This window comes from Abramis brama (assembly GCF_963993115.1).
Source record: "Abramis brama genome assembly, chromosome: 18".
In the NCBI taxonomy this organism is placed as follows: Eukaryota; Metazoa; Chordata; class Actinopteri; order Cypriniformes; family Leuciscidae; genus Abramis; species Abramis brama.
The window spans coordinates 16,124,628-16,234,133 of record NC_139980.1 but is presented as its reverse complement, the minus strand read 5'-3'; the positions used below and the strand labels follow the sequence as shown (position 1 = coordinate 16,234,133).

The following is a 109,506-nucleotide window of genomic DNA, read 5'->3' as shown; positions in this document are numbered from 1 at the left end:
GGGTCAGAACAGCCTGAGCTGAACATTTCAGATTTAAGATCTTATATTATTTAAGATGAAGTGTCATTTATTTATTTTTATATAAAATACTGTCTCCTATCCCACATCCCAATGTGCAAAGTCATCTACATGTAAGCTATTCAGGATGATTTCTCTGAAAAGTCAAATGTTTACTTTACCATTTGGTAATGGTGTGAAAATCAGTGTGAATTTGCCCATCATTTAATTTTACCCATCATGAATTTATTGCGTTTATCATGCTAAATTGCCTAAACAATGCCTAAATAGCTATGACACATGACTATAATGGTGTCAGCGAATAGATAAAGTTGAGTGAGATATAATATTATAATATTACAATAAAAATTATAATAAAAAAAAATTATATAGTAAAAATAGTATGTGTGTGGAGAGGGGGAGAGAGAGAGAGAGAGAGAGAGAGAGTTCAGATAAGTTTTAAAAGTAATGAGTTACAATATTGTGTTACTCCTTTAAAAGTAACTAATTGCGTTACTTAGTTACTTGTATTGAAAAGTAATGTGTACTTTTGCGTTACTTTTTCTCAACTTCTCAACAACAAAAAAGTTAAGTTTTTGGCAAATGTAAAGGCCCTTTCACTCCAAAAGTGAAATGGATATTCCTTAAGCCTTGTTTATACTTTCGCCTGGCTCCGCAGCGCGAGTCTCCGCAGACTGCGCGCGCACCTCCCCAAACGGACGAGGCGTTTATACTTGACGCGCTCGCCGTTGTACTATTCTTTGAAACGACAGGGGGCGACTCGAGTAATTGTCCTCTAACCATCAGGAATCAGCGGTGAGAAGAAGAAAGCTATACACACGTGACAATGTTTATTTTAGTACACCACCACCAATACCACACTACAAAAAGAATCGTGTAAAACCCAGTAAACCCTGAGATTATTACTTGTGACAATAAAACAAAATATATGGATATGAGAATGTGTATACAACATAACTAAATTAACGATCTCTTACATATTTTCTAATTTCACTAAACATTTCATTAAGTTTCGTGAACATTTTTTATTAAACATGGACCTTTATGTTCATTCAAAATACTTTTTATGCTAGTATGCTCATTTTTAAAATGTAATCAACTCATTTAGACGTGCAAACTGGGTGCCGGTGTGGTGAGAAGTTCGAGCTCGGCCAGATTCGGCTCGAAGTCGTTCATCTTCGGATGCGGCGCCGCGCGCGTTGTTACAAAAAATGTCGGCACACCACCAGGCGAAATTGGGTCTTGCGAACCCAACGCGCGCTACCGCCCACACCGCAATGACGTCATTTTTGCCGCGCGCACCTTCGCGCTCGTGCGGACGCGTCGAGTATAAACCAGGCTTCAGGCTGAAGGAAATGCAAATTCACATCTGTACAGTAAAGAGCGCAGCTCAACTAAATATTTCAGCTGTGCTGTTGTTCTAGATTGCAGAATAATAGGACACAGGAGAAGAAATTTCAACACTCTTCAGCAATAAAATCAACAAAAAAACGAAACCCAAATGTGCTATAATTTTTGCTTATTAGTATGGTTGAATTGGATCAAGACATTTGTTAATAAAGTGAGATTAAATACATAAAGGATATGTGTTATTTAACATATTTTATTATGTGTACATACAGCTGTAGGCTACTAGTAATACATGCAGTGCAGTCACAGTGACTTAAGTTACACTATAGGAATGTATAGGTGGGGTAATGTGAAGTAATCTGCAGTCATAGGATTCATTCATGCTTTTTGATGTCAGCTTATGGTTATACACTGTTCTGTCATTGTTTATGGACTCCTAGAATTAGCCTTGGCTACTCTATGTATGCAACTCTAGTTCCTCCACTGACTATCATTGATCATTTTGTTTTTTTACTTTAGTGTCACATTAGTCCGTGGACAGTTAGTTGTTTTCTGATCTCAGGTTCACTCTGATTATTTCCAGCACAAACTTTGACACAAGAACAATCATCTGCTTTCTGGGAAAAACAGTTTCCACTGCAAATAAAATCAGACATATGAATCTAAATTACTTTTCTCCCCCTTGATACGGAGTCTATCATTGCCCATGCACTGATTACATTACTGGGTAGATGCACAGCTTATCCAGGTTTTGATATCTGTTTCCCAGATCTCCATATCTCAAGCAAGAAGAGCTGTCTTTCAGATCTCATATGTGGACGATCCACATCTATCCAGTCACATTTTCATGAGCTTGTCCCTCTGCACTTGAGCGTCTCCCTCCGCTCTGCCTGGACCATGCGTGGGCCTGTTCTTTGGCAATGCAAAGGGGAAAAATACCTTCCTGTATGATGTCAGGGCTTAAACACCAGAGCAAAGCATAACACAGTCTGAGAGAGGCTCTAAACTCACTCCCTACGAACAACAGCAGGAATGAGGATCATCTTTTTTTCAATGTCGCCACTTAAGAGCAGCTCGGCGTTCATACCTTAATAGTCCTTTCGGCCGAAGCTGTGGCCGCTCCATTCATAGCGCTGGTCATCTGAGAACTGGCTTCTGATCGGGCCTGAATGAACAGCTGTGGTGGTCATGAGTGCGCTGTGGGTCTTGTTTCTCCTGTCTGAAATGTTACGAAAAAGCCCTTGCGTATATGCAGTATAAACATAGTATGGCCGTATCCGAGTGTTTTGGGTATATAATGAATAATTGAATAAGTCTACATTCATACTTATTTCTTCGCTGGCGTAAACCGACTTACAAGAAAGTGCTTTTAGAGCGTTGTGACAAGTTGTCAAGAGTTGGATTTCTCTGATCTACATATGTGCAATTTAGGACTTTTGAAGGCCAAAAAATTATAAGAAATAGTCTATCTTTAAAACCTTGTCATTAGATTATTTGTCAATACCTGCTAGCTCCTCATCTTCATATTTATTTTTCTCTCAGTCTTCTTATCCTGGCCTATTTCTTCCCTGTAGCCTAAGCTGTAGCCTAAGTCAGTATTGCCATTAGGAACCTTCTGCAAGCTTTGGAATTTGAAAACGTCTGTTTTTAAATGTTAAAAGTAATTTTAAATAATACAAATTATAGGCTACGTTTACCGCAGTTGGTGGAATTGGCAGACGTTCCCTTAAGCATTGTGCGCTGTGGAAACGCGTCAAAGCATTCTCAGGTAGCCTATAATTATGCAGCATTAATGCACAAATGATTTTGAATAAATATTTTCATCATGTCGATATACAATGGTCACATAATGATAAAACTAATCTTGCTATTGATATCTTTGTTAGACTACCGACCCTATAGTACAAATGTCCGGCTAATATCGAACCTAAAACGAACTTTACCGCGTTCAACCAGCGGGAGTGCATTTCACGAATTGAGCGGCCAAAGCGTCAACAAGCGTCAACACCCGCACTTTTTGTCAAGCGTCCTTGACAGGGCGGCCAGAGCTTCTTTGCAGCTCAAGTCGGCGGCGGTGTGAACGTACAGTTATACTTTCCGCGACTTAGAAATCATGGAGGGGTCTGAAATTGTCATCGTAGGTGCATGTCCACTGTGAGAGACATAATCAAAAAGAAAAAATCCAGAAATCACAATGTATGATTTTTAACTATTTATTTGTATGATACAGCTGCAAATAAGTATTTGAACACCTGAGAAAATCAATGTTAATATTTGGTACAGTATCCTTTGTTTGCAATTACAGAGGTCAAACGTTTCCTGTAGTTTTTCACCAGGTTTGCACACACTGCAGGAGGGATTTTGGCCCACTCCTCCACACAGATCTTCTCTAGATCAGTCAGGTTTCTGGGCTGTCGCTGAGAAACACGGAGTTTGAGCTCCCTCCAAAGATTCTCTATTGGGTTTAGTTCTGGAGACTGGCTAGGCCACGCCAGAACCTTGATATGCTTCTTACAGAGCCACTCCTTGGTTATCCTGGCTGTGTGCTTCGGGTCATTGTCATGTTGGAAGACCTAGCCTCGACCCATCTTCAATGCTCTAACTGAGGGAAGGAGGTTGTTCCCCAAAATCTCGCAATACATGGCCCCGGTCATCCTCTCCTTAATACAGTGCAGTCGCCCTGTCCCATGTGCAGAAAAACACCCCCAAAGCATGATGCTACCACCCCCATGCTTCACAGTAGGGATGGTGTTCTTGGGATGGTACTCATCATTCTTCTTCCTCCAAACACGTTTAGTGGAATTATGACCAAAAAGTTATATTTTGGTCTCATCTGACCACATGACTTTCTCCCATGACTCCTCTGGATCATCCAAATGGTCATTGGCAAACTTAAGATGGCCCTTGACATGTGCTGGTTTAAGCAGGGGAACCTTCCGTGCCATGCATGATTTCAAACCATGACGTCTTAGTGTATTACCAACAGTAACCTTGGAAACGGTGGTCCCAGCTCTTTTCAGGTCATTGACCAGCTCCTCCCGTGTAGTTCTGGGCTGATTTCTCACCTTTCTTAGGATCATTGAGACCCCACGGGGTGAGATCTTGCATGGAGCCCCAGTCCGAGGGAGATTGACAGTCATGTTTAGCTTCCTCCATTTTCTAATGATTGCTCCAACAGTGGACCTTTTTTCACCAAGCTGCTTGGCAATTTCTCTGTAGCCCTTTCCAGCCTTGTGGAGGTGTACAATTTTGTCTCTAGTGTCTTTGGACAGCTCTTTGGTCTTGGCCATGTTAGTAGTTGGATTCTTACTGATTGTATGGGGTGGACAGGTGTCTTTATGCAGCTAACGACCTCAAACAGGTGCATCTAATTTAGGATAATAAATGGAGTGGAGGTGGACATTTTAAAGGCAGACTAACAGGTCTTTGAGGGTCAGAATTCTAGCTGATAGACAGGTGTTCAAATGATTTTGCCCCGTGCCCCTCCATGATTTCCAAGTGGGAGAACTTGCAAAATAGCAGGGTGTTCAAATACTTATTTTCCTCACTGTGATATATATATATATATATATATATATATATATATATATATAAAGAGTTCAGATGCAAAAGCCTCTAAGTGCCATCTGAAATTTTCTTCTAGAATGATCATTTTTATAAAGCTTGTATATTTAAGTTAAGTAATTTCACTTAAATGACAATTAAAGGAGTAGTTCACTTTTAAAATGAAAATTCTGTCATCATATACTCACCTTCATGTTGTTTCAAACCTGTATGAATTTCTTTCTTCTGCTGAACAGAAAGGAAGATATTTAGAAGAATGTCAGTAACCAGACAGTTTTTGGGTCCCATTGACTTCCATAGTATATTTTTTTTCCTACTATGGAAGTCAATGGGACCCAAAAACTGTCTGGTAACTGATAATCTTCTAAATATCTTCTTTTCTGTTCAGCAGAAGAAAGAAATTCATACAGGTTTGAAACAACATGAGGGTGAGTATATGATGACAGAATTTTCATTTTAAAAGTGAACTACTCCTTTAATAGGTAATTTGCATTGCCATTTAAGTGAAATTATTGAACTTAAATATACAAGCTTAATAAAAATGATCATTCTAGAAGCAAATTTCAGATGGCACTTAGAGGCTTTTGCATCTGAACTCTTCATACACACACACACACACACACACACACACACACACACACACACACACACACACACACATATGTATATGTCAATGTGGTGTTTTTAATATGCTTTAAGACCATATGCAAATTCATCAGTCAACACCATTGCTGAGTATTTCTCCTTAAAACTGCAGTGAAAAAAATACACTATTTATTTACTTATTTTATTTCTTATTTTATTTCTTATTTTATTTATTTTTATTTATTTTTTTGCATAATCCTTAAACAGATGCTTTTAGCTAAAGTGGCTTAAAGTGCACTTAAAACAATCCCCCTGGATAATAGTGATGGGTCAGAGGTCACACTCAAGGGTTCAAAGTTCGCTTACTTAGCACTTGCGGTAACCTTCGGCTGGTTGATGCTGTAACGATTCCATTATAGAAGGAGAAAGCATCTTTTTCTATTAATGACCATTCAAAGGTATTTCAAGTCACTTACTCCGTGGGCTGAGCACCTGCCCTTGAGGTAGATGGGAATGCTAACGCATATCTCTTTGCATGTATTGTAGACCTCCTCGGTCTTGATCCCAGCGCTGAACTTTTATTCTTGGACAGAATAACAGGTCAATTATTCTTGAGAAGCTGTTATTGAGGAAAGCTCCTCTTTTGTCCCCTTATCGTGATGATTAAGTGCCCAAGACTATAATGTGAGGGACCCTTATGAAGAGCGGACACGGAGTAGGAAGTGGCGAGCTGAGATTGTGTACTGTGGTTGGAAGCAGACATGCTGACTCGTTCGATTCATGCTCTGAATACACTCAGAGGAATCAGGTTTTCACAAAAGTGTGCAGCTCACACTCTGAACATCATATTGATTTATCACCATGCCCAGTATTATATATTATAAATATGGCAAAAGGGTTGCGTACTGGTCATAGTCTAGTACTCTGTGATGTAAATCAGCATATTGCAAATAATAGTTCAGGCACTAGCAAGGGCCTTAATTCACTAACGAATGAATATGCTATTCATAGAAAAGGTCGGTGTATGTGAATTGTTTTTACGAGAAAATGTCATGCCATTTACCCACCTGACTCATTACACCAACCTCTGTATAACACACCATGACCGATATCGTTCTGATAACGTTTATTTCGTTTATTGTCTTGTAGCGTTTAAATCCAGTCCCTGGGAAAGTGCACCTACCGTATACTACTGAACTAGGAAGTGGACTGAAATGCACTGCTGGCGGATGCGAACGGGTTTGTTTGAACAAACTGACATGACAAGGACGCCAGGGACTGCGGTCGTCTTGCGGAAGCAGGCAAATTTGATGAACCGCAGAAGTGTATGGTGTTTCGAGTTCGGCAGATCACAAAGGGCACGTTTGATGAATATGTATCTGGTGCTAGACTGTCAGCTCTCACGGTCCCCGTCTCATCTTCCTCTTCCACTCCTCCTCTTGTCCTTTGTGCTCAGATCCGTGGATGCACGGTCTCACCCTAGAGCTTCTGTCTAATCATGGTACCATCATCCCTCAGTCACGTTACCCTAGCAGGGCCTGTCAAACAGCATATGCTGGAGGACGCGTTGACTTTGAAATGCTGCTAATGACTAGAGGATGTTCTTTTTCTCTCTGTCCTGATGGTCAAGGGCCAGGAAAGAGTTCGGTAACAACGCTGGGTTGCTAGTCCTCGGTGGCAGGGACAAACTTCAGGCTGATGGCGAGCAGCCCGTCCTCCTGTTTGCTGGAGATAAGTGGTGATGCCACAGGGCTGAAGTTTTTGTGGGTAGTGTTTTTAAACACTGGCTGCTTCAGTTTTTTAACCACCCCAAATCCACATATCAGACTTGGAATGGAAAGCTTAGTGGTTCTGTAAACACTTTCACTTCCTCTTGCCCCTGTTATGCTGCTTTAAAGGTTCCTATTTTTGTTTTGGAGGTCTCCTATAGTTTAACATGCATCCAAGGTCAAAAACGCTTAAATCTTCTCATAATATACATTGCAGCATCACCTCTTTTCTTACTGTATAGCCCCTTTCACACAGATATTCCGGAAAATACACGGATCGTTTGATTTTGGTTCATTCACACTGCCAGTGATTTTCCGGAATCTGTGAGTGCGTTCACACACATCCCGTAAAGACACGTGGCGTCAGGCAATTTCAATGCAATGGCACGTGCGTTGGGGTTGTCAAAATGGCTGAAAAGTTAAATTCGAATTTCTTTCTTAAATTAGAATTCGAATATAATTAAAATTTTGCTAAAGGCATTACTTAAAGTTAGAGGAAAAAAAGGACTGTATTGTCTCCTATGCCCACAAGAGGGTGCAAGCGAACGCAATAAACAAATATAAACCAAATCAAGCATTGCATCTTTTATTGAAATAAAATGACATTCACTTTTTAAAGTGCATTGACTTTTCAAACAATTGTTCTTAAATAAATAAAATTTCCTTAATGACAATTTGCATGCAAGGACAATTAGGCTACAATAGTGCATAAAACTGTTCAAGCATCAGTAACTGAGAAAACACTCTTCAACAGACAGCGTAAAGAACAACATCAACACAAAATAGCAAACTGCCATTCAGAAACTCACAACATCTACAAATTGTTCGTCAAAAACTCAACTTGATCTGCAGCGAGTTGTGAGCACTTTTTGTTGACAGTGTTTCCAGCTGATGAAAACGCTCAGTTCTGACCGGTGCCAGGTGTGGTCAAGTATGTCTTTGCCAGCCGCGCAATATGTGCATACATACCGCAAGATTTTTGCCACCAACCGAGTGGGGTTTCGTCAGCAGGAAGCCTTTTCTCACCATTTATCAAATAAACAACGCAACCGCACCGCACTGTGTACTACTGTATAAGCTATCAGAAAAAAAACAGAGTCAGTTACGTCATCATCATGTCTCGCGCACCTCTTGACACACCAAAAATTCGAATGCATGGTTTTTGCATTCGAATGTGTGTTTTTTTTCTTTCTATTTTTATGTGACAAATTCGAAAAAAATGTACAGCCCTAACTTGCGTCATCACTACGACACCCCTTACGGCATTGGCCCTGGCTTTTGTTCACACAGGGCATGTTCCGGGACTGATCCCGGCAATGTTACTAGGTCCCCATCCCGGCATCAATCCCGGGACGTGTTTGCGTTCACACAGAAGGCACCCTTGCAATTTTATGGCAATTTCCCAGGATCAACGCGCTGTGTGAAAGGGGCTTATCTAAGACAGCTCGATCAAGAATTCAGTCTCTCTAAACCCCTCTTTTCTGAGAGCTTGCTCTGCTCTGATTGGTCAGATGGCCCAGTCTGTTGTGATTGGTCTACCCCTTACAGCAGTGTTGGAAACAAGTGTTGGAAACAAAATGATTACCATATCTGAATTTCAGCTCCGGAGTCTTCCTCAGCACTTGATATACAGTGATATGAACAGTAACTATGGCATTGGTTTTACTGTATCAATTCAAGTTTGATAATGAAACATTGGAAGAAGTAGCTGATCAACCTGAACTACCATCACAAGCACATCATGTGCAGCACAAAAAACAACGTATTCTCGACATGTCGCCAACACAAACCAAACATGTCCTGGCCTCAGCTACTACTACAGTGTTTAAGGGGCAAAGAAGATGTTGTTTGTATGCAGCCAATGAAGACCATAGGCTGGCATTATGCACATTTGTTAAATTGCTATGTAGGTATGTAACAGGAAGTGAGACTGGAATTACTGACAACTTGTTTCGGCAGCTCAGAATTTGATTGATAAGAGACAACAAGTAAGGGATAATTGACGCCGGGTTGTTGAATTATTAGAAAATAATGCACACCCGAGTTGGTAATGTGGCCACGATGCAAAACAGAGGGCGTATATTATTTTCTAATAATTCGTCAATTATTCTGCTTCCTAAGGTTACCACACCTCAAGACATTGATCAGATGTTGTATGTCAAGATATTTGCCAGGGTTTTTTGTCTTTAAAACGCTCTTGTGTGTTGTACTAATTTCTTACGCATCTAAACCCAAACCTCCGTTGCTAATTCCAAAACGTGCTATATTTATCCTATTGTTGCTATATTTATTTTCTCGGTCAGTGTCGTTGTGGGTTTTGGTTCTTTTGCAGTTGTAGTCTGTAAGGACCTTTGAAATAACTGGAATTATTTGGCAAAGTAATAAATAATTGCACACCTTAGAACGTTCGTCAACCAATCAGATTCAAGCATTCAACAGCCCCGTAGTATTATAGTAACTTAATTTATCGTGCACTTTGATCTTTAAACCTTTGCAGACATTTTACATTCTCAGTCAGGTATTTTACACACTACATGAGTGAAGTGACGTGAAGGCCATGCATGATAACCCATACTTGGAATTTGTCCCCTGCATTTAACCCATCCAAGTTAGTGCAGTGGGCCGCCATTCACTGCGGGAAGCGATTGGGGTTAGGGGCCTTGCTCAAGGTCACCTCAGTCGTTTCCTGCCAGTATTGAGAATCGAACCCGTGACCTTCAGTTTACAAGTCTGACTCTCTAACCATTAGGCCACAACTGCCCCAAATGAAAGGTAATATCTGAATAAGAATAATAATAGACACTTTGAGTGTCCTTTCATTGTACCTTGGGTGTGGTGAATCTTTAAAGGAATTTTTGAGGTTTAATAACTCTATCGACAGCATCTGTGGCCTTCTGATGATCACCACAGAAAATCATTTCCACATGTCCCTCAGTTTCTAAAAATAAGTAATGAACTACAGTTGAAGTATTGGGCAGTTGGATAGCACTGGAAATAAACATTAAAGATACACAGTTAACACACTGTTTCCACACTTAAAAATCATGTGTTCGTATGAGACTAATTTACTAGAATCGCTTACCAACCTTGTGTGTCTCAGTAGACAATCTTTCAATTCTTGTCATAATCATGAATATCCAGTAAATTCTATACATTTTGCGGGTTAGATGCAAAGGAAAGTGACGTAACTATCTGTAAAGCACAGCTTCAGCACAATCAGAAGTTCAACCAAAAAGTGCCCACATCTAAATGACAATTTAGACCACTTGAAAGAGTTTTTTGCTGAATAATTAATCTAAGACTATTGATGTAAAGCATTATATTACTTGCTGAATAACATGTGGTTCAAGTTATTTTTAACTAGGAATATTGTATTAAAACAAAAATAATAAACCTCAAATATTTTGTTAACCAACCAACTACCAGGAATTGCTCTTTTGCACTACAGTGCAGATTCTATGTAAACGCTCTATTCATGCTTTGATGTGATGATAGAAATGATGGTGTGCAGTTATTATGTCACTCTGGATATAAAAGCTGAGAGGAAAGTCTTTTGGCTTCCATGCTCTTTGCAGACTGCTCCTCTCCCATCAGTTATAGTTCAGGTCAATAGCAAAGACCGTGTAATCGAGAGAAAAGCAGAGTGTACGAGACAGAGAAAGCGAGGGATCCCTCTGCAAAAGCGTCTCTTAGCATGCTGTCAGTGTATGCTGTGAATGCAGGGGCCCGGGGGCCAGTGCTGTTTTAAGCCTGACTTCTGAGAGTAGAGGTCTCCTCTCTGCACCAAACTTCACTGGAAGACCCTCGGGCTGAGTGCGGTCAGGTCACCTTCACTAAGCTCAGATCAGACAAGGGAGCGGGGGAACAGGGGAGCAGGGGACTAAAGCAAATGAGCGCTGTAACTCTTCCAATGGTTAGTGCCTGTGGGTGAGAGAGGTTCATATGGAGCAGAGAAAGTTCTTGCCCGGAGTCTATTGCGTTGTGACCCCCATAAGGAGAACTGTGCGCTCCGGCCCCTTTGGACAACAAACCTTCACCTTTTTGCCGTTGCTTATGGACTTTTTCTGATGTTTCTGGCAGAAAGGATGGAGCGTATTCTTTGATCTGTGGATGGCTTGGCTGATTGGTTGGCTGTATGTACATGCCCTGGTGTGCCCTAACACTGTTGTCATGGGAACTGAGGAAATGGAAACTAAACAAGTCTTCTTTTTTTGGTGCTGGAAAGGAGGGGGAAACTCCGATGTCTTTCAATGCTGTTGTTGACATCAAGACAAAGGTCTATTATTTGTACTCTACGTACCAGAACTGAAATCTCATAAGCGAGATGTACCTCAGGGTTATGTGAATGCAGTTTATTGTTGGCTTTTGTGAAGGATTTGTTTAGCAGTTTTTGTGGAATTTAAATATTTTGAAAGAACTCGAGTCTGTTGAGACATTTGCTTTGCTTGGTTTGAATTAACTCATGACAAGCCTTGCGCTACCTGTCATAATTAATTGCCTTTTATGTTTATCATTTTTGAAAAGAAAAAAAAAAACGATTTTCGACTGTCTCATGCTGCTTTGTTTTTTTGTTTTGTTTTTTCTTTGGTTTGATTCTTGTGTGGTTTGTTTTCTTTGGTTCTTGTTTTTTGCCGTTTATGTTTTGTTTGATTTCTTGTTTGTTTGTTTCGCCTTTTTATGTTCTTGTTTTTTGTTATGCCTTTTATGTTTGTTTTTTTGTTTGGTTCTTGTTTTTTTAGTTTTACATTTTTGTTTTGTTCTTTGTTTTGGCTTGTTTGTTTTTTTGTTTTGCTTTGTTTGGTTCTTGTTTTGTTTTGCCTTTTGTTTTTTTGTTTTGTTTGGTTCTTGTTGTTTTTGTGCCTTTTTATGTTTTGTTTTTTGTTTTGCTTTGTTTGGTTCTTGTTTTTTTTTGTGTTTTTTTTTGCCAAGTTAATCATTAGTGCAAGGTCTAACAGCTGTGCAAAAAAGTAATACTAAATATAGTATAATATTTTGACTTTAGTCTGATGAGTGACGTTTTTTGCTAGTTGTGCCATCTTAGAAAAGTGACTGATGTTTTAGCCCTTCTTCCATTTGTGAAGTAAATTAAAACTAAACAACAAATGAAATCCACAAAAGTCAAATTGCCCTATATATTTTGTAATAATGTCAATATATTTTTATAACAACCATGAGCTTTAATAGGAGAAAGCTTAACTGAATCATTTGTTTAATCCATGGTAATTGTCCTATATGATTTGTAATAGTCAATGTTTGCCATGAGCTTTTATAGGAGAACGCTTTAACTGAATGATTTAAATTTGAGTTTAATTGAATTCATATACCATGTAGGCTATTATATTATATACCACATATTATATTATATCCAGATAATTCATATACCATAGTATATATTTAATTGGTATCCAAGGTATGTCCAAAAACACCATAATGATGCTGTGGTACTACTATTTGTTGTAACTGTAGAAAGTGAGAGAGCTTGCAGTATCTATAAAGCAGATGCTGAGTTTTGAAGTTTCTTTTGTTTACACTGAGCCAAAATGCCTGTAATGTTTACATTAGATTTGTGGCACTAATGGGCATTTGGGCGAGCTGTTGTTTGCCTTTTCCAGTTTTCAGATCTCTTTGGTCATTTGACACAACTCTCACCTGTAACATCTTGCTCCCTTATTTCTGAGGGGGTTTTAAGAGCTTAAACAAAAACTGCTTTAAAACTTTGTTTGTGATCGGTAAGATGTAATTGATTCTTGAGCGCAAGGGAAGTTCACTGGCAGCCCCAATGGTACCCTGTTCGAGTAGTTCGTTGTCATAGCAACAGTAAAATTAGCTGGCCCTTTTCTGTCAGATGTGACGTTTGTGGCAGCGCCACCATGGATACACAAAAAGCAAAACTGTATATCGTGTGTATATGTGCATTTATACGTTCCAAGAAAACACCTTAATGCGGTTACCTTTCATAACTGACCCGCCAGTCCACTGCTTTTCTTACAGATTTATTTATTGGCTTTCATATTTTGAGGCCAATTTGATTTTACAATAACAAAGTACACTGAACAAAAAAATTAGTGTGGAAACAATTTTCACTCAGAAATTGCTAGTAAATTTCACAATGACAAAGAAACGCAACATTTTGAAGTAGAAACAACTGAAAAAGCATTTTCTTGTATAACATACTCCAATAATTTATATTTGCATTTTGAAAAATCCTATTGATCAGATACCATCATTCTACCTCCAAAAAAAACGTTTTATTAGTATTATTTTCTCTCTTTATTTGACGCATTTAATTAAATTATGGGCTATAACAGTTTTCTCTTGTATTTTAGTGAAACAGATTTTTGTTTTTCACAGTTTTTGTTAATATGCAGTTGATTCTAGCTGAGACCTCGGTTGTGATGTGGATGTGATGCCGTCCACATTTGTATAATCTGCCTTATAAACGCAGCCATGCCTTGACTGACCCCAGGGAATCTCTGCTCCAGATTGCGAGGATGGATAATATTCTCGCTCCGTTGCCGTGGAGACAGATGCTGTATTAGCAATGCAGCGCTAGCTGTCAGCTGTCAATCAATGCAAGGGAAGAGAGCTGCTGCTTTGACATGTAAGCGCGAGTGTCAAAAGCAGCCCTGAGGCGTGACTGTGCATTTTCCAAGGAGTGCTCAGCTGCATATGCTGATATTGACTGATCGAATGGCATTATCAGGGGGTGCTGCCCCTGGCACATCAGTTGACATGTTAGTACGGCATAGGCTATGTATAATTGTGTGTGGGTACGTGTTGGCATGGGTGTCAGAGAGAGAGTTAAAAGTGACGGGTAATGCTGTAGGGAGAGATTAACTGTGACTTGGGCAGTGTGTGATAAGTTCGCATTTAGATTTTATGCATCTGCAGATAGTGTCAGGCTTACTTCTACTACAATCCAACCTCGTGCTAAGCTTACCTCCCAGAATACACACACACACACACACGCTAACAGGTTGCTGTCACAAGAGAACACTTTATCAGATTTTCCATTGTAAAAAGGTTGCATCCTTGTTATAACGTGATTTTTGTATGGAAAAAGGCAATTGTAGCTTTACATCTAATAATTGCAACTTCTCATAATTATGGAAAATAAGTCACAATTGTTACTTTATTTCGCACATTTACTTTTCCCAAAGTTGAGACTTTGTTTCTCTTTATACTGTATTTCACAATTTATTTGTCACAGTTGCTCAAATCTTTCTCATGACTTTTTAACTCACAATGCATCTTTAAATCACATAATTGCAACTTTATTTATTTTATCTCAGTTGTCTGTTTAATTTTTTACTCTTCTTGAGACAGAAACAAGCTGCCTTATCTATGGAAGCTTGTTTCCACCACAAAAAATTAAATAAAAATTAAAAGGTAATTGCAACCTTATCTCACAATTTACATTTTCTCTCTCGCAATTTTGACTTTTTTTCTCAATTTCGAGATATAAACTCAAAATTGCGGAAAAAAAAAAATTGCGGAATTCTGAGAAATAAACCCGAAATTCTGAAAAATAAAGTCAGAACTGTGGAATATAAACTTGCAATTCTAAGAAATAATCAGAATTGCAAGATGTAAACTCGCAATTGAAAGAAATCAAGTCAGAATTGTGAGATAAAAAGTCAGACGTATATTTAAAAAAAAAAAATTATATTTCCATTTGACTTGTCACAATGACTTCTGTCATACACCATCTTATGAGTTTCCAGAATTCTGAACATGATTTTCTTTAAGAAATTCAAAATGATGAAGTGTACGTAACAAAGTTGTTACGTAATTAGGCTTATAATTCTAATACAGCCATTAAAATTTGGTTGAAACAGTTGAAAGGGAGTTTTTTTTTAAACAATGTTGGTCACTGTACACTGTAAAAAATGATTTTATGTCAAAGTAAATAAAACAGGAAAAATCATGTATCTTTTGCTAAGAATAATTTTGTAAAAATGAAAACTTTAGTATATTAAGTAAATCCTAATTATATACTAATTTTTTACTTGTAAATATTAGACATCCAACAGACAAGTGAAATTGACATCTGACTCTCTGGCATATTTACATGCATTAATTAAGTACTTGAAGCAAATTTAAAAAAATCAAGTAAAATTTAGTCCTTGAAGAAAGGAATCTGCGCATGCGCAGAAAGAAGAAAACACGCGATGATTGAGGGATTTCGAATCTCCACTCCAACGGCTCTCGACAGGTAAGCAACAGTAAAAAACTGCATTATATTACGGATTTATAATGATTTTTTGATTAATTCAACGATTGTCTTGTCATCACTTCATGCTATACATTTGAAAAGTTTAGTGTTCTTAAGTTTAGAGACGTGCTCCAGAAAAAAGTTAAGGGAGAGGCAGAGGCAGAAAGCACCCTGTTTATTTTCTTTATTTTACAAAAGCACAATGTTTTATTTCGATTGAAAGTGGAAAAAGTAGACATTTAACAGTTTATTTTTTCATATTTCTTAAGTCTGTAATCTTTATGACCAAAAATGACGGAGTATAAGTCTAATTTGCTGCTACGCGCGGGCGCTTTTGCCGACTCAAGAGGGTTAATGACGAGTTAACTTTGTAGACGTTAGCCATATTTTTTTCTCAGTTTTAAACTTTACGTTTTACACGATTTATCAGTAATTACGCCTAAAAACCATGAATATGTCACTTAAATCATGATCTTTTTGTTTAATATTTATTTTGTGTGCAATTTTCTTTATAGATGACAAATATTGGCCACGAATTAACAATAGGCCTAAGTGAGAAGGTTCTCGTTCCCTCATCGTGCACAATATAATTCATTTCCTCATTCATTTGCTAAATCGTGCATACTATCTATTAAATGGTCCCTGCTTTTACTAAATCGTAACCACGTTGTAAATGACAATAATTCGTACTCCCAAATTCCTAATTCGTAGCCTTGATATCTGCTGTGTGTCACATGTTAGCATTAATGTGTGTAAATTGACTATGAGAGTAAGGTCATGCAGGATGTTTTTAATGATTTGGTTTAAATGAAATGAATAATGTGAATGCAAATTAATTAACTTTTAATTTAAAAGTATTAGCTGTTTACTGATTATTGTTTTTTTCTCTCTCTCTTTTCTTAATTTCAGGATATTTCTCAAATGCATTCAGCCCTTTGTGCCTCCGTTGCTGTAAACCGGTTGAGAGGGACAAAGAGAGAGACCGAACACACTGAATTGTTATTATTGTCATTATAGGTTTCTGTATATGCTTATTTCTTAATAAATTACTCTTAACTGCACATTGTCACAGTATTATTTTGTCACATTATAAGAGTAACATTTAATTTAATTTAAAATAATTACCAGCACTGCATAAAACAAGTAAAATGTATTTAAAATATCAAGTGGTTTTACTTAATTATATTAATTATATCAGATTTTTAAGTAAAAATTACTCAATATAATTTAACAGGCCAAGTTATATGTACTTATTCACTTTGTGAATTTTACTCGGCTTAGTTAAGTAGATTTACTTAATTTCCATCAATGTGAAATTTACTTGAAAAAAATTTGTGCAAAAACTTGCCTTATAAAAATTGAGTAAATTCTACTTATTGTTTTTCTCAGTGTACAATGGTTCCTTTTCACAGACTGTGACGCGTTTTCATGGTTATCAGCATCGCAAATCTCAAAGTTTTTCATATTTTCATTTTTTTTTTAAATTATATACATTTATAATGCTATACTTTGTGTTATATTACCTTGGCAGTAAATTACAAATTCTAATACAACGTATTAGATGCGTTCTAATACAACGGCAGAGGGAGTGAGAAAAATGTCATATTCTCTCTTCTGACTGCTGTAATCAGTCTCTATATATTTTTTCCCTCTTTTGGAAAGTCGTGGAAACGCTATCATGTATTTTTATTTTGCTATTGGAGCAAACGGGAATACAAAAATGATATTTGTTGTCACCACCTATTCATCGCTATAGACATTTACCCAACTATGACGACCTCCGCTTCTGAGAACCCAGGAAATGTGAAAAGAGTCCATCTTTACAAGTTTACACGTTTTAAATGAATAGTTTGCCCATTTATTTTTGTAACCCTTTCAATTTTGTTAGCATTTACTTATCCTCATTTCATGCAATATATAAATAATTAATTATATATAAATATATAATATATGGAGAGATTACTATGTTTTCCATAAGTAAATGTTCATTTGTACTGCCAATCTCCTAAAAGAACAGAAAGCACCTAAAGTAACAAAGTATCAAAAAAGCACCTGAAGTATCAAAAAAGCACCTAAAATATCATGAAGTATTAAGAAAAAAACCTAAAGTATAATATTTCAAGTCTTCTGAAGCCTTTGAGTTCAGAAGAACAAGTCACCAAATTTAGCCATTATTCCTCTCTGTTGGACCCCTAAAAATCTAATGTTTATGTTAAAAGTAGCTTGTTTTTGTTTTTTAGTTAAAAAATGCTTCTAATTTGATTTGTGAGTTATGCTGAAGTAGCTTGTCTACTCTGTTCCTCTGTTTATATTAATACAATGTGAATTTGGAATTTGACTATTTATCATGAATAGACTGTATTTGTTGAGTGTGTCAACTCTGTCTTTTCCCTGTTTGCTGGTCTCACCTCTGAAATATGGAAGTGGTTGCCAGTTCTCACGCTGATTTTTAGTCTCATTTCTCTCTGGAGTGCATGTTTGTTTCGAGGGAAGATCTATAAATATAAGAGATTAAAGTAAACGTAACATGCATCGATTTTAGCCTCATGTATTTGTTGACCCTAAAAACTAGATTTTACTAACCATGTGTTTGATCAATGCCGAAAGCTGCAAAACTCAAATCTCACATCATACAGTGAGCAAATACTAGAGAACAGAAGTTTAACTTTTAATAGCACTCACCTCACAAAAGTCCCTGTATGCGATACTGAGCGCGTCATTCCTCCTAGACCGCACACAAATGTCCTGGGCACAGCAGTATGCTTTAGTAAATCATAATTATGACATAAAAAGTCGAAATTATGACTTAAATCAGCGAAGTTACACTTTTTGTTTTGTTACAGTGTCAGTAGTAAATGTAAATGAACAATGTTTACTCGTTCTATGTTACCTGGAGCAAGAAATTCATGTTTATTTGTTGTGACAGCTCCAGGGTTTTCATGAAAGCGACAGATTATACTTCCGCATTTTTGTATCCCTGTCCACAGACCGTCAGATCGACAGAAGGTTATTAACAAAACAGTTATTGTAAGAGTAAAAATGGAACACTAACAGCTTTGGGGAACAGACGGATCGGCAGTTTCTTTCGTTTTTCCCCTCCGTTCCCCCGGCCGTTTCATTTAGCCTACTAAGCATGCCTACGCACAAAGTTGTGCGTGAAATGTGCGTACGAACAATTTTAATAACAAATCAGGATTTATTATTATCATTATTCTAAATTTACAAAAAAAATATTGGAACGACTGAAACCACACGTACACAAAAAGTACTTACTCTCTATGGCCTTATAATCGCGTTAAGAAGTTATATTTCATCCTAACACGACTATAATTGCATTGAAGTAGCCTATGTTGCATTAATTGTATTATATAGTCCATATTATATTAAATTATATAATAAATGTATTAAATACAATTTAATTTCATCTTAAATACATTCCATCTTATACAGTGTAAGATATAAAGAGTAAGAAAAGCTGGTTATAGCCTTCAGCTGCGAGGTTTCTCTATAACGCATATAATATAATATAATATACGCATGTACAGCTGGCTAATGCGAGGTCTGTAATCTGGGTCTGTATAAGTGTTTATTGTGAGAATGGCACACTTGGCATTACTCAAGGATTGGGCAAAAGCGCGTCTGCAAACAGCTGCAAGTTTGACTAGAGTGACGAAAGGCTGTAAGGAAAGCATTTGCGGAAAGCCCTCATTTGGACATGGTTTGGCCCTGTTTTATGCAAATGACTAAAAGTTTGCCAAGAAGTATTTCCTACTAAAGCGAGGCAGTATTTGACTCTGGCAAGTATCCATAGCCAACTGGTGGAAGTGGCCTTGGACAGCAACATGCCCAATGCATTATGGGTGTTGAAGTTTTCCTATCTAGCTGGCAAAATGGAAAACAACAGCCTTTTTTCTCAGTTTTCTCTAGTCAGGTAGCAACGATTTCACTTTTTTCCCGCCTTTATTGAAAGCCCATCTTGCCAGCGTTGAAGAACCCCTTTTAAAAAGTTGAAATTATGGCATAAATCAAAAAAAGTAATAATTTTACCATTTAATCTCAGAATTATGACTTAATTTCAAATATATATTCAACATAATTTCCAACACAAGTCATAATTGTGACATACTAAGTCATAATTTCGACTTTTAAATCTCTTCTAAATCTTATGTGGTGGAAAGGCCTTCCATACTAAAAGATTCAGCTTATATAAGAGTTCCAATTAAGCCTTTTCATGAATACTTGATTTAAAAAAAAATTGTCATAAAAACCAGCGGTCACTTTAAAGTGTGCTTCTGGTGTCTCTGCAGGAGCCGAGGGCTGCATGGGTCCAGTGGTCATGCCCCCAGGGAAGAAGGCCGAGGGCCCCAGCAGTGGGAGCGTGGCGCGGGGTCTGAGTCAGCTCTACCAGGACACAGAGGCCGCTGACCTCTCTCTGGCCCTCTCTGCCTCCCTCAGCCGGGCCGAGGACGAGGAGCTGACCAGCCTCAGCTGGTTGCACGAGAGCACGGATCTGCTGACCAGTCTGGGCCACTCCGGCCTGCGTAGCGTCAGCCCCCTGCAGGATGCTAACGGTGGCCGCGAGCCCTCGTCCTCGCCGTCGTCCTCCCCTGAGCCCAGCGAGCCGCCCTACCACCTGTCCACGGGTCCCAGCCGCAAACCTCCATACTCCTTCAGCTGCCTCATCTTCATGGCAATAGAGGACGCTCCCTCTAAGAGACTTCCTGTCAAAGACATCTACGGCTGGATACTGGAGCACTTCCCTTACTTCGCTAGCGCCCCCACTGGCTGGAAGAATTCAGTGCGCCATAATCTGTCGCTAAACAAATGCTTCAAGAAGGTGGATAAGGATCGCAGTCAGGTGAGGGCTTGTGTTTCACTGAGCTTTACTGAGGCTTAAAAGGATGGTTCGGAGTAAAATCAACCTAGGGTCCTTTGCACCATGATATCAAGCCAAACACCCCACCAGAAGCCTTTTTTCCCTTGGTTGAACATTTTTAAAGTTAGAGCTTATTTAGTGATATCAGCCGGATGGCTTAGTGCAGGCGCTAATGGCTCCAAATTTGTATCTCGTAAATTACCCCATTAATAATGCCCAGAATGGTACCAAACTTCTACAGTAGTACAAATAGGTTCTGTACTCATAAAACGAGGCATTGGAAAGTTTGTAAGTACATCAGGAGTTTATTTAAATAACACTTGCCTGATGGCTTATGCTACCGCTAACCCGGACACCGACGTCACTTCACTGAGTTGAGAAAAGCACGTAAAAGTCCTGACAGAAAGCGATGCATAAGGATGTAGTGTAACGACGAATTATTATTTTTTCTGAAGTGTTGACAACTTAGTGTTAACTAATAATTGTTATAAGCTGGTACTACCAACAAAATATTAGTGCATTCCTGGAACTGGGCGTCGTTACACTACATCCCTATGCATCGCTTTCTGCCAGGACTTTTACGGTGTCCGGGTTAGCAGTAGCATGAGCCGTCAGGCAAGTGTTATTTAAATAAACTCCTGATATACTTACAAACTTTCCAATGCCTCGTTTTATGAACAAGTTATGTAGAAGTTTGGTACCATTCTGGGCATTATTAGTGGGGTAATTTACAAGATATAAATTTGGAGCCAATAGCGCCTGCACTAAGCCATCCGGCTGATTTCTCTAAATAAGATCTAACTTTAAAAATGCTTCTGGGGGGGGTGTTTGGCTCAATGTCATGGTGCAAAGGACCCTAGGTTGATTTTACTCCGAACCATCCCTTTAAGGTGTAAAAGAGACGGTTGTTTTTTTAGAACGCACACTTTCATCTTCCTGATTGATTTTTCCATCAATATTTCTTCGGCCTGATAGGTTTTAAATACTTTAATCAGAAGTGTGCACATGTTCATGCTTTGTTTGCTTCTTTACATTTATTTCTTTTATCTTTGTGCTGTCTAGGAGTTATGAACATTTTTACCAATATTTTTGGAGCAGTGGTAAACGATAAAGAAAAAGATCAATCTTTTTTAAAATGTTCTTAATGTACTATTTAGTATTCATGTTGGTTTCATATGGGTTTGAAAACCTTTATGGCAATTTTAAATTAATTATTTGAAATATGTCATGTTGTACAGTGGTCAAGTAAAAAGTAATTAAGATGATAAGAGATGATAATAAGAGCCAAACTACTTAATAATGGCAATAATTATACCACACTACTCAATAATGGTTTGTAAAAAAATAAAAAAAAATAAAAAATCATTATATTTGTATGATTTGTATTTGTATGAACAAATTCTCATCATAGAAGTGGTGTCTTTTTAAATTGCATTTTTAATGTGAGGTAGGACAGAAAAAAAAATTGCGACATCTCATTGACCCATTATTGCAATATTAACCTTAAATCAAAGTCCACAGTGACTTTATGATGGATTAGTTTCCAGTTAGTCAACTTTTTGTTTAGATATGATAAAATCGCAGACTGACATCAAAGCAGATGAAAAGATTAATAACACCTTTTGCACTGGCAGAGTGAGTTTGTGTGTGTGTGTGTGTGTGTGTGTGTGTGTGTGTGTGTGTGTACCTGTCCAAGTTGTCATGTTGTCTTTTGGTTCTTAACTACGGCCAAAAGAGTTCTCCTTGTATATGTATTCCCATGGCAACCAAGCTGTAGTTGACATGAAAAGCATGCAGTTTCTGTAGCAACTGCAAAACTGATTGGCTGCGTTGCTATGTGTGCGAGTAGGTCTGTATATGTGTGAGTAGGTCTGTATATGTGTGTGTGGGTAAAATATGGGAACATTTCAGGGAATGGGTATGAAGCACAGTGATGTTGATGATGGTGGCTAAAGTTCAGGTTACTTGGCCAGCTGTATCACATTTCACTAAGTACAAAATAATCAAAGTAAGTCTCTGGCAGAATACCAAACTAATCTGCTTATTGACATGTTCATTTAACCTGTCTAATATAGACTGTGAATTAACTGAATTAAATGTGAATGCATGCGTTTCATTTAGTTTAATTTTCCACTGTGTTTGGAACAGGGAACGGAAACATTTTATATTAATATTTCAGAATGATTTTTTTCTGTTTCTGTTTTTCATGTTTGTCCTATTCAATTTATTAAATGTCTCCTTGGTTTTATTAAAAATGGTATTTAATCTTTCTGATACATACAAACATCAGAAGGGTGTTTGGAGGAGAAGGGCAAACTTGTGGGTTAAGAGCAGACTAGAGGCCAGATTTACTAAACAGGGAAAATTAACTGGAGAGCTCAATCTCAAAAAAGCGCCGATGGGAGTGGAAAGTTCAGCGCGTGATCTACTGACGACACGCAAAGTAAAGAACACGGACAAAGCCGGATCATTTCCATAATGACGACACGCAAAGTAAAGAACACGGACAAAGCCGGATCATTTCCATAATGACCAACACCATCTACCAAGAGCAGTGCAGATTAGCATCTGGTTTAAGATGTGTTGGGTTTTTTTGGCCGTTAAATAATGGCGCAAATACCAGTAAATTGACTAGTCCTTAGTAAATCACCTTGCGTGATTCATTTAAATACTCTCCTCCCATAAATTTTGCATCTGACAGGGAAACTCCTACAAATGCATTTGTAGTAAGGTCAGCCACAAAAATAACTGTATGCGCGCCTTTTCAGCGCTAATTTTTCACTGCCTGTCTTTAGTAAATCCTGACAGTAGTTTTTGAATGCCAAAAGAGGGTTTACGCTGGTGCAAGCTGTTAGTAAATCTGGCCCTCTGTATAATAATTCACAGTGTGTTACTCAATAGCAGATGTTAAAGGTAGATCAGTCTCGGCTTTCTTAAAGGCCTCCAAACACCCAGCCAAGACGCACAGGTTAAAGATAACAAATGTGTTCGCACTCCATTTTGTGCTTCAGTGTACTAATCAAATGCAATTTTCAGTGCACTGTGTGTGTCTGTGTTTTAAAGGGATAAAGTGCTAAAACTTTTGTAGCACTTTATTTTTTCCCCTACTGAAGTCCGCTTATAATGTTAGTCAAGGTAGCTTGAGCGAAAAGCTAATTTAGTTTTACATGACCATTTTTACCCTCTGTCTGACGCTTGAAATTAAGTGGCCTGTTTTTTGCTTCTGTACCTTTAAGTCTTCTGCATGCAAATGTAATAGGTTTCCATAATACTTCTTGTTAATGTTCCCAATGATTTTAGTTGCTTAGCTGGCACACGACCCTCCAAAAACAGGCTCATGGAAACTCATTTCCACATCTAGGTTTGTTTTAACCAAATAACGTGTGTCATAAATGCCATGTGGCTAATCACTCTGAAGCTGCTATTTTTTTCATAACAACGCTGATTGGCTGATGGAACAAAAAAACGTACACATTCCCAAACGCTTCAAGAAGCGATGGTCCATTTTATGCTTTGAAAGAGCTCTCCAAAAACATCTACTATCATATAATGAATAATTTACGATTTACGATTACAGAATATGTAGCAACTTTTGAATCACGGTAGAGTGAGATTTGGTGTAGTTACAGCTTCAACCAGGAGAGCCTAACTTGACTATTCTACCCAGACAAAACTTGAGCCCTTGGACTAAAATCTTTGTGCAGGCGCACTTCATATTAGTGTTCCAGTTTTCCATGATATGACCCCTTTAATATTCATGAAAATATGGGTATGCTTTATAAGCCATAAGTAGAAACCTTCTCCTCTAAGCATAGGCAATCATGTATCCTGGCTCTCTCAGCGTAGAGTCTGTGGCAGAAATCTGCTTTCCTCATTTACCACGGTTGGGAAAGATTAACACATGGGTCTGGGCTGGTTTTAAAGCGCCATCATTGTCTCCATGTAGACTGAGAATCTCCTGCCAAACCTTCCGACCAGACAACCAGCCATCCCTCTCTTCTACTTGTTGCCTTGGAGACCAGTGAAACCACAGGTGCTTGTCTGCTCCTCCTCTATCTCCTGTAGTGAGGGGTCGTGTGGTTCTGGCAGGCAGGTGAGCTGGAGCCGTACCCGGATGCCGTGCCGGAGCTTGTGAATGATGTACGTCAGTCTGTGATGCTGTTTTGCAGGCGTGTTGATAGCTAATTGAGAGCAGATGGAAGACTGGTAGGGGAAGTTATGAATGAAGTCATGGGGAGTGTATTTGAATTACCCTGCACCCCGGGTGGAAACGGCACGCTGGGCCAATGGCTCCTTGAGCACTGTGAAAAACACAAATACACACAGAAATGTGAAATAAAGTTGCTTCCCCCAACCATTTGGAAATTGCAAGCTTGTCGGCCTGTTTAATCAAACCTTCCCCTAATTGCCGTGAGTGGTGTGTCAGTAAACACTGACAATCACTGCAATAGTGACTGTTCTCTAACTACGATAATATCAGAGCGCTTTCATCATCCCGTCTCACTTATTTTTGTGCTTAATACGAGAGCCGAGATCAAAGGCGCACGGGTTGAATTTCATGGCTTGTGTGAGTTGTGTTTTTTGGTAAAGTGAAATGTGGCTCTGGAAGCCCCTGATGGAGGGCAGACAGCTTAATTAGGTGGAGAATGGCTTCTTTGATCTAAAAATATATGCCAGTGTTGCCTGTTGAGGCAGTTTTAAAGGTGCCCCTGTGTTCACTAGACAGCGAGGGTCTCGAGTGCAAGGTCTAATCCTCCACCCTGCTGTTCAGTTTCCTCAGTGCTTTGCAAATGTGTATTCATTGATCATATACAATATATTCCAATACCAGTATATATACACATGTCATTACTTTGAAGATTCGCGAGAGCATCAGGCTAATCTGAGTGTTCATTTTTTAATCACGTTTACAATTAACATGCAGTATTTGGCGTACACTTTACTCATGAAAACTTTCTCCACAACTTAATTTTTCTGACATGCTGCTGTAACAAACTGAGATACCGTGTCATTTCGCTTTATTTAATTGTTTGATTCATCGCAGGTTCCCTCATTCGCATTTATGCACTCCTCCAAAACAGCACTGATTGTTGACTCGCAAAAATATATAGCTTAAATTGTATATATATTTAATGGGATGAAAAAAATGCACTGAATGTTAGCTTGTTTACTGTGCCCTAGAGCATGATCTATTTAAGCCCGTGTCATATTAACAAGAAACTATGCTTCTAACTACAGCTCAAGAGCTCCAACCACATACATTTGCGAGCTGTGCCTTCGGGAAAAGCCAAATCGTTCAACTATGTCGGTAACTACGGAACTTGCGACCATAGCTTTTGAGGAATGCACCCCTTGCTATTTCAAGTAATCCTGAATATTCTGATTAGCTGGTTCAGGTATGTTTGATTAGAGTTGGAGCTAGCCCCCAAAGAGTAGGGTTGGCTTCCCCTGGTTTGGAGGGATCTCCGTATCCGTAACCTCCAATAGTTTCCTATGGACGAGCCCCCAATTTAAAGTATGTTCCTATACAGCAGGGCTGGGCTACTTTAGCCTTCGCGGTCCACTTTCTTGCAGAATTTAGTTCAACCCTGATCAAACTCACTTGCCTGTAGCTTTCTAGTAATCCTGAAGACCTTGATTTGCTTGTTCAGGTGTGTTTGATTAGGATTGGAGCTAAACCCTGCTGGAAAGTATGTTCTGAAAAGTCAGAGTTGCCCAGCCCTACTGTTCCCCCTTTTTGGGATATAGGCTTTCAACTTCGTTCCAGGTGTAACCCATCTTCTTGCCTTCCTCTTTCCCCTTTTCTTTGAGGATTTCAGGTCAGCGCTTGCCTGGTGATGTTTGATGTAGGCTTCCTGCTGTACAGTACCTTGGAATATTGTTAATCTTAATAAAGATACTGTGTAACATGAGCATAATTTGTCTTTTTTGTATTTTAGAGCATAGGAAAGGGTTCTCTCTGGTCTATTGATCCTGACTACAGACACAATCTGATCCAGGCGCTTAAGAAGACTCCATATCATCCGTATTCCCCTCGGCTTCCAAAACCACCTACCTCCCCATCTGCCTCTCCTCAGCAATACCACAGGTAACGCCTCAATTTCTCACTCAGTGTTTATTTTTTGGCCGTCCATTTCTTTTTCTTTTTCCTTTCTGTTTTTTCCCCTCTGCAACTACCAGTTATAGCTTTTTTCCCTCTTCATTGGTTTTCTTCTAGTACCCTCATTCACACTTTCCATTTTGTGTGGCCCTAAAAATCCTAGTCCAGACTTTTCCATCTCTTAAAAAAGAGCTTGGACACAAAAACCTGTCTTGGTGTGGAATAACAAAATGTGACTGAGTGGATGTTGAAAAATTATTTTGATTGTAAAATAGTCTAAATCAAATTTCAAGAAAGAGAAAGGAAGAATGAAGGAAGCTCATATATATATACACCTTTATTTGTTGGCCTCTCTTATGACCTTCCTGTGAAGAACACATTGATTCAGTGTCTGAGGGTTTTGGGTCATTTCCTTCACTCGTTCCTGAACTCTTCGTCAGCAACTGGACATGGTCCTCTGGGGAATCTGTGGGATGTAAAGAAGCGGCACACGCTTGCCCTTCCTGAGTCGTTTCTTCTCCTCTGCTGTTGCTGTGACGACCAGAGCACCTCCATGGCAACATATGTATGAGACAGGTGTAATAGAAGCACAAAGCTATTTGTCTGGCAAAAGAAGAAAAAAACATAGATAGGACAGACAGTTAGTGCTAAGAAATACATTATAGGCTTAGCAACACTAAACTCCATAGCAACAGCAGATGCTGGCTCCTATTTTCTAGCTTTTTCCTTGATTCCCCTCCTCTATTCTCTTTTGGGAAATTGGAAAAGTTACTGCGTAAACAGTAAAAAAAATTCACATTTATTTGTATAGCACATTTCACAATACATATAGTTTCAAAGCAGCTTTACAGAAAATGCATGCGTCTACATTATCCAATTAGAACGGCTCATACTCAAATCAAATATGTTACCACTATACCAAATCTTAATTTTATATTAATATTAGTGCTGTCAAATCGATTAATGGCATCTAATGCTGAACCATGCATTTATCAGACGACCTAAAAAATCCCTGGAATGACGTATCAATATAAACATTTCCAAACCACTAAAAGGATATGTTAAATTGTAATCAAAATAATAATGAGATTAGATAAATGTCATCTGTGAACCCCAACACACCCAACTGTCCCTATCACTTTAAAAAGTGATGCTCATGGTGTGTTTGAGGATCTGGTTTCAAGACTAAAGGAGTGAGTCAGTCTAAGTGTAGGGATGATATCGACTGTTATTGAAAATAGAAGCCATTTGGATACATTGCTTTACACTGTCTATAACAAGTAATCAAATAATTGGATTTCCAAGCTTCGCCAGGATGTCTGTACTTGTTCAGTTCGATTCTTTTACTACCTCTCAGTCTCGAGTTTGCATTCCACCCCATCAGATTCTCATTCTCATGAATTTCCTCCCCTCTACCTTTATCTGTCTTTGACTAGGATTTCGGAAGTTCATAATATAAAGGTTGGTTATTTTTCATTATTTGATTCTATCACTGTATTTGATTGTGTTTATATCTTCTAGTCCTCCACTATGGCCAGGAAGTCCACTCTTCAGAAAAAATGGAGGAGTGCTCTTACAAGGTAATATACCTTTTTTGTTTAAAAAAAAAAAAAAAAAAAAATTATACTCTGTATCTTAAAGACTTGTTGCTTTTAGTTCATGTCTATTAGCTTTGAAACCTTTTTTTTGGCGGCCGTTCTTCCTTGTTCCACTAACACTGCATTTTCCAATGAAGCTGTTCGCATCACATGACCTAAGTAGATGAGTCGCAATTTGGTAATTTTTCCCTCAAGTGACATCTCCGGTATATTACAGTTGAAAAGTTGGGGTCAGTAAGATCAGTAAGATCTTATATTAGAATTTAAAAGTTCTATTTTAATCTGTTATTCCTGTGATGGTAAAGCTGAATTTTCAGCATCATTACTCCAGTCTTCAGTGTCACATGATCATTCAGAAATCATTCTAATATGATGATTTACTGCTCAAGAAACATTTCTGATTTGTTATCAATGTTGAAAACAGATGTGCTGCTTAATTTTGTGTAAACCGTAAAACCCTTTTTTTTCTTCTTTTTTTTTACATTTAGATTCTTTGATAATTAGAAAGTTCAAAAGAACAGCATTAATTTGTAGAATAAGTAGACATTTCTAAAAAATATATACACGTTTTTACGGTCACTTTTATCAATTTAATGTGTCCTTGCTGAATAAAAGTGTTAATTTCTTTTAAAAATCTCTTTACAGTCTACATCTTATGGGTGAACAGAACAAATATATTGATGACTCATCCTGCACTACACAGATTTCGTCCAATCAAATGCTATCTGGAGTGAGAATGTCCCTCCTCCTAATACCAAAACCATCTAGAAAATCATGTTCATGGCTGTGACGTAGCCTATTAGCCATGGAAAACTTTTTTTTTTTTTTAAAGATGACAAGTCCTTTGATATGTCCCAGCCAAAGAAATATATTTCAAAACAGGAAAAAAGTGATTTCATGCAGCCTTTAAAAGAGCTCCTTGATTTTGATTTATAAAAAAAAAAAAAAAAAAACTCTTTATCACACAAATAGCTGCTTTGCGCCTACAGATTACCTATGTAATGTCTTGGGAATCATTCTTTTTTTGCCACTGATTCTCTCATTTCCCACAACTGCTCCTTCATCTCTCTCTCTCTCAGTCCATCTGTTTCTCTCTCTTTCACTCCTGTTGGTGTCCTAGCCGTTTAAATGTCCATTCGATTCCAATCAGGGTGCTCTCTTTCCACTCCACCGCAAGCAGCTAAATGGAAGGAAATGGATACATTATCTGTCTGTAGTGGCTGCTCTCTCCTTCTCGTCTGCTCTTGATAATGGAATAATGGAGGCAGAGCTGCCTGTGAAAAGTGTCTGAGCAAGGCTATTGGCGTTTGACTGATGTGAATGTCTTGATGGCTGTCTACATAAAAGCAAAGAGCTCAGTGTGTGTGTGTATGTGTGTCAAGTGGTCGACTGGACAGCCTTAGCTCGAGGCCGCTTCACTTAAGCTTGCTATAGCCAGTGTCATAGTTCTTACAGTTTGTGAGTGGCTGGACACCTGTGAAGGCTGTCTAGTGTCCATTTGGCATGTCTCTTAAAGCAATAGTTCACCCAAAAATTAAACTTCTGTCATCATTTACTCGCCCTCAGGGGATTAACTGGGGAATCACTTTCCATGTGTTTGCCTGCTGCAAAACCGGTAGTCAACACTATTATTGACCTTTCAACAAATCAGTTGAGCAAACATTGCATCACCTAATTAATATTGATGGTGATATGATTTATAATGTGTTCCTCCCAGTTTTCAGACTGTTCTATTGTCCAGCTCACTCTCATGGCGTTCCACACCTAAATTACTTTCTTCCATGAGATGTTTAGCACAATGTTCATGCTGCTCTTTTCCATGCAATAAATAATAATAATTCATACAACTCATACACTACACCTCAAGTCTTCTGAAGCCATATCATAGCTTTGTTTGAGGAACACATGATAGGATTTTCATTTTGGGTGAACTTTTCTTGTGTGTTGGACAAGATTTCTCTGGGTGATGTTCTTCAGATGTTTTAGGGCAGTGGTTCTCAACCAATCATTTAAAAATGATTTAAAATAGGCTAAATTTTTTTTTAAAAAATCTACAAATCAAGAGGTAACTGACATAATATTTCTCATTTTATTTCGTTTTTATTTTGTTCTATTTAGGGACCAAGTTGGTTGGTTGGGTTTTTATTGAAAATTCCCTCATTTATCCAGGGATATCCAAAACCTGGATAAATGGGAGAATTTTAAAATGTGATTTCTAGACTTCTTGAAAAAGATAAAGATATTAGGATAAAGATATTAATAAGTCATGGCAATTTATATAAGGAATATTTTTTTTTAGTTATCTCAAGCTCTAAAATATTTAATTGGGTAGAAGATGCTATTTGTGCGAAAAAATAACTCCTCCACGAACTACTGGAAATTTGGGATTTTGTATCTTCTGTAATCACAGCAGTGTAGTCCAGTCCAATATTTGTTATATGTGTTTTATGACATGAGTTGTAATCTGGGGTTTGTTTTTTTGGCAGTTCCACAGAGAGTGATACAGCATAGCTCACGTGTTGCCGCTCAGGGGCTCTTTCCGGTTATCAGACCCCTTCCTTTGAGTCCTGTGAGCAAGAGGACCACCGCTGTGAGGTTAGTTTCCTCCTTGGTGTTAAATAAAAAATTTCTAAAGTGCTATTATGCTATTTTAAAGGTTCGTGATTATGTTTTGGAGGTCTTCCAACAATGTTCGCATGCATTCAAAGTCAAAAACACTTTAATTTTCTTATAATATACAAACATATCACCTAATTTCTCAAAAGATTCTGAAAACGGTTCATTCGTAGAGTCAGTCTCTCTAAACTCCTCCTTTCTGAGAGCCTGCTCTGCTCTGATTGGTCAGACGGCCCAGTCTGTTGTGACTTATTTTACCACTGACAGCGCGTGTCAGGAACCAAACGTCCATTATCATATCTGGATTTCAGCTCTGAAGTCTTCCTCCGCACTCGTTACACGGTGATACGAACAGTAACGATGGCGTTGGTTTTACCCTATCAATTCAAGTCCTCATTCTTTGGAAGTGAAAACAGGGTCTTCTCGACATGTCGACAACATGAACCAAACACTTCCAGGCCTCAGCTACTACTGCAGTGTTTGAGGGTCAAAGTAGACATCATTCGCGGGCAGCCAATGAAGGCCATAGGCTGGCATTATGCAAATTTATTACGTTGGTATGTAACAGGAAGTGAGACTGAAATTGCTGATGACTCGTTTAGCAATTCAAAATCAATACTTTCTTTTGGGACACAATAACTTTATTTGTCGTGAATTGCGATCTTTAAAACAGACCTTTTACTTTGAGTTAGCTATATTACACACTACATGAAACATGAAACAAATACTAAAGTAGTATTTAAATACCACAATAACACTGTTCTCATCTTGAAAATTAGGCACTGAAATATGCCAGACTCTCTTGGCAAAAATACATTTTGTCTTGTTTTATGCCATTGTCGTCTTGTTTTGAGCATACACCTTATTGAATTTTGTTAGATATATGCTTAAAACAAAACAAAAACTATTTGATGATGTAAAATAACATCATAAACATAAAGGTAAGATATCATTTGCATGTTTATTTTCCGTATTTTAGATTACATCTCTCATCATCTAATGCTCACTTAAAATGAATCTGTAAAAACACTAAAACTAATAACACTAAATGTAATTTTTAGCAAATCTCAAAATGGAACCTACCTTAATACCTAAATTCACTTTATTGATTTGAATTATTAACATTTAATTTTAAATTTTTCGAATTTTAATTTCAGCCATTTATTGGTTATCAGCCATAACACAACAACATGTGTATACCTTGAATACACAAGTCATTTTGGTAATAGCGTTTGCGTAACTGTAGTATATTTAATAATGATTCCCTCTCTCTGTCCGTCTTAACAGATCAGCCCTGGGCGACTATCTGACACGGGGTAAAAACAGTCTGTGCAGTGACTCTCCTCCCCCCAGCGATGACCAACAGGAGGACCACACGTACAGCAGCTCCCAGTCCCCGACCACAAAGGGGGACATTTCTTCCCCCCTCTCCTCCTGCTCCACTCAGGGTTCCCTCTCTGCCCACAGCCACGGTCAGGAGGTGACGGTCACTGAGGTCAAGGAGGAGCAAAAAGACTTCCCGCTGGACGCTTCGCCACCTCCTTCCCAGCTGCTCCAGTGCAGAAGACTGCTGTGGACCAAAGGCCACCTACGGACCCCTGGTGACACACTTCCCCTGAAGAAGAGGAGGGCGGGAAATCTCCTGGTAAAAGAGGAGGAAGATGAGGAGATGAAGGAGGCGGCGGGGTCGTTGCTTCACCTGGCTGGGGTGCGCACCGGTTTGAATAAAAACGCTCAGCGTGCGTGTAAAGTTCAGAAGGAGCTGAAAGAGGAAGCCAGCGATTAGCAATGAACGAAAATCCCGTTAACACAGATCTAAATACTTCTGTTCCAGGATATCAGGTGAATTCTAGTCAGTTGTTGCAATATCAATAAAATCACTGTTGTCCCTTGTTAAATTTGATTTCCCGGGTGAAAGACTGCTCATGTCCATGTTGTTTTGTGTGTGTGTGTGTGTGTATGCGAGCGTGTGTGTGCGAAGAGGGAAAAAAAGCCATAGTAAAATTTGGGTCATTTGAGTGAAAAATGTTTGTTTTTGAATTCATCAAGCCTACAGAACAATTTAAAATAATTAATTATGTTGTAGCAATCCTTCTAGCTCACATCAGAAAGCTGAACGGAGAGATTTTCTATGCTGCTCTCAAGTGTGCCAAAGATGATAACTGTTGATGAAAGTGCAGCTAATCCATGCACACTTAGCAAGACCAGTTAAGGTTTCAAAAAGTAGTGATACTGACCTATATGACAAAAACCATCAGATTAATATTTGGGTCAATGACATTTTTCTTGGTCCACATCTATTGATTAATTAAAAACACATAAATGCAATTCATGACTTTTTTCTGAATTCATTTTGAAAGTGCAAGTCAAATGTGTCAAGTAATGCGTTACAATATTAGTAAAAAGTTACTTTTAATGAAAAGTAATGCATTACATTACTTTTGGACTACTTTTTCTCACCTGGGCTTCCTTGTTTGTTTTTTAATAACAAAATAAAAAGTTCTATTTTTGGCAAATGTAAAGGCCCTTTCACACCAAAAGTGAAATGAATAAGCCTCAGGCTGAAGGAAATGCAACAAAGTAACTTGCATTACTTACCGTAAAACTTAAAAATAAATTTAAAAGTAATCTGATTATGTAACTCGCGTTACTTGTAATGCTTTACTCCCAACACTGGAAATTAGTACGGCATTATCTTTTATTTTTTATTATTGTTTCTTAGAAATATGAAAAATATGAAAAAAAAATATTTAATTTAATAGTAGTATAATTTAAAATATTTGACAAAACTGCTCAATAATATCTGAAAAACTTTTCGTGGTGCAATAAAAAAAAAAAAATCTATCATAAAGAGAAGACCTGCAGACTTGTGACTTTGAGTCAAGGTCAGTTAAAAATGAATAATTAGGAATGTTTTTTATCTTGAAAGATTTTTTTAATTTCTTAATAATGATTAACGTGCATTTTTATGTACATGTACCCAAGGTGTAAGGAAATATATTATTCTTTTTTATTAATGTTAAATTGATGGTTACACCATATGACATTTTAATGTCATTAAATTGACTTTTCTTGAAAGTGGTGTACACATACAAAAAGCATGTTTTAAACTAGATTTTTTACAGTTCTTTATGGTGGACACTCTTATATGTCATTGACCCATTTATTTATTAAGCAACACGTCTTTTGTGTATAATGGCCTGTGTCCAATGGATATCAAACGTAAAGGTCAAATGCAATATGCCAATTCTCTCTTAGATGTCTGGTTTTCAAAACATTTCTGGTGTTAGTTCTTATTTAAAGCACACTAAAACTAATCTTTTTATGAAGCAATGTGTCAGAAATGCCTATTATGTTGCCAAAATGTTGGTATTTTTTTAAAATTCTTTTTTTCCCCATCACAATCCAAGCAATTTGTCCTATCAGGATAACACTGTAAAAAAAATACTCCCTTTTTCCACAAAAGGCAGTTTTTGCCTGTTTTTCAGTTATATTGCATGGGTGCTTGTACATAAGAAGTATTTTCTTTTCTAAACGAAAGATCATGTAAGATAGATATTTAGCATGAGGCATGGCTTATTTTCTTACGAGAAAACAGAGAGGTGTCTCTAAAAGCGTAGGTTTCTTTCTTTACAATTTTTTTTTTAATCGTATCTCTCTTCTGCGGCAGACAACTCTTCCAAAGGAAGGGACTTCGTGAAAACCCATTAATGAACAGATCTGCCTTGTATTGAATATCAGGTGAAACTGATTTTGCCTTTTTCGTGGTCCTCAGTTTGGTGGTCCTTTTTCAATTCATTGATGTAAGTGTTCAAATGTTGTTAATAATCAGTGTTGGATGACCTATCACTCTGTACACCCTTTAAGGTTGTGCTTGGATGTCTGTTCTGTTCTTTTGTAAAGGTTCAATACTCTGTTAAAGTAATTTGCATTGTGCAACCTGCAGCGTTGATATCATAAATTGTACTGAAATAGTTTGACAAGGAATTAGAAGTGGCTTTAGGATAGTCCGATACTTAGCGTGATACTTCACAATCGACCATGGCTTGTCTGTTTCCTTAATATTTTGTTTTAAATTACCCATCCCTCATGAACTTGAACTCCATCTGTGAAACTGAATGTCCTGTGGTGGTGGATGAGCCAGGCTCGTCATCTGTCAGCGTCATACACATGGTGCGTTCAATGTCGGAAAGATTGTAATTATGAGTTGAACACATGATTGAACTCCACAATGTCGTAAATACGAGTGGGAAGCTCTGGATTTTCTTTAATGCTGCCTTTACGTGCTATCCGAATTATCATAAATACGAGTTTCCTACTTTAAAATTGGACATGATCGCCCTCTCAAGTCGTATTTACCACTGGGAAGTTTGGAGATAATTTGGATACCCAAGTTCCCAAGATGGGCAGGCCATAAACTTTAAACATGGCGGAGGGGAGAATGATGCTTGACTGCTATTCATTATCATTTTTTTCCACAACAACATCACCTTGTCGTTAAAGTAGTGCATATTTACATATGAATAATAATTTTAAGCATATTGTTTGTATTATACACAGTGTAAATAGCCTGTATTTGAACGAAATAGAATCGTCAGCAAACTGACTATAGATAACATGGTAATTGTTTATGGTTGTCAATGATTGGGATGCTACATAAAATTTAGGCTTTAATAAGATTTTCCCAATTATTAAGAAGGATTAATGATGGTGTCCTCCATGGTTCCTGTTCTTTCCAACAACAAAGCACTTGAATTCGACGAGGTCGTAATCACGACTTCAGAAGCGGGAAGTAGGAAATTTCCGATAGCACGTGAAGGAAGCATATGCCCCGATCTTTACGAGTTTGGGGGCGTGTCAGTGAAAAACGTGGCGGAATACCACAATACTCAGGTATTTTTCAGTGACATTGTCAGGCTTATTTATTTACAACAAAATAAGCTAACCGCCTGCACAAAATATGATGGCATTGTAATATAATATGTAACACAGTGCACAGTAGCTTTATAAATCAATTACAACCTAAAAAAAAGCAAAACGCAACTGATGCACAATCTTTCATTTTAGGCGTAGAGTTTAAAAACCTTGCTGTAGGCCTATTTTCATGTAGTTAATTAGGTGACCGCCATCTTGCTCCGACGAAAGTGACTTGAATGCACCTGACGTTGTAAACTCGACTTCCCAACTCGTAAACACGAACTTCCCAGGAGGACTTGAACGCACCACAGCATCTTTCGCGATGTTTACACTCCACTTCCGCTTTATGTATGAAACGCCTTCTGAATGTTATGCGTCCACCGGGGGAGCGGAGCACAGATGTACCGTTTTCAGTCCTTTGAAATACTCCAGCACGATATATCAGCACTTTTTAAAATAGTAAAATAGGACTATTTGTCTTCGGCAGGGGGTCTAGTGGTGGAGCGGCACTGTAAGGGTGAGTAGGCCTACAGTGTAAAATAAGAAACGTACGGCGAGATGGCCCTACTTTATTTGATTTGCATATAGGCAATAAGCTGCTGCTACGGTTTTGCTTTAAATTTATGCCGGTCCCATAATATTCAATTTGTGTGTGTGTACCAATAAATAAATAACACGATTTGTTTTTAACTGATTTAATAGCTAAGATTCATACAAATCCATGTAAGACAAAAGAGGGAAACAAATATGCATGAATTATTTATTGGAAAACTCTCACTGCCTCTGAAATTATATGTGAACTAATATAAGGGTTTTTGTCAATGTTGTTGATGTTGTTTGTTTTTGCCAAATATGTTTTAGCCCTTGTACTTATACATAAGTCACTAGTGGTCTGATTATGATTTTAGAGCACAATGGAATCATGATGAATATGTATTCAACCAGGTCTATTTTCAATACACTCAGATGCCAATGCTGTACGAGTATAAAGCTGTCTATTTCCTTGGTGTGCAATCATATTGCCAAAGAACAATATCAAACTATTTCATTAATACATGTAAATAATCACATTGTCTATATGACAATAAATGTCACATCATGTTGTTACTTTTCCACATATTTCTCCTGAAACTAAAAATAATGTTTATGTAATGTATTGTCTTCCAGTTGCAATAATAAAAATATCAGAGTTTTAAATGAATATTTGGTTTTATTTATTTGGTTTTAGAGGCTTAGTCTAACTTATCAGAATTTGAGTACATTCCCTTCAAAGTTATATAGAATAATTTAAGGTTTAAATTATTTTATGTATCACCACTCTGTAAAGAAACCACTGCATTTTTGTCCTCACTTTGTCCCGTACATTATGGGGAAAAGATATGGGGTTCCTGCAAAGATAGTAACACCAGTCATTTTTAGGTAGGGTTATGGGATAGAATATACAGTTACAGTGTAAAAATCATTATATCTGAGATTCCCCATAAAACATTGAAACACGTGTGTGTGTGTTCTTGTATAAATGGTTTATGAGGACAGAAATGTGTATAATGACAGGTACAGTATTGCAACAAACATTATGCATGGCCAAATGGCTTAAAAAAGTGTTTTTTTATTTTTTTATTGGGTGGGTAGGTTTAGGGCTAGGGTTAGTGTAAGGGGATACAGTTTGTACAGTATAAAAATCATTGTCTATGGAGAGTCTCCATAAACCACAAATGCCAGTTTAAGTGAGTGATTTTTGGGATTACCTGCAGTCTTGACTGTTCATCCCATGTTTAAGGTGACTTGATTACACTGAGCTTGGGTGTGGCTAATGGGACCCAATGATGGCTTATGCAACTGGAGCTTTATTCATAATTAAAGGCAATAGAGGCTTAATCAGCAGCCACCAGCTCCCTGTGCTCACTGGAGCCATTTCTGTTGCTATGCAACTCCAGGAGACATAAGTAGGCAATCTGTGCTTGATACATTTTATTAGTCTTTGTGTTGAGTCTTTATGAGTAAACTGGTATATTTCATCCCTTGCTTAAGAAAAATGGGACAAAAATTCCTTAGCACAAAATAAATATGTGCAAATGGTGAGTGTTTAATTTTGGATTAAACAAAATGACAAAGTGGATGAAATTCATTTAAACAGATGACACCCAGAATGTAAAAATACACTTTAAGATATTGATACTCCATATATCCCATTTATCCCCTAAAGCCAAACTGTAAAGGTGGCACAAAAGCTGCATCTGATGTTGCATTTAGGTGAATTTACACAGTCTAATGCTGCTCAGAGGTGGCATAAATGTGTTTACACAGCAATGACAGTTGCATAGATAATAATAATAATAAACTTTATTGTATAAAGCGCCTTTAAAAGCAGCTTCTCAAAGCGCTGTACGCAATATAGAAATACAGCTAAGTAAAAATGAAAAAAAAAAGGTGAGGTGGGTCGGCTGGCATAATTGAATCTGACTTTTATGCAGCATAACATCTTTACATTTAGCTACTTTTGAGCAGGCTGCCCTATAACTCATCTGTTCAAAGACACCTTAAAACTGAAAGAAAGGAAAAAGATCTGAATGTAGACAATACTCTCTCTGGAACAACCTACACAACTTATAGTCAGGCAGTTTCCTCAATTCCTTTATTTAAACTTCTTGAAATATTCATCTCCAAAAACATTGACACTGTTAGTTTTGCTATTCCTATTTATTTAAAGGTTTTGAGATAGATAGATAGATAGATAGATAGATAGATAGATAGATAGATAGATAGATAGATAGATAGATAGATAGATAGATAGATAGATAGATAGATAGATAACATTCCAATGTTTTAATGTTTAAAATTAATCTTAGATATTAACCAGTTGTTGCTTATGGAGTGGTACACATTGCCCTCGTGTGGTGAAATGGTAAGTCCATTATGCTTATAATTTCCAATAAAGTAAAGTAAACTTGATTTTGTTTTGACAAAGCATTGCCTTGAAGTTTGAATAATTTATAAAAGCATTTTTATAACATTAGGCAATAACATTAGGATGGAAGCTAATATAGAAGCTAATAAATAAAGAGGGTCTAAATTTGGTCTCAACAATGAACAAGAAACGCTTAGTAATTCACAATTGTAACAGTAGTGTGCATATCTTTTTTTTTATGTTGACACAATGTGACTGGCTGCATTGGCTGATTTTTGTAAAGCCTCCATACTGACTCACCGTGTCGTATTTGCGGTAAGAGCGCGCTGAAATCTCGCGATATTTCGCGCAGTGCCCGCTTGACCCTGCCCTGTGTCTCGCGCAGCTCCGTATATAAAGGCGGACGACTGGAGAAGACGGACGGCTGGGGAGCAGCAGCCCTGGGACTGTGAATAAGACCGTAAACAGCTGTGTTTTTATTTACAGAAACTTTAACCGGCAACTTTTTAAAACGTTTTAGATGTTTCCGTGCTTTTTTTAAATGATTTTTGGGGTTCTTGCTTGATACTCGCGGTGTGTTTCCCCCCTCACTGCGCTCATAATGGCGAGCTCGGCTAACTCGAACATAGTGGTAAGGATCAGACAAACGGCACTCATACTCCAAATCATCACACACGTGTCCAAGAACTGTAGTTAGACGCAGTACCAAACCCACACATTTAGCATTCGCAATAAATAAACATACTAGACACACGTACACATCAGATCTGATCCATGTGAGCTCTTTGTAGGGAAGTGTGTGAGTGTTTGCTGATAGAGATGTACGTTAAGTTAACACGGCTGGATCTGCTGGAGGAAATATATCTACTCTGATCCACTGCATTAAACTTTATTACGTGTTTTAAAACGTATTTCTGTTAAACTAACACGGGCTTTGTTACATTTGGCCTCGGCCGTGTAAAAAGCTGTGTTTGATGCGGAAAATAAATTGTCGTGTAACTCGATATATTACAGTTTGTTGCGAAAGCACCCTTTTATCCCGACAAATGCATCTGAAATTAAACAAAATCAAGCGTATTTATCAAGTGAGAGGGCAGAATTGTGTTTGTTGTCCTGCGTGTTCGAACGAAAACCTTCCTACATCACATCAAATTTTATTTTAACGAGTTGTACATTTCCCCCATATTACCGAATCCCATGTATATGAGCTCAAAAAAATGAGCCGATTATCACCATAAAACCCGTTCGCTGAGTCATCATGGCTACCGTCGCTGTTCGCTGTCTGCGCTTCTGACCCTCCTTCTTTCGGGCGCCTGGTTTTATACAGCCATAGCGGCGCTCTAATATAGACTCTGGCCGGGATGGGAAGGTGCTACTCGGCGCTACGTCACGGGCTCTGCATATAAACACCAGACCGCGCTTTAAATAGTGAGCGGACGGGCCGCGCGCCACGGACAGGACGCGACACACACCGCGAACCACTGCCGCTGCTTTCCCGTCTTAGCTGAGGCGTATCAGCGCCATAGCAATGGTGGTTTCTCTGTAGGCAGAGACAGATGTTTGTTTGCTCGTCCCGGATTGACTTCTGCCGGAAATGCGTGTGTGTGTTTTTGTACGAATGTTGTTTCTTTTCTCGGTTTCGTTGAGTGCAGTTGACCGTGGTCGCAGTGCTACACACGGATGCGTCGCGTTCAGACCGCGAGCTGCAGCAATGCACACGTTTGCTGAACCATATGTGTCTATTTAGTGCTTCCACTCGGGTCCAGTTACCAAATGGTGATTGGGAAGTCGGTCTATTGTCCGTGGGTCGGTTGAGAAACAATTCAGCGCTTTTTATGTACGGTAGTTACGTCATTCTTTGTGTTCCTGTAGCGGTTTGTTACACCCTCTAATACAAACTGTCAAATAAAGTTGCGCGTGTAGGCACATATTACCGTTTTTAACTTTCTGTTACGTTTTTGACGTTTATTTTAATTTGCGTCATAGTTCAGTTTGTTGCAGACATAATTTAGCACCTAAATATATTTACAATAAATATTTAAATAATTCATAGAATGTGTCATTACGTTTACAACCAATGCCAAAATCAGCTGTCATATAACAAAGTTGAAAACATTACCAGTGTGTATTTTTGAATGTGTATTTATGCTATTTTTTCAGTGTGTATTTATGCTATTAGACTAGTATAACGTTACCCGGTACACATTGTACGATTTTGGGCTGTCCCAGACAAAAGATGGCCAGTTGTGGTGATTTCTGTGGTTGTGGCTTCTAAACGGTGGTCCTACTTCATACACTAAGAGAGGTTCAAAGACGGCTGTTGTCACGGTCTTGCAACCAAAGATAGTCTGTGATGATTTTCAGACAGTGTCATAAATTTATCATGATCATCTCAGTGTGTTTGTTGTTACGGCCTACGTCTAGTGACTACTAACCAATAAAAATAAAACATGAAATTGCATATTGATCAATGTGACATGATGCTAAAACTTAAAACTACTTCCCTCAAGCTCCATTTGCAAAATTGGCATGCTAAGTCAGCCTCTTTTCTCCAGCCATGACCGTGTCCATATACTCTACTTGCTTACTCCTTTTTTTTTTTCTTTTTTTTTTTTTTTCTTTAGCGCACATAACCACAATTGCCAGAATGTGATTCATCTTGCTCAATTTGTTTACCAATTTGTTTTCGGATTGCCAAAATCTCACAGTCTGTAGCAGGCATAGCAGACTTTTTGTCTCATCAGTCAATCACTGTTTACACTTCAAATCAGCTCATTCATTGATTCTCGGCTCATTACAAACCATGTTGGCAAGAGACAATTCTTGGTTCACTGAGTCAGCAAGTGCAATCGAGGACTGATTCAGTCCGGTTTGTAAACAAAGTCTATTGATCTTGTAAACCAGTTCAAACACTTCCTTAACATGCATTCATGATATTTTGTAATTTAGATAGAAGGGTTTACATTGTTTGCTTGCATTGTAGCCTAAACTGTATAGATCAGTAATGGAGGATGTCATCAATGAAGTCCGGGAGCTTTTCCTGGATGAGGGAGTGGATGAGCAGGTCCTGATGGAGCTTAAAACGGTAAGATGTTTGGCGTTATGATGAATCTTAACGTGCCGACCAGATGCATTGATTTTTAAACCCGCATCTTTCTTATTGAGCAGTTGTGGGAGAGTAAGCTGATGCAGTCCAAGGCGGTGGATGGTTTTCATACGGAGGAGCAGCAGGCTCTGCAAGCTCAACAGCAGCAGGCCCAACAAGCTCAGCTGACACAGGCACAATCCCAGCCGCAGCAAGTCCTCCTGCCTCCAGCGCAGCAGGGTGAGGCCCGGTCTGACGCTTTTAGAAATGGAATGTTAAAGACTGTCGTTGTACTGCTGTGCAAAACAATGACATTTGTTGGTGTCCCACGTTCTCTGACATTTACATAAAATGTACAACAACAACAAAAAAGCCCAACAACAGTCAGTAAATATGCTGTTAATTGTCTGATTTCTCAGCTCCTCAGCAGCAGGTCATTGTTCAGGATCCTAAGGTTCTCCAGCACATGAGCGCGACAGGGATGGTAAGTGTGCTTCACTTTCATGTTAGTGTTTGGAATAATAGTGCAACGGTTGGTTTCCGGTCGTTTTCTCCATTAGGGAATTGATTTTTAAAGAGAACTTGCAAACCACTGAAGACTGTGATTATTTTGTAATATACTGCATTATTTTAAGTTAATTTTTGGAAAATCAGCATTTAACAATGGAATTCCCTGTGAAAACCAAAATTACCCATGATTCTGCTAAGAAATCTCCACCAATCAGAGCCTGCCACTCCCATAAAGCAGTGGCCCCTGGTTTCACAGACTAAAATGCATGTTTGAGCTGTTTTAACTGGAAGCAACTTGCAGTGACGCATCTTAAAATGTCAGTGCCATTGTTTTGTCAAGTTTTTTTTCTAAGGCACGTTTATTAAAGCTACTTAAATGTCCTGATTGAACTTAGGTCAAATCCTTGCTTAATCTAAGCCCTGTCACATGTCATGTAGTAGTAAATACAAGACAGACTCCAGCAACAACAAGATGTTTTGAAGTGCCAAGTTGTGGAAAAACACAGAATTTGCATTGCTTTTGTGATCCTAACGTTACGAAAGCGTGGATGAACTTTTATTTTTAACAAGGTTCCAGTCAGGTCGCATCAATAAGATTCTGCAAATTCATTTGACTGCAGATTTGTGCAGATCTAAGCCATTCGCTATAATCCTGAGTAAAAGCTTCAGTGAGCGACATCTACTGTTTTGTCATCAGTAAGACATTACATGTTTCACTTTATGTAAAACACAACACTGCAAATGACAGTGAATACGTTTTTCACTTAATTAAAAGATGAACGATGAATAGCCTATAAGAACGACTGCGACGAACAGTTATATTCATTCATAAACCCTGTATACATGAAACGCCGCAAGTTATCCTACTAACTATAAATGTGGTAACTCTTATGCTTTATTTGCCACTACCAAGATTTATAAAGCATATGTAATACGCATGTCAAAACTATGTAACAAGATTTTTCAACATCGGAAGTTTTCAAAATTCCACACGTAGGCTATAATGTATGGGACGTTGAAAATTATTTTATTATGCAAAACTGTTACCCAATCATAGAATTAGGCGTTTACTTCCAAGTCTTGAATGCAGCACACTCATCAAAACTGAGTGTTTGAAAGAGAGGGTCAAAAACAGGATAGAAAATGGCTTTTCTTCTAAATTGTTTTTATGTAAAAATCAAGTAACTTGAAGTATCTGAAGTGGACCTCCAGAGAAGATTATAATTTTTTTTAAATGCAGTTCATGACTCATTTAAAGTTGTTAATTACAGTCTTTGTCTGATATTTCAACTGCTTCCAATCCAAGTCTGTAATTTTGTGATTCACCCTGTTGCTTGTTGGTTTTGTTCATGCCATATAACTCTTTATAAGCTTCTTTAAAATCCCTATGGGTATAAATGTTTGCAGAATCAAGGCCACTGAAACAGTGGGAGGCCACTGGCCAGACAGTCACCGTTACTCAAATCCAGAAATCTGCCTGTCCCATTAAAATGAATGACTTCAGTGGTTTGGTCACTGTAGATGCCTGTATATATGAATACCCCTTTAAGATCGCCGTCAATGCCAGCAGGAGAGCAGATGGAATGAGGGGGGAGTTTTCCTGGAAAATGGTTTAGTCCCCAGCTCGGTCTTCAAATTAGATTACACGGCAAATTCCAGTGAAGGATATTGTTCTCTCTCTCTCTCTGTCTCACTCCTGCTCTACCTGATCATTAATGTATGTGTGTGTCCTCTGTGGATTCAATTCCGGTTTCAATCTCCTGTTCCACTAGAGTGCAGCAGCCACAGCAGCGACTTTGGCTTTACCCACAGGTGTAACACCATTTCAGCAACTCATCACGCCTCAGGGTAAGACATTACACTGACACGTGTCCCGTAAGGCAATGGTTCTCAACCAGGGGGCCTCAGCAAACTTCCAAGAAGCCTCAAGGTGACTTAAAATGGCTTAAAGTCAAACAAACTATAGTCACACCAAAACATTCTACAATGTATTTCAGTTATTTTAAACCATGGACGCTCCTAATTTCTGTAAAAAAAATAAAAAAGGGAGTCTCTGGAAGGTTGAGTACTACTGCCGTATGGAGACATGTTGGTTTTTCGTTGGAGCGGTCAGTTGATTTAAAAAGGTTACACAATTATGTGATCAAAGTTGTTTTTGAACAACTGTGTCTGCATTAGTTTAATTAGTATAATTAGTTTAACACATACGTGTATATATACTAAATATTGTATTTAGCAAATATGCAACTAATATGATTTATTAATTTGAATTTGAATTGATAGTAGATTTTTACATGTGACATGCAGTGCTCCAATTCTCTACTCATGCCTGTTTAGCTTGTGTGTGTGTGATATTTGGCTACGTTCAGACTGTCAGAGTCCAAATCAGATTTTTGTCCAAATCAGATTTTTGTCCATATCCGATTGAATTCCGATCAGATTTAGCAAGTGTGAACAGCAAAAATTAAGAAATGTTTTTTTTGTTGTTTTTTGCGAATCGGTTTCGATCTACATTCATATGTGGTTTGAAATCCTATTCAAATCGCATTTCTGTAAATCAGTTTCAGTCTGACTGCTCTGATCAGGTTTCGGATTGTTTGTGACTTTCTCACGCCACATAAAACGTAAACGTCAGACGTTGTTATAGGAAACATTCTGAAAGTTGCTGCAGAAACTAGGTTGTGTTGTGCCAGACAAGCAGAAAATGACTGTATAACGGAGACATGTTTTGAGACCAGCGGGGTCGACAGCACGGAGTAAAGCTGCTCACACCAGCATCCTATGTTTCTGCCGCTGCCTCTGAAGACGCAGTATTCCAGTGCGGCGGATACAGGTTGTCATGTTGTAAATAAGACATCATCTGTATTGGAAAGCCCTCCATGTTGCGCAACAACCAACGCGAGACAGAAACCAATGCAGATATTTCAGAAAATTTAAAGTGCGGCACTGACACACAAATCGGAACACTTAAAATACACAATGTGGACGTCAATAATTTTAGATCGGATTCCAATCATGTACACAAAATAATCGGATTTTGACTGACAGTGTGAACAAGTATAAAAAATTGTTATACAACTATAAAAAAAAAAAACTCTGCTAATACTATTTTGGTAATTCTTTACAATAAGTTTCATCTGACATTAGTCAACATTAACAGTACTTCTATAGCATTTATTAATCTTAATATAAATTGAACAAACAATTATTATTTTTTTGACTAGCATTAACATTAATAAAATGCTACATGTCATCTTATGCAGTGTCATTGAAGTCACTGACTGTGAAATCTAAATTTACTTCTGAATTCAGTTTTTATTGTATGGAATGTTGCAGTGTTCATTATAAATAATTTGTCCACGCACATCATTATTTTATAAAATAAAGGAAGTGTCCTCATAATCTCTTCTGATTAAACCAGTGTGAGGGCTGGGCAAAAAAAGTTGCCAGAAGATTTTCAATCAACCTGTTTCTTAGATTAAATAAAAGCCCATATAGTTTGCAACGCCCACATTGTATGATCCAATCAATTCCGATAGATTTTTTTTTTTATTTCTTTCGCGATGTCCGTTTCATGCTGACATTAAGTGCATGTTAACACAAAGTTTGAAAGCCCTAAAAAACGTCTCTCTGTTGGCTGTGCAGGTCAGATCCTGCAGGTGGTCCGAGCTGCCAATGGAGCTCAATACATCATCCAGCCTCAGCAGCAGATGCTGTTGCAGCAGCAGGTCCTGCCCCAGATGCAGCCTGGAGGAGTACAGGCCCCCGTCATACAGCAGGTCTGTGCTTTCAAGGGGTGGGAATCTCTAGGCACCTCACGATTCATTTCGATTCAGAGGGTAACGATTATCGATGCATCTTTTTTTTCTTTTTTTTTTTGTGTGACTACTTGGTACTTTTAAAGCAAAGTATTTATGATGACCCATAAAGAATTTACTTCCAATACTTCCTATATTCATTTTATTAATAAAACAAATGGAAGTGATTTGGCAAGTCAACTGTAAGGTTACATTTGCCAGCATATGTCCCAACATAGCAAAGAACCAACATGAAAATAAATGTGTGCCTGTACTAGCAGCAAACTTGTAGTCAATGAATACAAACTTCAGCATATTCTGAATCTCTAGCATTTAATAATAGACTTCTAACCAACATCCTCTTGTTATTTCCAATGAGCAATATAATCCTTCAGACAAAAAACAAATACAAAAAACATTTTGCTGTAGCAAAATCGCAAACAGTTTTTGTTCAAAAATATAGAATTATGTACCAGCAGCTCTCATACAAACATAATGCTTGTGGACTTGTGCATATTCTGAATAATTAGTAACATACAAAGCCGCTCTTATACACAACTAAATAATAAAGTTAATGACTTGAAATGTTTGCTGTATACCACAATCAAAAACAGCTTGTACAAAAAATGTGAATGAACATCTGGCATTGCACTGATACTGTGACTGTGGAGGGCAGTATAACGTACGTATAACAGATCGGTTTACAGCATATTGATGTGAAAACTAAACGATACAGAAAGCAGCTCTCATACAAAAAATGCTAAATAGGCAGGGAACTACACTAACCTTTTCCACTGGTGGCACTTGCGCTACTAACTTTTTCAGTTACTGGCGCAAAACATGATTTGGTCGCACAAATTATTTATAGTAAGCTGCTCTGGATAATAATGAACAATAATGAAACTGTATTGCATAAAGATGTGCTTTTTATTTTACTTGCCATCTTTTAAACCACATGCCTTTTTGTTTTTGTTTTCTTTAACATTGGTTGGGATAGATTTACTGCAATAGAAAATACAGCACACAATAAAGTGCAAAATGGATTTCAGCATGCTATGGTTGGCACAGATGCGCAGACTCCTGAACTCTTAAGTAGTGATGCACCGATGTGAAAATTGTGGCCGATACCGATAATAACCGATATTAATATTGCTGTTATGGCCGACACCAATATCTCTGTATAGAAAACAAATTTACTGATAATCAAATAAAGAGAGATTTTCCAAAACACTTTTCTTTTTTTTTCTTTTTTAGAAATTACTGATATTGGGCATCTTTACCTGTGTTTGCAAAATGTCACACATAGGACACACATGCATTATATTGCATTGCATTGCATATAATGTGTGCTGGTCAACTTGTCTAAAATTAAGAAACCCCTAGAAAACAGTAAAAAAAAACCAGGAACATTGTGTACAATTAAGATAGGCTACTTAATTTATTATTCCAATATCCAAATATGATACTAAATAGCACAGGGAAAAGGGCTTCTATTTGTGACGTGCTGTCTTTGCGTTTGAACATTGCACATTTTAAACAGGACACGCATTAGCTGAATAAATGTTAGCCAATACAAACATATTTATAGAAAACAGTTGACAATGAATAGACAGGAGTCCAATAATAGCATAACGAATCACTTATTCTAAAAATAATATCAAGTATAAGTTAGACGAATCCGACATATAATGAGGGCTGTGTTAACAGTAAAACATCCGTCATTTAACGAATTTTAAAAACACGGATGGATAATACAAAATGCTTTCTGACATTTTGACAGAAAAAAAAACAAGCAAGAACAAAATTTAAACTATAGCCCGTCAATTTTCATTTTACAATTATCTTCTCTCTCTGTTGTGCGCGCGTCCGTGTTGTGAGAGAGAGCTCGCGCAGCACTGATACAATGGTACGTCTGAGTAACGGTCGCGGGGCTGAAGCCAACTTGATGTGTTGAATGCTCAGAGCACGTTATAAAACGTATTCTTAAAATACACATTTCTGTTTTAATAAATGCTCATAGTAAATCATAGCATATTGCCTAAAACTGCACGTCCGCTTTAAAGGGGCATTCCACCCATTTGAACTTTTTTTTTTTTTTTTTTTTTTTTTTTTAAGTGGGTCATATATGTAGTCAATGTAAAATAAATTTTGAATTTGGTGCCTTCGTGACCGAGGAAAGACAAAAAATAACTTCAGGACGCATTTGTATGAAAGACAACAACTCCCACAATGCACCACATTGCACAGCTCCGCAAGCCACTCCCATTAATCCAGAAAGCGCATATCTGCCTATAAGAGAAATCACTCTTCCGTCTACAAGGCTAACTACCACCAGAGCTTGAAATTCATTTCACACAAAATGTCTAGTTAGTTGGCGAACTCATTAGTGCATTACTCCTCGTTTGTATTTCTTTCGAAAAGGTGAATTATTGCATGGTACCGGGATGTTCAGTCATAACATATGCGGTGCGAAACTAGGATAGTTCACAACACAAACGTCCGTGTCCTCGTCTGATTCAGAGATTTCGTCCAGGAGAAATTGTCATCGTTGAAATTCTTTGCTGCAGACGGACTCTATCTCTGTGTTTGTAGTTGCATAGTGAGATCACCGGCGCCACCAGTCCGCCCTAACTCGAGCCAGTCCGGGCTCCTCGTCCGCGGCAGGCAGGTCTTCTGCCTCGGCTGCTCTTCGCTATAATGCGGCTTGTAAAGGTAGCCACAAACACCTGATTCAAGCATCAGACTTCCGAAATCCTCTTCTTCTATATCATATTGAGTACTCTCCTCTGCTATTGTCATAACTTTACATCTGTCTCCACAGTGCCTGTTAGCTTAGCTTCAAACAAGATGGAGGATATTGCTTTCAGTTTCAGAGAGTAAAGTCCCACCCACTGATCTGTAATAGGTCTGTAGCGTGAGCGGTTCCCGCCCCCTGGGAAAGATGAGGAACGAGTGTCTGTAGTCTCAACAGAAATCCCCCCCTCTTACACTTCCTCCTACAATGACGCAAAATGACGATTTTTGCGTCATTGTAGGAGGAAGTGTAAGAGGTAAATAATGGATTTCTCTCGTCTCAGGGGAAAATGAGTGTTGCACGACCATTCAATAGTATGACTGGGTTTCTAACAATGCAAAGCTTAATGCAAATGGGTGGAGTGTCCCTTTAAGCTAGTGTTATACTTTCCGCGTCCGCGAGGGTCCACTAGGGTCCGCGTGACGTAAAAATCGTCATCGGGGGTGCGCGCGGAGGCTCCTTGCGGACATCCGCGTGCCTCCCATTTTTTGTGGCCGCGCGGTCAAAAGGGCACGCGTTCATTAGGTTAAAACTGCAAAGGAGATGGAAATAACATGGACGCCGAATTTGAAGAGAGGCTGTGCGATGAAGTCCGTCGTTACCCGCACCTCTACAATCCATCTTTAAAGGAACATAGACAGCCAGATGTGCAATAATTCCTGGAGGGATAAATATTGCAAATATATATTGCAAAAATATTCTTCCTCATGCATTGACGTTGCCATTTTGCTACTGTCCCGGTCGATCTACTGCGCATGCGTTGAACGCGTTCACCGAGCGGACCTCAGCAGAAAGTATAAATACAAGTAGTCCGCGTCCGAGCTGTGCGCAGCTGTTGTGTACGCGTCCAAACTGGAGTATAACAGAGGCTTTAGAGTTCCGCCTTTTGCGTTCCGTCAATATTACGTTATTAGAAAAAAAGAAGAGAATTTTATTTATTTATTTTTTAGAAAATCGATTTTTGACTTGTGAACTGATTCAGAATCGTCCACATCCGAATCGCGATGCATCTAAGAATCGTTTTTTTCCCCCCACCCGTAGTGCTTTCAGTGTGACTCATTTGTTCTAGTCCGGTCACTGGATCCTGCAGGGTGTGTTGTGACGCCCCCTGCACATGTATGTGTGCGACTAGCTAGCCAATGCAAGGCCTGTCAGGTCTCTTGTTTGTTTAAATGATAAATATCAGAAGTGATGGAGGACCGCTCACAGGAAGAGATCTGATGGAAGTAGAGCAGGTTTAGCTGTTGCAGTGTCTGGTTTATGAACGATGCTGTACGTTGTAAAAATCCATAATTTATAGAAAAAACACAGCTGTAGTTGCCAAAGCTTTATCATTGAAAAGCTGGCAATATTATGTTTTACAAATTGATCTTAAATGTACAGTAAAAAACTATTTATTTTACTCAATGTTAATATACCAAGGTACTAAATGTTTTTTTCCCTCGTGTAATATTTTGACAGCCACCATAAAAACAAGTAAATGTTGTTTTTTATTAAAAATAAGTTAAAATATTTTTTTTTTTACTTAAATCTTTACTTTTTACTTACAAAATAAGTGTTTTTAAATAGTTATACTGATTTGTTTTTGTTTTTTTTACTTGTGTGGTGAAGTTGTGTAATACTTTGTTTACTTAAAAATATATTAAAAACTTAAGTATAATAATTTACTTTTTTTACTTTTACTAACAAGTAGCCTAAATAAACAGCAGTTACACGATTGGCCGGATTCAAAACGATCACGTGTTTCGAGTTTATTCTGACTTATTCCGCTCAGCTGATCCTCACAAACTTTTTATAACAGTAAAAACTGTTTTCATGTCAAAATATCAAAATAGATAAAACAAAATAAAAAATTAAAAAAAGACCCACTTTATTTGCATTAAAATAAAATAGGCTTATGTTGAACTAGAACACATGGCTCTGTATTAAGCAGTTCATAAAGTATTGAATGAACAGTGTTTCTGTTCATTCTTGAAAACATCTGAAACCTCTGTGTATTTGACAAAAATTGCATTTAATCCACTTCATATATGATAAAGTACGCAAACACCTTGTGAGAGTCGCTACGGAAAGCAGAAAGTGTCCCCGACTACACATTTCTGTTTTCAACTCCTCCCCGACTGCAACTGGTGGATCTCGCCTGTCGGTGGAAGCCTAGTATAGTTCAACTCAAACACACCTAATATCTCTATCTCTGCAGGTGTTGACTCCTCTTCAGGGAGGCCTTTCTCAGCAGACCGGAGTCATCATCCAACCACAGCAGATTGTCCTCACAGGAAATAAAGTACAGCAGAACACTCAGGTCAGCACAACCTCATGCCTCTGGGATGATACTGATGAATGTGTGTATTGAGAAGTCTTGCGTGTGTTTAGGTCATGCAGGCGGCAGCGATGGCGGTTCAGCAGGCACAGGGAGCTGCGCAGGTGCAGGCTCAACCTCAGCCTCAAGCACAGCCGCCCCAACAACAGACACAGCAGCAACAGGCCTCGCAGCAGCAGCAGCAGCCTCCCATGATGCTCCAGGTGGACGGAGCAGGAGACACGTCCTCGGAAGAGGATGAAGAGGAGGAGGACGAGTATGATGAGGACGAGGATGAAGACAAGGAGAAAGATGGAGGCGAGGATGGCCAAGTGGAGGAGGTACGTGCTTGACAGAGCGCTTTTGGTTCTGATCCTAGACCAGTCTTGTTTTTTGACCGTTCTGTCTTTTAATTCAGGAGCCGTTAAACAGTGGGGATGATGTCAGCGATGAGGAAGACCAGGAGCTGTTCGACACAGAGAACGTGGTGGTTTGCCAATATGACAAGGTTAGTATTTGTAGGTAACTTCTGTTTAATACCCTTGCACTGTTGAGTAAGTTTTAGACCAGTTTGATAACATTAAGGGCCCTACTTTAACGATCTAAGCGCATGGTCTAAAGCGCACGGCGCAAGTGCACTTAGAATCCGAATCCACTTTTGCTAGTTTAACGAGGGAAAAAATGGTCGGCGCGCCAGGCGCATGGTCTAAAAGGGTTGTCCCTATTCTCATAATGAGTAATGGGTGTGTTTTGGAATTTACGTGCATTAAACCAATTAGAGTCTCATCTCCATTCCCTTTAAATGCCTGTTGCGCTCGTGCCATGGCAGATTCGCTATTTACATGGTGAAATTTGATAGTGGAAAGACCGAAGCCGTCTCCAGAGCGCAAACGAAACTGCTCGTGTGTGAGGTAAAAGTTTCATTTCTGTTTTTAAAAACGTTCCGCACATAGACGACAAGGTTGTCAAAACGATCCCCGTTCACACGGATCCACGAAAACAGCTAAAAACGTTGTATACAGAGCGGTGAATACAAACAATCAAGAAAAAGGTAAATGCGTCTCTAATGGTCGTAGTAGTGGGGCAGGAAATCTACACTTTGCTGGAGAAGCGTTAATAAACTCAGTATCTTTATTAGCAGCACAAATTTATGTTTTTCTTGTTTACACACTCAGACGATAACAGTATTGTTTAAAAAAACGTGCACTTTAAAACCCGGTTCCAAAAGTTTGCGTTTTCAGATCCCCAAACCGTTTTTAGTTGAATACGGTGTCGTGTAAAAATAAAATTATGCGCAATACCCACAACCCCGCACTGAATTTCAGGACCTGTAACACCAACACTATTCAACCGGAGCGAGTGCGAGGCGGGTGTGTATCAAATTGTCAGTTCGCAATCGGAAAGAAGAGAGAGTGAGAACGCACACCTGGTATCAGTGTATCGATACTGCAGAAAAGGAGTATTGGAATTGTTTCAGATATTTCAGTATCAATCTCAACATTTTTCCTATCATTCAAATTTGACCTTGTATTATGATCAAGTTCTAATTCACTTTTTCAGATGCAGTTTATTTATTGTTAATTTATTAGTCACTGGCATATTAGTTTATTTATTGTTCATTTTAGTCACTGGCATATTACATGTCTAGAAATTTTAGAAAAGAATAACATGATTTTACAAGTGAAATTAGACATTGAATAGGAAATGTTCTTTATTAAATTACCAATAAATCAACTGTATTATAATAGTCAATGACATATTACACCTGACATTTAATGCAGTTTTTTTTTTTTTTTTTTTTTTAACTGTTCAAACGAAATTCATACAATATCTTTTGCTTCAGATCCACAGGAGTAAGAACAAATGGAAATTTCACCTGAAAGACGGGATCATGAATCTGAACGGGCGGGATTACGTGTTCTCCAAAGCCATTGGAGATGCAGAGTGGTAAAAAGAGGAACAAAACCCAAAACTGTCTACACTTAAGGCAAGACACATCAAGACCTGAAACTATGTATCAGGGGATTCCCACTTCGGGGGGCTGAAGAGTAACGTCCCAATGCTACTGTGCTGTTTGAGTGATATCTGCACAAAATAATGTGCCATCCAAGAGATTCCCCCCTCCCCCCTTTTAAAGATGGCCCTTTTACCTGTAGAATTTCACAGGAGTCCATAACTTCACTTTTAGAACAATATTCTTGCCCCTCAGATGTATGAAAATTAGGCGCAGGGAGCCAGTTGTAGCGCCTGGCGCTAACTTAAGTCGACTCTGGTGTGTTAAGACGGCCTTTTTACTGCAACCGTACGTGTTTGTTGTTGATTTCCGTAGCTAGATCAACCATCTGAATCCTGTGTAAAGCGAACGGTCCGACTCGAGGACTATTCCATCACCATTCGCCACCTCATACAAACACTAAAACGAGCAACCAAGAACTGTGTTCCAGTAATTTCCTTTCATATTTGCGATGTTTTTAGACCTTTGTATGTTTAACAGCAGAGATACCAATGAAAACAGGCGAGTTAAGTGTAACGTTGTCGATCTCACTAAATTTGTTGACGTGTTTGTATGTCTGTCATGGATTTTTCTAACTCTGTGCTCTGGCTAAAGATCTGCTCTGTCAGTATGATGCATGTTTTCGGGCAGTGCATCACGGAGCTTGCGTCGTCCCGCGTGTGTTCGTGTGCAATTATTGCGTTTGGTGTCAATGAAGTGCTCGGTCAGACCACCCTTCCTACTTTACTTGCGGTCAGGCTTCTTTTACACATTTGTAGTTCGTATTTATTCCTGAAGCTCAGGCAGCATCATGTTTTGGGGGGATGAAACCGAACTGTGCTCTTAATGAAAGAAGTGCTCCTCTACTGAGGAGGATTTCAACCTGATTCTGTGCATTGTGGATCTTTTTTTTTTTTCTTTTTTTTTGTCCCTCCATTTTGTTTTATAATATTTAGTCTGACTTTTTAAAGCCGTGCCCTAATACAGTCTGAGAAATGACAGATTGTGGCGTTCTGTGTCCATATGTTCAGCAGTTGAAAGTATTGACATGTTTTGTTGATTATGTTCATGCTAAGATTGTTCGACGAAATGGCTTGGACTAGTTTGGGGCTATTTTATTTTAGTGTAGTTTTTCATCTTTACGCTCCTTGTTTGTGCCTTTCAGATTTATTTTAGATATCAGGTCTTGTCTAAAGGGGGAGAGCCTTTAACAAATCCTACAAACTGTACATTTGGCTTTGTGTTTCTAATGGCAAGCAAAGAATACTCAGAACTACGGTCATGTGAGGGAACTTCATGTATGTTCACATACTGTTTTACCAATCAAACTGCTCTGTCTCTGATTCTCATCTCTATGAAGGTTGTGTTATGTTAGTAGAGATCTTTAGTATTTTGTTTTATTATTTTTTGCCTTTGCTGAACTTTATTAAAAGCACTATTAAAATTGACTCTCTTTGTTGAGTAACATTGGCCTTTTGCAACTTGTCTCCTGCTGATCGATGCTGCCTTGAACTTTTTACTGAAGACCTATCATGAACTATTCATCACTGCATGTTATTTTAAAGACTCTTCATAAATTGTCCAATTTCAGAAATGATTCTGCTTCAAACTTTTTTTTCCTTTAGTCATGTAGATTTTGTGGATTTTGGAAAGTAGCCAAATCATTTTAAACTGTTCTAGGTTTGGCTTCAAACCCTCACTTTACACACTTTATGTTGTGCTTTTACTACAATGATCCACTAGGTGGTGATATTCCCTATAAAAATAAGTTGCTTCCTTAATTTAAGTACAATCAACTTGGATGTTAAGTCATTTCAACTTAAAATTACATTAAATTGTCTTAAGTTGAATCTTGTATAATTTATAAAAAGTTGAAAATTGCTTAACTTATTTTGCGGAGTTAAAACAATGTAAAAACACGTTATAACTTATTGATCACATAATTGTTTTTTACAGTGTATAACTGTTGACCGTCTGAAATATCATGTGTCATTTTAAAGTACTGAGTAGTTCTATTTCGAATATCTGTAGTAACTATAGAATAACACTACTTTGCAAACTGCAGCAATATTGATGATGACTGGTGGAGCGAAAGGTGGGTTAAAAGCCTTTTATTTTACAAGTAAGAACCATTGAGGGAGTAACACTGAAAGTGAAGTTTCTCTTTTGGCCCTTTTAATTTCGTCTTCTCATACTTACATTAACTTCTTCCCCAGGCAGGTCATAAATGCTTCATCTGCAGTAAAACATCACTCCATTCCAGTTCCACACCTCCCTTCTCCTGAATCAGCAGTTTTCTGCTGCAGGTCTACAGCGTTGCCCACTGAGGTTGATTGAGCACCATATCAGCACACGTCTCTCACTCTCCCATGGGTCCTCTTTCCTACATCACTGTCTGTGGCTTTTCCCTTAAATTTTCAACCGTGATCCATGTCCTTATACCTAGAACTTCCTTCACCCCATCCATTCCCCTCCTCTGAGGTCACGACGCCACACAAGTCTACGTATATTCACCATCTGGGTTTATATGCCTCATCAATCTCACACACTCCATTAGGCTTCTAATGGAGAGTAAAGCTGTGTTGATGCCTCGGTTTCATATGGTTTTTACACCTACAACACCATCAGCAGATTATAATGTCTCCCACTCTCTTTAATATAGGTATGTTATGGTGTGTTTGAGGAAAGTACTGCGGTAGCCCTGAGCTTTTATATTCATCACTATTTACACCCACTTTACAGCTCTTCAGTGTCCTTTGACACACTGGCAGGTTGTTCACATGTATAGTGCTGTGTGTTGAAGTGTGTTTTTCCACGTGGACATCCTGACAGTCCAATCCTAGTGTGCATTATTGAATACACACGTAACACAATAGTTATGCAATGGAGGAACTGGATGATTCAAACAGTAGAAGAAAGACAATAGTAATTTTGGATAATGTTATTTTGGATTACATATTGCAATGGTAATATTGGGATTCAGTTCGTGAGAGTTACAGATTCACATTTGACCAAAACAATAATGTTAACTGCTAGACCAGATAATTGCAGTAGTCTCCTAAAGTTTAAGGAAATTGGCTGTTAAAGTCCCCTTGTAATCAAAATCAATAATTATATCCCTTAAGCCTCATCTTTGATCACCAAAATGAAATTTTTTCCTTGGGAAAAAAAAAAAAAAAAAAAATTCATGAATGAAATAGATTTAAAAAATATATATATTGACTGAGACAAGCGAATCGTTCACTCACATGAATGAATCTCACTGAGTCTCACTGTCCTTTAATAAAGATGTCTTGGGCCTAGAGATCTACTAAAAGACTGCAGTGGACAGCAAAGCAGATACATTTTTAACAATTGTGTCAATTGCTGGGCATTTGTATCATTGCTAAAAAACAATATATTCTAAAGTAAGAGTTAATGTATTTACCTTACTTAAATTTTGAATGGTCAGTGGCCATTTTTACACATTCATAATTCTTCTGCCCCCTTTCTGTCCTGGTTGTGACTCGCATCTGAAATGAAGGAACAACATGCCTGTCATTCAGTATCCAATTTCATTTAAATACTAATCTGCTCAATCTGGAATTTCACGCAAGGACGAACGCAGATGAGATATGGTGTACGGTGTTGATGACAGATTGAAGATAGTGGGAAACCGTCCTGATTTTCATCTAAAGTGCAATGACTGCTCTAGACCTCTCTCTTGTTTCTTCTGAGAGGACATCAATACTGGTAGTGGAATAAAAAGGCGTCTCTATCTGCGCCGTAACAGTAAGATCAGACTTGGCTCATGTGCTGGCCAGTGACCTTGTGGGTTTAATGGCCTTGGAGGCCGAGACACGGTGCAGTAAAGCTAAACTGATGCAGAAACGGATCCTCAATTTTAGAACTGAAAGACACTGGTTGCTTCAGACCGGGAGAGACGAGACGAGGAGAAACTGACATCAGACAGTACGATACGATATACGGCCCTGTGGTCAGGCCGACTGTTACAAATACACGCTCACACACATGCATGTATGCATGTATCCCAGGCTTGTCTGCAACATTTGAGACAGGAAAGAGCAAGGTGATATACAACATCCACATGCAATGTTAAAAAAAAACACCCATACCTTATATAAGGACATAACCATTACAAAAAGACTCCACTACTTCATACATGTCAAAGTAATGCATAATAATAATTGACCATGTTAAAGGGATTATGCACTTAAAAATGAAATCCTGTCATTATTTAAGGCGCCGATACTCGCGGGCGAAGATCTTTTATGTCCTTTGCTTAGAACAGACCTCCTAAAGCTATGATTGGATGTGATTGGTTTTTGCGATAAATCCTTCCTCTTGCTTGTGTGCGTTCACGAATCAGTCTGAATGAACAAAATAATGGCGTTAATGGGAAGACCAATTAAAAGGCAAGTAAACAACTTAGATATCACCACTTTGTCAATGTCAATCAAACTTGAAATGGCCTGAACTGTGGGGGGTTTAATGAGAAATCAGCTCGGTGAAATTAAAGATACATCTTCGTGTGTGTGACAAACAGTGTTTACCCTTAATGACATGATCCGGAAATAAGATGACTATTAAAAAGAACAGCTGAACATCAATACACAAATAAAATATATTGTTTAAATTGTTACTGCCTTTAGTTATTATTTTGGAATAAATGTAAAAATGCTTAAAACAGTAATTTTATGAGATTAATACTGGTTTTATAAAAAAAAATTGAACATTAATAGTCCCCCTGTAGTTAATACAAAATCACAGAAATTACGTATGTAAACGTTTTTTTTTTTTCTTGAAAAAAAATTTATTCATGCCTTAAAATAGCTTGAATGTAACTCTACACCCTTGCCTCATTTAGTATACATGGTTCTATGAATATGTAAATTAGCCCCCGCCTCCACTCACACCAGGGCTGTGTTCAGCCCCGACAAAACGTTGCACAACGTTTTTTAAACAGAAACGGTGATGCGTTGAACACACTGTTCTGATGACGCAAGAGTTGCAACTATGGCATCTGAGAAGGCCATTCTTTGTGTTCTTTGTGAAGAATTTTCGGAGCCTGATGAAGTCGGTATAAATATGTGTTTAATACTACAAAATATGCCCGATGTTACAGTTACTGCACTTGCCGCCCAGAACAAAAGAGAACATCCCAATCGAGTGAAGGGATTGCTGAAACTGAAATGGAAGCACACATCTACCTAATTCAGACTAAAACACATCTATTTAGTCTCACATATTGACTTTATTTGTAGTTCATACTGTTTTAATACCCTGTATTTTCTTTCTCATTTTTAGGAAAAGCACTTAATTGTTTATTTCTATACCAAATGTCATACACTTGCAATGAAGCTAAAAACTACATCATGTTGATATCCTATATTTTTACAATAAAACTTACTACAAACATGTCTTCTAATATCCTCAGTTGTTGCGTATACATCGAAGACATTTGTAAATTACTTTCCTTGAACCCATTGTGCGAGTTCACTTTAATACCGCGTGCTTTATATACATGTTGCTGCTGATTGGACTGCAGTTCTGACACACCCACCAAACAAGAGAAAACGTATCTCAAACCCCGTTTGCGTTTTCTCTTGTTTGGTGGGTGTGTCAGAACTGCAGTCCAATCAGCAGCAACATGTATATAAAGCACGCGGTATTAAAGTGAACTCGCACAATGGGTTCAATGAAAGTAATTTACAAATGTCTTCGATGCAGCTCGGTATACGCAACAACTGAGGATATTAGAAGACATGTTTATTTTATTGTAAAAATATAGGTTATCAACATAATGATGTAGTTGCTTATATTTTTAGCTTCATTGCAAGTGTATGACATTTGGTATAGAAATAAACAATGGTAATTAAGTGCTTTTCCTAAAAAGGAGAAAGAAAATACAGGGTATTAAAACAGTATGAACTACAAATAAAGTCAGTATGTGAGGCTAAATAGATGCGTTTTAGTCTGAATTAGGTAAGATGTGTGCTTCCATTTCAGTTTCAGCAATCCCTTCACTCGATTGGGATGTTCTCTTTTTTTCTGGGCGGCAAGTGCAGTAACTGTAACATCGGGCATATTTTGTAGTATTAAACATATTTATACCGACTTCATCAGGCTCCGAAAATTCTTCACAAAGAACACAAAGAATGGCCTTCTCAGCTGCCATAGTTGCAACTCTTGCGCCATCAGAACAGTGTGTTCAACGCATCACCGTTTCTGTTTAAAAAACGTTGTGCAACGTTTTGTCGGGGCTGAACGCAGCCCAGCTCAGATTCACTCGTTGATGATCACACGTTGACCTGATTGGTTACAAGGTAGTTTGTGACGTCAGAAACTCCAGCGATTTCAAACCACGTGTTTGAGACTGTCTTTGGTTCACTGCAGTTTTAAAGAGAAAATACTCAGCAATGGTGTTGACTTATGAATTTGCACATGGGTTATCTTAAAGCATTTTAAAAAATACCACATATAAACAACATTAAAAGCTTGATTTTCAACACAGGGTTTAAAGCACTTTAATGCAAAAATAGAATTGTATTTGGTTTCTTTTTTTTTTTTTTATTTGATGTCATATTTATATAACTAGGAAAATAGCTTAGATTTTGTTCAAATAGACGTCAAACCACTCTGTTCTTCCATTTCACTTGAAGTACACCAGGCCCTTCTTCTGTGGAACATAATTTAAAGAACAATATGAACCAAATAACGTGATCGGACCCCCATTGACTTGTTCCTGTGCCTAGAAATCCTAAGGCGCCTAAATCCTGTGACCTAAATCACCGTCCAGTGGGTTAAAAATACAACGCTAACACAGTTCATGTAAACACAGACACCGCTTTCAAATCTTTAAAACACTTTTCTCGCACAGGTTTTCTGGTGGATATGTAGTCAGCCAGCAACAGATTCTTGGAAAAAGTAAAACTTCAAAAGGACAGCTGAGACAGAATCAGGACCAGACAAAGAATAAATTTAGCCTCAAGGACCACAGGGGGTTGAAAGACAAAGGGATGAGCTCGAGGCGTTCAGCAGTTTAGGGTTCCGGCCAGCAGGGGTCCGTACGACGGCTTTCAACCTGTTCCATCTCAACACTTTACTGTGGCTGTTGCACTTTTGACTGTCTGCCTTTGTTGTCGTCACTGGGAGTCCCGTTTTTCTATGCATGTAGCTCTGTGTAAGCAATTATAGTAGACTACTTGCTTCTACAAATATGCCACATGTACAACTTTACATGTTTACAGATACATTGAGCAAAAAGACCAGAAACTAGTTGATCTTTGGCCTGGTTTGACTAAAATTCATTTTAGTCACAATTCATCACATTTATTCTGTTTCATGGCTTCTGACTGTATGTGAGTGTGTGGTTAATAATAATGCTTGTTTCCCGTCAAAATAATATAACTTCCGAGTTCCAGCAGGATGTCATTAAGGTCCTGACAGTTCATGGGATGTTAAAGATATTAAAGGGATTGGGAAGTGAATCAAGTGATACTGAAGAGGTTTTCTTAATTAAAACATTATATCCCAAGAACATGTTTTCCTAATAAAACCAAAGAGATATTTTTGGGTAACACTTTATTTTAAGGTGTCATTGTTACAGTGTAATTATATATTTAAGTCCTGAGTAATATTAATTAACTACATGTACTTACTGTAAGGTTATGGTAGGATTAGGATTTGGTTGAGGGTTAGTTGCATGTAATTATGCATAATTTACTGTTATTACTATGGTAAGTACATGTAACATATGTATCAAGGACACTTTAAAATAAAGTGTTACCCTTTATTTTAATGTGTCCTTGTTACAAGTGTATTTACAATAGTAATACTATAAATTAGGTATAAGTACATGCAACTAAATCAAACCCTAATCCTACCCTAGCCCTACAGTAAGTGCAGTACTTAAATGAATTACACTGCAACAGGGACACATTCAAATTAAGTGTAACTGTGTGTATGTGTGTGGAAATTTTAATTTAGTGTGGGGGATCAAGAATCATCTGCAATGTTTCTTCATTTCTCGTTTCAAGTTAATGGACATGGCACAAATAGCAGCATCCACCCACTATAAATTCTATCTTTTAAATTATATGTTTATCATATTGCAGATTATACATTAGCTAATGTTGTGACGTTAACAAAATGACAGGTTAGGCGTGATCTGAATTATAACTCAGGTTCATGACTTTACAATGTTCACAAATGTGATAATCACATAACGTGGACTCCAACAACACTATATTCCTAATTTCAAGTTAAAACATGTTGATTCTATTTTTCACCAAGTTAGGAAGCCCCGCCTTTCGGCAGGGCATCAAAAAATTACTTTATACTCATAGTGTTCTTCCCCACGGAAATCTTTAGTAAAAGGCGAAAGATTTATGCGATCTGAGGTAAAACATGAGTGTACTGTCTCATTGCTGAGAGCAGCAGAGACCAGACCGACGACAGCACACTTCACAACAACGGTAAGACTGACGTTCATTATCACCACACATTTTCACCTCCATTAAACATTCGCACTGTCCCTAAAGTGTTGCTCATATGTCTACCGAAGCTGTACCTAGCAAATCTAATGAATAAACAGCAAAAATATGTATGAAAATGCAACGCGTCGAGTTGCATTGTGGGTAGGCAGTGTCCTCTTCCTGATACGTCATGCTTCATATCATTTACATACTGTGACGTCTGATGTCACTGAAACGTACTACTAAAGCAGCTGCAGAAACAGAAAGAATTAAACTGTGTTTGTTTCTGAAAAAATATGATAATATTCATCGGTGGATGATTAGACCAAAATACTTAAACAATCTCAGGTAATTCCAGCAAAGCCTACTGCCATGCAATACACATTTAAAACAGCGTAGATATAAACATTATAGGCTACTAAAGGTTATCGAGCGTGAAGAAATTGAGTAAATAGGTTAAACAACGTAATTTAAAATAATTGTTCATAACAAAAATAGTTAACGTCACCACTGCATTGATCACACTTTTTGCATCTTCAAAACTCACGATCTAACGTTTTCCAAGCGACCTCGCTAAAAAATGTGATGTGTAATATTAAATGTATGTAATATATTAGGCTACATTATAGCCTACCTATATTTTATTTATGAATATTTTATACATTATTATGAATAGTGATCATGCAAATTACTTACTAGTACCTCAGGTATATATTCCTCTGAACTGATTATTAAAATATGCACTGACAATCACGTTTTATCAAGATATCTGGATGACATTGACAACGAAATCGTTTTTATTTTCTTATAGGGCTTTTATTAGCTTAAAATGGCAAATCTAAACCGTTTTAATGTTTTTTTTTTATGTTAGTTTGCTTATTGAGTTTTTTTTATTATTAAGAAATCAAAATGTAATATGTGATTAGCTTATGTTTAATAATGAATAGGTGTAACTACGTGTATTCGCTATATTTTAAATGGTACTTTTATTCATCGATGTAATATGTCTGTGGTCTGTATTTATTGTTCACAGGTCATCAATGCATACACTGTAAAAACGAACTTTTTGGTATAGTAATATATATTAAATTAACCATCATAATTTTTACTTTATTAAATTAAAATTCAATGAGAACTAGAATTTTCTAAGTAAAATTTGAAATATCTACACATTTAATTCAAGTAATAAATTAACTGGTTGGAAAGAGTAAATCTTATTATATATTTGCTTGTAATATTTAAACATTTTATAGTCACTTCACATAAACATAGTAATTTTAAGTAAATTTTAATCGAAAAAGTATAGCGCGTTTGAATCCGCACATGCGTGTTTGGACAAGACAGTCTAACTGCCACTTTGGGTCAGACGGATTGACGAGCTGCTGCGTGGCTGCTTTTTGTTGTGTTTGAGGTAAGTTTGTCTTTCTGTTTTACATTTAATAAAAGATGGGTCTGTGAGGATTTTGATTGATGATTCTTGTTTACTTGACTCAATAGACATTATCGTATAACTGCCCGCGGTCTTATAACATGGATCTTATAACATGGCCTCGTATTAGTGTAACGGGTCTGGGTTATCCATAGTACATTAACGTTATAACCCCGCCTTTACATTTCACTTCCTACATTAGTTAACGGATATTTAATCGGAAAAGTTTTCAATAGTTTTATAGATTCACAAAGCACTGTTTTTCGTGTAAAAATTTCAAACTGATTGGATACCGTTGTAACTGCTAACGTTAGCTTGCTAACATTAGGCCTTAAAATTAACACTAACCGCTTTCCTGCTGTAACGTTAAGTAACGTTAACGTTATACTGTTGACTATGGAAAAGTTTGAATTTTCTTAATGAATATTGCCCAGGAAGGTCTACACATAAAGCTACAATTTTTCAATTGCACTAAATCGTGCATAAATGAGGTCTCAAAATAAGGTCTGTGTTTCTAAAAGCATCGTGCGCTAAGTTGATCGTAGAGATAATACTTTTTTTAGTAAGTGTATGTGTTCATTCTGTTGTGATAATGAAGTCACTTTCTATTTTTGTTTCTCAAAAGATTTATATTTTTTCTTCTCAAAAGATTTATATTTTTTCTTCTAAACTGTATGCAGGAGGACAGCTGCAGTGACATCACTCAGCACATCATTCAAATACTGGTCGTCCATCCATGGTGCTGATGGAGAAGATCCAATTGATGCATCCATCCTTCTTAAAGGAGAACTCCGGTCAATTTTAATATTTTTTTGTAAATTTGAAGTGCTGTCAGTACAGAGAACAACGACAAAAATCGGTGTTGCCTACACGTGTTATCCTTTTTTTTTTTGCTGCCCTGTTTGCACCCTGTTGACTTAAATGGGGCACGTTTTAAACCTGCTTTTAGCCTCTTAACATACTTGATGTGTCATTACAAGTGCACAGCTAATGTGAGTGATTCCTTCAGAGTGAACACGGGTGAATCTGACTGCAGTAGATCATAGGTAACTCAGCAACAGTGGAGAACTCGACAATCGACTACTGTGGACTTCGAACCGAAAACAGGAAGTAAATACAGGTATGTGCGCTGGCTGAATTAACATCACTTTTATCCATATCTTTCACATCTACTGCAGTCAGATTCCCCGTGTTCACTCTGAAGGAATCACTCACATGGCTGTGCACTTGTAATGACACATCAAGGATGTTAAGAGGCTAAAAGCAGGTTTAGTACTTGCCCCATTGAAGTCAACAGGGTGCAAATTTTTAAAAAGAGGATAACACGGTGTAGGCAACACCGATTTTTGTCGTTGTTCTCTGTACTGACAGCACTCCAAATTTACCAAAAAATGACCGGAGTTCTCCTTTAATCTTTACCCAAAAGTTCAAAGATTAAGGATGAAGTTGTATTAAATGCTATGGTATGATGTAACTGTTTAAACATTCAGCTGTTCATGTTTTAATACATTAAAGTTGTAATGGTATTCTTTAAAAGTTCACTATTTCAGAGTGCTGTTTTGAATGTTGAATGTTTTGCATATTTTTTTTTTTTTTTAAATACATTTGTTATGTTTAAAACAAGGGTTACAGTATAATTCTGAAGTTTTACTGAATTCACCTGTGTCAAGAGATGACTGTGAATGTTCATTTTTGTATGAAGAACATTTTTTGATGACTGAAAAATAAACTGTTTAATTGTATTTTAATTGTGTGATTCGTGAAAAATATAGAGAAAATGTTAATTTATTTATGTTCATGATTATAAAAAAGAAATTAGCAATGTTTACATAATTATAGGGAGTATTATAATTTCATAAAACTAAGTAAATGAAAACAAAAAAACTTAAATAAAATCTACTTATTTACTTCATTAAATGGTAAGATTTACTTAAGAATTTCATAAAAGCAAGCTTCCTAATTATAAAACAATAAATAAACTTTACTTAATTACTTTAAATAAATATAACTTCTAAATGAAATGTAAATAGGTAATTTTTACTTAATTTCTTCATGAGCGTTACATTCAATACTAAGTAAATTTTACTTGATAATGACACGTAAGTTGTACTTGATATTATAGCAGTAAAATTTACTTAAAATATACTTGTGCAAATTGTTACGAGGATTTTATTAAGTAAATCTTACAAGTAGTTTTTTTCAGTGTAATAAAACAACTTGAACGTTTCTTTCACTTGATAAGTGAATAAATGAACATATTACATTATTTGTATAACTATAAATATTTGTACATTTAACACTTTATTAACACGTAATTAGCTACATTAACATGATTGTGAATAGGAGGCCTAGGGCATTTGAAAATGAGTGTATAAACTAAGCTATCAGGCTAATACTAAGCTAACTAATACAGACATTAATGGTCATTATAACATAGTTCAAACAACATTTATCATAACATGATTTTGTAGGAATTGTAATCAGGAGCTAAAATAGTTCCTATTAAAAGTAATTTGAGCCAATGGGATCGCTTGGGGTTCTAACAGAGACCCTATTTCGAGGAGGACCTGATTTGGAGTAACATTCGAGAGCAAGTTGCAGTTAGATGGATGTATAAAATAAATATGCAATAGACTGCAGCTCCATAGTGATTTGACATATACACCAGTACAAACCTGTACTATTGAGTTACTAGACCTAGGCCTACATATAAAAACACAAACCAACACATTCTCACCTTTGAAAAGTTATCCTATTTCTTCAGGAATTTTATTGAACATTGATGTGATCTGACTGTGAGTGACTACATTGACGCTGGTAGGTCACATGATAACGACAACATGTCGAATGTAGTAGTAGCCTACGTTTGATTACATGTATGACACACACACTCATACTATAGAACGTCCTTTTTTAGCGGTCATGAAGTAAGTTCATTACTTATTCAAAATAAATACCTACTCAAGAGAGTATGCGATTTCAGACGCAGCCGATGTGTTTACTGGCGCGAGGGTGGGACAACTGTCACTCACATGTAAGGCTGGGAATCGATTCCAAAAAGAATCGATTCCTCGATTCCAAGGCGTTGGGAATTGAGAGTCGATTCCATTAAGGGGAATCGACTCCTCTTTAAGATTTTTTTTTTTTAACTCAAACCGCGCCCTGTAGCCGATTTCATTTGTCAACACAATCACGTCACCTGTAAAGAAATAAAGTTCAGACTAAATAAATGGATCCAGTCGTGACACAGAATATGGTTTAGGGTAGGATGATTATTACAGCATTGTGTAGGCCAGGGATGGGCAACTTCGGTCCTGGAGGGCCACTGTCCTACAGAGTTTAGCTTCAACCCTAATCAAACACACCTGAACAAGCTAATCAAGGTCCTCAGGATTACTAGAAAATTACAGGCAGGTGATTTTTTCAGGGTTGGAGCTAAACTCTGTAGGACAGTGGCCCTCCAGGACCGAAGTTGCCCATCCCTGGTGTAGGCAATCAGCGCAATGACTGACCCAATGAAATCTTTAGAATCGGTTGCTGGGCGGGGTTTGACCTTACTCATTGTAGTTTAGGACAAGAAGAATAAATCTGATTTATTAAATCAATCGACAACAGCAATCAATCACACTCACGCGAAGAAGAATGCCTCCAAGGTCACAATCAGTAGTCTGGCGCTACTTTACGTTAGATTCGACAAAAAATGAAGTTAAATGCCAAATTTGCGATAAAAAAATTAGCATATAATAAAACATCATCCCCAATGATAAAACATCTTAGGGCCGTTCACAAAAAGGAGGTGATAGAGGAGGATCAGGTAACAATTAACTAATCTGACGCACCATTTTATGTCAGATACATAAGCAGATCAATTTGAAGGTTTAAAAGACAGGGGAATGTAAATCAAACTGCTCAATAAATTACTAACGACTGTGGTTAGTCAGATTTAGGTAGCCTAGCCTCATTAACTCAGGAAGGGTTTCTATCTATTCGTTCTATTTATGACCAAGCAGTAGCAATACGTCTAATAGGAAGGACAAATGGATTTGCAACGGTCGCTTTGTCACACCCGGTTTAGAGAGTTTATCGCTGTGTGGCACGGTAAGACGCGACAATGTTAGACACGTGTTAGTATTTAAAAAAAAAAGAATCGAAAATAACAGTGAGGAATCGATTCTTGGAATCGAATCTTTCAATTCCAGAAACAGGAATCAGAATCGAACAGCCCTACTCACATGAGATCGACCAATCCCTCCAGAAACGTCAGAGCGCCGCCAAGAGCACCGTTCCAAGATGGCGGCGCTCCGACGTTTTTGGAGCGGTTGAATGAGGCATCTATATGTATGTTCACAACAAAATATTTTAAAGATGACATGTAATTTAAGTTGTGATAGTCTTTGGTTTCTTTTCTTTTTTTCCTATTGTGATGTATATCCAAGTGAAATGGTTTCTCAAAAAAGAAAACATTGGGACTTGATTTTGTCCAGTGGTAATTGATTGGATGGTTGTGGTTTGCTATTGGTCGATCTCATGTGAGCGACAGTTGTCCCACCCTCGAGCCAGTAAACACATCGGCTGCGTCCGAAATCGCATACTCTCTTGAGTAGCCTTTATTTTGAATAAGTAATTACTTCATGACCGCTAAAAAAAGACGCTCTATATAGTATGAGTGTATGTGGCATAAATGTAATCAGACATAGGCTACTGTACGTTGGACATGTTGTCGTTATCATGTACCCTGCCAGCGTCAATTGTGTCGCTTCACTGCCATTCATAAATCCTCTCCTGTGGCCTCATGGGATAGTAAAATGTCCATCATATACGCACTTCAGAATCTCGCCGAAATAAGTAGATCATCCAGGTACTTTTTGCCTACTCTTTTATGAGTAGGCTGTGAATTCTGACATACTTCTTTTGTCACATACTGTTTTTCGTCTACTATATAGTATAGGGAAGTATGCGATATTGGATTCAGCCCTCATCATAGAAGAGAATAGATGTCCTTGCAAGTTATTTTGATGAAAGAATTCAAGCATAGGCTACATGAATAAAAAAAAAAGATGTGCATGAATAAATCATTTATATAGCCTACTACAATATTCCATAAAAAAAATTATTTTTTGTACTTTTTGTCTGTTTGGAGAAAGATGAATTTAGTGTATGTTAATAACATTTACAAGTGTTTTCAATTGATCCTTTGCACTGATTTAGCAGTATAGCAGTATAGCGTGCAAGTGACAGACCTGGATTTGTAACCTGCATATGGCTCTTGTTTGTGTGTTTCTCTGCGTATGCTGAAGATCTATGCAAATTCACAAACACATACTACACACAGCATACTTTACTGACTATGCTAAAACCAAACACAGAAAAGATCAGAAACACAGAAAATGTTCGATTTTATCTCTCTCAGGTGGTGCGAAAAAATATCAGCTATTTTAAATCCTTTAAGATCTCTTTAATATCTCACCTGGAATTAGATTAAACAGAGACTGAGAGGAAACGTCTTCTGCTTCTCAGATTATTCCCCTAAAAGAAATCTCCTCAGAGATCTCAACAATGTGACAAACCTAACCGTGAATTCCTTTTAACCATTCAAAAGCAAACTCTAATTTAAAGTTATGAAGCAAAGAACATGACTTCTGCTGTGAATGTGCATAGATAAAGGATAACTATTAAATAAAATATACAGTAACCTTTTCTGATGGCACATGTAGATCTGACGGTTTCTCCATGGACTGTGCCATGCATCAGATCCTCTGATAGATGACTCACCCATTAAATAGTAACAAAGTCTCCCTCCTCAACTTCACCTGACACTCCGTCGTCTGCAAACTGACACGCTGGAGACGATCCAGGGATGAAAGTTACACTAATGAGCTCAATCGTTCGGTTTATTTTGGCGCTTACACAGAATGCCAGCTTAGCTTTCAGGGCACCAGCAATCCACCAACAACCACCCTATATACTTCTTCCCTCACATGCACCCGCACTCACATAGGGCTTCCTCATGCCTCAGTGTACCTCAGAGTCTGGTTGCAGATGATAGAGTCTCTATCAGTGGTGTGTTTCTTTTAAAGATTAGAGATGTGTGTCTATTGAAAATTGTGGGTCATTTTACACCAATATAAGCAATGTGCATGATGCCTATGGTAAAATGGTATAATCCAAGTATATGAGCTCTTCAATCAGAGTAAAAAGTAAGTTCCGCCATGACAACTCTCTGTGTGTTTGGCATTGTAATTGATATGATGATGTTCTAAGTGACAATGTTGTTGTTCTAGTGACAATGACAATGCTCTAAGGTAAGTTCTTCCATGACAACTCTCGGTGTGTTTGGCATGGTAATGGATATGACAATGTTGATATGTTTGCTCTTGGCGGAATAGATCTGCTACGCTGCTGCTGTTGTTGGTTATTGCTGCTGCTGCTGCTGCTGTACAATACATGAATTACCCGTGGCAGATATAGGCAGGTGGAGCTGGGGAAGGTGGGGGGGTTCTGAAAGTGCACTACAACTGCTAGAGCAAACGCTGACCAGTATTTGAAGTTTGAGCAGCGAGCTCATTGGCTACTGATACAGCAGCAACCAACCAATCAGCTGTGCCCTATAGAGAATGATGTGACTGCAAGCAGATTGAGTTAAGTACAGCCAGCACCATCTAGAGTTTCATGACAGAACTTTGTATTTAAAAAATATATATTGTTAGATATAAAGTTGCAATAACAAAATAAAGTCACAATAATGATTGTGAGATAAGTCACAGTTATAACAAATAAAGCCACACTTGTGAAAAATAAAAGTCACATTTAAAAGTAAAATTTTGGGCTATAAAGTTCCAACTGTGAGAAATGAAGTTGAAATTGTGAGATATGAAGTTGTAATTCTGAGAAATAAAGTCTAAATTGTGATATATATAAAATCATACTGCAAGATATAATGTCACATTTATGACAAATAAAGTCCCAATTGAAAGATATAAATTTGCAATGGTAATAATGTTGCAGTTGTTGTGAAATATGTGATTCATTGTGAGATAAATTCACAATTACATCAAATTTAAAACTCAAATTTACTCTGAATCAAGTTGCAATTAAAAGTGCAATTGTGAGAAACAGTAGCAATTGTGACATATAAAGATTCTTCTGTGAGAAATACAGTCAAAATTGTTATATAATTAAAGTCACACTGTGAGATAGTCACGATTGTAGGATATAAAGTTTAATTACAAGAAATTAAGTCACATATGTGATAGCCTAGTCACATTATGAGATAAAGTCACAACTGCAACAAATAAAGTCGAATTTACTTGAATTCAAGTCGCAGTTGTGAGATTGTGAGAAATAGCTTTAATTGTGAGATATAACATTGCAATTTTGAGAAATAAATTCTAAATTGCGATAAAGTCATACTGTGAGATATACAGTCACAATTATGTGAAATAAAGACACAATTGTGGTATATAAAATTGCACAAGTCTCAGTAAGAATAAACTGATTCCTAATATGACTTGCTAAGTGTAGAAACATCTGAGAAACGTCTTTTGTTAACCTCTCATTTAGACTCGCATTACTTTCCCTAACTGTGCTAAAACTAAAATACACTCCAAATCATGGATGGCCACCTACATGACAACCATAAGGTTAATTATTGTTGTGGAAACCGCATAAGCTTAAACCCTTAAGCAGAGTTTTGGACACATACTGTATCACATTGTACAACTAATTGGTTATTACTTTTCACAGTCCCACACAACCAGTATGGAGTAATGCGCCCCAGTCATACACAACGGCTCTACTCAGCAAGTCTACCTGTGGGAGGCCTGAAAAGCTAAAGGCAAGTGTTATTCCACCACAATAAAAGTTACACAATCCAGTGAATCATGGTTTTCACATGTAGGCTTGTTGGTGCAAAGCCCTGGGAGGAACAGACTGAGATCTTCAAACGAAGAATCGTTTCACTCGATAATGTTATGCCCTCTTTGTTGATACAGGACGATACAAAGATTCCCCCACAACAATAATAGAACAGGCTCCATGTTGTAGTCGCACATATCATGTTTCTTTTGCACCTGCGTCATCTCTCTCTCTCTCTCTCTCTCTCTCTCTCTCTCTCTCTCTCTCTCTCTCTCTCTCTCTCTCTCTCTCTCTCTCACACACACACACACACTCCATCTGTCTCACCTCACAGACAGAGACAGTCAAGATGGTCAAAGTCAGTGGCTGTACTCTGTCCCTCCTCTGTCTCTGCTACGTCAGGGATGGAGTCTTGATGTCACTGTACACACATACCTGAGGTACAGAGAAAAACCTAGACAGACACACACACAAACGGATCTTTGAGTGTTCAAAGCAACATGTAAATGAACTGTCTTTTTCTGGTGCTTTGACTTGTTTTGTCCGTTTTATACTATTCTACACTGGGCCTATACTACTATTGCTTACTGTTTCTACAGGTTACATCGGTTTGCCAGAGCCAAGTTTTTCTGTGTATCATTAAAACATTCATTCAAACGATTCATCCAAAAACGCTGATTAATTTAGAAACGAAAAATTGCACTATTAGGTGTGTTCGACTTGAAGCGGTGCTGCACAGACTGATCAAGCACAAGTTCAAGTCGAACACACAGGCTGTGTCCTAAATCGCCCCCTATATCCTTAAATAGGGCACTATTTTAGGGGACAGCCATTTGTAGTGGTGTCTGAAACCATAGTGGACATTATCGAGTGCACTCATTCAGTCCCATAATGCACCACAATATCGAGTGTACAACTCAGGTACACTCAACGGCTAGAATACCTATAATGCACTTCGTGCCGAATGAATTCCCGCGTCTGACCAGAAGATGGCGGCCACAGCTGAATCATCCATCCATCCAATGTGGCTACAGCATAATATCAGACAGGTATAAATTGTTTAATTGTGGTTTATACATGCTAGTTTCCATTACAGAGTTCAAGATAAATCTTTTCATTACTACTGGAGCTGCTATATGCTAAGTTGCAAATGATTATTAAAACAGCCAGCACAAATTATACAAAAGCGGCAGCCCTTACGGCGCACTCAGTGTCTGAATTCATTCACAAAAGTGTCTCTACGAGCGAGTCATTGAACTATTCATTTAACAGATTTGTTAAAAAACACGGATTTGTTTAGAAACGAAACACCATGTTGCATGAAGACCCGCAGAGATTTTGCGAGTTTACGAGTTTGTTTGGAAGGATTTGCGTTGGCCGAGCAAAAACTGACAACTGTAATTGGCAACATTCTGTTAATTACTCAATTTAAACTTTAGGTTTATTGAACTGTTGTGTAAAAGAAAGAAATAGCACAGTCGCAATTGCGATATTCTTCCCGGATTTGGCCGCATTGATAGAAGGTCAATATTCGGCCGACTTAAATTGCTAAAGCATGTTGCTAAATGAACACGTCACCAAATATGAAAATTCAACCCTGGAGGGCCACTGTCCTGCAGAGTTTAGCTCAAACCATGATCAAACTCACTTACCTGCAATTTTCTAGTAACCTTGGCAAGCTTGTTTAGGAATATTTGATTAGGGTTGGAACTAAACTCTCCAGGATCGGATTTGAGGAACCCTGATATAGGCTAAATGCATTACTGACTCTTGTCTGAATGTTATGTTATGTGTGGTTTTATTGTGGTCATTTGTTTATCCAACAGCTATAAATAAGAGTGTTACAAATATGATTTGAAATAGTTTGAATATTAACCTATACAGAACCACCAATGTCAACACTTAGCCTATGTGTAACTCTTGACTTAATCTTGAAACAAGCCCCGTCTTCCCTATAGGCTACTACTATTCAAGGACTGCCACAGGCTACTATATAATATACTGTTTTAAATAAATATTAATTGATTTATTTTCGAAAAGAGTCCAAACACCTGTGTGCTCTCTGATCGCATGGACTCTTTGTTGAAAGGGTTTTTAGAGGTAAGCCTAGTCTATACGCGGGTATGTTTCCCCTGTGTAAATGAGCGGGACACAGACATTGTGTCAGACTCTCCCTCTCTTCCTCTCTTTCATACTGACTCACTCACTCACTCACAGCTGCAGAGAGAAGCAGCGCAACACACGCCGTACAGAAGCAGCACTCAGATGGTGCGCGTCTCGCAACTTAACAGCGTTTCAACACGGAATCAAACTTATGGACTTGTGAGAAAAGTCTGTTCAAGATTGTCATGTGTTTAACCTTGATATGCGTAAAATGGAAAACCAACTGTTTCCAGGATCCTAACACAACATCGCAACGAATTAGCTCGTGGTGATATCCACTGGAAGGACTAAAGACGCGCAACGCACGGTCACCTTCGCTGTTGAGGAGACTTGCGAGGGGATCCCAAGAACAGCGTCTGCTCCGTAACACCAAAACGTTCCAGCAGTTACGACCGAACCGGATCCCGCAGATCAATGAAGAATGCGCGAGCGCACGCACAGTCGATGAAGCCGGCGGCGGGATCATGCGTGTTCTGCCCGAGCCGAGCGCGCAGTCACTGCGGCTGGTATTTCTCTTCGTCTTCGTCATGGATGTAGCGCCGTCCCCGGCTCTGACCGCCGGCTGCCCGGACCGCTGCGTGTGCGACGACCAGCTGGTGGTCCAGTGTGCCGGGCAACAGTTAAGCGACTTCCCCGTCGATCTCCCGCTGGCCACCCGGCAGCTGATCATCTCCAATAACCGGATCGGCGACCTGCCGGCGCTGCAGCTCAACTACCTGTCGGACCTGGTGTACCTGGACTGCAGCAACAACTCGTTGACGGAGATCTCCGAGTCCACCTTTGGAAACCTGCGCAAGCTCGCCTACCTGGATCTGTCTTTCAACAGCCTGGCGCAAATCGAGGACCGGACGTTTGGCCCGCTGGCCAGCCTGGTGATGTTGAGGATGACTGACAACCCGGGGCTGTCGGAGATCCACCCGGACGCGTTCGCGGAGAACGCGGCGCTGCAGGTGCTGGACGTGAGCCGCAACAACCTGACGGCGCTCAACATCAGCTCGTTGATCGCGCTGCCCGCGCTGCGCTCTCTGGGACTCAGCGGGAACCCCTGGAGATGCGACTGCGACACGGAGGACCTGTGCCTCTGGGTACAAATAGAGGGCTTCAAGTTCCAAGGTGAGATGCGCTTCTTTAACCGCACTGGAAACTTTCTAAGTTCAATATGCGTTTTTAAAAAACAACAACTGGCAGCTGTGGTTGCCAGAACTAAAAACTGACAATGTTACAAGGATTTTGGTAACTGTAGGCTATATTTCATTAAGTGCTATAATGTTATATAATACCAATCTACCTATGCGCTATTAAAATATTTGTGTTACTGTGAAGTGTACTAATAATATAGCATGTGGTTTAATAGTTAAAATTGTATCAAAATGGCTCCAGCAATTGTGTCCAAACAATGACAGCTCAGATGTGATAGGAATTCTGGGAATTCTTCCACATAAATTACAAGGTGATACCTTTTACTTTGTAAAAAAACCTCACAATTTAAATTTTAGGCCTAAATTGCCAAATTTAGCAAAACATCAACCTTTTGTCTTTAATAATATTTAATAGTATTTTGTACTGTAATATGGTAAGGTAAATTACAGCCTTTTTACTGTAGCATTTTTTAAAACTTTAAACATATTTCATTTCCTTTATTTATAAAGAATACAAATACACTATGGCGACTCTAATTTCAAGTTGCAAGCCATTCCATAATCTGCCAACAACATTTTAAATGAAATGACAATTGCACTGTAAAATAAGTTGCTGCCTTAAATTTTTAAGTACAGTCAACTTGAATGTTTAAGTCATTTCAACTTAAATTACATTAAACTGACTTTAGCATAAAAAAAGTTGAAAATTGTTTGACTTATTTTGATGAGCTAAAGCAATATAAAAACATGTTGTCATAATTTATTGATCATATAATTTTTCACAGTGTGTTTTTACAGTGCATCGTAGATGAAATTGCAAATTAGTGATTCATCGTTTAATGATTAAGTGACTTAATACAAATTTACGTACACAATAAGACAAGCACACTGGAGCAGGTTATGATCCTCTCTTTCAGCTACAAGCTGAAGTCTTTAACCACTGCTGCATTAACGAATATTACTGCCTTCCCTCCAGACATCATAATTGAACGTAATGGAGGTGCTAATTATTAATTAGTCATTTAGTTGATGTTTTCATACAAAGTGTCCTTGTACACATACTATACAGTCTCCCTGGGGTAATTTGGAGTTAAGTGTCTCGATCAAGGGCACAGTGCGTCACCACTAACAGGCAAGGAAGGAGGTTACCGTATTTTCAAGATTGTTTGTGGACCAAATGTAATAATTTAAGATTCAACCATTTCAAATTATTCGAGCACTAATCTACAGCCCAGACTTCTGCGGTTTGACCAACAACCAGCCTAAATTTACAACCACTGGAATACATTAGCAAGGCCTTTTCCTTTTCCTTCAAAATACACTGCTGAGTGTAAAGGTTCCTATTTTATATCATTATGTTAAAAAAAAATATACAGTGTTCTTTGAGGTGATTTCAATTCATTCAAGTGTAGGTGGCGGTGCCCAACAAATGACCTTACAGAGAAGGAGAGAGAGGAAGGGAATGAAAGGCCAGCTAATTATCTCCACCATTAGACCTCAAGAGTGAGAGACTTTATCAGTCTTATCACTCCAGTTTGCGTTATCGACTTATTCAGGCTGTTAATTTGATCTGAAGACTCCATCTCTGTGGAACAGAGGGCAGGACACAGACCCTGTGAACACTGCGGCTTACAACGTTACCGCAAAAGACGTGAAAGATGTGGACTGTATGTTTAGTGGGGGGAAAACAAGATGTCATTGTGTAACTGCATGTCTTAGCTGGTCGTTTGCTCATTTTAGAGGGGTTTTGGGTACCAGCTAAACCACCAGCCTGACCGGGCCATGAGAGCAGCTAGACTAAATTAAACCAGTTAAAGCCAGTTTAGTCTTAGGGCAAATGTTCTTAAATGTTAATCTCGTCACAAATGTGACATTTCGAGCGTAATGCTCATAGTTATTTTAGTCAAGCAGCTGTAATTGAACTTCAGATGTGTGTGCTTCACATGATCCGTGTGACTGAATGTAGATATAATTTATGCTGAAATCTTGTGTTCGGTGGTTATTTTCTGTTTTGCCTGCAAAGTTTAAAACCTTGCTTTTGTGCAAAGTGATTGACAAGTGAGCAGGCGGAGCTTCGCTAGGAAAGAGTAGCATTTACACTACAAATAGGTTTTGGACTACCTCTGAATGTGGTTTGCGTTACTTGTTCTCAACTTTTTGGATCCCATTAACAACTTTATGCAATGATTCTTTGTTCAAACTGCACACAACTCTGATCTGGTTTTCACATCTGGTCTTGAGGACTCACTCTGTGTCAATCTGTCAATATCTGGTAGATTGCCATAGTAATGATTTCAGCATCAGCAAAATGCCAAGAAACGTTCAAAATGTTTCACTGTTAACTCATTCACTATTCACTACACAGTTGTACAATGTTGTATTGTGTTCCAAATAACAATAAAAACGACTTCCAATTTGATCATTCATACTCATTCCAAACAAATCTGATTATAATAAACAGTGGTTCTCAGACAATATTCAAAGGCCCTCACCTCTAAGCTGAAATACCTCTTCTATTGCAATAAAAAGTTTTTTTTTTTTGCATTTTTTTGCATTTTAAAAATATAGTATTATAGTATATTATATTCTTTATTGGAGGGCCCGGGTCCTCTGGTTGAGAACCATTGGATTAAAACCACATATAGTATAGATTAAGTTTGTAAAAATTGGATTTCATGTGTGTTTTTTCCGACACAAATGGATTTGATTTGCACGTACTAAAATAAAATCAGATGTTGAGGGCTGTCTGAACAAAGCCTTCTTTTTTCTTTTGGTTCTTGGTGCTTTATCAGCTGTTATACCATAATGAAGCTGTTAAAGATAGAACATAGAAAGTATAGAAAGAATAACAATGCACACAATCTTCCCAATTCATCTTTCTAGAAATAAGCCAATGCCGTCTCAGAACTTAATTGAGAAAATGGAGCTTTTCCAGACGTTGAGATTGAACATAAGCCCTGGCCTCTCTGTTATCGGGGAGCAAAACCCTAAGAATGCCAAATCCTCATTTCGCTCGGTCTATTCAAAGATGTGCTCATTGTCTCTCTCCTGATTAGACTCTCTGACGTTTTGGTGTTGCTGCGTCTGTCCACTGAGAGCAGATGGCTAATTATGTCTTTTTTTAAAGTGGATATGAGAATTCTTGTCCCATTATATAATTCTGTCCGAGTGCTCTGGCTGCACCAGCTTACAAGAGCGCTGATGCCTCTCTCTTAATCACCAAATATCACCAGCTTCAGGCGAGAATGCCTGTGCGTGAGCATATTAAAGGGATAGTCCACCCCCCAAAAATGAACATTTATTTACCCTCATGTCGTTCCAAACTTGTATGACTTTCACTTGTGGAGCACGAACAGAGCCATTCTGAAGAATGGGAGCTTTTAAGCCTAAACATGACACAAAATCATCATAAAAGTATCAAAGTAATCCATATGACTTCTGTGCTATATATTTCAAGGTTGCGTCCCAAAAAAAAAAACAGTTAATGTGATTTCACCAAGCAGAACATGTTTCTATTATATTATATTTAATTAACCAATAGCAATGTAGCGCTATAAATTACAACAGAAGTGGAAAATGTTGGTCAAAAACATACATTTACACACAAAAAGATGGCATCTTTATTTTTTTGCTCAACTGTCACAGAAAGGATTGTGGGATTTCAAAGGTAGATACATTTTTGCCACCTTCAAAAATTGATCAAATGAAGGTCTCTCAGGAGACAGGAAGTGAAGCTAACACTGGATTCAGACGTGCCTTGATGCCGTCCTCTGAAGGCAGCATTTTAAGCTTTCAGACGCAGCCCAAGTCTTCAGAAGATATTGAACTTGACTTGAGAGAAGTGATGTCTGATTTGTGAATAAATCGTTTTTTTGAGTCAGATCTAGACTCACTGACTCAGTGATCCGCACAGTTAAAGTAGTAATTCACCGCTGGCAAGATGGGCTTTTTAATAAAACGTGTCTGTCTGTGCAGTATAAATGCTTTTTTTTTTTTTTTTAAATCAGTGCTACATGATTAGAGAAAACAGAGAAAAGGAAAGTGGCGTTCCCCTTTGCCAAAAACTTTAACACCCATCATGCACTTTTGATTTTTGCGCCACCCCTCTGTCGGTTTGACGGTCTGTGGGCAGTTACACAAAAATGCGGAAGTTCGATCTGTAGTTTTAACATAAACGTCAACAAAATGGCAAATAATTAGGGAAATCTAGGTGTGAATAACACAGGGGAAGTGTGCACATTTACACAAACATCTTATCCTTTTGATGCATTTCTCACATAAAGCTATTCTATGATTCTAGAACACTTGGAATAAAGTACAGAAGTTGTGTGGGCCATTTTTATGATAGAAGCTTTAGTCAACATTCATTGTAGTTGTTTGAAACAACATAAAGGTAGGTTTTTCCAAACCTGTATGACTTTCTTTCTTGAGTGGAACACAAACTGAGAAATTCTGAAGAACAATGCACAATTTGAACTATTCTTCTAATGCACTCTCCTATGTACTTGTAACTAAAAATGGAGAAAAGAATGCTGTGTATGTAATAATACTCTTGTGTGTGTGTGTGTGTTGGTGTGTAGGGAGTCTATTAAGTGTGTGTTTGGTGCAGATTGAGTGACCACTCTGTGTGATTCACACCACTTTAGCATCTGTGAGTCATTTCGTGTTTCTGCCTCCCTCTTTCTCTCTCACTCTGAAATATTCTCAAACAGGCCAGCAAAATGCTTCTATTTAAATCAATGTCTGAGTCCGGTGCGGCGTGCTAATTACAGTTTTCAGCGCAGGGTTCCTTAAGAAGAGAAAAGGTCCAAAACCAATATTGAAGAATTGATGTCAACCTGTCCTGGGCTATAAATGCATGGATGAAATCCTGATCCGTCACCATCCTCCTTCAGCTTAGGACATTATTGATCTTCAAAGATCTTCTCTGCAGTTCATATGCATAAAGACATTTATGTGAAGTAAAGCTGTTTCTTTGGTTTCAGAATTCATCACTCACAGCTTGTGCTGTCCTAAAAAACCCTTGAAATAATTTTATGAATGTAATTTCCTTCCTGTGTTGACATATTGAAACTACTAAAGGACATTTTGATGGGCTTCTCCTTTTTATTAAATTGCCAATAGCCTTTAGTTTACATCACAGCCTTGAAAAACTATGATTTGCTACTTGCTAGTGGATTGCAATTAGTTGATGTTTGGCTAGTTAGCACAACCTAGTTAGCCAAATAACTAGGAGCCAAAAGTATCTTTCTCTATTAATTGTCAATCAAAATTGGGCAGATTAAACATATATTTTGCTAATATTTCAGTGCAATAGATATTTTATTAATTCTGCTTTTGTGGACTTCTCTGCTGCTTTTCATTTCATTATTAAGCCCATTTCTGCCCAGAGTAAAAAAATGAAAGAAAAGTATTTGTGACTTCATATTTCAAAGTTGCGCTAATGTTTGACTTTGTTTCTCACAATTGCAGCTTTATATCTCATAATTGCATCTTTGTTTTCTTGTAATATGCGACTTTTCTAGCAATTGCGACTGCTTCTCATAATTGTAATAATCTGGGTGTGATTTTTATTTCCCAAAGTGGCTTTATTTCTGCAAAAATGTGCTTTTTATGTTTCTCGATGTGAAATTATAAAATCTCCCAGTTTATCTCATTATATTGCCCTTTGTTTCTGATAATTGTCTTTATAACTCATATTATAACTGTATAATTATATCTCTGCAATTTTTACTATATCTTACAACTGCGATTTACAACTTTCTTTTTCAAAATTGTGATTTATTTTAAACTTTCAAAATGATTTTTTTTATGTTTTTACTACGAGGCGGGAAATGGCCTTCATATGTCATAGTGCAGGATGGTGTCTGACTCCATATTGAAGTGTTTGGGACTGTGCGGGACATAATTTTTCTAGGTCTATAAAGTCTGCAAATTCCATCTGGGTTTGGTCGTAAAATTATTTCTACAGTGACAACAAACACAGGCCAATAGCAGCAGTGTTATGATGTTTTATGTTTTCTGGCTTGATTACTTTCATTTTGTTTTTGTAGGTGTGTGTGTGCTCACATCTCCGTTCTCTATTTGTCCTGGCCCTCGGAGAGCCACCAGTTTCATTAACTCACACATTGAAGACTTCCTCGCTCGAGGATACCTCTGCTCTCATTGTTTAGTTTGTGTGAAGTGTGTTTCAATAAGGTATCTTGTGCTGAGAAATTCAGTTTCACCCACTTGCTGAGTTCAAATGAAGTTTTACTTGATGAACATTACATAGGCCTTATTGCACAGGCACGTCATTGATTTTAGTTTGGAAAAGTTAGATGCTGCTCTCTGAAGGCATGTTTTTGTTCTGTAATGTGCTGAAGTGTTGACACATGAATGTTTGTGTGTGGATGATCAGATGTGAGAGGTAATTGTGAGTCCTCTGGCATAGTAAATGCAGCGTATGGGAGTGTGGGTGTTGCATACTGAGTGGATGCAGAGGCATGTGGCGACGCCAGATGCTTCTGCTAATAGGGTCTGATTTAAAGGCGAGCCTGGGGCTCACGGCAAGTTCGCTAAGTGCCGCCTCATTCGGTGGGCACACAGCGCGTTAAAAAAAGAATGTGACAATTGTGCGTAGTGCATTTAACGACACCATTTACGCTATAGAATGTGACAAATACAGTTTATAAAACTGCAACTGTTTGTCAGAGGGTGTATATCAGTAACAATTTGTTTGCAGTATCTAGTTCAGTCAATAAACTCTAGAGGGCGCAGGCTGATCGGTCCTTTACATGCGATCTGCAAGCAATCACATCATTACCACATGGCACAAGCTGATTGGCCTCTGCTGATCCTGCAGCCAATGAGATTGCTTGCTCAACATTTAAACAGTCTGGTTCAGTGTTTGCTGTATGCTAGTCCTGCAGCACATTATCAGAGTTCCTCTGAAACTCTCCACCTCCCCCAGCTCCACCTGCCTAGATCCGCTACAGGATTTCTGTATGTCTATTCATGCAGTAGCAGCAGCAGCAGCATTACATGCTCACAACAGTGTGTCTGAGTATCTATTAGCAGTAGCAAGTCCATACTTACTCTGCAGCAGCACTATAGCAGATCTAGTCCGCCAAGACTAGATTAACATTGACATACTGTAGGGTACGCACATACAATTAGCGCATTTATCCCAGCACACAGCATTGTTTTGGATGTTCGGTAAGTTCTGTTGCTAAATATTTGCAATAAAAGTCGACCAATCAGGGGTACGTTTCCCGTACAACAATGTAAATTGTTGCTTAACTACCATAGTATGATGCATTGTTGAAGAAATCAACTAGCTAGTCACGACTGTTTCCCGAAACTGTATTGTCGCAAAAATTGGTTGTTAAACCACATTGGTTAATGATGTCACGCAGGTGGTGGAGTAATAACTCATTTTAATGAATATGTTTGAGATCGAATTAATGCTAGATGTTAAATTACGGACATGGCATCTGAGAAATATTTCTAATTTTTCTCAGTTATTTTGCTTTATTTCCAGATTCAATCATAGGCTCGTTCATATGTATTGGAGCACGTCCGCACATGCGCACTCTTCAAAAACACTGCTTTAAATCTCCTGACAAACTAAAAGACGTAAATTACATTTGTATGTATTCTAAATAAAAGATATAGGTTGTACTGAATTTTGATCAAGATAAAAATATATTAAGTCCACATTTCATACAAACAAGAAACTATGCTTCTAACCACAGGTCGAGAGCTGCCGTTCCAACCACACAGCTTTGCGATGCTGTTTGCGAATGTTCGTTAGAACTATGGTTTCAGAAAACACAGACTCGTTGAACTATGCTGATAACGACCGAACTTGCGACCATAGTTGGCTAACGATGCTTTCGGGAAACACACCCCAGGTTGTGAACATATCCCTATGCCTTTAGGTTCGGTGTTAAAATGCCAATGTGAACTCGGACCAGGACTAAATGTTTTTTTTTTTTTTGTGTTAACCAAGCAAAGCAAACTACAGGTGTGAACACACCCTTAGTGGTTTCACTGGAATGAAGAGATATTGAAATAGAGCATGTATCTGTGTGTCTGTTTAGTTTCTTTGTCATTGATTTCACTTCCATTGTCTTATCCTGAGTTTTCGTTTATTGTTTGTTACTATGGTCTCTGATTAGTGCACTGTTTCGTCAATGATCTTTCCCAGTTTATTTAAGCCCTCTGTTCATGGTTCTGTGTCATGTTAATGTGTGTAGTGTTTCACATTCTCGTTGTTTATTAAGTCTCTTTATCTTTCATTCTGTGTCACGCATCTCGTCTTTGGATTACACGCTATACCCATGACATGAAAACAGTTGTGCTGCGTAATATTTTTGTGGAAATCTTGATACAATACTATTCCATATTAAATTGATCAAAAGTGAAAATAAGACTTTTGCATTGTTACAAAAGATTTCAAATAAATTTTCTTTTTAACTTTCTATTCATGAAAGAGCCTTGTATGACAGTTCCCACAAAAGTATTTAGTAGCAGAAACTGTTTTCAGCATTGATAATAAGAACCAATAATAACTGATATGAGCTGAGCAGCAAATCATGATTTCTGAAGGATCGTGTGACACTGAAGACTGGAGTAATGATGCTGAAAATTCAGCTTTGACATCACTGGAATAAATTACATTTTAAAATATATAAAATATTTTATCTTTTAAATTGAATACATTTTTCCCAATATTGCTGTTTTTACTGTATTTTTGAGTTCCTTAAAAATCATGATAAAAGAGCTCAAAGACTTGTAGTAGCAAGCTAAAATAGCCCGGTTGCTACAGTAAATGCATGTTTGTCTCACATTTGCTGTTGTTAATACTATTGGTTTGGTTTTGGGTTTAGTGTAGGTGGTACATTACTTTCAAAGTTTAAAGTTCATCTGTTTTGTGTAAAAAAAAAAGAGAAAAGAACAGAATGTGCTTTTAGCACCACTCACTGGACATTTCATATCGAAAGTGTCACGAAACATTCATAAACAAGCTACGTAATATAATTTTGTTGCCACAGACACATTTTTCCAATGAGCCTGTGTTGCACATGTCTATCAGAGTGTCTCTTCCTGTCTGAGTGGGTGGTTCTCGGTCAAAATAAGCTACAATGTGGAACAGACTATATGTTGATAGTCAAAAGCGTGGCTACGCAAGACTACTGACAACCACACAATCATCCTCTGGAGGTTGTAGTGCTTCACATTCCATATTTTTTTTCTGTAAATTCACACTTAGTGTGTCCTCATTTTCCAATTGTTGAATTGTGGCTGCTCATTGTATATCTGTCACTGCCTCAGGCTATTAGGAGTAGAACTTATAACCAAGGGTCTCATCAGGATAAGAAAGATTACTGCTGGCTCATCATCTACTGTATCTCATAATAAACTAGTCTAGGTTGATTTGACTCTGTATAATTGTGATGCAGTGTGTCAGAACGCATGATGATATTTCTCAGCGGCTCTATTGTTTCTGGATCAGCTGTTGGAGAGGTGACGGTTCTCCACACTGTCAGCACTTTCACAGTGTTGACTAATAGAGAGAGAGAGAGAGAGAGAGAAAGAAACCGTGAGGAAGAGAGATGACCATCTGACCGAGCAGGGTTCTTCCTGTTTGACACACACCCAGAGAACTTTATTTCAATCTGACATTATCCAAATCACCTAATGTTCGAGACAAATTAGCTCTGGTTCAAACCCTCAGCTACCAGTGCACCATTTTTAGGCAGAAAAGTTGGAAAGACTATTCCAGAAAGAAGGCGGTAAATTATGCTCCCTTGTAAAAAAAATACCTTGTTTTGTCCAAATTCAAAAGCAGTACCGCATGTAAACTTTGTGGGTAATGGCAATCCCAGAATGCAGTGTGATTAGAGAAAAATATTGAGCAATGTCAAGATTCATCAGGCTTAAACTGTGAAAGAATGGTTGGGAGGGAGCATGAAGAATCATTTCAACACATGAATTGTCACCTCTGAGTCCAGACCTTAAATTCATTGAAAGGCAAATCACAGCATTTATTTATCAAGAGGTGCATCAATGTTTGGTCAAGATCTTGTATTAACAATGCAAGAGTCCAGCACTCTGTAAAGTCTCCTCCAGCACATCTCAAAGACTTTCAATGAATTTAAGGTCTGGACTCAGAGGTGCCAATTCATGTGTGAAATGTTTCTTCATGCTCCCTTCCAACCATTCTTTAACTATATGTACATGTATATATATAATTTAAATGGCAAGCGTCTTCTCAACTTTTTGGAAGATAACTCATCAATAATGTCTTCAGAACATTTTTTTTTTTCTTCCAGTATTGTGAGTCACACTTACTTCCACTTCCTTTTGAACACTTCTCAAACAAAATGAACTTGAAATGACTTGAAACATGAGTTTATCTGTGAGTGAATCACTGAGGATTTGATGACTAATTATCTGAAGAGAATGTGAACAGATAAACAACATTTACAAATGACATAAAAGGTGATTGCAACTGTATTATTGTAGTATTGACTTAGATACTAGCCTGGAATGTATTATATAGTCATAGGATCTGTATTATACTAATCTCAAAGGGAAAAACTGTATACCGCATATCGATTAACTTAGAAGGACAATAGATCCATCCCATGACCTCCATCCGTATACTGGGAAAGTGACTGAATGCCCTCAACCTCACGTGTCTTCTGATATCTGAAGTATGCGTGTGTACAGTTGTGTTGTTGTGAGTGTTTTTGAGGGGGCAGATCTGGATTAGATTCATATCTGCAGCAGTGAGAGCGATGCCTTCCAGCAAGAGCTGTTTGAAGGGAAAGAGAGCAGCAGTTTGTGCCACTGAGTGCTTGTGTTGTTCTCTGCAGTATGGTATTGCTTTCACCCGGTCCCAATCCCTTGATCGTTGTCCTGTTATTCGCTCCGTCTCCTCCTGATGAAGTGCACTGGTTGGCTGAAGGGAATCTGAACTGGTCAGGCTCATAGGCAAAGAGCCAAAGAAGTAGGTGGGTTCAGGATGAGAGTTAAATATTCATGAAGAAAGGGATCACAGCACAAGGAGAAAAACCAGTTAGATGTTATAGAGAAAAAAAAAAAAGATTAGGAAATAGATATGCAGAAGTGGAACATATGGTTGTTAGGAGTTTACAAAGCTTGGATATTTGCAGCCTTCTGTTATTTCCTTTTACAGTCTATCATGTTGTGACAAATTTCAGAAATAGATTTTTTTTTTTTTCATAGGCACCTCAGGATTTGATTTCAATTTAACGACGTTGTTTTTAGATGCGATGAAAGTGTGTGAGGTGTTTGGTAATGACCGTGGCAGCTCATGCTCTGCGGTCTCGGGGGAAGGTCACCTGACAGACGCTCAATGTAATCTACCTGATGGTTCACTCTGATGTCATTGGATGGGGCATATTATACATATTCTCAAGGGCTTTCTGAGGTCCTTTATTTAGCGATACCTGTAGTTGACATTCAGGAGAGCTGTTGACCAGAAAGTCTGAATTTGCCTCAGTTGCCTTACCAAATAATAAAATAATGTAATGCTCCTCAAATGAAAAAGAACCATGGCATACATTTGCATCTCTGATTCGGTTTGCTTGTGATGTTACTATTAGTTATCATCGCAGCAGATCTTCGTTTGTGTGTGTGACGGAGGGATTCCTGCCGCCGTTTTGACTTCTTTACACATTTTTTTATAAGCTCTTCACGAGTTCTCAGCTGGTCAAAATACCAACATATGTATAGGCTACACACATACGAGCGCATTTATCCCAGCACACAGCATTGTTTTGGATGTTCGGTAAGTTCCGTCACGAAATATGCGTCATAAAAGCTGACCAATCAGGTTGTGAACATATCACTATGGCTTAAGTTCGGTATCTTTAGGTTCGGTGATAAAATGCCAATGTGAACGTTAAGCGGACCAGGACTACATTATTTTATTTTGGGGGGGGTTTCGGACTAAACAAACCAAGCGAACCGAAGTACAAGTGTGAACACACCCTTAGTTTGTTTATCGTCATTTTCTGTGTTTGCTTTGTTTTCTTCTGTTGCTGTGGTTACTCATTGTTGCATTGATTCACACCTGTTCCTCATTTCCTCATTCGTTCTCTGTGTATTTAATGTTACACAGTTACTCATTGTCTGGTGTTGTTTGTGTTCATGCACGCTGTTAGGTTGCCTTTTCTCTTTATTTGAACCTTTTGTTTTTGTTAAAAAAAAGTTCACGTTGCATTTTAGATATGATACATCTCACTGTCTCTCCCTTTATCATCTCATCACCTCTTGTAATTTTGTCTTTATTTCTCATAATTGCGACTTTATTTCTCATAAATCTGACTTTTTACACCACTTTTCAAAAGTTTGGGGTCAGTAAGGATACACTATATTTATCAAAAGTAAAAACAAGGAAATGTATAATGTCACAAAATGTTTCTAATTAAATAAATACATGTATCATGTTTTCCACAAAAATATTAAGCAGCACACGTTTTCAAAAGTGATAAGAAATGATTCTTGAGCATCAAATCAGCATGTTAGAATGATTTCTGAAGGAGCATGTGTCTCTGAAGACTGGTGTAATGATTCTGAAAATAATGTGACATCACAGTGTCAAATAAAATACATTTTAAAATATACTCAAATAGAAAATGTCACGTAACATAGATAATAGAAACTCTCATGATAAGGAATACTTCAAGTAGATTGAATATCAAATATCAAACAGGATGAACGAAGGGGACAATCACATATACATGATATATACATGGAGCTAACAAAAGAGCTTGATGAAATAATTAATGAACACAGGTGGAGACGAATTAACTAATCAACAACAGGGAAACTAGGTCACAGAGGGGAGAACTGAAAACACAGGAAAGACCAGACATGTTATAGAAAACAGTTGTAATAATATTTTACAATATTTCTGTTTTAACTGTATTTTTTATTAAAAAGATAAGATTCTTAGGTGAAGATAAGAGATTAACCTCAAACTTTTGAACAGCAGTGTACCTCGCAATATGACTGCGATCTCATAATTGACTTTTATTTTCACATAAATTGACTATGTCTCACAGTGGGATTTTATTCATTTTAAACTTTATAATTTTGAATGTTTGCCCCAAGGGGGTTCCATGCAAAACAACACAGCTCAGCACAAAAACAGCCCAGTACAGATGTACGCCCAGGCATTTTTCATGTACAATGAACTACAAGGTCATTGCAGGATAAAGGAAATAGATACACAGCAACACACGTCGATACACTGCTGTGATTGACACCACACACACACACACAACAACACAATATAGCTGAACGCACTTTATAAAACACTGCTGCCTGAGCAAATTCCTGTACAATAATCTTCCTCCCCACCGCACGCTTATCAGAAAGTCCATCCTCATTGAGATTCAGAATGAGAGTGGGGAAAAAGTCTCCCACCTTCTAGCACTTCATCCTCTTAAAGATTAACATATGCAATTACATAATTAGTGGGCTTTAAAAATAGAAGGCCGCTCTGCTGAATGCATTTGAACTCAGCTATGCTAGATTAATACCTGCACTACTGCTGGAGAGCTTTACTAGACATGTTTAGAAAATGTGTGTTCTGGCATTTAGGGCCCTATTTTACTGATCTAAGCGCATGGTCTAAAGCGCATGACACAAGCACACTTACCCCGGATTTCCACCAACTGCAGAACGGCGGTGGAGTCAATAGGTTTCCATTAAAGTCAATGTGTGTATTTTCACTGACTGCGGAACGGCTGCGTTCCGACTCCGTCCCAGCTCCAGCGATCCGCAGCACTCCGGAACAGATACGCAGAGCTTCTATTTTTGCCGAGAGCTCTGCAGCAATTCAGCACTTACATCGCGCGATCATACGTGAATTCGCGAGATCTCGTGGGGTCCTCGTGACTTCAGCTGTCAGTCATGGCCGCAGCCGTTCCGCAGCAAATCCGGACCTGGTGGGTATTGAAGTACGGCGGAGCACGGAGCCGACACGCAGCGGAGCTGATGCGCAACCGCTCCGCATTTGGTGGAAATCTGGGGTTAGGGCGACGGGAAAAATGGGTGGCTCGCCCGGTGCGTGGTCTAAAAGGGTTGTCCCTATTCTCTTAATGAGTAATGGGTGTGTTTTGGGCGTAACGTGCAATAAACCAATCAGATTCTCATCTCCCAGTCCCTTTAAAAGCCAGTTGCGCTCGCGCCATGGCGGATTCGCTATTTACATGGCGGAATTTGCAAGCGGAAAAACTGAATGCTTCTCTAGAGAGGAAACAGATCTGCTCGTGCATGAGTTTAAAGCATGTGTGTGCACAATAATAATCTTTTACATTGTAATCCTTTTATTTTTAATATTTGGCATGTTTGTGTGCTGCTGTTCCCTGTGTGTGTAATAAGTAGAGTTTATGCGCATTGTGCACCCGCTTATAGGCTCATATTACTAATGTGCCCTTTAAATAACAAAAAACAAAATACTGCGCCATTGACTTTAGACCAGGTTTCAGTTGTTCAATGGCGCAGTCTATTTCAGTTGCCTCAAAATAGCAATGCGCTAACAACGCGCCTGAATACACCTCGTTTTCAGACCAGCACGACCATGGGCGCACAGATGGGCGCAAATGCATTTGCTATTTAAACAACGTGGCGCAGGACGTGAAAATGATAACTGCGTCGGGCTGAAACTAGCAAAAGACATTTGCGTCGCGCCTGGTGCCGCATTGCGCTAGGTATATGATAGGGCCCTTAGTGTTTACTGATGTGAGGGCAGGACAACCTGTCACTCACATGACATCACAGCAATAGCAAACCACAACCATCCAATTAATTCCATCCAATTAATTAATGGACAAAATCAAGCCCTGCCGTACATTTGTTTGATAAGCCGTTTCCCTCAGATAGGTAACAATAGGGAAGAAACTTGTGTGAAAAGACCTTGAGGTGAATGGCTCAAAAAAGTGTGCCCATGAAATGTAATGAGTAACATAATGGAAGAAATAAATTGAAGGTTTTAAAATATTTGAGCACTGTTCATGAGCCACAAACAGGTGCTTGTGAGTCCTGTCAAAAGTTATTATATCTCTCTCTGTGCCACGCAGTGCTTGGCAGGACCCAGTCGACAGACATCTGGTATTTGACAGCCGTAAGGTCTTGTTGAAGATACAAACACATGTTGTCTGTTGAATACTGGTCACTAGCATGCTGTTGAATTGAATACTGCATCCCTACCAGGATTTTTAACTGGACAAACCCCATCCGTATTTCTGAACAACATAAAAAAAACAAAAAAAAACACTAAATTAGCAATAAACCAGATTGGACTACCATAGAAAATTAATTCTGGATTTAGTCATGAAAGCCACAGAGGCACCAAGAAATTTGTGAATCATGTTTTGGATGATGTGATTTTTCCTGAGGCAAATTATTGAACTGTGTATGTTTTTTACTCTCTCTGAGATCCCAGAGGAGGAAGCGAAAGAGTAGAGTATATGGACACGGTCATGGCTAGGGAAAAGAGGCCATCTTAGCATGCCAACTGTGTAAATGGTACTTGAGGTAAGTAGTTTTAAGTTTTAGCGTCATGTCACATTGACCAATATACCATTTCATGTTGCATTTTTATTGGCTAGTCACTAGACGTAGGTCATAGCAACAAACAAACACACTGAGATGATCATGAAAAATTTCTGACACTGTCAGAAAATGATCGCAGGCTATCTTTGGTCACAAGACCGTGACGACAGCTGTCTCTGAACCTCTGAACCGCGTAGGACCACCGTTTAGGAGCCAAAACCACATAAATCGCCACGATTGGTAATTTTTTTGTCTGGGACAGCCTAAAATCGTACAATATGTACCAGGCTTAAGAAAGTATCTTAATACTGTACTGCTGATTCATGGGCCAATAGTTTTTTCCTTCTATTAGTTTATTCCAAAACACATTAAAATAAAATTCATACATACAATGACTTAATTGCACCTGTTAAGTTACAAAATAGGATCACCTTTCCACATTCTGAAACAGAAAAATAACTGGACATTTAACTAGCACAGCAAATGCTCAGTGCTGTGTAAGAGAAAATAACCTGTATGCATTCTGTGCCCACCCCTGTTATTCGAAAGCTCTGCGTAAATGTTGTAGCAGCTGAAACAAGACTAACGGTAAAGCCGTGGGGCGTTCTTTAATTGAGGGTGACAGGACAGTCTCTGCACTGCACACTCAGCGGTATTGACACTAACCTTGAGCAAAAGTGTCACTGAAAACACGACAGTTAACTGAATATTTCACAGAAATTAACACGACTGTGCTTCAGATAATGCTGAATAGGGAATGTTAGGTTTAGTCTTTAAAAGGGATAGTTAATCCAGATATATCTTATTTTGTTTTCCACAGAGGAAAGAAAGTCATACAGGCTTGGAATGATGTGAGGGTGATTAAATGATGACAGATTTAAAATTTTCGGGAAAATAATCCCTTTGGGTGAACTTGTCATTTGTTGATTGTATGAAATGACATACGAGAGACCTTTTCAAGCTTTTATTGTTGTAAGTCCCCTGATGAAAAGGAACTTGATTCATCGGTTTTCTGTCAGACAGGTGGTTATTAATATAATTTCTCTCTCTCTGCTTGTCAGCTGCCATTCATCCGTCTCCAAAATGAAATCTGCTCAAAACATAATGGTCTCTTCCTGCACAAAACAAGGCCTGCACATGCACCTTTCTAGAACACTGTCCAATAATGGGGGAAAAAACATCACAACCTAAAAATTGTACCGTCTTCGAAAGAACTGCTGATGATAAAACAAGACACGATAATAACGTTTGTCTGAGACGCTTAATCAGGAATTTAAAAATGGCAGCAGATGTTCCATTATATTTCTTCTATCATAGTAGCAGGTGTTTCTGTATAATAAAACTAATGAAAATAACAGGAAGATGAAAGCTTCCTGTAGACAGCATGCCATCTGTGAACTGTTTCCTGTAAGGAACAGACAGATACAGCGGATCTTGCTCTGATACAGTGTGTGTATGTGTGTGTGTGGAGGTATGTGACAGCTCTGACTAGAACATTAGCATCACTACATCCTTCTGGTACTAATAATGAAGGACTAATGATTTAATTAGGCTGAGGGTACGCTTTATGGCCGTACCAATTAACGGTTCCAGCACCCAGAGGGAACCTTTTTTGTGTGCGTGCATGCTTTAAAAAAGTGAGATAGTATGGAATGTACTATATTTATTCAGATGCTGCCGGCCCAATTAGTGATGTTAAAAGTAAAGTTAAAGGCTGCTTTAAATCCAAATAGGAGTTTTGTAACTTTTAGTTCATTCCTGTTTCATATGCATGGTCATTACAGAGCCCCAAAATTGGCATGGTGATGGAAAAAATATGAGACAGGAGGAAAAATTATATTCAAAATGCATTCTCTTGAAAAAAAGGTAGCATTTCCTCATAAACGTTCAAAAAATTGTGTGTTCCCCTAAGAAACTATGCATTCATTAAAAAAAAAAAAAAAAAAAAAAAAAATAGTTTTTCATTGGAAAACTTTTGCATACTCTTGCAAAAGGTTTGGATTCCTCTAAGAAATGTTGTCATTACTCGTAAATGTTTTGCACTTTCCCAAGAAACTTTGTGATTAATCGTAAATGTTTTGTTCTCCTTAAGAAACTTTTTGATTAAGCGTAAATGTTTTGTGTCCCAAGAAACTTTGTGATAATTGCAAATATTTTGCACTTCCCTAAGAAACTTTGATTAATCATAAATGTTTTGTGTCCCCCCAAGAAACTTTGTGATTAATCGTAAATGTTTTGTGTCCCCCCAAGAAGCTTTGTGATTAATCGCAAATATTTTGCACTTTCCCAAGAAACATTGCGATTAATCACGTATATTGTGTGTCCCCACAAGAAACTTTGTAATTAATCATAAATGTTTTGTGTCCCCCCAATAAACTCTGTGATTAATCATAAATGTCATGGTCGGTTGCAGTAGAGAGGAAGCAGGATCTAGGTTACTCAGAAACAAACTCATATCTTCAAATCTCAAGAACAGGGGCCTGTACCATGAAGCCGGATTAGGTGGCTAGCCAGCTATGTTTCAGTTTAGTTTCCGCCAACCCTGGGTTTTAGGTACTATGAAAGTAGCTTGGCTTTAATCGGTGTTCGTTGCCGAAGACTCATTAATATTCATTAGGGAAGTCATCCCTGATTGGTCTTAACCCCAGTGACGGGTAGGTTTAGGGGCGGGGTTGGGGTAGGTCATCACATAGACCCCAGTGACGGGTAGGTTTAGGGGCGGGGTTAGGGGTAGGTCATCAGACTAATCAGGGATGACTTCCCTAATGAATATTAATGAGTCTTCCGCAACCACCCTGCAAAAAAAAAATTCGCCTCCGGGGCAGGTTATGTTCTGGATTCGAGATCTCAGACTGAAGTTTGACCAATCAGCTGAGAGCAAAGAAACATATAGGTGACGTAACTTATTGCAAGTGTCTGTTGCAATGACTTCACCTTTTCTTCCAAATCCAGTGGACATCTCAGCGCAAATTGTTAGACGAGCACTTTGTAAAGAAAGAGTTTTTAGCCTGACAAAATCCCCTTGCCTTTCTTGATAGTTACTTGTATGAAAGAAGATGTACTTTTCCGCGGAAGGAATGTCTTATCTTTGCGAACTTCTTGAGCCGCACATAAATAATTTAACACGTCGAATTCATGCACTTACTGTACCGCAAATTGTATTGCGTTTGTGTTTTTTTGCAAGTGGTACATACTTGCATGGTGGGTGGCGCACAGAAGCTATAGGGGAAAACACGGTTTGTCGAACCATTCGCAAGGTGGTCCTCGCTCTGCAGGAGTACATGAATAGTTTAATTAATAGTGTTCCCCGGACATTTATCGACCATGTCCATAAAAGAGGACTTTTATAAAATTGCCGGTAAGATATATTGATGGTGACATCACATGAACACTTTTTTTTTTTCAAAAAGCACATTTCACATACAATATAATACATGTTAAGAATTATTTTAAATCTTTATTATTATTCTGTTAATCTTATGATAGGATTCCCTATAGTCTATTGCTCCAGTCTCCACTGCTCTAGGGGAACATGAGGCAGATCCAGAAATCCTATCACTTCAGGTAGAGATGTGAATTTGTGAGATGATTATTTTCTGTGAGATGAATCTTTAAATTAGTAACATTAACAGATATAACAATGATATACTAAACATTTCATCTGCTGACGACTTGTGGTCATGAACGTATGATCACAAGTTTGGATGCTAAATGGCCTGGCTCCAGTGCTTGTCTCACAAATTTTCCATGAGTCTATGTTGTGTCAGCACTTTGAGGAAAGCAAGTTAAATTTGGTACAGTACAAAACAGTTAATTTGAACTGAGATAGAAAAACCTACACAATAACCCCTATCATGACCCTCAGACAGGGCCACAGCACCGCTTCAATGTGGCCCTCAGTAAAACCAGAGTGAAGATAGAGATGACCTTTGGCATCCTAAAGGCACATTTCAACTGTGTTTGGTGCTTAAGTCACCAGAGCGGGCATCACAGATAGTGGCTGCATGGGCCATTCTGCACAATATAGCCACCAGTAGAAAGGAGCAAGAAACACCACAAAACCAGCTTCTCCCTGATGAAACTGACCCGATCACACTTGACCACCCAGCTGGTGCAGATGTAGAAGCAATCACCATACAATATTACACTTAATAAAAGCACATTGAAACTGCAGATAAGTCTCAAACTGTTTTATTGGTTTTGTGGGATGAGAGGGAGAAAGAGCAAGAGAAAGTTTCATTAATAAATATTAATACTAAAGTGTTACTTGGTTAATAAGTTCACATACTGAGATCAGTTTTATTCAGCTGTTTGATCTCCAATTTTTTTTTTCCTCAGCTCACAGTCAGCTCATAGTGAACGGTCTAGTTCAAGTCTCCTTTTGTACAGGGCCCTGACTGAGTCTGTTTCCACCTGAAACATAATTCCACCACAAACATGATCATTACAAGTTTTCTGGAGGCTCATCAAATCACAAAAAGTTCCTTGACTTCCTACAAACACAGGACTGACTAATTTATGTCAAGGGTTTTAAATCCTTACACATTTCTTCTGAAGCCCATTGAGGTAGAGGCCTCCGTTTCTGGGGCAGGTTGTGAAAAATCCTACAATAAAAGAGATGTGTAAGGGCCAGTCCCTTTTTTATGCCACACATTCAAATGTTTGCCATAATAAAAAGCCCAGTGCATTCACATCAGCAACTGTCTGAGAACACACAGACAGAGTGTGTTCATTTCCTCCACCCTAATAAATAAAAATAGGCCAATGTAAAGCACAACTGTTGTAAAGCAGGTTATGTTTGGTGTTCTGTCTGCTGCATACTGACCTCTGTGTGGGAGACTGTGTGTGTGTGTGCTGGCTTCAACAGGGACACTGTATTTCCCTCTACTGCAGAAGATACAGTCAGCCATATTTAAAACTTAAAAGTAGTAATGTATTGCACACGTACCCAGTGTTACATGCTTAGAGGAGCCAGCACCAGGGTCAGACTGTACAGCACCTGTAATCCCATCCATAATCGGCCGTCCGTTATTGCCTACTCAGAGCCAACTCCTCCCCCAGTGTATTCTGGTTTTCTGAATTTAACTCTTTATTTCTGTTCGCTGCAAACAAGTGTTTGTGACAAAATGTTCACAAAAGTAATAAAAGGTTGTGGTAAATACTCACCACTTTGAATTATTATTTTTATATTTTGTCTTTATCTGCTGCCAAGAACATTTGGAGTTGGGGTTGCATCTAAAAATCAAGGAATATTAATCTTTCTTAGTACATACATGTACATTTTTTATATATTATAAAAATAGGCTATAGGGTATAGTACACATATAGGCTACACATACATATACATATACATAATTTTACATAAATATAGAACGTATTTGTTTAACTTACACATTAACAATCAGCAATCTTTCTCCAACAGTCTTCTCTTGCTTTGGCAGCAGAGACCGTATTGTTTCGAGCTTGAAATACATATTTAAATTCATCTTAATTCTGAATAATTATCTCTTGCTTCTCCGCGGAAAAATATAACGCTCTTGCTCTACTACCCGCGATTGGCTGTTCAGTGTCGACGTCACTCTTTTATGTGCACGCGCGCGTGGAGTAATCATAGCTTAAGGATCAAAGCCTGAGTTGACAGGGAAAGTTGATGAGCTGCATCATGGTACCAATAAAGCCTGATTGCATCGGTTTGGTTTTGTCAATTCAAAACTAATCCTGTAACCCCGAGTTTGTTCAGCTACCTTCATGGTACAGGCCCCAGGAATACCAGGAACAGAACAACCAACTTAAAACAACATCGACAGACAAATAGGTAGGATTAAACTCAGGCTTAAATACACAGGCAAACAAGAGGAACTAATGAGAATGTCTGTTTGCACCAAGTGCAGTCTTGTCCCTTTTCCTATTACACTTCAGCTCGGAGAGGCATTTATTTCAAATAAAAATGAATAAAATCTATTTGAAAAGTTAAAGTAAACTGACAAACAGGTATTTCATTGGCCTATAATTGAATAGCTCATATTGTTAAGCCCAAAAAATACTTCCTGGACTTTCAAAGACACCTTTACTGATCAGCAGGTTCAATATGGTTAGGAGTTGATGTAGGGGAAGGCTTTAGGGATATAGACAGGTTAGCATTAGCAGTATCCATTTATGATTTTAATAAATATTATACATTATATAGTTTTTCTTCAATCGCTTTGGCAAATCTTTCAAAACAATCTTAACATTCTCTAAACTGTAATTGCAATTGTCACAACTTTTTGCTGGAACTTTAGAACTCTATTGCATGTCTGCTAAATGTTAGCCTAGAAATCTAGACGCACCCTAGCGGCAGCAAAATTTATTTTGCAGCCAGGGTCTAGCAACTCTCCATTGACTTTCGAGCTGGAAAAACCAAACTCTAGTCAGGCCAATCAAATCGTGTATAATCGGTGGGCGGGCTTAACATAATGACGACAGAGTTGTGACGGTTTCGTGTGAATTCCCTGCTACTTGAAAACAAAAAATGGCTGCTGCTGGCGAACAGCGGTCTTTCGAATCGGCTTTGGCCGCGACCCTGGAGGACCCTTGGAGTTAAGCTTTTCTTTGAGAAAAGAACAAAGAACGGCACTTAAGTCATTCTTAAAAAAGGAAGATGTGTTCGTAGTTTTGCCGACCAGATACAGCAAAAGTTTAATCTGTCAACTAGCTCCGCTGGTGGGAAACCGCTCTGGTTGGTTGTAGCGCTATCCTATTGCGTGCAGAGGGAATTTGAAAGACAACTGTTTATCCCGCCCCTCGGATTGAGCCGTGCCAATGGTGAGTTGCCAAATGGACTTATTATGTTCATACATGTTTTTACATTGTACCAGAGAATGTCTAATAAGGCGAGAAGTTTCACTCTCAGTAAACTTCCGGCTTCTGAACTGGTTGCAGTTCCACTCTGGCTCCATATGAGGGCGCTCACAGGACGAGTGCAGAATGAATGGAGGTCTATGGCGATATACCCATCAAAATCCACTTTTCTCAGGATATAATTTTTTGTCTAGTAATTTGAATGTTGTATTCGAAAGGAGATGCAAAGGAATTACACATTGCGGGGTGTTCGATTTTTTAGAGTCACTTATTTGCTTTAAAAAGTATTTTAAAGTGTCAATGACGTCATTCACATCGTACGACCAGAGATACTGCTGTACGGCAATCCTTCAGTCACTCTGGTGCCTTCGCGCTCTACACTTTCTTTTCACTCGAGGCATCGACAACACAGCTGACACAGGTAAATACACGTGCTAGAAGAGTTTTTGTTTTGTTTGTTTCTGGTCCCGCTTCGGATGCCACGATGCCATCAAGCGGCATCTCTAGTTGTAATCAGTCCTTCACTGACCAATCAGCGTTCATTAGCAGAATGCTAGCGTGTTATGGGCAACAACAACTCAACTTGTAAGAAATCGAAAGGACATAAGTACTCGTTCATTCAACTTTCGACCTATAACCCATGTTGAACTTGCAAAACCTAGAATCAAACCTGAGATTTCTCAACGGAAATCGGATGAAAGAGACAAATTTAGCCGTCTAGCCCCATAGACTCCCATTCATTTTGCACTCATGGTGAGCGCCCCCAGTGGAACTCTGGTGGAACTACAACCAAAATTCGGTACAATAGGACTTAATAGGGAGTGGGCAGGCTCTCCGTAGACGGGCTCTGATTGTACTTATATTTTGAAAATACCTGCATGTAATTACAGCTATAATTAATTTATGTAATTACATTTGTAATTACACTGTTGACCCTTCCCTTACACCTTAACCCACCTTTAAACCTACCCATACCACCACACCTATCCCTAACCTTACCCATATCACACCTCAATAGCAGGAAAAGTGTTTTACAATACAACATGAACACAATAAGTACATTGTACTTATTTTTCGATGTAAGTACATACTTAAAGCCACTTACAGTTTTTCTCGATTGCTTAAACACATTTCTTGAAACTATGTCTCGTATTCTCAAAACTATAAACACAAATCCATAACGTCTCACCCAATTCCCCAAACATCCTATTTTCAGGTCAAAATGAAGCTCTACACTCAAAACCATCCACTCTTGCTGAAAAACCAAACTTTGCCCTCAGACAGGACACACAAGCCCTCAAAATCACACACACTACAACATAGTTTAACACACTGGTGCAATAAATTCAAAACAACATTTCCAAAACTGGTAAGATATGTTGCTTGTGGTTCCCCCCTCACAAACCTTTTCACATGATGAACACAAAAGACACAACCAGTGGATACATTGGCACATTTTTATTCATACACAGAAAACACACACACACACAAATATTTTTTTTCCTGTTTTACTCTTTTTTTTTACTCTTTTTGTTTTTACTCTCTCCTCTAATTTTTTTTTTTTTTACGTATATTTACTTACAGTAAGATGTGTGTGACCAACATATGACAGTAAAAGAGCACACACAAACCATATTCTAATATGGAATTCGAATTGTATTGGAATGGTAAAAGAGTGTTGGTCGTGACAGGAGGGTCTCCACTCAAGGATACAATATGATGGATACGTCTAAGAATTTTCCACATATGGTTGAAATACCATCATTTGCCTAGAAAGATAACTTTCTGGGTGTCAAGACTATAAAGGAGAAAGGATGCCCTCCCTTCACTGTCACGCTCTGTGTCACTCTGTGTGACTGTACGATTACTGGCCTTTTCTTGCAAGAAAATAAACCTCATCAAAGACTATTGGAAATGCTTGTCTTTTATTCAGTGATAGAATTTTGTTTGCCACCACACCTCCCTGAAGGTTCTAGAGGCGACGGTAAAGCGACTCAAATTTGGCCTTACTCGTAGCCCAGCCTCCCTCATAGTCATACCATTGACTAACACATGGGCAACTAGAGTGGCTTGAATTTCATCTGAGACTGCTTGTCTTCTTGTCCTTGCCCTTCCTCCTCCTCATTCTTATCCCTCTTCCTTCATGTCTTTCTGGATCCATTGTTCCAAAACGCAATAAACTGATTTGGGCCCTTTTATATATCTATTGAAGGTTCTGATTGATGTGTGTTAAATTTTGACTCTTAGTGTTTCCACTTGGGTAATTGTGTGCTAACTGAGCTGAAGCTGTGCTGACTTGAGTGAACAATATTGAATGCTAGTGCTTTCTAAATGACAACATGGTCTAGGCAATGAGAAATGAAGGGATTTGTGTGTAGAGTTTTGCAGTGACAGTTCAACAAATCTGACTCATGTGTCAAAACAGGGAATAGTGTTTATAGTTTAGTGAAATGGGTGTGCTTTTTGATAAATGGCGTTATGGTTTTGAAATTTTAGTTCAAAAGCCTGGCTATAGTGTTTAAGCAATCGAGAAAAACTGTAATATAAAGTGGGACCCTGCTTTCTATACTATACACTGAGCTTTTTAGATACAGATTTCAACAGAAAGTAAAATTTATTTGGATAAACTGTGATGAATATGTTTTGCATACTGTTTTATAATGTACTACAATACACAGAGGTGCAAAAAGTATTTACCACTATTGGCATTTAGTCAAGTCAAGTCACCTTTATTTATATAGCACTTTTTACAATACAGATTGTATCAAAGCAGCTTCACAGTGATAACATGAAAATAATACAACAAAGTTTGTTTCTAGAAGAAAATTGCATCATCGTCCACCCTTAGTAAAGCAGATCAATAATATTGTTGAATATTAAATGTCCCCAACTAAGCAAGCCAAAAGCCAAGGCAACAGTGGCAAGGAACCAAAAATCCATCAGGTGACAGAATGGAGAAAAAAACCTTGGGAGAAACCAGGCTCAGTCGGGGGCCAGCTCTCCTCTGGCCAACGAGCGAACAGTGTATGATTATGATTCAGGCAGAATGGATCAGAATATTTAGAATATTTATCCAGTTCCATCTGGTTGGAGGTCGGAGTCATCACGCCGGTATGGAGACGAGTTTGCAATTACTTAGTATAAATAGCATCTAACACTATTTACACTTACTGAAAATAGCATCTACTATTTACTACATGCAAAGAAAATACTGCTACTGTAATTTCACAAAGTGCAAATAGCAACTGCCATAATTTATTATTATTGTATTACGTTTTAGTATGAATGAGGGTTTTTTTAAGCAAATTCTGAGAAATAAAACCTTTACTTGAGTATGTATGTGCATTTGAGTATGCAGCTATATGAAACGAGATAGATGGACAGTGCTTTCACACGATGTTCAAACTCCAATTTGCAGCTCTATTTACCCTAGCGGTGTCCAGGTCATTTGAAGGAGGGCATATCTGACAGGACTGTCCCTGGTGGCGTTGCCGGGAGTGACCCCTTTCCGAGACCATAATTACTAGAGATGACTGAAGCAGTACGACGAGGCAAGATGTCACTCTCTGTTCAGGTTTATCTGACTGCTATTAGACCCATGCGGGGTGTTCCACTAAAATAGTTCCCCCTCTGCCCGAGTGTCACACAGACTCTGACTCAGTAGAGCAGCACTGTTGCTACCCCTGTTGTTTTTGCTCCAAGAACCTGGTGGGGCGTTAAAGAACAGGCTTCTAGGTTAACACTGCATGCTGATGATTCCGCTTCCTTAGATTCTATAGAAATCTTCATTTTCTAAAGAGTTGAGCTTGGCATTGCAAAAGTATCTGCCCGATGCTAGACTGTTGTTAAAATAAGGTGTTTAGTTTATATGTGGTTGCTAGGATGTTTTTCATGGTTGCAAGGTGGTCCCAAGGCAAAAGAGTTTAAAAGTTCGGGGTTGGTACGATTATTATTATTATTTTTTGTAAGGCTGCATTTGAAAATACAATAATATTGAGGTGTTTGGTGTTTTATGCCCCCAATGGCGCCTTCCAGGCAGCGAGGGGATGGGTAAGTTTAAGGTTGAGGGTAGGGTTAGCTGCCTCTAAGGAGCCATTGGGGGCTTAAAACATTATTACAATTTAAAATAACTGTTTTCTATTTTAATATATTTAAAAATATAATTTATTCCTGTGATGCAAAGCTGAATTTTCAGCATCATTACTCCAGTCGTCAGTGTCTCATGATCCTTCAGAAATCATTCTAATATTATGATTTGATGCTCAAGAAACATTTATTATTATTTTTTATCAATGTTGAAAACAGCATATTTTTGTGGAAACTATGATATGTTTTTCAGGATACTTTAATGAATAGAAAAGTGTGCGCGTGTGTGTGTGTGTGTGGTTCAGGTGTACCCTATGTGTTGGGGACAGAATGTCCCCACAAAGATGGTAATATCCAAAATCCTTTTTTTTGCCCCCATGAGAAAAACAGCTTATAAATCACACTGAGTGATGCAGAAAGTTTTCTGTGATGGGTAGGGTTAGTGTAAGGGGATATAATATACAGTTTGTACAGTATAAAAATCATTATGTCTATGGAAAGTCCCCATAAAATAAGAAGTGTGTGTGTGTGTGTGTGTGTGTATGTGTGTGTGTGTGTGTGTGTGCGTGTGTGTGTGTGTGTGTGTTATCATCTCTCCTCTTTCACATGTACCATTACAGAGCTTTTTTCTTTTTCTTTTCTTTTTTACGCAGCTGTAATAATGTCCAATCTCAAACAACAAGAAAAATTGCTATACCTTTGGGGTGAGGGGAAATGGTGACTTGTGGGTAAATTGATGGTGGGCACACTGAGATTATCTCTTTAATGACACATTCTGAGCAATCGCCCTCTTTCAGCATGTGTGTCAGAGATGATGACAAGGAATGACGCAAGAGACTGTGTTTTGAGCTAATATGCCCTCAAGGAAAGAAGGATGGAACGAGAGAGGTAAAAAGACCAAGAAAGAAAGGCTAATCATAGAGGGAGGAGGACAGATTACTCATAAATTACAGAGTTATGGTTATGGGACTTTTAATAATTGAGTGATTTGTCCTCACACACAGAAACCCCTTTAGTCTGGAATGTAATGTAAGGTCATACTTTTGGCAGGGGTTTAAAAGGTGTGTGTGTGCGTGCGTGCGTGTGTGCGTGTATGTTTGTGTGTGAGAGAGAAACCTTTGAGGGCGTCGAGATCTGCAAATGCTTTCTGCGTTAATGTTTGATCCATACAGCACAAAGAAACACATTAATATCTGTCACCACAGTGCAGACCAAACCATATCAGCCCTAGTTCATGTGCCTGAAACACAGCCAAATATAGCTCATGTGCATACGCTCGTGCAATCTAATGTCCTGTCAGTATGAACTCAAATAGTCTTATGATTGCTTAAATCAACGCATGAATGTGCGTGACTGAGCAGAGATTTACAAGCTCCTCGAGCAGCCATGTGCTAATAGGAACACAGTATTTATGTTATAGAACTAATTGAGAGATGTTATGGCCTGAAGCTATTTAACATTTCGGCAAATATATTCAGTTGCCATAGAAAAAAATAAATAATGTATTACTATTATTATTATTATTATGGTTACACTTTATTTTAAGGTGTCATTGTTACAGTGTAATTATATATTTTATTTATATAACATATGTAACAAGGACACTGTAAAAAAAGTGTTACCATTATTATTATTATTATTATTATTATTATTAACAAAAACAACAACAAAAATAAAGTTATGTAGTGTCAAATCATCCAAATTCTGAAACTTCCAGGGCTCATATTTTTGATTTTGTGAATATTCTTTCTGTACAAAGACAAACATAAATAGTGATGAAAGGCAAAATATTAAATGTCACAGATGTATATTTAAGGAATAATCCACTATTTTGTAGAGGGGGGTGAAAATGACAAGATTTGGAGACAATTTACAGGGGTGCAAAAATTACTTTAGAAAGATGACAGCATCATTATTTAATTTTTACACTGAGAAAAAATAATAGTGACCCACAATTGGATTTTTCACCACTGAAAATGTCTATAATTGACCAATTTACTCATGGAGCCGCATTTAAATCTCCATATCTCTGAGATTGAATCATATAGGGCCTTGAAGATGAAGATGCCAAAAGGAAAGTTTGTTAAGAACCAGAATCTAAAAGGATATTAAGATATCTTTAATAATTCTTGAGCAGGCATGCAAACTTGAGGCAAAAAAACACAAGAAGTGATTTTATTTTATTTATTTTTTGGCAATTTTTGAACTGTCACTGTTGGCATATAATGCAACAAAGATTGCTAAAGTCAACAGATCTCACTAATAGACCCACAGTACAAATACATGTGTAAAAAGAAAATAACGTTGCCATCTTTCCAAAGTCATTTTTAGCCCCCTCTAATTTGGCTCCAAATCTCATGTGAAAATTGTCATTTTGATCCCCCTCTACGAAATAGTGGATTACTCCATAAATATTTGAATTTTGAACATAAATATAAAATTTTGGCTTTCGTCACTATTTATGTTTGTCTTTGTACAGAAAAATATTGACAAAATCAAAAATTTGGACCCTCGGTTGAGTTGACACGGAATGAACCAATATACTACTTCAAAAGTTTGGGGTCAAAAATGTTTTATAAAAACAAATTCATTATTTTATTCAGCAAGTATGCATTAAATTGATCAAAAGTGACAGTAAAGACTTACATTGTTACAAAAAAAAATTCAAATAAATGCTTTTTTTAAACTTTCTAAACTTTTTTTTTCTCATCAGAAAGAATAAACAAGTCTTACTGGCCCCAAACTTTTGATCAGTAGTAAAATAATAAAATAAACCAAAAACTGTTGACAGTAATGCACTTACGATGCAAGTCGGGGGTTATGGGGAGATTACAGTTTTTCTCGATTGTTTACACACATTTTCTGAAAGCATGCCTCATATTCTCAGAACTCTACACACAAATCCAAAAACACACACACAATGGGCAAAACCCCTCAATTCTCCTGCAAAATGAAACTTTACATTCAAAATAATGTTATTTCTTCTCAAAATGGTATTTTGTTTTCAAATGACACACACAAACCATCATATGAATAGACATTTATAAGAACCAGTTGAACACTGATGTGCTCAATGTAAAACACTATGATGAATGGAAAACACTTCTTCTCCATTCATCATAATGACTTAGGCCTTTTTTTGTTCAGTGTTACACTTACTACAGACAGTACATACATAAGTGTGTTGTAAAATATTTGAGAATATTGTTTTTATACTCAGAACACACAAATACACGGTAACAAATATATTTTATTTTTCCCACAAAAACAATGTACACAGTGTACATCCCAACCAACACAAAGTCATACAGTGGTCTACATACAAAACAACAGAATAATTTACTGTATACAGTTACAGTAAAAAAAAATAAAAAAAAATCCAATGTTGGCATCCATTTCTCCATTGAAGAGCTCACCTGTTGCTCTTTTATGCTAAAGCTCTGATTGCTAATTGTAAAACTGTGTGACGGGTGTTTGCCCATGTGATGAGTCAGTGTGCATATCTGAATGGCAGTGTGTTCCTTCTGAAAACGAGATTTTCTGCATGAAAATTGTGCCAAAAGCAGATAATTGTGTGTAGTGTTTTGAAAAAGGTGTGTTTTAGAACTGCAATCTGAGTGTAAAGCAGGAATTGTGCTTGTAGTTTAGCAGAATTGGTTCAGGCGGTTGGTGAATGAGTTGCATGTTGTGGTCATTGTGTCTCAAGTACCAGAAAATGTGTGTAAACAATCGAGAAAAACTGTAATAGTAGCTCATATTTTTGTAAATTTTTTGTGCAAAAATGTTAGCCTGGGTGCCAGCCCGAACCCCGCCCACAACATTTTTTGGTCGGGAAGTTCGGTCTGGACTCGATCCGTTGAGGAGTAATTATGCTTGGCTCCCAGAAGGCCGAGCCAATCAAATTGCCAGGGCGGGCTTTAATCGATGATGGACAGATGATCTGCGGTTACGTAATCACCCACGTCACCAAAGAGCGCTTGGGTTGAATTGGTTTTCAACAAAGACGACTGCAGCAGGAGAACTGAGATGTTTAGATTCCGCTATCGCATCTGTTATAAAAGAAATCTACAGCGCATTAATTTTAAAAGACGAACAGAGAAACGCAATCAAGGCATTTGTCGATCGGAAATATGTGTTTGCCGTCTTTCCTACGGGATTCGGCAAAAGTTTAATTTATCAGCTGACTCCGATGGTCGCTAAGAAGATGGGGCGCAATGAAAACCCTGTGGTCATTGTGGTTTCTCCTTTGCTCGCACTCATGGAGTGCTTTATTATTACTTTACTCATTACTTTACTACTTCTTCCTGCATGTGTGCAGTTGAGCTCTGTTGACAACTATGCTTCGCCAGAGACAATTTGGCTTCGCTCAACATACGTCACTTACTGCGTTGCTCTGATTGGTTGTAGGTCTATTCAATTGAGTGCAGAGTTTTTTTTTTTCCTGGTTCGGTTAAGACACGCCTCATAATCAAAGCCCTATGGAGCAGTATCAGACTCACATTCTGACTAGAATATGAGTATGATGAAGTCAGGCTACAAAAATGTGTTATTAGAGCTGTAAATTTGTCTAGAATTATCCTTTTGCACTAAACATGTACCTTGATTGCATCTTGAAGGGCATTCAAAGTTCAGACTTGGTGTTTCCATATTTTTTATCTAATCTGTAAAAACACAAGTGACCAAATTGAAATACCTCCACAGAGCATTCCTTTCATGTGGCTGATATTAAAGCACAGCGTGCCTCAAATAGTTCCACGTTTATCTTGTTTGTTCTGAGCCTCATGGCTCATATGGCTGTAGTAGGAGACCAGCTTGACAGCAAATAAAGCCCAGAGGTCACACTGTCTCTGCTGGGGCAGGTGGTTGTTCCTGGCCCAGTTCACAAGAGTATGGGACACACTAATCATCATAATGACTTGCATAATGTCGGTCTGCTATTTTTACCTGTATGAAAGATTAGTTACCTGTAATCCCTGTCTTTAGCACCAGGTGGTTTTTTCCACACTTCTCTGTTGAACATGAGTCAAACATTATCAAATGTTGCTGTTCATAACATTAAGCAAGGAAATCATGCGCATTTGATCTGATATAACTCTATAAGGTTATGAGATGCATTATGTGAATGCTTGGCTAAAGAGATGCGTCTTTAATCTAGATTTAAACTGAGAGAGTGAGTCACCTTCGAAAGGGAAACATAATAATAATAATAATAATAATCTTAAAATGCCATGGGTATTTGTTATAAAGAACATACATTATAGCTATTTTATCAGTTAGAAAGTGTCATGTAAAAAAGTCACGTAAATCCAATGGGATCCCTTAAGAACATTCAGCACTAAAAACTTGTAAATTTCAGTCTGAAATGATAATGATAATGACCGATCACAGAGTTTTGAAGTACATTTGGCTGTGGTCAAGGTGTTCATTAAATCTCTGCTGAATGCAGAACACTTTCCAGGACAATCTAACCCTGAGGTGATTTATTGCCGGCTCTATTCTTTCACACTCTCTTCTCTTCTCTTCTTTGTCATGGAGTTCTTGACAAAGTGCTTTTTGATTACAGGTGAAGTGACATAATTTCTAATAACATCTCACACTGCCAAACCAACAGGCATTTATTATTATCTTTGGGGACAAAAAGATATTTATTAAAATGTCAAAAGGGCGAAGGACATGAAGAAAAAAAGTTGGTTATGCAAGCGTTTTATCATTTTGCAAACATTATGGGAACGCTACTTTTAAAAGTTCGGTAACACTTTACGATAAGGTTCGTTAGTTAACATAGTTAACTACATTAGTTAGCATGAACTAATGAAATGCACTTATACAGCATTTATTAATCTTTGTTAATGTTAATTTAATAATTTACTAATCCCTTGTTAAAATCTTGTTAACATTAGTTAATGCACTGTGAACTAACATGAACAATGAACAGCTGTATTTTTATTAACTAACATTACTAACAAAGATTAACAAATACAGTAACACATGTATTGCTCATGGTTAGTTCATGCTAGTTAACACATTAACTATTGAACCTTATTGTAAAGTGTTTTTTTAAAAAGACGAACATCCAAATAAAACATTACAGAGAAAAAACACAGTCCATGAACAATATATAAAAAGGTTTTTGTGCTAACGTTACTGAAAACATTATTAAAGGGAACGTTATATTAACGTTACTGAAAACATTATTAAAGGGAACGTTATATTAACGTTACTGAAAACGTTTGTTCATAACTTTGAGAGACCCTTGCCAGAGTGTTAGGGAAGTTCTGAGAACTTTCCCTGTTAGCTGGGCACCCACTGTGTGTAATGAGAAACTGCTGAAGATCACAGAAGTTCATTTGTGGCCAGCCTCAGTCTCATTGAGAGTGTGTTTGCGGATCATTCCTTCAGGCTGATATGTTGAGCTGACAGGCTGATGCTCTGTTGGGCTCAGGCTTTAAGATGGGGATGATGATCACTGACAGGCTTCTTCCTCAGGGTCACTGCTGGAGGGCTCAAGACACTGTGTGTGTGTGTGTGTGTGTGTGTGTGTGTGTGTGTGTGTGTGTGTGTGTGTGTGTGTGTGTGTGTGCGTGTGTGTGTGTGTGTGTGTGTGTGTGTGTGTGTGTGTGTGTGTGCGTGTGCGCTGAGCCAGTTTTTGCTTATTTGAATGCAAGTGTAAGAAAAAGACACAGAGAGGATAAAATTGTGTCAGAGACAAGAAACAGAACTTGAGTGTGTTTAATAAAAAACACGCTCTTGTTGGTCAAGATATAGCAGGACACTTTCTAAAATATTTAAATATTTATAACATTTTAAGGACTGTATTTGGTTTCACTTTATTTTGATGGTCCCTTTAACACATTCTGTTGACTATAAGTAACATTGAGTATTAGTAGAGTATTAGTAGACTGGTAGGGTTAGTAGAATAAGTTGTTATGTAGTTCCAAAGTTACTTATAGTCAGTAGAATGTCTGTTGAGGGAGTTTCACAATAAAGTGTTAGCAGATATGTGTACTAATACTCTAATAAGAGTTAGTTGCAAAGCTGTAACATAATGTTTAAAAGGAACCATCAAAATAGTGTTATTTAAATATATTTGCAATTTAATGTATTCCTGTGGGTGGCATAGCTGTATTTTCAGCATTACTCCATGTCTCATCCTCCAGAAATCATTCTAATATGATGATTTGATGCTTAAGAAACATTTATTCTTATTATCAATATTGAAAACCTCTTTTAAAGTTAAAAAACAGCATTTATTTGAAATAGATGCTGAAATATATATATTTGTTGTTGTTTTATTCCTGCGCTCATCCTCACCCATCCACTCGTCTCTCTCCCTGTCTAGATGAGGGGCAGACGGTGTGCCAGGGTCCCCCGGACATGCTGGGTCAGCGTCTGGCGGAGGTGGGCATGCAGCTGCGGTCAGAATGCCACCAGGGCTTGGGTTACTGGGACTACCTGTTCTTCATCGCCATCGGCTTCGTCATCTTCAGCGCCGGGACAGTGTCGGCTTGGGTGATGGGCGTACTCATGGTTCTGTACGAGCGGTACAGCAAGAGGAAGAGCGAGGAGCTCGACAGCGACGATGAGGAGGAGACAGTCATGCGAGGGGCGGGATGTGGTGGAGGAGGAGGAGGAGGAGGAGGAGGAGGCGGAGGAGGGGGAGGGGGAGGAGGGGGTAACCATGGCAATGGGGACCTGAGCAAACCAGGCATGCAGGTGTGACCAGAGGACAGAGAGGGGCGCTGGGAAATCTTTGATGAACAGACAGCGAGCTGTGGACAGATTCGCAAAGGAGTTTTCTTTTCTATAAAGAGGTTTTAAGTGCACTTTTTAGAATGTGTCAACATTAGTTTTAGTTTAAGAGAAGAGAAGGGCAGGACAGACAGATTAGATTTATTTCTATTCTTATTGGTGGAAAAAGGACAGACAGAGAGATCGTTGAGTGGGTCACAGTGAACTGTGGTTTTGACAGATCTGGGGTTGGTCTTGGATAAGTAATGCTCTCACACACACAGCGCTCTCCCCAGTGTTAGTAATGTAGTTAGGGCAGGGTGACAGCACTGTGTTTCACATTTATGAGAGAGACAGCGAAATAGAAGGAAAATGGAAAAAGATGGATAGGTAGAGAGGCTTACTCTCTAATCCAGTGACCGAGCTAGAAAATAAAAGCTGAGATAGGTTAAAGAAAGGAATATAAATATACGAGGCAGTCTCTCCAGACTCATGCAGTGTGAAATGAAAGAATGGAAGACGGAAGACTCTTCTAAACTGTCTGCACAACTCCATGGAAGGCTGAAAATGCTTTTTTAAGGGGTCACGGACTGACTGACTGCTCAGATGATGGATTGAGAACATTATATTGCAGGGCTTAACAATAAGGCGGCCAGGCTAGTAATTTTCACTTGCCCCTCGACAAATATGAATAGCTACATTTATCATCAATAAATAAATTAATAAATTAAAAAGTTTGCGGTCGGTAAGATTTTTCCAAAGTGACAGTAAAGTCATTTATAATGTTACAAAAGATTTCTATTTCAAATAAATGCTGTTCTTTTCTTCAAAGAATCCTGACAAAAAGTAGCACGTTTCCACAAAAGATATTAAGCAGCACAACTGTTTTTTTACACACACACAAAAAATCAAAACACAATTACATGATTAATGAATGCAAGACATTTTGACCTAAAGAGTAAAGAGTCCTGAAAATCTCTCACTTGCCCCGGGCCACCAGACCATTCTTATTGTTGAGCCCTGTATTGGACGGGACATTATTGATCTCAGTAAGCCTGTATGCACTGCACCGAAAAGCCTTACACACAAGATGTAACCAGTCCAGCAATAACACCTCCAGGTGATACTGAGAGCAATAGAGGGAAATGTGTGAGTGTGTGGGTGTGTGAATGTGTGTGGCTCGTCGCAGCAAAACCGCTATAGGTGGTGAAGAATAA

General features: G+C 38.2%; 3 protein-coding genes across 4 annotated transcripts in view; all 3 read left to right on the top strand.

The window, feature by feature from the left end:
* Window positions 1-33,515, top strand: part of ches1 (checkpoint suppressor 1) — a 37,865-nt gene extending 4,350 nt beyond the window's left edge. The window contains exons 2-6 of the mRNA XM_084091775.1: window positions 19,809-20,359; window positions 26,317-26,465; window positions 27,999-28,057; window positions 30,562-30,670; window positions 31,979-33,515. Coding sequence (XP_083947901.1) covers window positions 19,823-20,359; window positions 26,317-26,465; window positions 27,999-28,057; window positions 30,562-30,670; window positions 31,979-32,477 — 1,353 coding nt within the window. The 5' untranslated portion in view covers window positions 19,809-19,822 and the 3' untranslated portion in view covers window positions 32,478-33,515. The remainder of the gene's footprint in view (window positions 1-19,808; window positions 20,360-26,316; window positions 26,466-27,998; window positions 28,058-30,561; window positions 30,671-31,978) is intronic.
* Window positions 33,516-38,897: 5,382 nt separating this feature from the next.
* Window positions 38,898-54,442, top strand: gtf2a1 (general transcription factor IIA, 1). 2 transcript variants are annotated; one of them, XM_084090295.1, is made up of 10 exons: window positions 38,898-39,147; window positions 41,500-41,601; window positions 41,685-41,841; window positions 42,021-42,085; window positions 43,884-43,959; window positions 45,757-45,890; window positions 50,903-51,004; window positions 51,076-51,342; window positions 51,420-51,509; window positions 52,845-54,442. In XM_084090295.1, the coding sequence occupies exons 1-10, from the start codon at window positions 39,118-39,120 to the stop codon at window positions 52,950-52,952; spliced, it is 1,131 nt and encodes a 376-aa protein (XP_083946421.1). In that variant the 5' UTR covers window positions 38,898-39,117; the 3' UTR covers window positions 52,953-54,442. The 2 variants fall into 2 exon arrangements, with proteins under 2 accessions (XP_083946421.1, XP_083946422.1); XM_084090296.1 differs by lacking the exon at window positions 38,898-39,147 and adding an exon at window positions 39,917-41,385.
* Window positions 54,443-72,969: 18,527 nt separating this feature from the next.
* On the top strand, window positions 72,970-109,191 carry lrrc52 (leucine rich repeat containing 52). Its single transcript, XM_084091774.1, has 2 exons — window positions 72,970-74,030; window positions 107,901-109,191. Exons 1-2 carry the CDS (start codon window positions 73,382-73,384, stop codon window positions 108,278-108,280), a joined length of 1,029 nt encoding a protein of 342 aa, XP_083947900.1. The 5' UTR covers window positions 72,970-73,381; the 3' UTR covers window positions 108,281-109,191.
* Window positions 109,192-109,506: the final 315 nt, after the last annotated feature.

Excerpts from the sequence above, each read along its gene's own strand:
- lrrc52 (XM_084091774.1), top strand. The coding sequence starts at position 73,382 with ATGCGTGTTCTGCCCGAGCCGAGCGCGCAGTCACTGCGGCTGGTATTT. Across the intron at positions 74,031-107,900 it reads AGAGGGCTTCAAGTTCCAAG|ATGAGGGGCAGACGGTGTGC; the intron begins GTGAGATGCGCT and ends CTCCCTGTCTAG.
- gtf2a1 (XM_084090295.1), top strand. The coding sequence starts at position 39,118 with ATGGCGAGCTCGGCTAACTCGAACATAGTG. Across the intron at positions 41,842-42,020 it reads CCTGCCTCCAGCGCAGCAGG|CTCCTCAGCAGCAGGTCATT; the intron begins GTGAGGCCCGGT and ends CTGATTTCTCAG. Across the intron at positions 43,960-45,756 it reads GCAACTCATCACGCCTCAGG|GTCAGATCCTGCAGGTGGTC; the intron begins GTAAGACATTAC and ends TTGGCTGTGCAG.